The sequence below is a fragment of the Pleurodeles waltl genome, chromosome 5, assembly GCF_031143425.1.
Source record: "Pleurodeles waltl isolate 20211129_DDA chromosome 5, aPleWal1.hap1.20221129, whole genome shotgun sequence".
Taxonomy (NCBI): domain Eukaryota; kingdom Metazoa; phylum Chordata; class Amphibia; order Caudata; family Salamandridae; genus Pleurodeles; species Pleurodeles waltl.
Window position 1 is genome coordinate 880,140,072 of NC_090444.1, and position 144,179 is coordinate 880,284,250.

A 144,179-nucleotide genomic window follows, 5' to 3' on the forward strand; every position below is an offset into this window, starting at 1 on the left:
CTGTGGTCGGTCCAGTGTAGGGCAGAGGTGTGGCTGAAGAAGACGTGTTTGCTGGCGGAGAAGATAGGGTCGAGCGTGTGTCCGGCGATGTGGGTGGCGGTGTTCACCAGTTGTTTGAGGCCGAGGTTGGCGAGGTTGTCGAGCAGGGTGGTGGTGTTGGGGTCGTTGTTTTGTTCCAGATGGAAGTTGAGGTCGCCTAGGAGGATGTAGTCCGGTGAGGCGAGGGCGTGCGGGGAGATGAAGTCGGCGATGGCGTCGCTGAAAGAGGCGCGAGGTCCGGGAGGACGGTAGACGAGGGATCCTCTGAGGGTGGTCCTTGGGTCGGTGCGAATCTGAAAATGCAGGTGTTCAGCGGCGAGGGGGGGGTCTTCGGTGGAGGTGGTGACGCTGATGGAGTCTTTGAAGATGATGGCGACACCTCCTCCTACTTGGTTGGTGCGGTCTTTTCTGGAGATCTTGTAGCCTTCGGGGATGGCGGGTAGCGATGTCTGGAGCAGAGGAGGCGTTCATCCATGTCTCCGTGATGAAGGCGACGTCCGGGGCTGTGGAGTCCAGGAGGTCCCAAAGTTCAACAGCGTGCTTGTGGACGGAACGAGCGTTGACCAGGATGCACTTGAGGTGGTTGATGGCGCGTGGGCTTGTGGTCGTGGTAGTTGCGTGGTGGAAGATGCGTTTGCAGGAGTTGCAGGCGAAGGGTCCATGGGTGCGTTTGGGGTGAGCTAGGAAGCAGGTTTTGGAGCGCCCTGGGTTGAGGGCGTGGAGGGTGGTGGGGTCGTAGCGGATCAGCGGGGCTTGGGGGAGCTGGGGACCAGGGGTCGTGGCGCTGGGCGCGGGCCAGGCGCGGACGGGCGCAGACGGGCTTGCCTCTGGCGCGCCTCCGGCGCGCCAGCGGCGTGCCCGCTGCGCAGTCGCGCAGCGGCCGCCATAAGAGGTAGGAGGGGGGGGGAGGGGTCAGCTGGGGGCGAATGGGAGCTGGGGGCGGGGGCGTGCAGGAGGTCGCGGCGGGAAAGCGCGAGGGAGGGGGGGGGACAGGTAGAGTGAGAGGAGCTGGGGGAGGGGGTTTAGGGTGGAGGAGGGTGAGTGTTAGGAGGTTTGGAGATTAGGGAGAGAGATAGGAGTAGGGTTGTGAAGATAGGGGAGGGGGGGTTGTAGAGGTGGGTGAGGGAGAGAGGTAGAGTGAGAGGATAGGGAGATAGGTAGTAGAGGGGGTGGCGGGAGGGGGGGAGAGATAGAGAAATAGATAGAGAAAATAGATAGAGAAGTCGATAGATAGGGAAATAGATAGATAGACAGATAGGTAGGTAGGAGGAGGTGGAGAGTGGGGGAGTTAGATAGTGAGATAGGGAGCTAGAGAGATAGGAAGATAGGAGGAGTGAGGGAGGTAGATAGCGAACGGGTTAGCTAGGGGTGAGAGAGGGGGAGGCGAGTGAGGGAGGGGGATGAGGAAGGAGCAGGAGGGCAGGCTCGGGGGAAGAAGACGGAGGAGGTAGAAGAGCCGAAGACAGGAGAACAGAAGACAGAAGAACAGAAGACCGGAAGAGCAGAAGACAGAAGAACAGAAGCACAGAAGAACAGAAGCACAGAAGATCGGAAGAGCAGAAGAACAGAGAAGAACAGAGAAGAACACAGAAGAACACAGAAGAACACAGAAGAACACAGAAGAACACAGAAGAAAGGAGTGTAAGGGGGAGGCCACTTACTTAGTGGACCTCCAGATCCCTAGAAACAACCTAAGGGTGCTCCATGTAAACAGACTAAAGCCTCACTTTCAGAGGTCTGAATTCAGCATGCTCCCTGTGAGAGATGAGGGTGTAAAAGAGGAAAGTGAACCTCTCCCTGACTTCCTCTCTGCCCAGGAAAGTGATGGGTCAATGGAGGGTGTCAACCTCTCTGACCCCCTTACTCTAGAGAAGAGGGGTGACTGCTACCAGTTGCTGGGACAGTTTGCCTCCCTGTTCTCCCTCACCCCTGGACTCACACATCTATGTGTCCATGACATTGACACAGGAGGCAGTCCCCCTCTGAAGAGCAAAATTTACAGGTTGTCATATAGCGTGAAAGCCAGTATCAAAGAGGAAGTTGCCAAGATGCTAGCTTTAGGGGGGAAGCATCACTTACATTGCGGTGAATGCAATGAAATGCAGTTACCACAATGCATTTACAACGCATATGCTTTTACCACACATGGCTTTGCCACGCATGTCTTTACCACGAATATACCTTTACCACGCATGCCTTTACAACAAATTTCATTGTAAAGGCATGGATGGTAAAGGTGTATGCTTGGTAAGGGTTTTAAAGGTAAGTAGGTTGAATGATATATATAGATATATATATATGGGCATTTTTAGATTTTAGGGTGGGCATGGGTTTTGGGGTAGTAAGGTAATTTTTAGGGTTTAGGGTGGGTATGGGTTTTGGGGTGGTAAGGGTATGTTCAGGTTTTAGGGTGGGTATGGATTTTGGCATGGCAAGGCACTTTTTGGTTTTGGGGTGGTAAGGGCATTTTTAGGTTTTAGGGTGGGTTTTGGGGTGGTAAGGGCATTTTTCGGGTTTTAGGGTGAGAATGAGTATGGGCAATCAAGGTCAGTAAGAGCGGATTAGGCAGGGTTCAGTGGTGTATTTGGTCACCTGTTAGGTAGTGGTACGGTGCAGCCCCTCCAGGCCAAGATTGAAACAATCATGGCTTGGCAACCACCTAGAACCCAAACTAAAGTAAGAGCCTTCCTAGGCCTCACTGGCTACTACTTCTAAGAAGAAGCCCAGATTGGTAAACTGCCAGAAAGCCTTTGGTTCCCTCAAGGAAGCCATATGCACAGCACCTGTGCTCAGGGCCCCTGAATGCTCCAAGGAATTCATAGTGCAGACAGACGCTTCAAAGCATGGCATAGGGGCAGTCTTAGCAGAGCTGATCGAGGAGGGCTTAGACCAACCGGTAGCATACATTTGCAGGAGGTTGCTTCCCCAGGAACAGAGGAGGAGTGGCATTGAAAGAGAAGCATTTGCTGTGGTCTGGGCACTTAAAAAGCTGAGACCATACCCAATTGGGACCCACTTCCAAGTTCAGACTGACCACAGGCCCCTCAGATGGCCCAAGCAGATAAGGGGTGAAAATCCTAAACTCTTGAGGTGGCCCATCTCTCTAAAGTGAATGGACTTCACGATGGAGCATCACCCGGGGACTGACCAGGCCAATGCTGATGGTCTCTCCAGATTCTTCGGCTTTAGTGATAAGAGCTCCCAAGGGGCTGGGTAGCTCTCTCCACTTTCAGCTGGGGGACACACATGTGAGACCTGGCAGCCTTAGGGTGGTCATCCTCAAACTTTTTGCCTGACCTCCCTCCGTTTTAATGACCCTGTTTTTGCTGGCTTTAGGACCATGCACACTTCACCACTGCTGACCAGTGCTAAAGTGCATGTGGGCTCTCCCTAAAACATAGTCACATTGGTTCCTACCCAATTGGCATATTGAATTTACCTGTTAGTCCCTAGTAAAGTGCACTACATATGCTGAGGGCCTGAAAATTAAATGCTACTAGTGGGCCTCTACCACTGATTATGCCACCCACATAATTAGCCCCTTAACCATGTCTCAGGCCTGCTATTGCATGGCCTGTGTGTGCAGTTTCACTGACACTTCGATTTGGCATTTAAAATTACTTGCCAAGCTTTAAAACTCCACTTTTCTATATGGAAGTCACCCCTAAGATAGGCCCTAGGTAACCCATAAGGCAGGGTCCTATTTAGATCAAAGGCAGTACTGTGTTTTACACCTGCTAGTAGTGACAAACCAAAAAAATCATTTTCCACTATCGTGAGGCCTGCTCCTCTAATAGACTAGCATTAGAACTGACCTCACATACTTTTGAGTGGCAGGTTCTGATCTGAAAGGCGTAGCCCTGTCATGTCTAGTGTGGCCAGAATGGTAATAGAAAACCCTACTTACTGGAAAAATTGGATTTTGTATTACTATTTGAGAAATGCCACTTTTAGAAAGTGGGAATTTCTCTGCAATTACTACCATCTGTGCCTTATAGGCTGTCTCAAACCATGTCTGGGCTGTGCTGGTTGACAGCTCCCCTTGTACATTCCACCCAGACAGCCATAAACACAGGACACTCAGTCACATCTGCATTCATCTGCATACTGAATTGGTCTACCTGAGAAGGAAGGGTGGAGGGGCACTCTCTTATACTTCAAAGGCCAGTGGCATGCCATCACACAAAGGACTGGTGACCCCCCCCCCCCCCACAGGGATACTGGCAGACAGGACTGGGCTGAAAGGAGAACTTGTGCACTTCAAAACCACTTTTTGAAGTTTCCCCCACTTCAAAGGCATTTTTGGCTATATAAAGCGGGTCTCTGACCCCACCACATCAGATACTTCTGGATCTACATCTGTACTGGCAGAGGGACTGCCTGGCTACCCAAAGGACTCATCTGGACTGCTTTGCTCAGAAGGACTGCTGTCCTGCTTGTTGCCCTTCTTCCTGCTGGCCTCTGACTCTGCTGGAAGGACTCTGCCTTCCCCAAGGGCTTGGATTGAGCTTGCCTCCTGTTCTGAAGTCTCAGGGCCACAAAGACTTCACCTCAGAGAAGAAATTCTCTGTGCATCAGAAAAATACCTTCACACCTGCAGAAATCGACGCTGCGCTTGCCTCGTGGTGGGAAAATCGCCACATTACCTACCGGATCGACGCAGCACCTGCTCCTTCTACCAGCACATCAAGGAGTTTCAGAGCATTGTCCCTGGGTGTCAAAATATGCGTGCATCCCAGTGAGGAACCAAGGCTGCGTGTCTGGAAATGACACATCACCTTGCAGCGTGGAAAGAAATGACGCATGGTCTATATCACGCCTGAAAATCTGACCCAGCGCCTTATTGTTCAACACACCTCCTCCTCTGCAGCCTCAGTGACTCATTATTTTTTTCCATATCCTAGGTACTGTGTGTTACAAGGAAACAACCACCAAATCCTAAGGAATGAGACTCTTTTAAACCTTTGGAAAGTGATATATCAAATTGGGAATACTGGATTTTTTTTTTAATCTATTTTTCTAAGCATGTGTCGTGCATTTTGTGGTGTTTGCACTGTGTTATTGTATTAGTTATTGCACAAATACTTTACACATTGCCTTCTAAGTTAAGCCTGCCTGCTCTGCGCCAAGCTACCAGAGGGTAAGCACAGGATAATTTTAACTATATTGTGAATTACCCTAACTTGGATTGTGGTCCCTACTTGAACAAGGGTGTATACCTCTGCCTACTAGAGACCCAATTTCTAACAGTGCCCATATGTCTTGAAAATTCCTGCATACTGTAGGGATAGTATAGATTTTATTAATAAGATCCAGAATATCCCTTGGCAACCCAGCTCTATGCTGATCACAATCGATGTAGTGTCCCTTTATACCTGCATTGATCATGATATGTGGATACAAACCTTCTGACATTTTTTCATAGTGAAGCCCCTGAATCAATGTGAACACTCTATGATGATTCTGGATATGTTGAGGTTTTGCTTGGAACATAAACTGTTTCTTTTTGGGGACCAGTGTTTCAAACAGCTTACTGGGACAGCAATGGGGAGCTGCTTTGATCACAGCTTAGCTGGGATCTTCATGGGCTGGTGGGAGGACCAGTACATTTGGATTGAGGAGAACTTGAGATGGACACAACATTTGACATTTTGGACACAATATATTGACAATCTTTTCTTCATCTGGGATAGTCCTCAAGATTGTTTGAACACCTTTCTTCTATGTATCAATGATAAGATTATCAATTTGAGATTTACATATAAAACACATAAAACAGCAATGGAATTTTTGGATGTTCTGGTTACAAAAATGAGTCAGTAATTTTCACAAGCTTATTCAGAAAGAGAGACCTTGGAAAACAGTATTCTGCATTTTCTTAGTCATCATCTGCCAAATCTGGAGTGGAATATCCCTTATGGGGAAATGCTGAGGGCAAAGCGTTGTTGTTTAGGGAGGAGCAGGGTAAGATGGTTACCAGGTTCAGGTCCTGAGGTACCCCACGGGTGTGCTTGAGGCAGCCTGTCAGAAAGTGGAACAGGTTGATAGAGGCACTTTATTGGTACCCAGGGAAAGGAGTAACAACTTTAATGAAATAAGCTTCATCGCCACTTACAATAGTGAGCCCAATGCGGTGAGCAGGGCTTTAAAGAAACATTGACATCTGGTGAGGTCAGATTAAGTTATTGGTGGTCTAGTCAGACCTTATCCCTGCATAAATTATAGAAAGAGCAGATCCCTGAAAGAAATGTTAGTCTGCAGTTATACTGCTAGGGCTCAGGGGGATTCTGGACTCTGGCTCAGGGAGCAACAGGGGTTCTATAGATGTGGGAGATGCAAAGCGTTTACATATATAGCCCGGACAGGATGACTTACCAACATGCAGAAAAATAGTTATCAAGATATTTATGAAATGTAATAGTGATTTTGTCATTTATGTTTTGAAATATTCTTCAGTGGACTCCTATATGTAGGGGGTACCATCTTCCTGATGAAAAATGGGTCTTGAAGCACCTTAAAGCCATACGCAACAAAGATTTTAGTTATCCTACTGCACTTCATTGGCATCATATGCATTACCAGTCAAATGCTCATCTTTCCCTTTTTGGAATTGACAGGGCCATCTTAAGTGCAAGAGGAGGGGCAAGAGAAGGTAGGAAGAGGGACTTTGGATACTTCATTATGCACAACAGCAAGCACCTGGGGGGCTTTGAACCTGGATGAAGAGTTACTTCTGCATATTGGTTGAGTGTTTCGGTATCAACATTTGACCCAGGGATAAATCTTGTGGGACTTCCAATGCTGTAGGATTTTTTTCTTTGTACTGTTATTCTGGTATATGTATGTTACAGCAGGGGTATTATTTTCAATTCTCTTCATTTCACTATATGATGTTGATTGAGGGAGTGAATTTGGACTTCAATTTGTGGATTTGATAAAGTAGGGTGGGAGGCGAAATTCAATGTATTTTTTACAGTGGTTCTTTATGTTAGTATTTTTTCGTTTTGGGGTTTACGTTTTTGGTCCTTATACCCTTGTTATGAGAATTAATATGGAAGGTTGAACTGTTTGGTTTTCCTCCTAATGTATATATATTAGCACACTTAAAAAGAAATCTAAAATGCAATATAATGCAAAATATATGTTCTTTATATTAGTGTTACTTTATATATGTCTATATAAATGTACACACGTTTGTGTGTTTACATAAGTATATATTTTTATATATCATTTAATATTAGTTACATTTATTTAATTTATTTTATATTAATGTTAATTATTAAAATGTTTAAGATTTACTATTTCAAACCACACATAAAAAAAAAAAAAGTATATGTTTTTTAATGAGATTAGTGTGAAACTATAGTTTAAAAAAAATATTTTTGTACTTACCATTATAAGTATAGGAAAACAATATTTTTGTAATCAATATTTTTAACACAACATTTTTGGTCATAGCATTCTGGGTTCCGATATTCTATCAGAGATCCAACTCAGAGAGAGCAGGTTTGACATATTTGGCACCCATGACAAACAAACCCAAAGCTGCACATCTTGACAGTATTCCTTGTATAGTCCATGGCAGATGAAGAGGAGGAACAGCATACTTATGATTCAAGGTTGCTGTATTTGCAGAATGGAAGGGGGTTGTTGAGAGTGCAGGCCCTTCAAAAAGACAGGAGAGTTAGAGCAGTGAGAGGTCCAGCATGAGAAGTGCATAGAGTGGGCTTGATTGAGGGCTGAGTGCTGGTGCTCTAATTCTTACACATCTGGTCCAGGGGTGGTCGGCAAAGGAACATATGCAGAAATAGTTGGCCTCAATTTTGGGCTTCCTGGAAATGTCAGCAACTATATTCATGTTAGATCCTTATGACTAGGGGTGGGCAGAATCTTTCATGCGCCTGTGGAATTGGAGGATTTGGTGGCACTGTGTTGCTCTTGTTACACAGAGTTCTGACCAAATTCTTTCAATTGCCACGGGCAGAATTATTTCCCATGAGGCTCTAGATATGCGAGCAAGAGCGAGATTTGGTGTCCCCTATCGCGATTTACTAACACGTTCAGTCACGGGCAACTAAAGTGAGAGGACTCCTTCCTGAGTAGGTTTGCTGCCTCTCTAGTCGATTTTCTACACGAGTGGCAGCAAAATCAACTTGAATGGCCATGCGTTCTTGCTCACTGCATGGTGCCATTCATGCTGATTTTTCAGTGCTGCTCTGGCTACTGGCACTCAATTGCAGTGTGAGCAGGGCAACATACATACTGCAGCCCATTGACAGAACTCTGCGGAATCTCACTGAGTTTTCATGTAAGTCTGCAGGAGTGAAACTCCACGAGTTCTGCACACCCCTACTTAATACATGCTTACCATGAGCACTGTAGTGAATGTAAAATCAGCAGGAGATAAAAAGCAAAGTGTTGGGTAGACTGTTCAAATTAATCTCGCCACTGGAATCATCATGCAAAAACAAAGTGATGAGTGCGCTGCTTGAATTAGTTACACCACCTGCTATATCTTGATGAGGAAAATGAATGGCTGAAATGTTTGAATATATCGCAGCCACTTGTGAAGAGATAGGAGGACCCTCACCAGGGTTGTATTGGGGCCACAATTAGGCCTGGGCAGTCAAAAAAGTGGTCCACATTCACAGATCGCATCCTTTCACAAAACACTACTTGGTTAGGATCATAGAGCTAATATTTGTGGTAATAAAAGTATTTTAAAATGTATAGGATGAGTAACTTTTGTCAACACTGGAAACACAATTATTACACTGCAGCACACCCACAGGTTTCCTAGCACTCATCTTCAGGGTTATAACTCTTGTTTTCTCACTGAGGTCCCTCAATTTGCAACTCAACTTTATAGCCTGTAGACTGTACTCAATCTTGGATCACAGAGTTTTTTCTGCTCTGAGGCTCTAGAGTTTCTGCTAATTCTTAAGGATACTTACTTCCCAGTGATCACCAGGTCTCCAGAGGATCATACTCACTGATAGGTCTTGAGAATTCTCTGCACCCTCAAGGACCAGCGGCCACTGATTATAGCAAACCAGCACCTTGAGATCCTCTGTGGCAGTAAGTAAAAATAAATGCTGTGACTCACTAATGCCTCAAGACTCTAGCTCATCATCAGTTAGTTCCCAATGAACCCAGTTACCCTCATAACCCTTATAGGCTCATTTCCACTGGTCGGTGTAATTAGGATCTTACTCATCCTCAGAACTCTGAGGCTCCTGCCCACAGAGAGGTGCCCAGACATTACTGCTTTCTCAGGTGCTCTTGGAACAACTCTCACCCTCACGTCCCCACATAGCCCTCTTTATCTTTAAGCCTTGTAGCTCTTGCTCACTCTGGCCTGGTCCATTATGGGCGATGTGGTTCTATGACTCATCTATTTATCGTCAGCTCCACTGGTGCTCTGGTCACTAATGCCTTAAGGCACCCATTTACCATTGGAAGTTCAAGGCTCCGACTCTACTCCAAGAACCAAGGGCTCCTCCTCATGCACCCCAGCAAAGGTTATGCTCAATTTAAGTCCTCAGGGCTGCTGCTCAAATCAAATTCCTTGAGGATCCTGTTGAATCTCAGTTTTCTGCCTTTCCTACTTATTCTTTAGTCCCCAGGATTAATATTTGTACAAGGCCAAAGCTATGCTGAAAAGTAATGGTAAAGCTGTTTCTACAACTTAATTGCACTTGTTGACTGAGGTGCACTGGTAAAGTTATGTGTGAACACTGTACCTGCAGTGTAAGAGTGCTGTGTACTGATAGTGTGTGATGTACTTGTTAGGAATGAGGTACAGCGACAGAATTGAGTGCACATAGGGTACTAACAGGTCAGGATTGAGGTGTGCTGGTAGAGCTGAGGGTGCATGCAGATCACACACATGGTGCAGAATTAGAGCTTTGTGTGTGCATGGTATTTGGAGATGAAGGTTGAAATCGATTGGTTTAGCTATGTGTGCATGTTGTACATGTATATCAAGGTTAAGTTCCAAAGGTAAATCTGGATGTATTCAGGGAATGTGCGGGTCTATGTTGATGTACACTGCACAGCTCTGGGTACTAAGGGAATGTGCGGGCCAGGGATGAGGTAGAGGTGTATATGCGCATAGGTATTACATGTCAAAGGTGAAGTGCATTGGCAAAGCTGGGGGTGCATGATGTATCTAGCTACAAGCCATGTTCACAGCCTTGTTAGAGTTTGGGGGTCCAGGTCAATATAAATGTAAGAGAAGTAGTCCCCTACAGATGTAGTAAGACGCCATCCTTCGTTCACCGAGTTTATCCTGCCACTTGGCTCCAGCGGACCAATTTATCTTCAGGGCCGCCGCGTACTTAACTAATTGCTCAGGCTCACAGCAATTAACTCTTCATATCCTGCTGAGCAGACTGATTTATATTGATGGCCGCAAATCTAACTATTTTTTCAGGTTTGCCACAGTTAATTCTTAGAACACTGCCATGTTATAAGACCTTTTACCATTTCTCAGACATCCATATACAGACTGTCACTGTATATATACCGCACAACTCGTTTTTTCCATACTGCAGTTAAGAGAATTCTTTCTAATTCGGAAGCCCTTACTTTAAGAGATATAGGGCCCGATGTACAAAGCAATTTTGCGGTCACAAAAGGCAACTTTTGCCGTTTGCGACCGCAAAATGACCTTGTACAATATACCATCCCTATTTTGCGAGTCAGTATCCTGTTACCGACTAGCAAAATAGGGATTGCAACTCATAATTAAGAAAGGGCGTTCCAAGGGCATCCCTTCCTAATAGCAACTTGCAGGTATAATTGTTTTGTGACCGTGAATGCAGTCGCTTAACAATCACACTTAGCACCAATTTCAAATTAGTATTAATCCATTTGCAAACAAGAAGGGGACCCCTGCCCCTTTGTAAATGATAGCAAAAATGTTTTTTCACAGCAGACTGTGGTTCCATGAACCATGGCAACTCTAAAAAACTGAGAAGAGAACTTTTAATTTTTATTCTTGAAATGCAGCCAATTTTCCTTTAAGAAAAACAGACTGCATTTCAAAAAATAAAAAATGCTTGATTGAAAAAAAAGTCACACACATGGTGGTCTGTTGACCCCAGCAGGCCACCATCCCTGTGACTGTGGCCATTTCCAAATGGGTCACAAATTGCGTCCTGCCTTGTGAATATTAATGAGGCAGGTCCTTTGCGACCCATTTGGGAATTGCTAACAGTGTCTCAGACACTGTTGTACATTACAGATTGCAGAAAATGTGAATTGCGAATTGCAATCTGTAATGGCCATACATCGTGCCCGTAGAGCGGTCTGCTCATCTCCCAGGGTCCACTATGATCTATCGTGCAGGCTCTAGGATCTAGCATGCAGCGTTCCTTCCCTTACTTAGGTGTCAAGGTCCCCTTGTAAGCAAGACTTTCCTTGACTTCACTTGTGGTGTCCATCACTTGGCTGATTTTATTTTCTTTCTCACTATCAGGTGTCCTTTATTATTTTTTGGTCCTGATGAGACCCCACATTGATTAGAGGCCACAAATTGTCGACTAGGCATAAAACAAACCGACAATGTGACTTTTTTAAATGAATGAGGCTGGGTATGTGAACATTGGATTGGTTAGGCGTTTTGCTGTTTTGAATGGAAACCTTGCATTTTTTGTGTGTGATGATTATTGTATGTACTTGTTTTTGCTTGTGGGTTGCACTTTTGTCTTGGGACACCTTACAAACTTTACTGGGAACCATACATAATTTTACTGTTTGAAGTATTGTTTGTCTTTTTACCTTCTCTTTCTAGATTGAGTAAGAGCGGTAGCAATCTGTTCTGTCGTTCTTCTTGTTATAATATTGAATGGAATTGCACTTTGAACTTCACTGAAAAATTCTTATATTAGTGGTAGGAACTGCTGTTTTTGATAATTAGGATCTAGATGCAGGCCATGTGCACAGGCCTTTTAGAGTTTATGGGTGCAGGTCAATATAAATGTAGGAGAGTGGTGCCAATACTAAAATTTGTAAAGAGCATATTAATGCCCTGAAATCTGTAATTGCCATACAGCACTGCTATCTCTCCCTTGTTGCCTCATAATCAGGGTTAGAACCTAGGATGACCACAAATAGTCATGCCAGAACCTTCCAAGATTTAAGTGACTGAATAGGGTGATCGGATTGGCCCAGCATTTCACTGTCTCCACATGTCATTTAGAAGGGCTATAGTTTTGCTATGAACAATTACACAATACAATTTTTATTGCAACACCCTATATACTTTTACTAAGGGCTCCAAAAAGACACAGGGCGATGAACATAACCCAAGTAAAGGAATACAATATGTGTTATCTTCAGGTTCTCTCACTGTATTCACACTCTTACCTAACTCCCATAGCAATTGAGATAGAGGAGTAGTGTGAGAGAAAGGGAGAATTGGGGCAGAAAAAAGAAGGCAGACCCCCCCTCACAACCAGGGATCACACTCAGTCTCAAACTGAAGGGTTCCCTCAATCTCTGCCGCACTGGTAAGATACAATCATGCCAATCCTAGTGGCAGCTGGAGGCTAGTCAAAGTGCCTAGTTCATATCCTGTAAACGTTATTCACATTCCTTTTTCTTTGCTTGTGGGGAAGTCTCTGTAGCTTCAATCTGTATGAATACATGGGGTTTACCCTGAAGGGTTGCATTCATCTTGGTAGGACGGCTCCAGGCCTACATTAAGCAGCTCCTTCTTGATAAACTACAATCTCTGTCTCTTGTTTTCTGTCACCTGCTCTGTTAGCTGTAATCAAGAAAAATCAAAATTGGGTCACCATCCAGGGTGGTTATCCTGCGGCTGGATGCTCTTCTGAAAATATGTTTCTTGCAGGGTTCAAAGTTCTGCTACGACAGTTCCACTGGATTCATTAGTACCTTCTGTTGTCTTTATGGAGAGTCAGTATGCGTTTCTTATTGACTCTCTAGAGCCATCCATTGCAAGAAGGTCCTCAGGGTTCAAAATCATCCTGATTCTAGTCATCATTGTTTCCTCACCAGATTTCTCGAACTTCCCAAAGGATGGAAGTTGGCTACACAGATCTTCTTTTCCAGGCATTTACTTTGGAACTCTGTGAGAACTAGAACAGCAAAGAACTTGAATCCCCTGAGCATCTTGTTATCATCCTAGAGCACTGTCACCAACGCCTTCAAGTTGCAAATCTTTACCTTTTTAACCTCGACTGACCCGATTGTTTAGTGCAGCTGCTAGTCAATGATGATATTGCTTTTTCTAAAGCAGTTGCCTTCTTGATATCTGGGTGGTTAACTGCAGGTCTCTCAGGACTGACAGGATTAGAGTTCCTTCTGAACTTCCTAGCATCATTCTCAATGGCTGTGCCCATCATCTCTCTATCACTGTCCTTCTGCCTGAGAGCATTGTGGGAGAATAAATGTCAAGTGTATCTTTCTTGCTTTTATTTTTTGCTTCTTTAGAAGGCATGGTAAGTTCAGTGCTTCAGGCCTCTCTAAGTGCAGGTCCTGCCATTCTTGCCAAGGTCTCCTGAATCAGCTCTCATGCAGTGGCATTCATTCGCTCTCCCATGGGAACTCTTAGGACCTCTCTGACTCCCCCAGTCCCACACCACAGCTCATTTCAACCAGTCGAAGGTGCTGTGGTTTGGTTAAGGTATATCTCCTGTGCCCCTTAATTTTTGGTGTGGCTTACTTTTAAATCAGCGGGGCTACAATAGAGGTAATTTCCTGTACCCACTCTGGCCCAGCATTCTCACTGCTAGGGCCCAGGAGTATTGGTGCTGCAATCTTGACGTTGCCAGGTTCACAGAGGTCGCACTTCTCCTTTTTCCAGGACTTAGGGAGAAGAACAAATCATGGGGTGGAATCTCCTAGTGTACCTGCTCTTGGAACTTCAGTTGCTTCGGGGGCCTTAGAAAAAACAAATCTGGCCAGAGCACTAGACCGCTATGTGTGCTCTGAAGCATGGTCACTGTGCACATTTAGTGAAATGGACTATATGAAAATTTGATATTAATGGGTATATATTGCTGATGCTGATTCGTCCTCTCTCATTACCTAACGACCTTTTCAGGGGTATCTTTCTCTCAGCAAATCTTTTCTCTTCACTTTACACTTTGGATCATCATATATCTGTCCATACCATTTATTTCAAACCCAAAAAAAGAATTAAATGTATACCTTTATTCTACAGGTGGGTGAGCCACTGAAAGCTTGAGCCAGACTTGAGTCTGAAGCCCGACCTTGGCTCAGCTCAAGGTCCTGTTGGAACCTCGAGCCCATAATGAGACCAGTTTTCATGTGGCTTCTGCCTGCCAGCCGCAATAAGAGGTAAACAAATTAATAATATTTGAGGTAAATCGGTGAGACAAATAGATGCTACCTTAATGGCTGAAACCAGAAAACCTGGATCGATTGTGGCACCCCTGCTTAACGAAATTGTGAGATTGTAGGCAAATACTTTATTTTACAGATCCTTCTTTTTCTTCACCATCACATATGAAAGCACCTTACCTTTAAGTTCCAACAAAGGGAAATGATGCAAAGATGTAATGCACAAATGGTGTCACATACATGCAATTTTATATAGCATTAATTCGGGCCAGGGACATTGGAGTGCTTCACATGAGCACAATATAGGTCAGATTCCTGTTTATTAGGCACAGGTGAATTAAGTAATTTGCTCACAATCACATTATGTTGAGTGGCCACTGAAACTCGAACCCGGCTCCCCAGTTCCAAAGTCTGCAGGTCTGCCCATTAGGCCATATAGGTAGGCTTAGGTAGGAGTCACTGAAGAGTTCTGATCAGAATCACTAAAGTCGCCCAGTGTGTCATCCTTCTAAGGCTGAGAACATGGGCGTCACTGATTAAAGGAACAATAATGCTTGCTAGAAGTGGCTAAAGAGAACATGGTGCACTTTAAAACTGTGTTCATTAACTCAGGTATGTTGAAAAAGAATACATTTTCAGGTTGTTGAAGCTCCTCACCAATTCAGTACTATTGAGCACAAAATTAAAAAACTAAGGGGCATACTTACAAGCCCCTAGCGGCACCTTGCACTGACCTAGCATCATTTTTTTATGCTAAGGCATCATTAAAGAGGCCTTTCTCCTGTGCCATATTTATAAAGTGGTGCAATGCTTGCACTGGGTCATTTGTAAACCCTTGTGCCACATTTTGCCTGCGCCAGGTATAATGTATGCAAGAGAGCGTTCCGACACAGGGAGGCACGAAAAAATTGCTCAGTGAAAGTTACAAAATTTCACTGCACCATTTGTCCCGTCATTTTTAATGCCTGCTCAGAGCAGGTGTTAAAATGGCACATCCATTTTAATCAGTGGGCCTCCCTCAGTTTTGCGGCACTCGCATCAAATATTTCGACGCTAGTGCAGCAAAGCGCCATAAAAGCATCAAAGATTTTGATGCTATTGTTCTAACAACTGCCATGGTGCACTGTATTGTAAATATGGCGCAACCATGGTGTCGTTACGTGAGGCAGGGGCGACACAAGAAAAGTGGTGCAATCGGGATGAATTGTTAGTGTTGGTGCAAAGTGCATATCAAATGAGGTACACAGCCAAAATGCAAAAAACACCACCATTTTGTTTTGTGTTATAAGGCAGCTGAGTGTGCTGTCCATATGTGCAAATTGAAGTGCAGGAAGAAGACGACTATATTGCTTTAGAAATCAAAAATGGGGGGTGTAGATTATGTAGAATATGAAATACAGTAGGTTGTGCAACTTAAATCACTGAATTAAGCATGCCATCACATCTGTGGACACAGAGGCCTTTAGAGGGCTCATTGATATTCAGGAAAGTGAAGGAGTGAGTGCCCTAATGTGCCATGATCTCTGCTACCGAGATTCAATGGGCAGTTTGACTTTCAGTGAGAGGGGCAGGGAAGAGAGATGGTGCTGTTGTTTTTTATATATATATATATATATATATATATATATATATATATATATATATATATATATATATATATATATATATATATATATATATTATATATATATTGCAGTTTTATATAGCACAGATTTGGCTGAACGGCATTTGAGACCCTCACAAGAACACCAAATTACACTACACAATGTAAAATTCATATGTTTAGGGAGAGTAAGTGATTTGTCCAGAATCACAGGATGTTGAGCTGAAACCTGGTTCGACAATTTCAAATTCGTCTAAGGGCACATACTCTCCTTGTTGACTGCAGTAATTGATATCTGGCAGGCAAATTAGATAAAAAGAGACTAATTTATCCCTCCTGTTCCATGTAGACAAACTGATGAGCTCCCGCACTGGAGCTCACCAACGCCCCCACCGCCTAAACCAGTCCTCCCCTTTACCCCAGTTCTCTGCAAAATGAGTGGAAATGGCTTCCGATCAATCAGCTTTGTGATACCTCTCTCACACCTGGAGGGAAGCAGTGGGTAGGCACACTTCATGCTGTGACAGACGGGGCAGCCCACTGTCATTCTGCTGTTGACAATTGCCCAGCCTGACTTAATGTGCATTAGGTCAGGCTCAGTATATGTGTGCAAAGGCTGTAACAACAGCCTTTCACATCGTGTGTTTTCAGTAGAGAAGGAGACGGCCCTGGTAGATTGGACTGCTTAGCCCATCAAAAAAACAGCCCACCGACTGGCTCAGTGCTTAATTTGTAGATAAAGAGGTGCCGGTGCTCAAAGCCCTTCTCTTAAACACGAGGCTGCTGTAACGGAATCTGCCAGCACTGAATACTGAGGCAGCGTAATCCTGAAGCCATCTCGGGCCTCTTCAGTCCATTTACGGCCACCCCTGCCCCTTCAGTTTATCCTGCAACTTTCTACTTTCTCCCTTCATGACGCTTTTTAGTTTTTTCCTTTTTCCATCTTTCCCACATGTGTCTTTTGCTCGCAGCAAATGCTTGAGGCATAAGAATAAGCCCCGGCCCTCAAAAAAAAGTGCCGGTGCTCAGCACCGGAAACAACAAGCACAAATTAAGCACTGGACTGGCCTCAGCAACAGGTCCATCAGCGGATGGCAGATTTCCTGCCTTGCCAGTCCCAGCTTGTCCGTCACCCAAGATAGCCACCTTTGAAATCGTCATAACTCGAGAGCTAAAAAATCATCTGTAAAATATGTATTGTTTTAGCTTTTCCTTTGCAGTTTACTCTTTCAGCAAAAAGGCATCAACTAGAAGGATGAACACAGGTGCTTCACAATACCAGCATGCCTTCTTTAATTTTAAATGAACACATACAATTCTTAGCCTTCAAAGCCAGTGAAAGCATTCCTAACTTTGAACGGCTGCACAAATCAGAAAGGATGAAACAAAATGGTTTTACACTAGTAGGGGTTAAATAAAAACAACACAGAAAAAGTTCTGATGAGATACAATTAAGGCTGTTAAATTTTAAGAATGCCTTCTGGTGAGGGAGGAAGGAAAAATGTAGTGTACATTGAGGTAAACCTAATTTGATTCAAGAACGTTAAATCGGGGAGATGGTGCATCCAATGATGACTGACTATTTGATAGTGTGTAAACGGGCGCTTTAGTGAAACAGGTGCACAAAGCTTATAACAAACCTTGTCTCTAATGCCTTACATACTAACATCAATCCGTCCTCATTATACATCTTGGAAATATCCAAAACCTACCTTCCTCCACCCCTAAACCACCCTTCACAAAACAAACAAACCAAAATCCTACCACAACTCTTGTTCCCCCCTCCCCTCCCACCGAAATCTCAACTGGGCCTCAACTTGACCATATTGTTGCAATAACTTTTAAACTTATCTTTTGTACTCTCACCACCAGAAAAACCACCAAATGTTTCTGCCCCCCACCCAGCCATAGGATTTTACATCCCTACTGGCAAATGTAACAGCTCAGCCAGAACAATCCACAATTGCATGATATATAGTTCCACCCCGTAAATAGACAGATAAACGCCATCCTCCTAAAAGAATTCCACCATTTTGTACTGTATATCAAAATGTTCCATGAAAAATAAACCCTCTGCCTTGCAGAACTACTGTAACTCTCTATTCCCCTTCCTTCGTGTTCTGTCAATAACCCCCCGTTTTGTAGCCCCCAAAATCATCTAGGCATGAATTCATTCAAAACAATAGTGGTACCAGACCATGATGTTTTTATCTTCAAAAAGTCATTTTCTCCGAGGTGCAGGATCAAAATGTCCGGGCAAGGGATGCCCTGCACAAGCAAATTCAACTTAGGCAGCACTCCATGCCACCACATGCCACCTTTGCCAAACCACTTTAACTGGACCAAGTATCAGGCAGTCCCAGTTGCCATCCTCCTTTCTTGTTGTTAGCCTGCCCTGCTGGCCACTTCATGAACGAGTGCTCACAAATCCAAACCTCAATATGGCCCCTCTCCGGTCCCGCAATGAAACCTAGGAGAAAAAAGACTTGTGTTAATGATCATCATGAAAACCCCAACTCAAACACAAATAGCGCAGATAACTGTCTGATCGCCATCACCCCTCTCGCTGATTTGCTGCCCCCATCCATCCCCAGGATCCCGCCTCCATTGTCATCCTAATCTGAAAAGAATGGGTCCCAAAATCCTGTGTTCCACATCCCAAAGTGCTAAGCACCTTTTGAAAAAGCCCCAAAACCTGTGACACTGTAGTGCGTGTTCCCATCCTCGTGTCAAAATAACCCCCCAAACCCTTCCCCCTGCCAACACAGTGTTACCCACCATTTGCAATGACAAACCTGCACATTTGGGTACACTCTCATCGTCACACAGCTGTCCCTGTCCGACTAGTCTGTTATAGGCCCCGGGATTCACACTTGAACAGCATACAAAAGCATAGGGACACCAAATTCCCCCCTTAACCTTAAAACCAGCAACCTCTGTCATCCAAAAAGCACTAAAAAATAACCAGACCATGATCACCACAAACCATAATGCCTCCACATCATCCCTGCACACCCACAGCACCATTGAAATGGCTCGCTTTAAAATGTCCCGCTTGAAAAGGGGCCTAACTCTCGCCGCAGTCCCCCTCTCCTGGGACCATCCCTCCAGTATCCTCCTTACCATATCCCCAGCAGACGGCTCGTAACCCCACAGCAGCTTCCCGCAGAATGCCACGCCTGCCAACTTACCTGCTATAGTAACAGTCAACAAACTTTTACCAACCAATGACATAATGAAATGTACCACATTTTTCTGTCGTTCCTGATCACCTTCCTCACCTCTATACCACACCGCCGAAGACTTCATGTTGCGGATAAGCTGCTTCACCAGCTCTCGCCAACAGACCATAAATGAGCTGGCACCACAGTCTTCACCTTGTTGGCCTATGGTGCAAGCCCAAGGAACCTTGCCCACTGAAAAAGAGAAAGAGCACCAGCAATTGCATTATGTACTCCTGCTATATGGCGTGCTTTGTAAGTGACATTCACCCGCAAACATTCCAACACAAAAACATGCAGCAACTGCCAAGCTTTTGGGTCCTGCGCCGACTGTTGATTGATACTGCTCACCACCAATGTTATCCACATTGAAAAGCATAATTTCTTTGGCAAACTGACGCCCTCACAAAGAAACTGCCACCGCCAATGGAAAAAACTTGAGAAAGGTAATACTCAGTCCTCCACTTCTCCACTCCTCTGCACACCAACTACCCTGCCAGAAAAGACCGAAACCATGACCGCCTGCTGCATCAGAAAATAACTGAATTGACCACTCAAACTGCTTCCCCAATCCTGCCAGAGGAATCCAACTCTACCCCCAAAAAGGTAATCACCTGTACTGGCCCCACTGTCTTTTCTTGCACCAGTGGGACACCCACATCCTCCATCAAATCCTGGAACAGGAGCTAACCCTCCTGATATACCTATGACTTCAGTGCGCCCACCAAGAGAAAATCATCTTAGTAGTGTGTTGATATCTTTTTCCTCTACATGCGTAAAAACTTTTGGAAAAAGGAACCTCAAACAAGGTACATAAGCAACAACTTGTCCACAAAAAATTGCCCTCCAACTTGAATGCCCAACAACTTGTAGTCCGCAGGATAAACCTGTTAGCAGCTGAAAAGCCAATTCAACATTACATTTTGCTATCAACGTGCCCTGGCCACAGGTATTCAGTATCTGCCCCCGCCTCTGCCACGTTTGCTGGAAGCTGACTACTGACCACTGACTCCTTGCTGACTAAACCGCCACCCTGGGGTGCACAATGGGGGTGAGCATGTGCTTACCTCCACACTTCAAACATTTATGTCTGTATTTACAGAACTCCCACAAACATTGTCTTCTTTTGTAGGACCAGCATGCCCCCCACTCCCCACTTTCCCCTGCCTGCTGTAGCTACCCCAGCTGGGATGGGATCCTCACAAAAGGGCTTATGCATAACCAGCCAGCCACTCATCATGTAAGTCGATGGGGCTGGCTGTTACGGCGTCATCCTTTGAGGAACAGCTCATTGTCCAGCTGTCCCCATATCGCATCTTCATCCTCTGCAAGACATGCCCGAAACACAATGTATCACACCCAAGCTCAACCCCCGAAAGTAACCTGCACTTTACACACTACATAAAGGGATTTGAATGAAGTCACACCATTCTCTAGATACTTCTCACAATACATGCTCATGTGTATGAGAAATGCTGCTGTTCAATTTTCAATAGTAGCAGGCACCTTGGACCTGCGAGACAGGTCTTACTCCTATTCCTTAGAGCCCTCCTTCAACCTTATCTCCTGATGCAGGATGCAGGAGCTTAAAAAATTCAACATACTCCCCCTTCCAGGTGCGTTCCTTAGTTGCTAACATCAGATGTGTTCTTAAAGGCATCGTAATCCCCATGTAAGGCAGATTGCTACGCCTCACGTCCTTACTTTCTTTCTTGCCCCCTTGTTCACCCCTTCCTCAACCTGTATCACTGCTCCCTGTGATTTGACACTCGCCTCCTCCTTTCCCTCCCCTCCCGACTCCATGCCTGTGCCTTGATCCTGCACATACTTACCTTTTAACAAACGCAAACTCACTTCCTTGCACGTGCGTGTCAAATCCCACCACCTGCACCCCAATTTCTTCAACCCTGGAACAGTCACCCCCATGGAACCTGTCTTACCTGGCCTCAAAGTCGAGACCCACACCAAAGACATCCATCCTGACTCCAGTCTCTGTTTCATTTGGATGGACACTGCTCTTGCTGCTGCCAGAGCTGTAACGGGCTGCAAAACTCCAACACTCCTCCTGAGGTCAACTTCACCCCTCCCCCGTCACTTTTCCTGAGGTGCCGTCCACCATGCACTCTCCTACAGCTCATCTTCCACAACCTCTCCACAATCTCTCCTTCCTCCACATCATCTTCACCTTAATACAATTCCCATTCATCATCACCACTCCCCCCTCCACAGTCTGCACTCTCCATCACCCACTCCACCATTACCAAACTGCGCAACATAAAGGTCCTGAGAAGGGTTGAAATCCTGCATGGCGGACACAGGTCCTAAACATCCTAAACCTTGTCTCTCCGAAGAGTAGTCCACCTACATCCCAGAACCGTCTGTACGTATGCAAGCTCTGACTTTGGGCCGTGGTCGCCTCACCACACTAGACCCTCCCGGCTGACTAGCTGCTGTCTGTGCTGATGTCCTTGCCTGAACCACCTGGCTGACCCTATCGGACCCTGACCTGCCTGCTCAATGGTTTTAAAAGGAGGGTCATGGCACCAAACCCACCACCCAGGCCCCCCATCTTGAAAAACACTCCCCATCCACCCACGCCAAGGAATGTGCCCTGGGCACCAATGACACATCTCTACCACCCCCTTCCAATGTCCACCACCAAAACTTACAAACTTTGGGATCAATCTGGCAAATTGACCCAGTTGAGAAGCCACCCTACCAGATAAGTGACTCCCTACAAAATCCTCCACTTCCAACTGGGGACACCACCTGCTGCCTGCCCACCATCCCTGTCCTGGCCAAGTTAGGCCCTGGCTCAGAAATTCTCCATTCATCCTGACTGCTGGGGTTAGGTACTCCATCCCCCATCTTTCCTCTCCCTCCCTGTATGGCTGTGTGCCCTGCTGGTTGCCCTGAGACCCAGGGCCTGCTGCTGATCTATCCAGCCTACGGCGCAAAGCCCTGGGTTTCATAAGCCCTGCCCACTGCCATCTGTTGTACAACCTCCCTCGCATGGCAGAGAGGTGTCACCGAACTCTCTTACAGCACATCGGCCAGCCCGCCGCAGTCAGTGCTTGGCGTGCGACCCGGGGAAGGAGCACGCTCTTCAGGCTCCCAGACTACTTCTGACCCAGGTAAGGTTGGTGGCTGAGGACGCCCAAACCATCCCAGAGCATGCCCCCTGCTGCCACGCTTCAAACCACCACCAGGCCCAGCACAGGTCACTGCAATGCACTCAGGGGCTGTACTTGCCAGCCTATGACCAGAAACGGCCCCAAAGGTATCGAAACAGCAGAGGCTGACTTTTGCATTGCCCCTCACCCTCCACTCCCGACCCTGAACCACCCCAAGTCAAACAGGATTACTCTAAAAGCCATCCAAGAGTTATTAGGTGATCATCCAACTACATTAGAAGTCATTTTCATGTCATCAGACATCATCAAGCTCTTGAAGTCATCAGCAAAGTTTAGAAACTTGAGCCTGATGATTTGAGGATGACTTGAAAATGATTATCTGATGACTTCATAAGATGTGATTGTTTCCAATGACTTGAGGATGATTTAGAATGACTTGTTGATGACTTGATAAGCATTAATATTTTGCCTTCATTTAAAATGCTTCCTAATTTTAAAAATAATAGTTTTCTGATTACCTAGCAAACATGTGCATCTTTTTTGGTCAGTATTTTTTTGACAAACAAGAGATTGTGCTGGGTAATTTTATAATTACTTGCTGATTACTTTGAAATGAGCACCATTTTAGTATTCACACAATTTTGCATTGTATTAAAAAATGAAATATGCATTAGAGGTCAAAGTGAACATGCATGTCACATGCCCCAATCATATAACATAACACAGTTGTGAGAAGTTGATCATCTTTGTCAGCCGTTTTTGTGTAGCATGCCATTTACAAGTGTGTCCCTGGAGATTGCTTAGTCAGCTGATTGCCTATTGCATACATCACATGCTTTACTCACAGAAAGACTGATGAATGATATACTGCATCTTCTAAATATATCTGTGTAAGCTGAAGGTTATGCTCAAGAAGAAATCTATATGTAACTTGGAAATTCCAATCCCCACACATGGATTAACGCAGGCAGTGTAGAGATTTACTTGTATTTCACAGGTTTATTTCAATATGGTTACAATAGTTCATTTGGTTGAGTGTCTGATGTCACTTTACATAGATTGCTGAATCTGTTGCTGAAATCTGGCTCTGAACTCCATGTCCCTCCGTTCCACAAACTTGAATCCATAGGAAACACTATGCATGAGGCTGTTCACACTCAATTCCATTAATAAAAGTGAGTGACAGGATGGTAAAATGCAGATACCTGTAATGTATTTGTGTACAATGTAAAATGCATATTCACAGTCAGTACTGATATATGCTGCAGGCACGTTAACCCAACAAACTGCCATACCACTATTTATTTGCTGTCTCCAAAAACTATACCTGGAAAGATACACAAATGCTAATTAATCTGTTGCAAACATTTGGAAATGCTATAACAGTAAATGCGTATTTTTTAAAATTAAAATGTACCCTAAAAATATATTAGAGCCATTACAACTGGTGTAAAATCAGTTCATATTTCTAGTTATCATAGTGCAGGTTTAACTATTTGTAATAAAACCCTTCGACACTACGACATAGAGTATTCTCTTGTTTCCAGAATGCACTGCAGGCTTTCAATTTTACTTTTGCTTATTGTAGTAAATGACAGTAAACTATTCCTTGTGTGCAACATTAGCATTACTGTATGTCGGTCTTAGTCTTCAATAAAGGTTGTCAAAAGAAGCGCAAGAGTGCACTTGCAACCGACCTTGTTGACCTTTGCCCCCCCCCTCTTGACCAATCAACAACGGTATTGTTGTGTGCATTCCAGCTATCACGACAGTCAAGGTGGCAGGTCTTTGTTTTACATGCTGTTGAGACCGAGGAGGGAAACCACGAGTTTCGGATCAGCATTTTTATGGATCAAAAAGCCAGGGATTCACATGCAGAGCAGTGCAGGAGCTCTTTGTGATTTTGAAAGGAACCGAGCTAAACAAGGATGGTTTTAAACTGACTCCAGCGCCGTGGGAAGGGAAAGGGTTCAGTGGGTGAGCTAGTGATGGAGAAACGCAGTGAGTGAGGCTTTAAGTTAACCGCCATCCCCAAGGTGAGAGCTGATAACTTTTGTTCTTAAAATTAGAAGGGGAAATGAGTCCCCTTGTTCTAATTCTTATCCCTCTTGTATTCTGTCCTTTCAATAAATGTAGTGCATTTCCCGCCATTACCGTTCTGCTTCTTACAACTGACTTCTTACATCCAGTCTACTTCTACGGTGCCCCACCATTGTTCTGTACACTATTCACTCTCAATATACTGTACTGATGTGCATTCGTGTCAACCCTCAAGGACACCGTATAGATGTACACCCCTTATGCTCGATTCGGCATTTGTTTTGCATTCCACAAGTTCATTGACTTCCTTTGCTCTCCACCATACTCTGCCGCCCTCCACACATGATAACGCGTCCAGCCCTTATAAATTACCTGTACCTGGACACGTTGGAGGTCGGTGAATCTTTTAACCGAGTCGGGCTCTCCTCATCCTAAAATAGTCGAGTCACTCAGATCAATAATCAATAACTATTGTAATCGGTAATAAATACTCAATTAATAGATCAATATAGCACATCAGAAATCAATAACAGTTGGTATTTTGGCGCACCATGACCTTTCAGTCATGAATAACCACACCAGTCTATTAAAAGTTAGTGAATTTATTTCCCTATATTAACAAAGCTAGCACGATGTATATATGTCTCAAAAACAATTGATATATGTATATGAACATTACTAGCTGTCCATAACGGCGGAAGAAACGTAATCTACGCAAAATCTGAATAATGATACACTCTGTTATCGCAATGCAAATCACTAATATGACTAACTGTATTTGACTAATTTCATACATTGGTCAGCATAACAAGATTTCAAATTAGCATGATACATCGAATGAATACCTCGACTAACCTCTAATTAGCATTGGCATGTGGGACTTCATGCAAAACGAATTTAGTCAACACAAATTTGGAAAACTTCTAGCTAGGACCCTATCAAAATAGCAGTTGGTACCTAAAAGGAGAAACACAATGCATAATACATTTATCCTTTCATATTTACCAAATACAATCAGCATTCAAGAAAAGTCTTTGTCCTTCAGGTACCGGTTGATCAGCATGGGGCAAATTTCAAAGGGGCAAAGTTAAGGGCAAGCTTCCTTGCAGCGGCAAGGAGAATGGGGCAAAGTTACTGCATGTGCAAGACGGGGGCAAATCAAAGTTAAAGTCTCTAGGGTGAGAATTCTTAAAGTCTCTTTCTCTCAGATAGAGAAAAGGGCATCAGGGTGTCGTCCAAAATGGAGTCTGGCATCAGGCTTCAAACTGGCATCGAGGAAAATGGCTGACTTCTCTTTGTCCGGTGGGTTTAAGTAAGAAACATTCCAAATTCTGCAGGGTCTTCCATTGGAGGGTTCATAGGTTGGCTTCAAATTGTCCAATGAAAATTGTCTTTTACTAGCGCTCATTTATGCATACACTGTCCTTGGAGCCTTGGAACACAAGTTGTAACATGGTTTGCCAATTATTTTACTATCTGTACCTTCATTGTCTGCACCTGCAGAGACTGACCTTGTATCAAAGGGGATGAAACCGGCCTAGTACGAAACCTTGGAGATAAGTGTATCAGTCAGCTCTACTGGAAAAATACAACTTCAAGCAAGAATATATGTTTCATTAGTTCAAGGAAAAAACACGCAGTTAGAATTTGAAACCAGGCAACTAGGCCAAAGCCTGTACTAAATTTAAGCTAAGCAAAACAGTTTTTAAACAAGAAATCGTGGCATACATTTGCAATTATGACGGATTACTACATTTTCAATACTTCATGATTAATAAAGCTCGTTTACAATGATGGTGAACTACCCGAGGGCACAATTTCCCTCGTACATTATTTTCTTTACTAAAATCACACTTCATTATATTTGATTACTCGATACGTATGAATATATGTCGGACCTTCTTTTTCTGCGTCATCAATCCCTCCTCTGATGACTAATTATGTCATCACATCAAATCTACCCACAAATTTTATTCCATTAAAATTCTGTATAGTAATTTGGCACTTCAGTCAATTCCCTTTTTCTTTTAGTCCCTTTTGATTTTTCTCTATATATTTCCACCATTTTGTTCTCTATTTTCTCTTCTCTTTTTCTTTTGTTCTTTGCTTTTAACATTTTGAAAGCTTTCCATGTTCCCCAAGAACCTAATAGACAAATTAATATTATTAATATTCCCTTTACTATTTTTAGTAACAATCCGTTCCAAACGTTGCTGAGCCAATTTCCCACAGAAGCAAATCCTTTTCCAACTTTCTCCCAAACTCCGGGTTCTTTCAATTCCTTTAAATCTACACTTTCTTTAGTTAAATTTGTAAGCATCGTTCTAATTTTCCCACTGCTGTCTGGTATATATGTACAACAGTGACGTGTACCAAGCATTTTGCAAACACCGCCATCCTTTGCTAAAAGAATGTCTAATGCAAGCCGATTTTGAAGAGTCATAGCGCTTTCTGCAGCAAGTTCAGCATCCATCAGGATTATAGCTCCTGAAAACTTTGTCAGCATGTTATCCACAATAGTAGACAACTTTCGTATTTTGATTGAATTCAATATGACTCCTACTGTAGGAATCAATCCTCCAAATATATCTCATACCACACCAGAAGCTGTCTCCCTTTTCTGAACATGATGTGATTCAGACAGCCTTGGAAATTTCTTTAAGTCGTCTAGTTGGTAAACCTTTGGGAACACAATTCCCAAATAACACCTCCCATACCATCCTTTAGGAAGACGATAATAGGCGTTGAGTCCACAAATATAATATATTCCAGGAATAACTGGGTCTTGTCCATTCAGCATGAACGTCCACTTAGGTTTAAATGCATACGTATGTTTGCATTCACTCGTTCCCACAAAAACTGTGTCATAATATGATTCAGCTCTATATATACAAAATCTCCCTACGTGCAATGTATCTAAAGCTATTTTCCCTTGTGTCTTTATTGCAGCAAAAGCATAATTATCTACAGATGTTCTTTCGTGTAATTCCCTCTCTAATTTCTCCTTCATTTCATTCTTCCTATCATCAGTGCGGTCTAAAAAATCTATTTCTACTGGTGAAAGCAAGCATGTAAGGTTCTCTCTATGTGCGTGAGCTGTGTGAAAAGGTGACATCGGTTCGAAGAATTCCCTCATTAATTTGGCATAATAATCTCTAGCTATTTTACTTAGGTGCCCTATTATGGGGACATATGCAAAAGTAACATCATAATTAGTGTAGAAATAATGAATGTCCTTTTGACCATAAAATCTGGAAGCTATTATACTACATGTAATTCCATACGTAAGAGGCATGCTGTGATACGTTACCCCTTCCACTACTGAGGTAGGTATTTGTGTACACACATAACAATCTTTCGCATCCATGGTCTCAACATACTCACTCAGTAAGCGATAGAAAACGTTAGATGAAAGTTTCTTCTTATCATGCAAGTGTCTCTCGTCTTGCTCGAGTCTCTTCAGAGCTGTTAGTTCAGTAACGATAATAGGTTTAGAAGTAGAAGCATCATTCTTCTCACTCTCATTTTTACCATGCATTCCAAGAACTATTGCTACAATGATTAGTATGCATGCGGTTATTAGACCGATACACATGTATTTACAACACTTCATCTTACGCCCTGTTTAGTGAAGCTAGTCATGATCTGTATAGAATCAGAAATTTGAAGACACTTTATCAAAGCGTATTTGCAGGTATTTACAAAGCTGAACGAGTTCAATGTTCACACAGTTTTCTTTAGCAGTTTAGGGGGTCATTCTGACCTTGGCGGTCCATGACCGCCATGGCGGAGTGCGGCGGAAGCACCGCCAACAGGCTGGCGGTGCTTCCTGGGCGATTCTGACCGCGGCGGTAAAGCCGCGGTCGGAAAAGGGGAGCCAACGGTTTCCCGCCGGTTTCCCGCTGGCCCAGGGAATCCGCCATGGCGGCGCTGCTTGCAGCACCACCATGGGGATTCCGAGCGCCTTCCCGCCAGCCTGTTTCTGGCGGTGTCCACCGCCAGAACCAGGATGGCGGTAACGGGTGCCGTGGGGCCCTTGGGGGCCCCACAAAGATTTTCACTGTCTGCTGTGCAGACAGTGAAAATCGCGACGGGTGCCACTGCACCCGTCGCACCCCTTCAACTCCGCCGGCTCCATTCCGAGCCGGCTTCATTGTTGAAGGGGCTGTCCCGCTGGGCCGATCGGCGGTCTTCTGGCGGTCGCCCGCCGGCCCAGCGGGAAAGCCGGAATGGCCGCTGCGGTCTTTTGACCGAGGAGCGGTCTTTCGGCGGGAACCGCTTGGCGGGCGGCGACCGCCGACCACCGCGGTCAGAATGACCGCCTTAGTCTCTTATCGGTTAGCAGCGTTGTCTCAAAATCGGTTTCAAAGTCAATCAAGTTAGCAATGTCTTAACCGGTTGAAAAGTCAATCAGGTGATCAATGTCTTCAATCAACAGAGTCCATAAAGTTTTTATTTCCAAAATGAAGTTCTGCCTCTTCGTTCTCAAGACTGAGGGATACGAATTCGTCTGACCAATCGTTATTGGCTACGTATGCCCACTCCGGACCGGAATACCTCCTGCTCGGTATCCTTTTTCTTTTCAATTTTGCATCTCTCTTTGATTCTTTCTCACTGGTACTTTCCTCTTTGGCCAAGTCCTTTTCTTCACTTGGTGTTGGTACTACGACAGACACTTCCTTTCTTTTCTCTTTCACTCTTGGCCCTTCACTGTCGTTCAACGTTTCTCTAGTTCTTAATTTTACTGGCGATATGCTTGGTCTTCTTTTTGCACTGTGTCCACTTGATGGACCTGCAATCTCTTCTGAAGGAGTTTGAGCAGTTTCGTTCTGTTCTGTCTTGTCCCCTCCTTCTGGGGAGTCAATCAGGTTTTCCTTTTCTTTTTCTGTATCGTCTGCTTCTGGGAAAGCCCTCCTCTGATCAGGCTCTCCTGCTTCTTCACCTGTTTCGAGCCCTTTGTCACCGTTACTTTCTTCAGGCTCTTTGTCACTTTCAGCTGCTTCAGGCTCTTTGTTACCTTCAGCTGCTTCGTCGCTTTCTGAGGCTCCTCCTTGGTCTTCCCCAAGTGAATCAGTTGCTTCGTCCTGAGAGAATATTTCTCCCTCCTCTATTTCTGCCTGTTCGCTTCTTGTTCTTTTTCGCTCTGTCTCAGCGCTTGGTACTTTGTTATCAGGTACTGGCAACTTCAGCACTTCAACTTCCTCATCTGTGGGACACAATACCCTCTTTGTGTGACTGGCATGAATCCAGTTGGGAACTCCCGCACACTTCACAGCAGTGGTAGTCGTCAAAATCACTTGAAAAGGTCCTTTCCAACGGGGTTCCAAACACGACTTCCTCACGTGCTTTTTTACCACGACCCAGTCACCTGCTTTCAGGGCGTGTCCTGGACCTTGGATCGGTGGCAAGGTGGTTGCCTCCACCTGGTGAGAGAAAGAGCGAACCACATCAGCTAGACCTTTGCAGTAGTCTAACACCATATCATCTGTAATATTCAAAAGCGCATTTGCAGGAACTGCTGGAAGTCTCATAGCTCTGCCCATGAGAATCTCGTGTGGGGACAGTCCAGTCTTTCTGTCAGGGGTGTTTCTCATTGACATTAGTACCAAAGGCAATGCGTCAGGCCATTTCAAGTTTGTTGATGCGCATATTTTCGCCATTCTTGATTTCAATGTGCCATTCATTTGCTCCACTAGACCTGATGCTTCAGGGCGGTAGCTACAATGCAGCTTTTGTTCAATGTTCAGTGCTGCACAAAGCAATTTTATTACTTCATTATTGAAGTGACTTCCCCTATCTGATTCTAAAGAGATCGGGAATCCAAAACGTGGTATTAACTCTCTCAAGAGTAGTTTTTCAACTGTGAGACTGTCATTTCTGCGTGTAGGGTATGCTTCAATCCAGTGACTAAAAATGCACACAACCACCAACACATACTTCAAGCCTCCATGCACAGGCATCTCAATGAAGTCCATTTGCATCCTGCTGAATGGACCCCCTGCTCTTCCAATGTGGCTCAAATTTACTACAGTTCCCTTCCCTGCGTTCATCTGTTGGCAAATGACGCAACGGTGGCAAACTGCTTCAGCAACTTGACGGAATTTGGGGTTAAACCAATCAGTTTTAAACAATCTAATCATGGCATCCCTCCCAAGATGAGCTTGTCCATGGTAAAATCTGGCTATCTGTGTCAAAAGGCTGTTTGGAAGAACGAATTTCCCTTCGCTTGAAACCCATAATTCATCTAGTCTCTTTACACATTGTGATTTGGTCCACGAGAGTTTCTCATCCTCACTGACATCATTCTGTAAGGATTTCAATTCGTCCATCGTATCTACCACCTTTAGAGCAAATATTTTGCTTGGTTCGAGTTCTGGTTCACTTATCAAATTCCATTCATCCCTAAGCAATATACAGTTCAATGCGCAAAACCTTGCGACTTGATCCGCATATCCATTTCCCAGAGAGACATAGGGGGTTATTCCAACTTTGGAGGAGGTGGTAATCCGTCCCAAATGTGACAGATTTACCACCAGCCGTATTACGAGTTCCATAGGATATAATGGACTTGTAATACGGCTGGTGGTATATCCGTCACTTTACCGTCACTTTTGTGACGGATTACCACTTCCTCCAAAGTTGGAATAACCCCCATAATCTTGTCCCTTCGAGTGTGCACTGCATTTTACCACTGCTACTTCTCCTGGTAGTTGGATGGCATGTAACAATTCTCTTATTCTTTCACCATTTTTCACTGGTGATCCTGAAGAGGTCATGAAGCCTCTCTGTGACCACAATTGTCCGAAATCATGCACTATTCCAAACCCGTACTGGCTGTCAGTGTAAATGGTAACTTTCATTAATGCAGAGAGTTGGCAAGCTCTAGTAAGGGCTACCAATTCTGCTACCTGTGCAGAGTAAACTCCTTGAAGCCAAGATGCTTCCAAAACACCTGTTACTGTACATACAGCGTACCCTGCTTTCAATATACCCAGTGCATCTCTTAAACATGAACCATCAACAAAAATAATTTGATCATTTTCTTCCAATCGGGTATCTTTGATATCAGGTCTTGGTTTGGTGCAAAATTCAGTCACCTGAAGACAGTCGTGCTCAATGTCTTCAGCGTTCTCAATTTCAGCATTTTCTCTGGGAAACAAGGTTGCTGGATTCAACGTAGTGCACCTTTTCAGCTGCACATTAGGAGATCCCAGAATTATTGTTTCGTACCTTGTAAGTCTAGCACCAGTCATGTGCTGTGTTCGGGAACGAGTCAAAAGTATCTCGACTGAGTGAGGGACCATGACTGTTAAAGGGTGTCCCATCACTATTCCTTCACTCTGAGTGAGGCTGATACCAACTGCGGCTACGGCACGCAAGCACCCTGGCAGTGCTACTGCAACCGGATCCAAAGTAGCTGAAAAATATGCTACTGGTCTGTTTACGCCGCCATGGGCTTGGGTCAAGACAGACAAGGAACATGCATCACGTTCATGACAAAACAATGTGAAAGGCTTTGTGTAGTCAGGCATACCTAAGGCTGGAGCCCTGCACATGCATTCTTTCAATTCAATAAAAGCATCTATCTCATCTCCTTTCAGCTCAATTTCATCCAATGCATCCTTCTGGGTCAGTTTCAGTAAAGGTTTTGCTAGAGTTGAGAAGTTGGGAATCCATTGGCGACAGTAGCTCACCATTCCCAAAAACTTCCTCACCTCCCTCCTCGTCTTTGGGGGACTCATTTGAAGTACACTTGTTATTCTTTCCTTCATTATTCTCCGTGACCCTTTCTCTATTTGGTGACCCAAATATTTCACTTTCTTCTGGCAGAATTGTAATTTCGAAGGAGACACCTTGTGTCCATTCCTTCCCAAATGATTCAATAAGGCAATGGTGTCGGCTGTGCAGTCACTTTCTGTCTTGGATGCAATCAATAAGTCATCAATGTACTGTACTAGGGTTGACTCGAATGGCAACTCCAACGCTTCCAAATCTTTCTTTAGAATCTGGTTGAAAATTGACGGTGACTCCGAAAACCCTTGAGGAATTCGACACCAACTGTAAACTCTGTCTAAGAATTTTAAACAAAAGAGAAATTGGCTGTCCTCATGAAGAGGCACCGAAAAGAATGCTTGTGACAAGTCGATGACTGAGAACCACTCAGCATCACAAGGGACTTGAAACATTATCACAGCTGGATTTGGAACTACAGGGCAACATTTCATTATTATGCCATTTATTTTCCTCAAGTCCTGCACAATTCGGACCTTTCCACTTGGCTTTATTAGTCCCATGATTGGCGAATTACATGGACGCTTAACACTTCTTTCAGTACTCCCTGTTTTACAAACTCATCAATGAGTTGGGCGACTTTCATGAGGGTGTCTTGTGCCATATGGTACTGTGAGGTCTGGGGAAAGGTTACATTGGGTTTTACGGTCACTTTCACTGGTTCCACTCCTTTCACCAATCCCACCTCTTTCCCTTCATATCCCACATTTCTTTTCCGACTGTTTCCTGTAACTCAGCAGGAATATATGCTTCAGTGATCATCGGATAAAGGGTAATCAGGGGATACTCTTCATCGACAGTCTCCATCTCATCCCCTTCTACACTGTCCTCTTCTTCCCCATCACTGCTCGTCTGAATTCTAATTCCATCGTTCGAACACATAATCGAACATCCCAATTTGCACAATAGGTCTCTCCCTAACAGTGATATCGGGCTTGAGTCACATACCACAAAATTATGTGTCCCTTGATAGTTACCAATTCTGACTTGTACTGGATCTGTGATTGGGTTCGTCAGGTACCTGTTTGCTACTCCCACTACTTGAACTGTTCTCCCTGAAAGTGGCATATTTGGTACTTCAATGCTCCTGACAGTGGAACGTGTAGCTCCTGTGTCAACCAAGAATAAAACGCGATGACCCATAACTCTTCCCTCCACATACGGACCCTTTTGATCAACTTCCAAGGATGCTGCAAGCACACAATTTCCCTCCTCATCTGAACTTCCACTCTCCCATACATTGTTTATTCCATTCTCGCTGTGTAGTGGGAATTGGTGTACTGTGTCATTTTGACTCATTCCCTAACCCGTGACCTGTTGAGGAAGCATTACTTGCTGCTGATTCATTGGTGCTAAGGGTATTTGCATTTGCTGATTACGTACCAAAGGAAACTGCTGTTGCATTGACTGCAATTGTGTCATTTTCACACGGGGCATTTGCACCTGTTGCGGTTGCATGGGTTGTAAACCCTGCAGCTGGTTTATATTGTTTTGGAAATTTGGGTTTGGACCTCTCAGTTTCGGTCCTCTCATAGTCTGGAATGCATTGACATCATTGTTTTGCTGACCTACACCTTCCTGCACCATCATTGGGCACTCCCGTTTCCAATGCCCGACAATTCCGCACGAGTGACATGGCATCACCTTCTTCATTGCCTGTATACCATTTGGAATCATAACGGTATTCAAATCAGGACCATTATTCACAAAACCTCCTCGGCCTCTGCCTCTCATCTGCGGCTGAAACATAGCATTTCCCTGCTGCTGCTGCTGCGGCATCTGTTGTTGAAAACCTTGCAAACCTTGTAAACCTGTCTGAGCTGCTCTGAGCTGCATCACCATCACCTTTTCTTTCAATCTTTTCTGTTTGGTCTCAATCTCATCACTGCAGTATTTCGCATAATTCAACACTTCATCGATCGATTTCGACTGCCAACAAATCAAATGCGTTTTAATCATCTGGCTGATTTCGGGTCTCAACCCTTCCACAAACCTGAACACAAAATGGAGCATGTCCTTTGCCTCAATCGTTTCCGTGCCACTGTAATTTTTAAACGCTTTCAACAACCTCTCATAATACGCGTGTATAGACTCTTTAACCTCTTGGGCGGTCCTGTCAATCCTTTGCCAATCCACATTTTTCGACGCAACCTTGGTTTTCAAGTGCTCGATCACCTTGTGGTACAAACTCATTACCGTAGGTGATGGCGCACCTGTGTCCCTATCTCTCTCTGGTTCACTCGTCGGCCAACCTACAGCCCTTTTACAATCTTCCCACAAATCTGCCGGAACCACAATTTCAAATAAAGTATTCAGGTCTTCCCAGAGACACTTCGCGAGTTTCACAAATCTATCTGTTTGTTGATACCACTCAATCGGCTTCTCTCTCAATTTGGGAACGTCATCCGTAAAGGATTGAATATCGCACCTGTGCCATGGTACATGTACAAGTTTTCCCCCTGCTGTCTCTCTCATTGGTAACATAGTTATCAGATCGTCACTCTGTTGTTTTTTCTCATTCCGCTCTAGAGTATTTTCTTTCTTTTTGTCCTTTTTCTTAACCCATCTACTTTCCCACTTGTCTAAACATCTCCAGACCTGTGCACTCTGCAGTATCTCCTTAAGGTGTGTTTTCATCCCTGCGGATCTCATGTGTTCAAAATCTTTTGTCTCAAAGTCTAACCTGTAACTTCTGCTTAGGTGTTTAGTCTTACCTATATCGATCTCGTTTCTGTCTGCAATTTCTTGTAACTTCTTATGTATGTTGCTCACTTCTCTTGTAATCCTAGGGCACATGTATCTTAGTTCTTCCTCTGTGTATGATTCTAATCTGTTCAAACCCATTGTTCCCTCTACCAGTTCATCTGCCTCCATACCCAACCTTATTTTATTCAGGTATTCTTCTCCCTTCCCGCTAGATGTACTCTGTGGGGAGTTCAGGCTGTTGAACCATTGTGTTAACTGTTGCACGTTCAGTCCCATCAGTGTAGCAGTTACATCAACTGCCACTGACGGTTTCTGTAATGTTTCAGTCTGTGAGGTTAATGATACTAATAGTGGTGGATGTGACCTTACTATGGTTGACGGAGCACAAATTGGAATTGGACTAAATTCCGACAAGGACCCAGATCCATTTGGCAGTGCCGCTATCGGAGTTGTCTCTGGAGTGGTTTCTATGCATCTTCTCCCTGTCCCATTCTGTAACATTAACCCTTGGTCGCTTGTGCTTGAATTTGCCTGTATGTACAGTGGTACTGGTGGACCTACAGTGATAGGTAGAGATATTGCGTCTGGATTCTGTCTGTTCCCCGAATTCTGTGGCATGTTAATCCCCACATTGTGGTTCATCATTGCTGGCATACCTAACTGGCTTTCTATTACTCGCACTTCTTGTGTCTGCTTTTGGGGCATCGAGAACTGTGTTGATTCAGCTTGAATCAATGTCGGTCTCTGATAGTTTTGTCCTCCCTGCGCCATTGAATCAGAAGTCATTCCCATGTTATGCTCATCACAACAGTGCCTTTGAACCTGTGGCTGATAGTTATCAGCAGGTTTCAATGTAGGCACGTCTGGGTATATTCTCTGAATTTGTGGTATTTGTGGTGAGAAAGGCATGTCGGAGCTGCTCGGCCTCTGAGATATTCTCAAATTTGGTGTTACATTACCCTGTATTGGTTCTGGAGGGGCAGTACTAATGCTCGAGCCTTTTTCGCTTTCCACATATGGTGGCGGGCGATCATTCAGCAATTGTATAATGAACTCCTCATCATCTGACTCTTCTCCCCTTTTCGAGTTTCTATTGTTCTCTCTATCTCTGGACTGACTCCTGTTTGTCTTATAGGTGGCTTTCCTTCCTTCCGTCTCCGCTTCAATAGTAATCGCTGGAAACAATTTAATCCCCTGCAATACGTCTGATCTCCAAACCTTTTGTGTGCTGTCCCATCTAGCATCCGCTAGTGTCTTTTCTACTTTTCTTATTCTTGTCTCAAATTTCTTTTGTTGTTGGTTTCTAGCTATTAGCTCCCAAATTGCTAGTGCCTCAAACTGTGCTGGTCTTGGAGGTACTTTCATGTCGTATAGCGCAAATCTCAGATTTTCTAAATCCCTTAGATTAAACGACCCGTGGATAGGGAACGCTACACTTCCATGTTTCTCTGTTAATTTGCACCATTGTTTTAACCATAGACATGGCGCTACACCCTTTTCTTCAATGACAATGTAAGCTGGTGTACCCTCAGGCGGTGTTTCTTCTCCTACATTTGCTTTAATATAAACATCTCCCCTTATGGCACTCTTAAATGCTTTGAAAAATTTCATCTTTCCGTCTATTGTTTTTCTAAAATATGTAATCAATAAGCGACTTTAATTCCCGGAATACTCTTCGCTTGCCTTTCCCCTTCCAATTGCGCTTCACGGACTGCGCCCAATCCGTGCGTGACCCTTCTCACCAACCGACCTATCCCAGCGTGGCTCCTAGTGAAGTCACACTCACACACTGCGGCTGACAAAGTCCCGCGGCTTGTCCTCTTTTCATTCGGCTTCACTCATAAACTAATTTCTGCAATGTAACGCGAGCACTTAACCAAAAGAATAAAACAGATCTGTCGGTTTACTACAGGAAAGGTAATACAATCGCTTCAGAAACCTTAGGGATTTTTCACTAGCCTCAGCAGTTATTCCATCTTTCTCGGTTTCCCACTTTCGCAAGCAAAATTTGACCTGCAAACTTTACTCTCAACTGATCAATGAACTATTCTAGTGCACTTTAGAATTCGTCAAATCTCAAAGTCGAAGTTTTCTTTCACTCCGCAACATTCATACCGACTTGTTGACCACGCCCGATCAACCTATTAAACCTGACCAGATCACAACATCAAACAAGTGTCACATACACTTTTCAACATACTCCGGAGTCTCTTGACCTCGCAGGGCCCGTCTCAACATCAACAACCACGTGGACAATTTTTCTGCTTAAAGTGCTACACACACGTGAAGTTCGACGACTTCCCTACTCTCACACCTTTGGAGTAACACTCCTCTAATATCTTTTAACCCCCCTAAAATCCTCACAAACTTCTCAATTAATCTGCGGCGATAAGCTGTGCAAGCGCAAAACCCAACTTCACTCATACCGTCACTAGAAACGCCGAGACCATTCTCATACCTCCATGTTCCTCATTCGCAAGCTCCGAGATTCCGGGAAAGTCATTGGGGACTTAGGGCATCATCATCTCTCCAACTTGTTTTATCAAAGAAAATTCTAACTTGACTCTGTCTATTGTTCGGATGGGGTCCCAAAGGGCTAAACCATCAATCTCTGCTACCATCTACTGATAACGCGTCCAGCCCTTATAAATTACCTGTACCTGGACACGTTGGAGGTCGGTGAATCTTTTAACCGAGTCGGGCTCTCCTCATCCTAAAATAGTCGAGTCACTCAGATCAATAATCAATAACTATTGTAATCGGTAATCAATACTCAATTAATAGATCAATATAGCACATCAGAAATCAATAACAGTTGGTATTTCGGCGCACCATGACCTTTCAGTCATGAATAACCACACCAGTCTATTAAAAGTTAGTGAATTTATTTCCCTATATTAACAAAGCTAGCACGATGTATATATGTCTAAAAAACAATTGATATATGTATATGAACATTACTAGCTGTCCATAACGGCGGAAGAAACGTAATCTACGCAAAATCTGAATAATTATATACTCTGTTATCGCAATGCATATCACTAATATGACTAACTGTATTTGACTAATTTCATACATTGGTATAAAGCATAAAAAGATTTCAAATTAGCATGATACATCGAATGAATACCTCGACTAACCTCTAATTAGCATTGGCATGTGGGACTTCATGCAAAACGAATTTAGTCAACACAAATTTAGAAAACTTCTAGCTAGGACCCTATCAAAATAGCAGTTGGTACCTAAAAGGAGAAACACAATGCATAATACATTTATCCTTTCATATTTACCAAATACAATCAGCATTCAAGAAAAGTCTTCGTCCTTCAGGTACCGGTTGATCAGCATGGGGCAAATTTCAAAGGGGCAAAGTTAAGGGCAAGCTTCCTTGCAGCGGCAAGGAGAATGGGGCAAAGTTACTGCATGGGCAAGACGGGGGTAAATCAAAGTTAAAGTCTCTAGGGTGAGAATTCTTAAAGTCTCTTTCTCTCAGATAGAGAAAAGGGCATCAGGGTGTCGTCCAAAATGGAGTCTGGCATCAGGCTTCAAACTGGCATCGAGGAAAATGGCTGACTTCTCTTTGTCTGGTGGGTTTAAGTAAGAAACATTCCAAATTCTGCAGGGCCTTCCATTGGAGGGTTCATAGGTTGGCTTCAAATTGTCCAATGAAAATTGTCTTTTACTAGCGCTCATTTATGCATACACTGTCCTTGGAGCCTTGGAACACAAGTTGTAACATGGTTTGCCAATTATTTTACTGTCTGTACCTTCATTGTCCGCACCTGCAGAGACTGACCTTGTATCAAAGGGGATGAAACCGGCCTAGTACGAAACCTTGGAGATAAGTGTATCAGTCAGCTCTACTGGAAAAATACAACTTCAAGCAAGAATATATGTTTCATTAGTTCAAGGAAAAACCACGCAGTTAGAATTTGAAACCAGGCAACTAGGCCAAAGCCTGTACTAAATTTAAGCTAAGCAAAACAGTTTTTAAACAAGAAATCATGGCATACATTTGCAATTATGACGGATTACTACATTTTCAATACTTCATGATTAATAAAGCTTGATTACAATGATGGCGAACTACCCTGAGGGCACAATTTCCCTCGTACATTATTTTCTACGTATGAATATATGTCGGACCTTCTTTTTCTGCGTCATCACACATGACCTCTTCAGTATACATGAACATCCATCACATCTGCTTTTCACAATCACTCTCTGCTCAAGAGACACGCACTTCATCCTGTACATTCACTCTTCAATATTACAGTTCACTCGTAGACAAATACGCACTCATATGTAATCTCCATACTGTAAATACAATGCACGCCCACTACTTTTACTTTCCGCCACTTCTACCTTCCACCATGTACCTACACCTTCTCTCCACTATGTACATCTACTATCCACCTTTGAAATTCACTCCCCCCCACTCCATGGCCCACTTTCCTGGAGTAGGGCGAGCCAACACATTTAACAGAGAAAAACGAGCCTATGCTCACCTCTTACTCTAAGTGCCTGTACGTGAGGCTAGCTTTGAAAATATTTGTACATAAGTTGTGCAATAAATATGTGAGAATGTGAAAAAATGTTTTCTGAACTCCAAAAAGTAACACACAGAAGCGTTGCACCTCAGTACATCGGATTACATTTCTGCATTATGAAGTATTTATTAAAAATAGTTTTTAAACATGCATTTAGAAGCATGCCTGCCTCCTCCCAGATGACAATGCTTCTACTGATCAAAGAGTCAAGTCAATTGTCATGTGAGTCCTATATGTGTCCTTGAATTTGACAGATGGAGCAACATTATATGCTATTAAATTAAAAACAAGATGTTTTTGTACTTCACGTACGCTTAATTTGCATATTTGAAGGTGTTATATGTAAACAAACAAACCGGGGTCTGTGTGAAATATTAAAAAAAGTCTATGATCTCACAGTTTGTTCATGAAGGGCAGGAGGGGGAATAAACATTAATTTTATTTTATTTTTAAAAGAAAACCACTTACCTTCCCTCGCCGCCGCGCCGCTCCTCTCCTCCGTCGCTGCAGGCAGGCAAGGGGCCCAACCTGCCCTGCGGCCAATCCTAACGCTGCACAGAGCAGCGTCAGGATTGGCTTGGAGCACGCAGCCAGGGAGCTCCTAGGCAGACTGAGAGACTGTGCAGGCTCTCTCCAGCCCGGCAACTGTGTAGCTGGGCTGAAGAGACCCTACTGTGCATGTCTGTTTGGCCGGCCTGAAATGGCCGGCCAAACATACATGTGCAGTGAGGGGGCGTGCTGAGCACTCCCCCTTGCTGCTCGACACCCCCATGGCCCCACCCCCTTACCAGAAAACAATAGTAAAGTCAGTTTATTATCGTTTTCTGGTAAAGGTTTAGCAGCTGCCGCTGCTGGCAGGGGGGCCGCTTCTCCGCCCTAACGGAGGGGCCGCCCCTGCTATACATTAAGACACATTGTTTACTCTGCACCACTCTACTTTAGGCCACTGCACTATATGCCACTCTATTCTGCACCACTCCATGTCACTTCACTTTACGCCACTGCACTCTCCAACACTCTACGTCACTGCACTTTACGCCACACCACTCTATGCCACTCTACGATTCACCATTTTACTCTATACCATTCTCTGTAAGCCACTCTAGGCCACTGCACACTACTCAGTACCTCTGCACTTTATGCCGCTGCACTTTATGCCATTGCACTCTACGTCACTGCACACTACACCACTGCATTTTACTCTGCACCACTCTACTTTAGGCCACTGCACTATATGCCACTCTATTCTGCACCACTCCATGTCACTTCACTTTACGCCACTGCACTCTCCAACACTCTACGTCACTGCACTTTACGCCACACCACTCTATGCCACTCTACGATTCACCATTTTACTCTATACCATTCTCTGTAAGCCACTCTAGGCCACTGCACACTACTCAGTACCTCTGCACTTTATGCCGCTGCACTTTATGCCATTGCACTCTACGTCACTGCACATTACACAGCTGTACTTTACTTTGTACCACTCTACGCTGCTGCATTCTGCACCACTCTGCTCTGCACCACTCTACTTTATTCCCCTGTGCTCTATCCCCCTGTGCTCTATCCCCCTGCACCATATGCTACTCTACTTTTCTCTGTACTACTCTACGCCACTGCACCACTCTACTTTATGCTACTGCATCCTACACCACTCTACTCTACCCAATCCATTCCTCAGTGCCACTCTACCCCACTTCACTAAATGCTACTCTACTCTACACCTCTACTCTGTGCCACTATTCTCTCCACCACTCAAAGCCACTCTATTCTCCACTGTCACACCACTCTAATCAACCCCGTGCCACTCTACTCAACTTTACTCTGTTCCAGTCCACTATACACCACTGCACTCTATGCCAATTCACTCCACTCCACTGCACTCTATTCCTTGCCACTCGACAAAACTCCAAACAATTGCACTGCCATGCCACTCTGCTCCACAGTGCTGTATAACATGGACAAAGGACATTAACAATTAATGTAGCTCTTATGTAGATGAAATCTATTGGATTTACCAATGCTAGTTTTTTCTTGCACACACAGATTTGTGGGATTTCACAGGATGCTGAGGTGAGGCCGGCGTTTTGAACCTGGTCCCGCATGTTGCATTGTCTCCAGCTGCAGCCAGTAGGCCACATCGCCTCCTGTGAAACCTCAGCTCCATGTCCATTCTCGAAACCTCTCAAAACACTGGGGGAGAGGAGGTGTGTGTGTGTATAAATATACACATACATATCTCTATTTTCCTTCCTGATCACAATTTCCACTAAAGCTGTATTTCGCTGTCCTTCACAGGTGCTGTCTACCATTCACAGGTAGTCTTTTCACTCTATTCATCTGGGCACTGTCCTGTTTCTCTACTCTCATTCATGGATCCTGCTTTATATCTGCTCTCGATCCTAAACATCCAGTTTTTACATCTGCCCCAGCACATACATCCACCCCCATCCTATACAGCCACTCTCCACATACACACTACAACCTGTACATGCATCTTACAGATTCCATTTGTCGTCTTCATTTAGAATATTCTTTCTTCATATTCCACATATCCATTCTGCATATACATTCTCCACAAGTCCTTAGAACACTTTAAATTTGCTGTCTACCCTGGACATCTGCTCTCAAACCCCCTTTACATCTGCCATGCTTCTTCACACGATCCACCATCCCTATCAGTGTTTTGTGTCTGCAACACACACTATACATGTGTTGTCTGCGCTCATTCTAGACTTTCCAACCATTCTCCACGATGTACTTGTGCCCTCATGACATCTCAACATGCTTGCAACTCTATGTGCACACCCTCCACATCTGTCACCACTCTAAACATGCAATTTTCACCCTTTATATATGCCCTTCTCTTGCTTGCAGCATCTGTTCACCATCTATGTATCTGCCATCCACATTCACCTTCCCTATCTTCCATATGCACTCTGCACTTTCGACATGAGCTCCGCCACTCCCACATGCAATCTCCATTTTATAGATCCACACCACATCTTCTCTAACCTGTACACGTGCACTCTATCTTCCACTTTTGCTCCCATCCCATTATATCTTCTTGCTATCCTGTAGATGTGGTCTTCTCCAGATGTGTTCCTTCCACACATTTATGCTCTCATTTCACTCGATGTACACTCCACCATCCACGTGCTCTCCACACTGTACATGAACGCTCTAGGTTCCATATCTACTCTTTATATCTGTGTTCCACCTCGCTATATCAGCAGTCTGTGCTCTACATTCACCCCTTCAACCTGCACATCTGCCATCCATGGTCCATATCCTCTCTCCGATTTCCCTCAACACATTGTATATCTGTTTTCTGCTATACCTCCACTGTCCATTCTCCAAACCTGCCCCCCCACATGCAGTCTACACCCTCCAGAATCCCCCTCTTGCTCCTGGTAAACTTCTATTCACCCCATACATCAGTTTTCATGCTGTACCTCTGGTCTCCTCCTTGAACATCCACTCATCATCCTCCCTATTTACTCTCTATCTGCCCCCTACCCTCCAATCTCCATATCTGCTCCCCACCCTATACATGCACTATCCAAATTCCACTAGTGCTCTCCATCCTGTACATGTTCTCTGCAGCACACATCCGCTCTCAATATGCATTGTGCAAACCACCTCACACGCTCTACATTTGCTTTCCACCATGCACATCTGCATTCCTCATTTCACTGTGCCCATTGCATGAACTTTCCACCATTTATATATGTGCTTCTCATCTTTTGTCTACCATATGCATGTGCTTTGCACATTTAGGGGGTCATTCTGACCCTGGCGGTCATGGACCGCCAGGGCCAACGACCGCGGGAGCACCGCCAACAGGCTGGCGGTGCTCCCATGGGCATTCTGACTGCGGCGGTACAGCCGCGGTCAGAAACGGGAAACCGGCGGTGCCCCGACGGTTTCCCGCTGCCGTTGGGAATCCTCCATGGCGGCGCTGCAGGCAGCGCCGCCATGGGGATTCCGACCCCCTTACCGCCAGCCTGTTTCTGCTGGTTTTGACTGCCAGAACCTGGCTGGCGGTAACGGGTGTCGTGGGGCCCCTGGGGGCCCCTGCAGTGCCCATGCCAATGGCATGGGCACTGCAGGGGCCCCCTAACAGGGCCCCACCAAGATTTTCAGTGTCTGCCAAGCAGACACTGAAAATCGCGACGGGTGCAACTGCACCCGTCGCACCCCTTCCACTCCGCCAGCTCCATTCGGAGCCGGCATCCTCATGGAAGGGGGTTTCCCGCTGGGCTGGCGGGCGGCCTTCTGGCGGTCAACTCAGAATTACCGCAGCGGTCTTTTGACCGCGCAGCGGTATTCTGACGGCGGGACTTTGGCGGGCGGAAGTCAGAATGACCGCCTTAGTCTCTACATTTTACGTGTCTTCTCTATGTTCTGACTATACTCTCTGTGCGCCCCACCTTCTACCCGTACTTTCCACACTAAATGTCCACTTACCATCCTTCAAATCTGTCCTTTATTTTCCCTTTCCACTCTGTACATCTGTTCTTCACATCTGTTCCCCAACGTGTAGCTCTATCTATCATCCACTTTGTTCATCAACCCTGCACAAGCATCTCCCACCTGCACGTGCTCTCCATTTTACTGTCACTCTCCACATCCTCCTTCTAAGCTGTACATGTGCAGCTCAGCCACTACTCTTGCCCCCTCCTTTATATCTGTGCAATCCTGTACACGTCTAGCTCTAGATGTGTTCTACAGACCACAGATGTGGTCTCTCCCCACCAGCTATGCTGTATTTCCTGCAGTCTCTACTGTCAACATGGTGTCCGTGTACATCGACTCACCACATGCACTCTCCATATGTTCTCCCCACCAGCTCATCACATCTGCAGTGCATGCACTACATCTGTGCTTTATCCTAAACATCCACTCTCTGGGTTCCACATCAACTCTACATTCTGTACATCAATACTCCACAACACTTTCCACACACAACATTCTCTACACACTCTCAGCTCCATATGCTACATCCTTTCTCTACCTGTTAAATCAGACATCTACAACTGCTATCTACCCTACTCATTCACTCTCAGCCACTACATTGGTTCTTTAGTCTCCATATTGTGTCTCCTACCTTTGCATTCACTTTTCATCTCCATAACATACACTGCTGAGCCTCTCTATCTGCTCTGTAGAATCTATATCCAATCTGTTTATACACGCCATCTTTTGTGTCTGCTGTGTGCTTCCGGTGTCTGCAATATATATATATATATATATATATATATATGTATATATATATATATATATATATATACTATATGCTCATCTTCGACATCTATTCTTTTTCTTCAACACAAGGTCTTCATATTCTTATCTATGTCCTCAATAAGCACTCTTTTTTTACAGCTATTCAATTTCTACAGCTGTACATATGGGTTCTCCTTATACACTCTCAACATTCAAATCTGCTCCGAACAGCACACTTCATATGCCAAATTCAAATCTTCAATCCATTACTGTAATGTTCCATTATCAACAACCGCTACTTGATGCTGCCCTCCACATTCAGTCTTCACATGCTACTTACCACACTGTTCTATGCTCTTTTGTTCCTCAGTTCACATCCCCTGCTGATATCCTCCCCACTCAACATCTGCTCTACTCATACGCTGATCCACATAAATATATGCTCACCATACACTTTCTCAAAATCTACGCTCTATTTCATCTTGAATTTAAAACCTGATCTTACTACCAGCTTCACAGCACTTACCTTCTGCCACTTAGATCACTGATCACTACATAGCTCACAAAAGGCCATTTACATAAGACTTTCACTATTTAACGTGGCTCATTCAGTCTCCCACAGCAGTTGTGCATTCGTAGTGCCCATTCCCTAGAGTCACTTATATCATATCCTTACCACTCACATTGCAAATGCCACATAACATACCAGTCAGACCACAATTTGCCATCAAGTATGTGCAGTACCACTTATTGACACCTTCTTCTCACTGACAGCCATTAGGGTTACTCTTCACACCTTTTACTGACCAGAACCATGCAATACCATTTATTACAAAAATCTCCCTGCAGTGATACCATCACATTTTTTAGCCATTCTCACTACTTGCCCTTAACCATGCATCACAACTCAGTTTCTGCTTTGTACGGTTTTGCTGAACATCACTCATAACCACTCAACACCTATTGTTCGCACTCACAAACTGCACAACTGACTGGTATTGTCATCTCCTGACAACACTGTAGTGATTCACATCCTGTATATCCAGCCATTCACCCGCAGGTACTCAGATCCCTCGCTCACAGAACCGTTGTATTCACTCCACTGACATCTGTTGCTTACCAGTGCTTTATTACTCATTCAATGCATTACTCTCCCACACAACACAAATGACTTGCAGACTTACCCACTCATAGTTGACCAGCAGCTTACCGAAGGACATTCACAATAAAGCTTATATAGCTCTCTATTTCATACTTAGTGTACCATACATGCACATAACTCAGAACCCATGAAGTTCACTCATAATAATCATCACCATCTTCTCATAATGCTCATCTCCCACTGTTTTTACCACTTAACTATCACCACTCACAGCTTGTAAGAGCTAAAAGAAGGAAGGGGTATCATGGGTGAGAATAGGGGGTTAAAGCCATAGTGACAGTTGTCTCTGACCTTCATTTACAGGTAGGCAAGCTTGCAAAATATTATGATGAATATGCAATGTGTCAATTTGCACACAATGAATAGGATTGTATCTGTTTGGAGACAAATAGTATTAGTGCATTAAAAAATGTGGTCATACCACTTCAAGGTGCTGGAGCGTAGTCTGCACATTTAAAAGTAGAATAACATATTAAAACACAGTTCCCACACATTCCTCACCATTTGATTCTAATTGTAATTACTGGATACTTTGGCACAGTTACTGGAATTGTGGTGTGTAGTGTGTCTGGTGGATCTATGACATACTCTAATTGGGGGGGGAGGTTTGTATATTTTCTTAATATCATACTCCGAAGTCAAATGGATAGCAAGGAAACATTAATCTGTGAAAGTTACCTTGAGTAATCACTGTGATATTGTGCTAGAGTAAACAGATAAATAAAAAAAACTATCCAGAAGTCCTCAATCACTGTGAACAAACACACCTTATAGAATTAATCATAGCGTAATATAAGCATACATTGAAGTAGTGATGTTGTCATCATAAAGTAATGCAAACACATCCTGAAGTACTCATGAAGTAATACAAACACATCCTGAAGTACTCATGAAGACATCATGAAGTAATACAAACATATCCTGAAGTACTCATGCAGTCATCATGAAGTAATACAAACACATCCTGAAGTAATCATGCAGTCATCCTCAGGTGGTCAAGAAGTCATCTCCTGTTATCCCCAAATTCTGATGAAGTCATTCTGTTCTAGTTAAAGATATTCACACATTTTTCAGGGAGGTCTTCATAACACCATCCTAGAGTAATTTTTGTGATTATTGGAATCCTCTCCTTTAAATATTTCGCCCTATACACATACTTCAGGATGGCTTGGGATGACTTCCTCAGATAATTACAGGAATAACTCAGCTGAAGTCATCGGATGACTTCAGAATGAACTCCATGAAGATCTTCCTTTTTTTTGACTTGGGACAGCGCAGAATGTTCGTCTGAGACAGCCGGCCTGCATCGTTGCCCGGCGTACCCCTCCTCAAAACCGGAACTCTTCTCCTTACTTTCTTTAAGGGGATGAGCAGACCATAAATGCTGCTGCTGCGCCTCCCACAGATCTCCTGCATGGCTGCTCCCAGAGCTCTATGCCAACCAATTCGCCAGCCACTAAAAGGTCTGCCATGCCTCCTTCATGAAGGGTCAGCAGTGCCTGGTAGACATCATCATTAATTACTGTCGCCATGTTAATGTCATCCAAGGAATTACAATGAGCCACCAGCTTTTTAAACAACTCTGAGAAAACCTCAAAACTGTCACTGTCAGCCGGGGTGCACCATACAACTAAAATAGCACCCGGAAACGGTCTACATGCCACTAAAAATACTTGATAACCCTGCCCATGTGGCCCCCAACCAGTCAGGGCTGCCTCTTGCTCTTGGACCATATCACCTGCCCAAAGATCCTGGGTGGGGTCAAAAACCCCACTCTGAAGTTCTACAACTGAAAATCGAAACAAGACTTTATCATATCATTACAAAGAACTACTCGCATGTTGAAAAGTGTGCAAGGTCAGAGTTACAGACAGTGTCTGTTCAATATGGTGAACGCGGGGCTAGAGTGAGAAAAAGTGTACATAAGCTGTGTACGCCCCACATGTTTGTGTTTCTTCACTTTTTCTTAAATAAACAAAAGGAGGCATTTTTTATTTAGCAGGCGATAGAGGCATGCAGAGACAACTGGCCAGACAGGCAGAAATACATTGCTCTTTTTTCCAGATGGATAACATTTTAAGATGTCTGTTGGAAAAGAATGCACTATAATAGTAGCCAGAAATATGATGATAACTCAAGTTACTGGACAAGTAGAAAACCAGCTGACTACAATTGGCAGAAACGTTTTAGCTTGTGAAAGCAAGATTTATCCACTTTCTGGGATATAAAGGGGACTGGACGGCTATACAAAGTTGTAAACTCCTTCATTTAATTCATGACTTAAAACTTTGAAAAAGCAGCAAATTGCAGCCCTCCACTTTAAACTAGAATAAGTTGTTATGCAGCTTCCCCTGCACTTTATTTTCTAAACACATGCCTAGGAGGAAGCATTGCAAGATATCATCCATAGCAGTACAGTTAGTATCAGGGTTTTTACTGGAGCTCCCAAAGCTAGCAACTGTACAGAAAGCCACTGCACCAAAAATAAATAGCCGTCCCGCTGTTCCCCGAAATGTGCCTTTACTGATAGTCCTTGCAGTGTTGTTGCGGAAGAATATCTAGCACCACCAGCCACGTTGTTGTCTTTTTTGCCTGTGTGCCCTAAATGTAACTTTTATTTTGTTATTCCGTGGTTAAAAAATGTATTTACCACCAACTATGAATTCATGTTTTATATACCCGGTGTCAGTATTCTTCAATGCGTGTTCCAGACCTTATGAAAGAAAACGCGACAATGAGTATGGTTTCAAGCATTTTCCTTTTCTGTTCAACGACTTTCATTCACATTTTGGCAAGTGTGCATGGTACTGTTGCGGTCAAAAAGCCCATTTTCAGACTGCCACGCAGTGAGTAACGTCACGTATTCCAGTCAAAACTTTTCTTTTAGTAAACTCTGTCCCTTTAACATGTTTCCAGTCTCACAGACTCACTCTATGCAGCTCATAAAACACAAACAACAATGTTGAACACCCGAGCCTGGAAATTATAAGTCCTGAATTTACTGCAGTCATCATTGTCCCTATAACAGCTGCTAGAGGAAAAAAAATATATAGGGAAAATAAAGCAAGCATATTAAAAAAAGGTAGTTTTTCAGATCTGCCGAGATAATGGCCGCTGCCTTGATTGATATACATGGTTGGGAAAGCAAAGACGTGCTTACCACCACTTGGTATATCATTCTGTCGTTTATGACCTTATGTTACACTAGGGGTTATGTGATCTTTGTAACTGATGGCTCTATGTTCTTTGTTGCCTAGTAAAATTAAATTCCGCAATGCAAACAAGGATAGTGTGATAAATCTAAGCGAAACACAATCTAACAAAGATAATCAAACTGTCTGGCAAATGGTTTGTCCAATCTCAATATTAAGGGATAACAAGGACTGAAACAAATTAAGTGAGCATTGGAAGTGCTAATTTGAGTCAAGGGGCTGGATCACAAAACAGTTTTGAGTGTCTCTGTTTCATATACTTGCTGACATGTTTCAGTAGTGCTTGGTGTGAACACCTTGTCAAACCGCAGGGGGCCCAGGTGCAAGCTGGATTGACTGGGTCCAACTGTGAAAAGTCAGGGCTTTTACTCCTGATATCCTGCAGCTCGACCTACTGTGGGTCCTGAGCAACTTGACTCTCAGTGGTAGCGCATGTCGAGTAGCCCAAGTCTTCCTGAGGGGGAGCAAAGTGTATGCCATGGGATGAACACCGACTCATAACTCAAAATGCGTTCAGTAGCAGTACACAACAGCAGAACTTTACTCGAGTGAGCCTGTAGGCCTCACTCCAGTGACCAGTAGAAAGGCTTGTTTTCACCTCTTCTGATCACTACACAGTATACTGTCACTACTGTACTGCTTAACTCCTGACGAAGGCAGTAGCCTTTCACCACTATGAGTAATGCGCTTAGGGTGCCCCTTCTGGACCAACAAAACCGCAATCTGTGAGATAGGTCTTTGTCATGGTGCACATGCATGATCCATGTTTGCCAGTGACACCAAAATCAGCACCAGGGATCCTGACATTGTTGCTCCTGGGGCACTCAATGCAAGGGTGCAAGTCTGTCACAATAAGAGGGACTTTTCCATCCCAACAGTGATGCCCTTCCTAGATCAGACTACCCCAAACCAACGCCTAACCTAGGGAGGTTGGGTAGTCAGATTGGTAAAACCAGCAGGGAAGTTCATATGCATTCCTGTGGGTCAATCCAGCTCTGTACCCCACTACAAAATCTAAACCTTACAGAGATATAGACTATCTCAACAACTTGGGATTCTCTCCCTTCCTAGCCATCAACTATTTCAATGGTTTTTCCATTTCATTTGCACCACAAACTCAGTTCAAAACAAATAGTGGAAGAACTTATGCAACACCCACACAACAGCAAAACTCTTTCTCAATAGCCACCCAGTTTTGTTCTCTGGGTAGTAACCACCTATTAATAAACTCTACTGGACACTCTCTACCCTTGTCGTCCAGTTGATCTAACACAGCTCCAAACTCCTTCTCAGAGGTATCTGTCTGTACAATGAAAGTCTAACTGTAGTCAGGCGCTTTCAGTACAGGGGCCACACATAATGCCTTCTTCAGTTCTTCTAATGCTTTTTGATACTCCACAGTTCATATTACTTCCCTGGACTGACTCTTAGAGAAAAAGCAATCATTGGGTCAAATATACTCCTGTAGTTTGCCACAAAGTTCCTGCACTAACCGATGAATGCTAAAAGGCCCTCACTTCAGTCTGAGTAGCAGGCATCTCCCACTCCATCACAGACTGAATCTGGACGTCCAACAGGTGAATCTTCCTGTTCCGCTCCTCAAACCAAAGGTTGACTACAGAAGATTGCCTCACCTGAAACTTGGTAATCTTGGACAGTTTTGCCTTTTGTAGCCTAGCCAACACTATCTCTACGTGTCTCAGGGTTCCTACCATGAATTGCTGAACACTGAAATGTTATCCAGGTAAGCTACACAGAACTCCTCCAGCCCACAGAGAACATGCTTCACAAGGCGCTGAAGTGGCAGGAACATTCTTCAACCCAGAGGACATTTCCTTGTGCTAATATCACCCATCTGGCATAGCAAATGCAGTTGACTACTTGGCACCTGGTACTGAGGCAATTTGCCAGTATCCATTAGTCATATCCAAGGTTGTTACCTCTTTAAGGAAGCAGTAGTTCACACAGACACAAGTCAATAGACCTTTGTTTTGGTACTAGCACTACAGGACTCAACAACCGTCTACAAATGTTCTCAATAACCCTCAGGTCCAACATTTTAGCAACTTCCACCTTAGTCCATCCCTGAACCTGGTCAGATATTCTGTACATCCTGTCCTTCACTGTCAGACTGTTTCCTGTATCAATGTCATGAACACAGATATGTGTCAAACCTGGAGCCAGCGTGAAGAAGATGGCAAACCATTCCAACACCTCTCTACACCCTCTGTACTGATCAGGCATTAACTCACAGGCTAGCTGAAACCCTTCCACAGTACCATCCTTCATTTTAAAGTGTGGGACGTCAGGAAGAGGCTCACTGTCCCCCCCCCCCCCTTTGCTTTAGCCACTATATTCACTCTATAATCTCTCTGGAGGTAAGGTCTCAGCCTGGTCACATGGAACACCCTTTTGAGTTCCTTTGTGGCACCTGTGTCTACCAACTAGTTAACCTCAGAAACCTTCTGAACTACAGTGCATGGCCTACACAATTTGTCCTCCAAAGCCGGAGAACAGATAGGATCCCAGAAACCTTCTGAACTATCTTGTATGTCCCACACCATTTGCCTTCCAAAGTCCTGGGACAGGAAGGATTTCACACCAATACCTTCTGGCATTCCTGATACCCAGTCAGCGTAGCTTTCTGGTCATGCCACTCCTTCATCAGCACTTGGCTAGTGTGAGGAAATGCTTCTTTTTGCATGTTCGCCCACACACTTTGTGACTGATGCTACTGGTTTCTCAAATTTGAGGGATTTGGTTTCAGTACCAGTGTTTTGACCCCATGCAAATTGCACGCCAAATTGAATACACCCAACTGGCTTACCTATGAGATCTTAGTATATGGTACCCAGGAAAAGTAAGAAGGAGTGTCCACTCAAGGCTGCAGCACTGTTTGTGCCACCATTCATGTGACAATGTACGAAATGGCTCCCAGCCTGCCCCTGCAAACTGGAAGGGCAGTGGTTGCACTGCCAGTTCGACTTTGCCATTTAAACCTACGGCAAAGCCACCCTATCCCTTAACATTATATGTAAGTCTCCTCTAAGGAAGGCCTATCAGGTCCTATGGCAGGTACCAAGTAAGTAAGACATATGTTTTACAATATATCTTAGCAGCAACACTTCCAAATTGTTGTGTTGCTGTGGGTAAACTTGGAAGCCCCATTCACTAATACAGGGTTAGCGCAAGGCATTCCCACTACACTAACTTTTGACTGAGACTGCCAAACTGAGTCATGTGAGGTATCAAATTAATCATGGCCTTAAATCTGACCTGATGCCCAGGGTGAAATTAATGTAACTGTTAAAGGTAGGCAGTTTTTAGCAAGTTGCCACTCTGTGCGCTGCTTATCCAGGAGCCTCACAAATGCACACACACTCAGGCAGGTTTCTGACCACCTGGGGAGACATGTGAATCCCTCTCAGGCTTAGGAACAAAGGGCAGTGACAGAGCAGTGATGTGTCACCTCCTCTGCCCAGATTGCCACTCAGGCAGTTAGCCCAGAAGCAAGCTTAAAAGGGGAAACGACCTTTGATGGGCCACCTGGCCCAATACCCCTGAGAAGGATGCCTTTTGTTACTGACGACAGCATGGAGACAGGCCAGAGAGGGGAGACTTGCCCCAAAACCGGTTTCACCATGGTTGTGTTGTCCTCAGGTAACCACATCTTTAGGGTGGGTTATCTTGCTCCTCACAATCGAGTAAGGCTTGTGCCATCTTGGACGGAGCAGGAATGTGGCATTGTGGGATAGCTAGAGGCCAAACATCACAGGAACTTCATCTTTAGGTAGGAGGGGTCCCAGTAGCCTATAGGCTAGTAACTACGTGGTCCCCTTAGGTCACGTTTCTGGAATAAATATGGCATCGCTGGCACATTGACCTTCAGTACTCGCTGGACTTGGAATAAGGACAAGAAGAAGACTACTCTGCACCCATTGGAAGCACACAAAGAGAAGCTGCGGTTCATGAGCAACTGCACCTGCTGCACTTTAAGCTAGCAGAGTTTGGACCCTGTTCTGCCTGCCTGGCTTGGGGAAAAGTTGAGTGTCAGCCCCAGTATGAAGCACAGACTGTAGGAAAGTACCATCTTCCTTGCCATGTTACCCCCATTTTTACCTGTATGTCAGTATGTTTTTGCTTGTCTCACTGGGATCTGCTGGTCAGGACCCCAGTGCTCATAGTTTATGGCCTAATGTGTGTGTCTGTATAGTGCTTAACTGTGTCACTGAGGCTCTGCTAACCAGAACCTCAGTGCTTATGCTCTCTCTGCTTTTAAATTTGTCACTGTAGGCCAGTGACTTCATTTACCAATTTCAACTGGCACACTGGCCCCTATTATAAGTCCCTAGTATATGGTACCTGGGTACCCAGGGCATTGGGGTTCCAGGAGATCCATATGGGCTGCAACATTTCTTTTGCCACCAATAGGGAGCTCAGACAAACCATTCCACAGGCCTGCCATTGCAGCCTGCGTGAGATAGGGCACACACTATTTCACAGCCATTTTCACTGCACTTAAGTAACTTATAAGTCACCTATATGTCTAACCTTCACTTGCTGAATGTTAGGTGCAAAGTTACTAAGTGTGAGGGCACCCTTGCACTAGCAAAGGTGACCCCACATAGTTCAGGGCCATTTCCCTGGACCTTGTGAGTGCAGGGACACCATTACACGCGCGCACTACATATAGGTCAATACCTATATGTAGCTTCACAATGGTAAGTCCGAATATGGCCATGTAACATGTCTAAGATCATGGAAGTGTCCCTCATACCAAATTTGGTATTGGGGAGTCAATTCCATGCATCCTGGGGGCTCCACCATGGACTCCGAGTACTGCCAAACCAGCTCTCTGAGGCTTGCACTGCAGCCACAGCTGCTGCCACCTCACAGACAGGGTTCTGCCATCCTGGGGTCTGGGAAGCCCAGTCCCAGGAAGGCAGAACAAAGCATTTCCTCTGAGAGCAGGGTGTTACACCCTCTCCCTTTGGAAATATGTGTTACAGGCTGGGAAGGGGTAGCCTCCCCCAGCCTCTGGAAATGCTTTGAAGGGCACAGATGCCAGTCTACACCGGTTCAGGGACCCCTTCTTCCCTGCTCTGGCATGAAACTGGACAAAGGAAAGGGGAGTGACCACTACCCTGTCCATCACCGCCCTAGGTGGTGTGCCCAGAGCTCCTCCAGTGTGTCACAGACTTCAGCCATCTTGCTTTGCAAGGTTTTGGGGAACTCTGGAGGGCTCTGAGTGGCCAGTGCCAACAGATGACTTAAGAGACCCCTCCTGATAGGTCCATGCATAAGGTAGCCAATCCCCCTCTCAAGGCTATTTAGGGTCTCTCCTGTGGGTTCTCTTCAGATTCTGCTTGCAAGTTTCCTTCAGGAATTCTCTGCAACTACTTCAGCATACTCTGACCTCGGATCAACCACAGCTTTCTCCAAGAAATGCTGTAACAGCAACAAAGTATCCACAAGAGATACTTTTCTTCTGCAACCTCAGCTCCAAGTCAGCAACTGCAACAGTTTCCATGGTGTGCACGCTCTGGGGACTCCCTGTCTTTATCCTGTTCCAGAAGGGCCGAAGAAATCTCCAGTGGAGTGACGGAGTCACTCCCCTGCTCCAAACAGGCACCTTCCATGACGACGACCGGTACTCTTGGACTCCTCTTACAGCAACGAGGGTGCTCCTAAGGATACAGAGGGTGGACATTATCGACATAGACTGTCCTGATGTCTGCTGACGCAATTTGGAGGAGGTAAGACCTTGCCTTCCCTGAGAACGACGGTACCCCTGTGTACTGTGTCTTCTTCACCTCCTGAGGCCTCTGTGCACTATTTGTAAAATTCCTTTGTGTGCAGCCTGGCCCGGGTCCCCAGCCCTCCACCCTGCGATGCTCAACTCGCTGAATTGTTCTCCGGCAGCGTGGGACCTCCTTTCTCCCCATGTCCTGGGACCTCCGGGGGTGCTGGCTGGCATCCTGTGGGCTCTCTAAAGTGCTGAGAGACCCCTCTTCCTCCTAACACAGAGTTGAGGCCCCCAGGTCTTTTCTGGGTCCATTCAGCACCATTTTGATGCAAAACGCACTTTTGTCGCAGCCAAGGCTTGTTGGCGACTTCCAACACGAAATCACGTCTGCAACGATCTTCACGTCTTGGGACATCCTTTGCATCATGCAGGAACCCGCTGGCATCTTCCTAGGGTGCATTTCTGCAGTCTTCTACTAACGGGGGACTCTTCTTTTGCACCCTCTTCTGGGTTGCAGGGGCTCCTGTCCTTCCTGGAACTTCTTTCGACTTCTGGACTTGGTCCCCTTCCTTTGCAGGTCTTCAGGTCCAGGAATCCAGCAGTTGTTCTTTGCAGACTTAGTTGGTTGCTGCAAAATCCCAATCACGAGGTGTAGTGTGTCCTAAGGAAACTTGCAGTATTTTACTCCTGCTTTTCTGGGCTCTGGGGTGGGGTAATTTATTTACCTTTACTGTATTCTTACTCTCCCAGAGATTCTGCACACACTACACTTGTCTAGGGGGGAATTTGTGATTCGCATTCCACTTTCTTAGTTTATGGTTTGTGTTGCCCCTAGACCCATTTTCTCCCATTGCATTCTATAGCATTTCGTATTGTTTGCATTGTTCTATGACTCTTTACTTGTCTAATTTTGGTGTCTAGTGTATATGTTGTGTATAATACTTACCTCCAGAAGTAGTATTGTCTCTAAGGTATTTTTGGTACTGTCACCCAAATAAATACCTTTATTTTTGGTAACACTGAGTATTGTCTTTACTTGTGTATAAGTACTGTGTAACTATAAGTGGTATTGCATGTGCTTTGCATGTCTCCTAGTTCAGCCTAAGCTGCTCTGCTATAGCTACCTCTATCAGCCTAAACTGCTAGAACACTACTACTTCTCTAATAAGGGATAACTGGACCTGGTGTAAGGTATAAGTACCCACTACAAACCAGGCCAGCCTCCTACACAGACTTCAAGGGACAGTTGGCTGGTCGCCCAGAATGGCAGTGGGGACATTAAAACTGGGGAAGAGCCCAATTTGCGTCTCTCATAGCCATCACAAAGGTTTTCCTGGGCACCCCAAAGGACAATTTGGAGATAGCCAAAAGGTGTACTCATGTCTGCTGGACTCGTGACTGTTGGATGTGACCCTGCAAAGACGACTTTGTATGACCCTGAGATCCATGGACAGAGTCACCCCCACTCACCCATGGACCGAGGACTCAACTGGCCTTCAGTCCCATGGACTGCAAAGCATCAGGTGCATCCTTTAGCATCTTTAAGCCTGCATCCCTCAGCATCAGGACCACTCCATTGGCATCTATGGTGGTGATCCTGTACAGTTTGGATCTTGCTTTAAAAATGCTCTAGTGGCCAGGTAACTGTCCTAAGTACCCTTTTTGGCTCCTTAGACCTCTGTCCTGTCAGACTCAGGCCGGAACTGTAGATCTAACTGTTTCAAACTTTTCAAAGTTTCCAAACTTTCTGTTGGCCAATGCTTCTTTCCGGTTGATTTAAAAGTTATTTATCGCTTCTTAAATCTGTATCTCCAGAACCCTCTAGTGGATTTTGACGATTAAGGTCTCTATAAATTCCTAAAAATAAGCACTACTTCTATAAATTGGTGACCTGTTTCTTTCATGTTGTGTGACTTTCTTATTTTGTTGTTTGGTGCTGTTAAATGTTTTACACATTAATCCTTTTCTAAGCCTTACTGCTCGCAGTCATGGGTACCCAGGGTTAAGCTGAAGGTTAAGTAAACATACCTGACTGGGCCCAAGACAGTATGTGCTGCATTTTGTAATATCTATTATACCTGACTGGACTCAAAAAGGTATTTGCGAGTACACTGCACGATAAGGCTACCAAGCCATATCATATTGTACACCCAAATCCTCACCTTGGTGCCTAGCGGTGGGATCCAGAACTTGTGTTTAGTTGCAGCAGACAACTAATGAGTTAGTAAATGACCGAAAACGTTTTTGCCAAGTCGAGAAGTAAGAGTTTGGCCAAGTTCTGACATTCTAAAGGCACCTGCTTCCAAGGAGAAAAAGTCCAAGGAGTTGCAAAAAGTTTTTTTGTTTCTACAAAAAGTCTTCAAGGATAGAAGGCAAAGGAATGAATGTGGTCACCTTGACTACTTTGACAATAAATAAGTGAAGGGCTTTGTGCAAAGAAAGAGCAATTCTTCCAGGAGTCTCAACTAAGAAGGATGACCTGGAAAAAGCCCTCAATGCCTGGAAATAGGCAAGGAAAGCAGAGGCCCGACTGGGAGATGAAATTAACCCCTAGAGTGAGGATGAGAATGACCATGTAAATCCATTCACAGAGGTGGACCAGGAGAGTGTGGTTCCCTCAAGTTGTTCAAGTCATGACTCCCTGTCTGGGAACAAAAGGAGCTTTGCATCTATAAGGAGACCTAAGGATATTGAGGCTTAATCTAGCCTCTTAGAACTACAGGAGAGGAATCTGGCCATAGAAAAAAAGAGACAGACCCTGGAGGAAAGAAGGGCCAAACTGGGGATGAGACCCCAGGAGAATGGTGGCAGCAACAAAATCAATGAGGTAATTTCTGAGGGTGCCTATAATTCAAGGTTACCAAAAGGGAATGTACCCAAGTACACAGAGGGGATGACATAGACAAATGGCTGGCATCCTATAAGAGAGCTCTTAGGATGAGAAAGGTGGGTGCACAACTTTGGGGGTTATTACTGTGTGAACTCGTTCATACTGTAGGGTGAGATAGATTGCTGACAGTAGAAGACAAAGTAGCAGACACTTTCTCTCACAAGAAAGGTTCACTCATTCAGCTATTTGGTCTTACCCTTGAGGAGTATTATTGGAGAGGAAATGAAATGTGAAGAAATTGTGCTACATCAGGCACTGATAGAAAACAATAGAAAATCCTGTGGTGAAAGAGCAGTGTAGGCCTAAACTTTGTGTTGATCCAGAGACACTTGAAAACAGAAGGCATGACCAGCAAGGTTGTGGTTAAAGAAAAAACTGTTTTTGTTAACCTGAAGGAATTTATGATCTTAAGCACACTGGCATGTATTCTGTTTTCTCAGTAAATTCCAAACATGATTGAAGAATGGGAGCAGGAGATTGAAATAGCCTAGGGTATGCTAGAACTGTTAAGAGATCTTGGGAGCAGAGCGATAAGGCACAAACATGCAAATACACTTCCATTAAAGAGTAGTGAATGTTTAGTTTTTCAAGCATTGTTAGAACTGCAATAAAGATTGTGTAAGAAATAGGTTAAAGGTTAAGGGAAATTGGTAATGTGATTTTGGAACAAGAGTGCAATTGCTTAACTTATTGATTAACCTTTTTGTAGTGTTCAATTTACTATATAAGTGGCTACCAGTGAAGCAGCAAATTGAGATCAGTTGTATACCTGAGTGGGGATAGCTACTCACCCTTCCATGTAGCAGCAGTAAACCTGTTTTTACCTTGCCAAGAGCAGTCCTGTCTTTTTTTATCTTAAGCATCATTTGGCAAGCCAGCCAGGAGTCCCTTTTTGCCCTCAAACCAACTGCTCTCATCGGAATACTGCCTAACCCAGTTGCATAGATCTTTGGACATCTGTGATGAGGTAAGCAGACATCATATTCTCTCTAAAGATCTGCCTTTTCACATGGGTGAGTAAGGATCTAGTGATTGCCATCTTTTAAGGTTAGGACAGAGGCGGGCTCCGTTCCTTGTTTTGTATATATTGTACAACTTGTCTCTCTGGCAATGGTAAACACAGACGTAATATAGATATAAGGACAAAAGGGTAGTGCATGCAAGATTGTGCACATGTGTTGCACAATTTTAAGTTAAGGAGCTGCGTAGTTGATAGAGTGTTTATCCCAATCTCATAAATTGGAAGCTTCTCCACCAGTAGGGTAGAGGTGAAGAGCAGGGTCCAGAAGACAGTGACAGTAAGTTTGTAGGTTTCATCAGTAACATTTCACTTATTACAGAAGGAGGATGTAACAGGAAGTGTAGTTAGGAAACAGAGATATGCAGATGATTCTAGAAGGAATGGCTAGGCAGACAAGGGTGTTAGTATGGTGCGATGGCCAGTATATCAAGAAAGAGATGAGGATTTTAGGAGGACTAAAGATAATCTACTACCTTGGCAAAAGGAAAAGGAGAATGTAATAGTTTTGCCAGAAAGTGCCCAGGAATGGTTATTACAAAGTGAAGATAGAAGGGATGTAAGAGAAATAAGGAGAGAAGGATAAAATTATGATCTTTTAACCTAGACTCAGGGAAAGATTGGGTGGATGGCAAATAGAGTAGAGACAATACATAGGGGTGTAGAAAATATGGGTGAAATACTTTGATCTCCAGAGGCTAGGTGCTCTACTTATGTTAGTACTGGAGATAGGCCGGTTATTGATTTTGAGCATACATAGGGAGGGAACAATGGGATTCCCTAATCGCACTAATATTAGAGAAAGAGCAGAGCATGTTCTCTAGAGCTAGGGAACCCTGAGCGACTGAGCTTGAGTGGTTGCGGTTTCAGGCAATGCATGGCCAGCAAGACGCCAGGGTGGGATCTTGTGAATCTTTGGGAGGATTGACACTATATGGTAAATCAATACAGCAGATGAGTGTTCAGTCAGTTTTACGCAGCACTGATCTCACCCCTGGTGAAGGAAGAAAGTAGTGGGTGTTGTATCTTATGTGGATAATTTGGCAGGATGGACTCAAGGTTTAGCCCCACAGATATCCCCATGGCCATGAGAAGGGTTCATTGATCCAGGTGACATGGCAAATGCTGAGTATTATATTCTGTATGGCAAGTGAGATCCAGGCTGGGATTACCACTACATGTGGAAATGTTTATACTTGTGGTGAAAATATGCCAGACAGCACAACCCCCAATATTCTGTCACTTCAATATATCAGATGCCTCTGATATGTAAGGGACCTGGGGCATCTCATTATTTTCCTTGGCCACCGATGAACATCTTAAAAAGTTGTTACCGCCACTTACAGAGGGAGCAGGGAAATAGATGAGGCTTTTTGAAAAGCAAACTTCAGGCATTACCCTGACAGTGTGTGATATAAAGGGGCATATTTACAAGGCCCTTGAGGCTCCTTGCGCCACACTAGCGTAATATCTGTTACGCTAATGTGGCAGTAAGGAGGCCACTTCATCCTGATATATTTACAAAGTGGCGCAATGCATCCATTGTGCCACTTTGTAACCATTGGTGCAATATTACACAGAAATAGGTGACAAATTATTGTCACCTATTTCTGTATGCAAGGGGGTTGTTCCGACTCAGAGGGGCCCAAAAAAATGGCACAATGAAAGTTACAACATTTCACTACACAATTTTTTCCGTAATTTTTAATGCCTGTTCAGAGCAGGCGTTAAAATGACGCACCCATATTAACCTATTGGCCTCTCTGTGCTTTGCTGCACCAGCGCCAACAGTTTTGATTCTAGTGCAGCAAAGCTCAACAATAGCATACAAAATGTTGACGCTATTGCGCTAACAACTGCAATAGTGCGTCGTATTTGAAATACGGCGCAACCATAGTGTTGTTAGGAGACGGTAGGGGGGTGACGCAAGAAAAGTGGTACATCTGGACCGATGCACCACTTTCTTGAAAATCTGCCCCAAACAGTTTACTTAGCTCTCTAGAAGGTTGATAGAGATACTGTTTTTCAAAAGGCTAAAGTGAGAAATGTTGCCCTCACTGAGACTAGGTATGATGGTTCCCCATTCAGTATAGTTCGGACAGTAGTTTGGGATCTGTTGAGAAAAATGTATCCTGACAGGCCAGACATTGGGTCCCTAATGGCTCAATCACCGTAGCCAAATGAGGATCCGACTGAGTTCCTAAGTAGAATGAAAGAAAGTGGACCCAAGAAGTAGGTCAGGGCTGGGAAGCAACGGGGGGAAATGTTGTGTTGTTCTACAATGTAGTGAAAAAGGATTTACCCTCTGATGTACAAGACAATTTTGATAACACAGTGGCATTGGAAGCAAAGCCTTGGGCAGAAATACAAGCACATATAATCCAGTTCTGTATAAAGAAGCAAGAGTAAGAGAGAACCAAGTAGGAGGTGACAGAGAAAGTAGCAGCTAAGTTAATGCAGCAAAAATTGGCAAAGAAAGGAGCAGTGGAAGGAGCTAAAGTAGCAGCCACCACTCAGATGACTGTGATATCTGTGGGATCAGTCCCTGGGACCACCCAGCAACTGTCCCCACAACAACAGAATAATGTAAGGCACAAGGAAGAAGTAGCGGAGGTTAAGGAGGAATAGGAAGAGGCAGGATAGGTCTCCAAAGGATGGATCCAACATGCCACTTCTGTCATAGATGTGGACATTTCATTAGAGAATGCAGGACTAAGAGATGGGATGAACAACATGGAAGGACATGTGTTCACAGTCAGCCAAGAAATACAGTAGTGCAGCCACAGTCAAACCTACAAATAATATTTGCACCAATGTGGAGCAACCAGAAATGCCTCAGGTGCAACAAATATCACCACAGCAAAGTTACCAAGCACCCCTAATGGGAACATCCTCCTCAACATGAGTAGGGAGGTATAACTGTGAGAGGAGAAAATCCTTTCCAGGCAAAATATGTGGGAGGATACACAACAATGGTACCCACAGAGTAGTTTCATATGTCCAGTATGCACAGACTAGATGAAGAACCCACTGTGAAGATAGCCATCAATACCAAGAGGGATGCATTCCTGATAGATACAGGAGCAAACTGATCTAGTATTAGAGAGGGAGACCTTCCAATTTCTAATAGATCAGTGGACACACAAGGATTCTCTGTGGCAGTAATGAGGGTTATTATAGATGGTAGAGTATGGGTCAAACACTAAAATAATGTAGGCAAAATGCATATCACCCTAGTGAGTCGTATTGTCAAGCAAAATGTTACCCTAATAGAACACCACAGTGTAAAACACTCCCTAGCAGGGTTGTAAAGACAGAGAACATTATACAGAAGTATCTAAACATTTAGCTCCAGGAGCTAGAACCAATAATGTAGTAGAAAATATTGATGCAATAACCAGAGTAATTTCTCTATTTCACATTTAATGGTTCCTGATTCAACTTAAACAGTGACCATCATATTAGTTAAATTAGAAACAGAAATAGCAAGGCACCAAACTGATTGTATCAAAATAAAACACTTCTGATGGCACAACACAAAATACTTTTTAGATGTGTTTTACAACGATCAGATTGTCAGCACAGACTCCAGCAGAGCACTGACACCAGCACTATCTAATAACACATTATTGGGAGAAATCCTTGAACACCTAGGTATTGACTGTACATTACCTTTAGGTCTCCGGACAACATACATCAACGTAACTGCACCCTGTCGGGATTGAGGGCTAGAGGAATGAGTACCCCAAAACACACAGATGAAGAATTATTGGACAGTATTGGCAGGGATATAGATAACTATCTTGAGGGTGATTTTGATCTGGACTTTGTTACAACTGGGATAGAGAAGTTCTTAAAACGGATAACTAAATGTAACTTAGATACCATTAGGATAGAGAGAGACGAGTTTGTTGCAAACTGTGCAAATTCTGTTATGGTTATCCAGTCAATCGTGAGGTATCTTCAATAGGAGCCAACAGATCAGTAATGGTGAGGGGGGATGAATATGTGTTAATTGATACACCCAATCATGTGCCACCCCAACCTGGAGCAGTGGCCATCCTTGCCACTAAGAAATGGTTAGAAAGGAAATTGAAGGGAAAGCTATTGATTATAACAATACTGATATGGCTACTCTTCAATAACTGTGAATGGTGACCTCTTGTTGAAAGGGCGGATTGGATTTAGAGCACATGAAAACAATTTATCGGGGACCCAAATTACTTTTATTGACAAAAGAATTGTTGCCTCCTACCCACAAGGATATTTCTTCAAGCTCTGTGTGAATCTCGCACTTGGGGTCTATCTAACTATACTAACTTTTTTCACCTTTTTGTTTGTGCATCTGAAAAGTGTGGTCTTTACTGAGCAGGAGGGCGGGCACCAACAATGCAGATGAAGTACTACAGACAGATATAGTATAGCACATTTGTCTGAGCTAACAATGGCTGCTAAGTTCTTCCCTAAACAGGTGTTCCGGAGGAAGGTACCCGATAATGACAAAGAGTAACTTTGTCTTGGAATGATCCCAAGTTCGACAAACTTTTTTTGTAGCTATGACTACTCTCACAGGCAGTCAACATCCTCTTATCAGACATCTAGATGAATCCTGCATCTCACCAAAAATTCCAGCGATATGAATGGAAAGGGGGGGTGGGGTGAAGATTGTGATTGTAAAGATACCCCCTCCATCTCTGCCCTTGGACAATTCTTTGCTTTTGGACAATTTTTTGAACCAGTAAAACAAGTTATGTATTTTTGTTTTCTTTCTTCTTTTTTGTCTCTTATTACTATCACTTCTACTATTGCTCTTTTATAGTTATATATATTCTAGCTCCACTAGTTATATCATCACACCACAAACAGAACTTTCTACATATGATAATGTGTCCCTTACTATTCATACCAGATTATTAGTTAAACGTGGACCAGCACATGTCAGATATAGGTTCAAAAATACAATTTAATCATATTTTGTTTGCTCCTTAATTCCTTATGCCACAGGATCAGATGGTTACACTCAACTAAGACTATATCCCCAAATAGAGCTCTGTGTTTTACATCTCTACCTGTGTAAGATTAAGGCCTGAATGCAGCCAACATATGTTAGAGTAGTACAGTTTTCAGCTCATGCCACAAAATATGACTCTTCAGCAGAGGTTTTATACATCCTTACAGATAGACAGGACATTAGGGATGAAATAGCAAAAATGAAGAAAACATGTTGTCCTAACATTGCAGAATGGATATAAATGGTCTTAGGTTGTGTAGGAGTGACACACCTGCCCACTAATTGTAGTAGTTATTAAGTAAATATTTTACCCTCAGATTGTGTTTGTAGGCCAGGATTTAGATTTACTGGATCAGTTTATGTCCATGATCGATGGCATCTTGATGTTGAATTTTTTTGCAGGGCTATTTTTTATGGAATGGAATTGATATTACTCAGAATGCAGTAAGACAATGTGCGAATATCTGGGACCATAATGTTGTGTTTTGTATTTGGCTAGATAGTACAGTAAGTTCTTAGACAGTCATGAAATTAATGCCTGTTTCTTTATGTTTCAGAGGAAACAGCACCATTAATGTAGGCAGAAATACCAACTGCGGTGCCACAATAGATAATGCTGGCAAGTAGGAGGGCATCTCCCGCCTCATGGACTAATATTAGCATTGGGAAGAACTACTGTGCTCTCAGTTACCACCGAACTGGAATGGTCAATGCACCATGAGCACCCTGTTTTGGCAATTCTTGGAGTTAATTTATCAATGCTTCATGGGCACCCCATGAGCCGTCCAATTACTTTGTTACATCACTACCCAAGGAGAACTGCAGAGTACTATGGCACTACAACTTCGAATGATGTTCCCCAAGAGTACCGGTTGTTTAATGATGCACAGTTATTCTTAGCAAGTATTCTGCCATTTGTACAGGCAAAGGAATCAGCTTGATGGCTACAGAATTAATCTTTTAAGGTCTGAAATGCCTGAGCCAGCATATTAACAACGTACTACAGTAGTTTTGGATGTTTGCATCATTGTTTACATCAACAATAGTTTAATTTATTCCAAAAATTAGACAGAACACAGTCAGAACATCTGTGCAGTCCTCTAACATTTAAAGGAACACTCCTTGTTTGCCAAACTGGAACAGTGCACCTTTCATGCCCAGTCTGTGGAGTTCCTTGTATTTCTGTTGTCACCTTCTAGTATAACCATGGATCCAAAGAACGTAGCAGCTATCCTTGATTGGCCAGAACCCACCAACGTAAAAGAGGTCCAATGAGTGCTTGGGTTTGCCAATTTCTATAGGCAATTTATTACTACATTTTCTGACTCAGTGGCTCCTATTACTCCGCTTTTACATGAGGGACAATCCTTTACTTGGACCAAAGTGGCTGCTCAGGCATTTCAGACCTTAAAAGACTAACTCACATCAGCACCCTTTTATGTCAAGGATGATACCTTGCAAGTAGCCATAGGCAGGGTTCTGTCACAAAAAGACCCCAAGACAGGACATCTGCATCCAATAGCATTTCATTTCAAGAAACTGGCTCCGGCAGAGCAGAATTATACAGTGGCATAGAGAGAACAATTGGACATTAAGATTGTTTTTGGAGAATAACGACACTATTTGAAGGGAGCCAAGCACACTGTCACCATTTTTACTGATCCCAGGAATCTATAGTTTTTTGGTTCCATCAAGACACTCACCCCGTGTCAAATGCATTGGTTGCATCTTTTCAGTGGCTTCGATTTTCTTACCACCTACCGCCAGGTTCAAAACAGATAAAGTCCTAAATTCCTTCCAGATAAGGACACACTTCTACTATCTTGCAAGAGTCAGCTCCCCCATTATTCCATCAAATAAAATTGTTGCAGCAAGAGCAATTGATGATTTCATGACCACATTATGAAAACTGGCCCAAGAACAGGGAAACCAGGAATGGCTTGTTAGGCCCAAGAACTGTCTGAAAGATGGGTTGTCATATCATGATGACCTATTACATGTACCCATCAAAGCCCTGAGAAAAAAAAAGCCCTCCAGCAGTTTCATGATTTCTCCCTTGCTGGTCACCTGGAGTACAAAAAACACTGGCTACCTGCAAAAAGACTTTCTTGTGGGACATCATCTATCAAGACGTGCTTGATTACGTCACAGCCTGTTCAGTATGTGCTGCAAACAAGGCTCAACACCAGGCACCTTCTTTCCTCTTACAACTACTCCCATTACATCCCAATCTCTGGTATACAGATCTCACCACAGACTTACCACTGGCAAACAAATATACCACCGTCCTTGTAGTTGTAGACTTATTATCAAAAATTACTCACTTCATTCTCCTGACTGATCTCCCAACAGCAAGTTAATTCACTAATATTTTCATTCAACACATAGGTAGACTACCTGGTCTAACATCTAAAATCATCTCTGACTGTGAAGTGCAATTTACCTCCATGTTCTGGAAGACCTTGTGTACTACTCTAGGAATTGAAGCAGCCCTCTCTTCTGCTTATCATCCTCAAACTGATGGTCAGACAGAGAGGGCGAACCAATCTTTTGAACAGATCCTTCGCTGTCTTCTGTACTTCACTAACCTGTGGGATCTGGAGCTTCCATTGGTTGAGTTTGTGTACAAAAATAGTTTATATTCAGCCACCAAGTGTGTACAATTATACTTCATGATGGGTTATCACCCTAGGGCCGTGCCAGTTACTGCTAGTACGTCACTAATCCCTGCTATCACAGAAAATCTCCAATCCTTAAATGACATTGAAAATCGTGCTAAGCACTGCTTGTCTCAAACATAGGAGAGTGCGAATCTACAAGCAGATAAACACAGAACACCGGCTTCCATGTACAAACAGGTGGATCAGATGTGGTTATCCACATGGAACCTAAAACTGGAAGGGCCCCAAAAACTACAACCACAGTTCCATGTCCCTTTTCTATCACATAAATGTTAAACCCCGTCTCTGTCAGTTTAAAATTGCTCCCTGAATATACCATCCACCCAGTATTCCATCTGCCCCTCACTAAACCCTACCACCCAGAGGGTCGCAGATACACACCACCACTTCCGACTGTAGTGCAAGATCATATAGAATATGAAATGCAGAGTATTTTAGACTCAAAATGCATCTGAGTTTGGCTGTACTACTTGATTTCCTAGAACAGGTCTGACCCCTCAGAAAATTCCTGGGAACCCATCTCCTTTAACAACAGTTGTTGGTGGCAGGGAGTGTAGGCGCACACACTGTAGTCCAAAATCACTTCCAAATTGGCTAATACTCAGTGTAGCTCCCATGTAGCTGGTGCTCAAGGAGGAGGAAGAGCCACCCGATCTTGCTTTGTTGGAGTAAGTCCAGGTAAAACAATTGTGGTCTCTGAGCACTCTAAAACAGGTATGCATTAGATGGGTATTGTCAGCGGTCTTTATTTTCACCAAAGTTCAATCAAAGATTTGCCCAAGCCAACATGTGGTTCATCTAAAGCTGCCAATTCTGCAACATACTTCTTCGGGGCTACAACTAAAAGAATATATGATTTTAAGGGAGGAGTCCTTATATCCAGTTTTAAATATAGAAGGAGCATTACCCGGGTTCTCGTGACTCAAGACATCATGTGCACCAAAAAAAAGTGACAGCACTAAGCACTGTGTGAAACAATATTAGTCTTAATAGTGTTACCATCTGTCTGTCTAAACCATACTATTACAGCGTATTGCGATCGCCCAGGCATCCCTATTCCTGAGTCATATTAGACTTAAGTTACGGAAACCATCAATGTGAGTGTCATATTTACAATTGGTCTCACCTAATAGTTATCCCTCTGTTTGTATCTGCGAGGTACCTTCGCAGTCTCAAAATAATTACCTATAAACAAGTTTGATGGCCAATTATGTAATACCATCATAAGGCAAGCCAAATGGTTATATCTTAAGGCACTATTCCCATACTTTGTGACCCTTGAGTGTTATTCATGCCACAAGTCGTGCTTGAAAAGTCAGTGTTTCAGTAGCTATGGTAGAAATGGGCAGTTGGCAGTCGGTTTGCACCCTGTCGAAGTAGGGACCCTCAGTCTAGTCAGGATAAGGGAGATACCCAGCTCAGATAACCCCTGCTCACCATCTTGGTAGCTTGGCATGAGCAGCCAGACTTATCTCAGAAGCAATGTGTAAAGCATTGGCACATAACAGACAGTAATAAGTGAAAACACTGCGAAAAGATACCACACCAGTTTTAGAAAAATAGCCAATATTTATCTGTGTAAAACACGACCAAACAATACAAAATCTGACATACACTAATAAAGATATGAATTTTGCAAGATTTAACTTAAAAATAAAGTTATTTGAAGTCATTAGCTCCACCTGGGGCTAGCACATCATCGTGATCAACAAAACCAACAGTTTATGCTGGCTGTGGCGTCGCAGGCCAGCTATGGTGTCAGGAAGAACTGTAAACAGTACCTTGGATTTGTAGGGCGTCGTTATCCTCGCAGTGTGCACCAGAGAGCGGCGTCACTGGAGTCGCGTGGTCAGTTCCACAGTTGGTGCAGGGATCGCCGGACCCTTTAAGTCACACGTGTTGCGGATCGAACTCCGGGCTGATGAAGCATGCAAAGCGCGACAATGCGATGTGCGGTGCCAACAGGTCACGGTGCAGGCAGCGTTGGTGAGACCAGGGCTGCGGTGTGAAGTGGGGTGGTGTGGTGTACGGTGTCACTAAGTCACGGTGCTGGCAGCGTCGTCGTCATTGCTGAAGCGCTGTCATTTGTAGGCCCAAGCTGGTGGGATGGGACGGTGCTTTGTGACCCTCAGGAGCAGTGTCCACAGGCCACAGTGCTTGCAGGAATTCCTGGTAACGACACTGTAGTCGAAGGCGCTGGCGTCGTTGGACGGGGGCTGTGGTGCGGGACAGTGCTTTGTGTACCTCACACTCCCACAGGCCATGGCGCAGGCTGCAGCGCCGGTCTCAGCAGGAGTGGCATCCTCCCTTGTCCAGGCCAGGCTGCAGATACACACCAGGGGGTTGGAGACTGCATTGTATGAGGGCAGGCACAGTCCTTTCAGGTGTAAGGGACCACTCCTCCCTCCACTCTAGCTCAGATGTCTCATTAGGATATGCAGGCTACACCCCAGTTCCCTTTGTGTCACTGTCTAGTCAAGAGGTGCAAACAGTCCAACTGTCAAACTGGCCCAGACAGGTAATCCACAAACGGGCAGAGTCACAGAATGGTTTAAGCAAGAAAATTCCTACTTTCTAAAAGTGGAATTTTCAAACTAACAATCTAAAACCAACTTCACTAAAATATGTATTTTTAAATTGTGAGTTCAGAGACCCTAAACTCCAAATTTCTATCTGCTCTCAAAGGGAATCTGCACTTTAAAGTTAGTTGAAGGCAGCCCCCATGTTAACCTATGAGAGAGATGGGCCTTGCAACAGTGAAACCCGCAATTGGCAGTATTTCACTGTTAGGGCATGTAAAACACACCAGTACATGTCCTACCTTTTAAATACACTGCACCCTGCCCATAGGGCTACCTAGGGCCTACCTAGGGGTGCCTTACGTGTCTAACAAGGTAGGGTTTAGGCCTGGCAACTGGGTTCACTTGCCAAGTCGTATTGGCAATTTAAAACTGCACACACATACACTGCAGTGGCAGGTCTGAGCCATATTTAAAGGGCTACTAATGTGGGTGGCTTAACCAGTGCTGCAGGCCCACTGCTAGCATTTGATTTACAGGCCCTGGGCACCTCTAGTGCACTGTACAAGGGACTTACCAGTAAATCAGATATGCCAATCAGCATAGGTGAGGTTGTACCCTTTACCCAAAGCTAGCAATGTGTTCCTCCCCTCCTCTGTGAAGTGGTTACAAAATCCTGCCCCGCAATTCTTCTCGGGGACCCCATTCATGGGGATGGATGCCTCGTATCCCTAAACCACCTCTATATGTTGTCTCCCTTCTTTTACTCTCTCCTTACGTTCTTAGGAATGTGCACAATTCTGCCTAACTGCACTGAGGTATTATTGCTATTATTGCTGGTCCTGCTCCTCACATCCAACTCCTTTACTTGAAGCTCATGCTCCAATAGCATTTTCTTCTCCTCCATTTTCAATCCCTCCAACTCATTCTGGTGCCTCCTGGCTTCTCTCCTGTCCTCCAGCTCTTCTGGAGTCAGGCTCTTAGAACCACCACTGCTGCCTGTCCCAGGGGGTTCCGCCCCCCAGCAGCTCCTGCACCCTCAGCACATCTTTTCCTAGATTTGGGTCCAAAGACCCCCCCCTCCCCTGTTGGATGCATGGTCTGCCCCCTGGCAGATCTAGCTGCTACCCAGGCCCTTAGTGCCTTTTGTAGCTCCTCCTTTTTGGTGGGGCCTCTGACCTGGACATTGAGGTTTTTACAGACAGCCTTCATTCAGTTACTTCACAGTATGACTTGATGACTGTTCCAGGTCCTTGCTGTGCTTGGGCATGAAGCTTACAAGATAGGATTAGATGAATTCCTTACGGTTGGTGATTGCCTTCCAACCGGGTTCCTATCATAAAGTAGGTGACCATTTGGAAAAGGGAGAAATACACCAAGGTTTAGTGTAAGATCGAGCGAGCCTTTTCAGAGTGAAAAGTAGATGGTGGAGGGAAACCAGTACTTATTCGCTTGTGTAATTATCTCAACCCTAAATCCTCCAGTCATGAAGGTCAAACCCTTATTGTCCTTCCATTGGTTCCAGGATTGTAACGTGGTATTTGCCAGATCTGATTGTGTATTTCCAGAGTTTGTCCTTTTGCAACCTCCTGTAGCAGGTCCATGTTAAAGTCACCTGTCAAGAGACTAAGTGGTGCAGGGCTTTTTGACATATGAGTAACGATGAATGCCTTTACAGAGCCTATAGTTACCAATTTCTTTTTTGTGCCAAGGGTGGATGTAGATGTTTATTATTAACAGTGGATTTTCGTTATCATCAAAGCATTTCGATAGCTGCACAGTTTGCAGGTTAGGATGGTCCACTTGTATCTCTTCTGTTTTGCCTTTAATGTCAGCCGCCACATAAATAGCTAGGCCCCCAGTAGGGCGTCCTAGTGTGTGTGTTTTTACAGCCAATTTATTAAATCCATGTTAAGCCGGATTAGCCAGAGGAGCTAATGCCCAAGTTTCATGTAATGCTACCAGGTTGAAGATGTTTATGTAGAATAAGAAATGTTGATCCTCAATTTCATTGTGTTGTGCCTCCCCGCTCCATGAGCAGATTTCACATTTTTCCTGCAGTTGTTGACTCAAGTTTGTGCAGGGCTGTTTGTGTTTTCGTGTCAAAGTTTATAGAAACTGTTTGTAGTTTGCTGCCCGGGAACCCATGACCAGTCTATTGAAACTTGACTTAGTATATGCTTCATCTCTCTTGCTGCCCCTAGTTTTAGCCTCAATGTTTGAAGTTGACACTGAGTGACTTCTTTCCCCTTTAGGCACTGAAGGTGTCTGGGCCCATTCCTACTTTAGGGTTCAGGCCAATTTCTCTTGTTTTCCCTCTCCTCTCGGTGCATATGTGAGCAGACACCTGTGTTCAGTATGGCAGGGAACTAAAAATTGTGGGTATGACGCGCCCTCATGTTGTGAGATTTCAATGCCCCATTTTTCAAATGTCGATTTCTCCTTCCAGACCTGCTGAGGAAGCAGTTGATTTGTCCAGGAAATAACCATGGACTCCCCTGTATTACATTTCATGCTTGGCATAATGCAACTGAGAGAATAATTGTTGTACATCTAAGACTCATATTTTCTAACAGGGCCTAAACTGGAGGTTGTCTCAAGCAAACAGGGCATAAGCCCAGTTCATATCTAGAAGAGCAGGGCACACCCTCCTCCCGACAATGCTAGAATACAGACCTTGTTATTTAGTGTATATCGTAATTTGCTTTGCGTGTGTGTATATGAACTACTTTTATAAAAGTGAGTATTTGGCTAGACATTCATTCATTGAGGTTTCCAAATGTAAATTGAGTTGAGAGCCTGTGTTCGTCCTACACCTACTTCCTCCTGAGAAATCATGGGCTGCTTGATTGACGCTACAACTGAGAGTTCAGAAGGGGTGCTTGATCGAGTTGCTTAGAACCCGTAGTAGACATCAGGAGTAAAAAACTTCAACAAACCTGGTTGGGCCCATTAGCTCCTTCTTGTCCCTTGGCCCTTGGAAAAGGTTTCGGACACTGATTCTTTCCAAATTAGTGCCATTATAAAATCACCTACAATGTTTCGGAGACAATTAATATATCTTGTTGAGAAGCAGACACATCTAATTCAGTCGTCAAAAGGTATTGTGGGGATCATGTACTAACATGAAATAGTTTACAGAACTTCATGCATTCTAACCTATCTGATGCATCTTCGCAATTATTACTGAACAGTACAGCAGCATTGATGTCACTTTGTCCGAAAAAACGTTTAACAATGTTTGACTTGCTGAAGCACAGAGCTAATTTTTAAAACATCATAAACCTGAGCTTACTCACCTCTGTAAGCCTTGTGCTTAAGGTGTGGCTTCCAGCCAAAGAGTCCATCAAGTGTCACACACAGATATTTATATTTTGTAAATAATTCAAATCTATAACCATCAGCTACACAATTTGAGTTAGTCATCCTACTCCCAAAAGACATGCTTTTTGTAATTTGTTTCATTACTTGTACTCACATAACAAGGCCACCAGCCTTTGAAGTCCTATGGGAGTCTGGTCCAATAGAATAATCGCATCTCCATAGGCCAACTTCCTTATTCATTATTAGCCAAAACAAGCATGTGTCTATGCCTAATTGCTAGACCTGGCATCCTTGGCGTGGCCTCCCCTATCTTTTTGCCTCTGCTTCCCATGTTTTGACTGTGTGCTGGACTCTGTTTTTGATACTCTGGGCACTTTACCACTGCTGACAAGTGCTAAAGTGCAAGTGCTCCTGTGTACTTTACATCTGTAATTGGCTTTCCATGATTGGCATATTTGATTTACTAGTAAGTCTCTGGTAAAGTGCCCTAGAGGTGCCCAGGGCCTGTATATCAAATGCTACTAGTGGGCCTGCAGCACTGGTTGTGCCACCCACAAGTAGCCCTGTAAACATGGCTCAGACCTGCCACTGCAGTGTCTGTGTGTGCAGTTGTAGCCTGCCAATTCGACCTGATAAGTGTACCCACTTTCCAGGCCCAAACCTTCCCTTTTATACATGTAAGACACCCCTAGGGTAGCCCCATGGGCAGGGTGCTGTGCATGTTAAAGGTCGGACATGCACTGAGGTGTTTTACATGTCCTATCAGTGAAATACTGCCAAATTCATTTTTCACTATTGCAAGGCCTATCTCTCTCATGGTTAACATGGGGGCTGCCTTTAAATGTTCTTCAAGTGCAGCTTCCCTTTGAGAGCAGATAGAAATATGGAATTTGGGGTCTTTGAACTCACAATTTAAAAATACATCATTTAGTGAAGTTGGTTTTTATATTGTTAGTTTGAAAATGCCACTTTTAGAAAGTAGGTATTTTCTTGCTTAAACCGTTCTGTGACTCTGCCTGTTTGTGGATTCCCTGTCTGGGTCATTCTAACAGTTGGGCTGTTTGTAAATCTCCTCTAGACAGTGACACAAAGGGAGCTGGGGTGTAGCCTGCATATCCTGATGAGCCATCTGGGCTGGAGTGGAAGGCGGAGTGGTCGCTTGCACCTGAATGGGCTGTGTCTGCCCTCACACAATGCAGTCCCCAATCCCCTGGCCTGGGCAAGGTAGGATCCTGTAAACAATAGAGACTTTTCTTTCTAGTTTGCCTACTTCAAAGGCAGAAAGAGTATATGGAGTGGACCCAAAACCCCAGACTTCAAATGTCTGTAAGATAAAATCACTTCTGAATTCAATAGGAACCTCTACCAAGGAGAAGAGCTGAGGAGAAGTGCTTCCCCTGCCTGTGACTGTGCTTTGTTGAGCTATCCTCCAGTTGCTGTTTCTGCCTGTTAAAAGGGACAAAGACTAGACTTTGTTGTGCATTCCTGCTTGAGAGAAATCTCCAAGGCTTTGGACTGAGCTTGCTTCCTGTTATGAAGTCTCGGGCCATCAAAGACTTCCTCTGTCAGCACCTGGACTCTCTGCTGAGACTCCTGCCCTGCCAAGTAGTGCCCCATCCAGTCCCTGTGCCCTTGAAAGGTGAAGTTGGCAGAACAAGGACTGAACTCCATGTACATTTTTGATGCACTGCCTGCAACGCAGCTGAAAAACAACGCACCACCTGTTTTGCTGCTAGAATCAACGCTCCATCTGCATCGCTGTTTGGAGATTGATGCATCGTGGTTGGAGAAACAACGCAACACCCCACATGCGAATGCTGATGATGCAAACCCCATGCTGTGCGGTTTTCTAACACTGTGCCACTGGATTTTTCACGCATCATCACTTCAAAGTCATCGTGAACCTGCGATGATCCGAGGTGCCTTGTCTAGGATTCGATGCATCGCTGTCTTGCGAGAGAGGAAAACGTCTCATCACCTACCTGAACGGAGAAGAAACAACACACTGCCTCACTTGCGAGTAAGGAATCAATGTATTGCTGGCTTTTCCGATGCATGCTCGCCCGTGCTGCTTTATTTTTTATGCAAACAGATACTTTGTGTGAAATCAACGTTTGTATTGTTTCTATGGAGTAAGACTTATTCTTTTCGAAAATTTATATCTTGACTTGTATATGTTGGATTTTTGTCGTTTTGGTCTTGTTTGATTTAGGTAAATTTTACCTATTTTTCTAAACTGGTGTGGTACAAATATTTTACACATTGCCTTTTGAGATAATTCTGACTGCTTGTGCCAAGCTACCAAGAGGGTGAGCAGGGATTGTTTTAGGAGTGTAACTCCCTTACCCTGACTAGAGTGAGGGTTCCTGCTTGGACAGAGTGTAAACTGCCTACCAACCAAAGACCCCATTTCTAACACTAATGTTTCCATCTTCACCGTTACAAACGAGCGATCAAGATTATCAAAATCTACAAAGTAGTCAGATTAAGTAAAGTGAGGATTTCATTTAATCTGGATTACCTTTGAGCTAAACAGGAACAATACTGACAGATTCTTCATAGTTGACGCTCCCTTATGAAAGCCAGTCTGGAAGATGGGGATTATGTTTTCCCTGTCAATCCAGTCTTACAGATCGAAAAGAAGGTCTCTCACAAACAATTTGTTTTCAACATTAATAAGAGCTGTCAATCTCTAACTACTAGTTAGTGATCTGTGTTCCTTCTTGTGCAAAGGAGCCATTATGCTTCCAAACCAGGAATATAGGCCCTTAAGGGAATCAGAGATCTTTTTCAAAAGGGCATACAATTTTGTATCCAGAACTCTGGAGTTTAAGTGTTATGGGAATCCCATTTGGGCCAGGCTCTCTGCAGTGTCTCGATCTATTTAAGAGGTTTGTAATGCATTCAAACAAATGCCCACTATTGAATTTCATATCTGCTAAGCTGTTTCCAAGATTAGTGATATGTTGTATCCAACTGCCTATATCGATATGCTTTTCATGGTAAACTCCACTGATGTTCTTGATTATCCTCTTTCACCTCCTTTACTTCTGCAGCTCTATAATGCTGTTTTGCTGCCTGAACAACTAGTTTTTTATCTGCATCTGATGAGTTCTTAGAGACTGCACACGATGGAAGTGAGTATGGTTTCCTAAACAGTGTAGGTGTATTGCTGGCATCCATGAATCTGGAGGGAGGAGATACATACACCAATGTGAAGGAAGAGAAGACAAGGCATCTTTAGAAATTGAATTATGCCTTTTGCTGAAAAAGGAGCTGCTGATTAGTCATCCTGGAGCACTATCAGTTAATAGTTGCTCGGCGTTAAGGGTGAGTGCAGATTCAGCTGAGCAAGGTGCAGGGGACCCTTTGAGTATAGCCCATCATTTTGTCTTTCCAGGTTTGCACTGCTCAGTTTGACTGATGATAACCAGGTGTAGCAACATCATACCATCTTAATCCGGTTCTGAAAGTGCAGACAATGGATCCACATTTCCTGTTTACTTTTACTATATAAAATTTTGACTTTCTGCCCCACTTGGTGTTCTAGTTCTACGTTCTTTATGACCACGGAAGGAAGACCATAGATTCCACAGAGGATTGCAGCGGTGGGGCGAGCTTCTCAGCGGTGAGGGGTTATCAACTGAGTCTGTTACTTTTGGTAACAGCTAATCACCTGTCCTGAAAAGCTTAGAAGGCTGCTTGCCTGTTTAGAGAGGGAAGGAATCAGCCTACCCTGTAGGATGGTGTCTGTCCAGGGAATGAGGTGCAGCATGATCCCAGTGTGGTGGGGTCTACTAGAGGAGGAAGACTGCAGAGAGTGATCTAAATGCACCAGTGTCAGAGGTAAGCAGTCATTCAATGTATTGTTCCTGCCGGGATCCATGCAGCACAACTGAAGATCAATTAAGTCCTGTCAGAGCTTGGGTCTGAGCCTCTACACCGGGAGAGATGTTGCAGTATATACTGAGACACTGTGCCAGCAAAGAAGTTGCGGTGTGAGCCTTTACACACAATGACAAAGCCGTGGAATGATCTTAGCCGTATTTGTCAGAGATTGAGGCCTATGGTAAGCCTTGCCTTCTGACCAAGACTGGCTTGCACATGGCCATACTATCTTGTGTATGAGCACTCTAGTCCATAACTGATCGTTGCACCAATCTGTGAATTCTGGCTTATTTAGCCCTTGTTGATTCAGAACGAACCATAACAACGGTTGCTACCTGCGAGGAGCCCCCCAGTCAGTGGAGAATGTGGAGCAGTTGCCTCACCAGCGACATAACCATCCAAAGAGGCCCTAAAAGTAACTGTCATCTTGTGATTTCTCACAAGCCGGAGAGCCAAGGAGGAGCCAGTCAGCTGCTGGAATGAGCCTATCTATACATGGAGTGAGAAACCTCTCTTGATGAGATAAAGTGAACTGTGAGAGAGACTGTGGGTAAGTGATAATCTGCACCAAACCTAATCACACTTGTCATTGACCTTGTAGTGATCTGCCTTGACTTTAGGGGTGAACATGGACAACAGTGGAAAATTGCAGAGACAACTTTAGGTACCTTAAATGCATCTTGCTCATGATGTATGTGTAATATTCAGTTCTAGTGTGCATTAAAGTACTTTACCTCTTAAAGGTAAAGCAATGTGGTGGGCAATCATTTATTATGGTAATGTGTGTTTGTTGAGTACTGAACTGTAGCACCCGACTCTACCTCCCTGAGAAGCTTGTGACTGCTCACTATTGATACCATTGAGAGTCAAGTGCTGAAGGGTGTATACTTGGTCCAGTTTGCACAGCCATAGTGAAATGATCAATGGGAACATCCACAGTTTAGGACAAATATCCCTTACTTACCAGATGGCCCCCTGAGTAGGTTCTGGCACTCATCAATATTCTAAGAGAGCAATGTAATAAGAAAATCAATATTAATGCATCCCTTTCATTCAAATGAAATACAAAGTTCAACTCCACTTGGAATATTTTGGTGTGTATCAGAAGAATTATTATAATTAGAATTTGATATACGTCTAATCCATATGCATGAGTCAATGAGCATTTCAGTACCCAACTAATGAATGTCAGAATTTCTTAACATAAGGACCTAGAAAATTTCTCAACTGGCCCTATTTGAATCTGTAAATTCTAGAAGTATATTTTTCAAACTTTAATAAACTGTCCTAATATTACTAATATAAATATAATACAATCAATCATAAACAAGAATACATAGAAAGAGAGAGTGAGACACCAACACCTCATGATGAAAGTTGGAGGTGTATCCTGTGAGAGCTTTGTAATCCATTCTCCCCCGCTAACTGCTCCTGTACTCCCGCATCCTGAGGCTCTACAGCTCTACTACTCTTTAGTCCCTTAGTCATGTGGTAGGGAGAGGCCTCTGTCTGGGGCTCAAAGAAGATCTATGCAGAGCAGAGAGCCATATCAATCAACTAAGCAAGGCTCAACGAGAAAGTAACACAGTGCTCAGACAAAGGCGGCTTGGGGGTGAGGCTGCAAAAAGGTGAGCACACTCCCCTTTGTAGTGGAAAGGTCACTGGTGGAGGCAACAGGGTGACCGCACAGCACATGCACATGGAAGCGGCCAGGCTAGGGCCTGGTGCAGGTTGCAGCTAGCTGTCATTCCCAGCCCCTCTTGTTCCCGCTAAGCTTTTCTATTCAGTCTCCCTGCTCCCTACCTCTCCTGCCACCCACCTCCACTCACTAGCAGAAGCAAACAAGCACCAAGCAGCACAAGCCTCCCCTAACCTAACAGGCCAGTGGGTAGCCCTGGACTGTTGACAAGTTTATAAACAGTGGCTAAACCTAACTAAGTCCCAGCATCACTTTTATCACTCAGTTCTCAAGCCTCTTGTGCCATCTAAACAGATTGCTGGTGAATTGACAAGAATAAACCAAAGAGGGAGATAGGCAACAATTCTGGACCTGATGGTCTTCTACTGCTTGCCTGTACATACTCTAAAACCTAAGTGCCGCCTTTTCAGCGCTTGCAAATGAGATCATGTGCCAAACAAAGTTCTTTGTTCTTTGAGATGCCCCTAGAGGAAGGTTTAACAAAGTTTTAAACTCTACTAAGGTGCTGGGCATGAAGACCTTCCCTTTTAGGGTAGCACCTACAAGGAACCTTACGAATAAACAAGTCCATTCAAGCATCGGACTGTTGCAATTCTATAACTGTAATGATGCTCTGCCTACAGAGCCTCAAATACCTAAAGAGCAAGGGCTAGAAAAATTAGTGAACTGCTTCAGACAAAAAACACAGGAACAGGTGCAGCATCTGATCAGGATTAACCAGCCAAGGCCCAGCACTAAAAATTGATCTTGTTTCGCATGCCGGATCTTCTACAACTGCTTGTTCCCAGTCCAAGGAGGACCTGGCTTGGCAGTTTGGGCTGAACTGTTCCCATGGGAAGCAGAGTCAAGACTGATTTGCATATGGTTGGGTAAAAACTGGTAACACAAAAACAATGGCTTTAAGCCCAGATCTCTGTATTGGGGGTGAATGTTTGACATTGCTCAGCATTCTGTCCATCGCTTGTTCTTTTTGCATTTGTCAGGAAGGGTGTGCCCAGATGTGGGTCCCTTGCTCCCTCTTCCCCCTCCCCCCATGCCACTGGGGTCACTCTAGCCAGGCAGATGAAGATTGATACCCTGAAACCGTTCCCAGGATGCTTGTTTCCAGTCCTAGGAGGACCTGGCTTGGCAGTTTTGGCTGAACTGTTCCCATGGGGAGCAAGTTCAAGACTGATTTGCATATGACTGGGTCCAAACTGGAGTGGAATGGGTAGCAAAAAAATAATGGGTTTAGGCCCAGATCTCTGTACTGGGGGTGAACATTTAACATTGTTCAGCATTACATCCATCACTTGTTCTTTTTGCATTTGTCACCCTAAGAGGGAATTGTATTCCCGGACATGGGTTCCTTGCTCCCCCATGCCACTGGGGTCAAGCTACTCTGGCTGATGAAGGGTGATACCCTAAAACCGGTCCCAGGATGCTTGTTTCCAGTCCTAGGAGGACAAGGCTTGGCATTTCGGGCTGAACTGTTCCCATGGGGAGCAGGTTCAAGACCGATTTGCATAAGACTGGGTCCAAACTGGACTGGCATGGGTAACAAAAAAACAATGGGTTTAGGCCCATATCTCTGTACTGTGGGTGAAAATGAGGAACAGGGTCAAGACTGATTTGCATATGGCTGGGTCTGAACTGGGGTGGAATAGTGAGCAAAAAAATTATGAATTAAACCCAGATCTTTGAGACTGGGTGAATGTTTGCATTTTTCAGCATTCCGTCCATCATCTGTTCTTTTTGCATTTGTTACCTCAAGCAGGAAGGGTATGCCCAGACGTGGGTCCCGTGCTCACTGCGCCACTGGAATCAATCTAGCATAGCTGATGAAGGGTGATACACTGAAACCGGTGCTAGGATGCTTGTTTCCGGTCCATGGAGGACTTGGTTGGCAGTTTGGGCTGTACTGTTCCCATGAGGAACAGGGTCAAGACAGATTTGCATATGACTGGGTCCGATCTTGGGGGGGGGGGTGGTGAGCAAAAAAATAATGGATTAAACCCAGGTCTTTCAGACTGGGGGTGGATGTTTGCATTGTTCAGCATTCCGTCCATCATCTGTTTTTTTGCACGTTTTGCATTTGTCTCCCTAAGTGGGAAGGGTGTGCCCAGACATGGGTCCCTTGCTCCCCATGCCACTGGAGTCAAGCTAGTCTGGCTGATGAAGGGTGATGCTGTGAAACCGGTCCCAGGATGCTTGTTTCCAGTCCTGAAGATGGTTGGGTCCAAACTGGAATGGCACGGGTAGCAATAAAAACAATGGATTTAGGCCTGATCTCTGTACTGGGGGTGAATGTTTGATATTGTTCAGCATTCCGTCCGTTGCTCGTTCTTTTTGCAGTCGGTGCAGCAGAGCTCTTGTTGGAGCGTAAATTTTAGTAATGCTTTTAGTGACCCAGACGTCAGCAGTGGGTTTGATAATTAACAGCTTAATGTAGAGGAAAGCTGCACTGACACATATTTTAAAAGTGCTCATGTTTTAATTCGTGGTGGTCACCATTGTGTCTACCAGATGTAACAATGTGCTAACAAGATTTAAATGATGCTGAAGTATTCTTTAAATATTACAGTAACTGCTAATAGCTAAACAAATTTGATTTTATGATGTTTAATGTATGATTTATGAGTTGAAATGTACGTGCTCATAAAGTTAAATGCACTTCTCTTTCATATTTAACATGATGCCTTAACAAGTTTGCAATTCATAATGAAATGTTTATTCTTTCTGATGGTATATTATTAATGCTGCATTTATACTTTTGCATATTATGTCTGTTTTATTAACAAATATATTAATGCATGATATTTCTAGAGGTTAGCATAACTAGGCCTGCAGACCTCATATTTACAGTCAGGTAAAAGTAATGAATCATTCTTCTTTCCCTGACATGAATTTTTCCATTAGGTTGTTCTTATGAACAGTAAAGGGTTCCTCTGTTTAATTTTACAAGACTTGATTTTAAATGACCCTGGTTTTGGGAACATTTAGGCCTGCAAAACGAGAAATAAATTGTCTCTATCAACATGTGCTTTAACATGGAAAAAGGAAAAGTCAATTGTATACCTTGGGAAGAATTCATATTGTTGCAACTGATGGAAAATTTTAATTGGTTTTTGGATTCACACGGAAGGAGGAAATGACTTCAGACCAAACCTGTAAAAACCTTGCAATGTTGCATCTTCGATTTGTGTTCCTTTTGCGTGATGTGGAACCACTGAACTGTAAAATCGGAGACGTTTGTGTACTTTACTATAGGGATGGACTTTGTAAATTTAGTTGTACTCTTGTTGTCCCCACAAACTATTCTCTGTATAGTTCATGTTGTGTATTTCCCTGATAGTGCTTCTAATGGATTTTGCTGATGATCTACATGCTTTGAGATGAAGAATCCTTGAATTCTGACCTTATTAGAGATATATGTCCTTGTTAATGCTGTTTCCCTTGACATGCCCTTCACTAATAGAAGCTAGCATGTTGACACCTACCTGTTTTATCTAGTTCATCTTAGCCTGAGATAGGTTGTTTCACAAATAGTTTTTGTCTCTTTCTGTCTTTTGTCAGCATGTGTTTGTTCGTTCCCAGACATGTATGTCCTAATTTGGCTAGTTGTATGGATAACCCATATCCAACCCTGATTCTTGAACTCTGTTTAATCTGATTTGACAAATATCAACACAATCTGATTTGAGGCACATTTCTATTTCTCAGATTATCTCTTAAATTATATGTATTATTCTTCTTGAATGCTTAATAGTGTTGATGCTAAGTAGATTAAACTTGTTTTACCGTCTTGGGCAACCAATGGTGTTGATTTATCCATACAATTTGATTTTGCGCACAGTTTACATGACTTTAGCTTAGTGGATGTAATATAAAGCCCTGAAACCTTTATTGATTGGAGTTTTCACCTACATTGGTCATGGTATTTAAATTTGTTAGGGTAAGTTTGAAATGATTGTGTATGGTTAACCACACTCTTTACTGGGTCAAAAGAACCCTCAACCTCAGTGAAGCATTTTGAATCCTGTGATGGATGATAAAACGCATTAACACACTTGCTGCACTGCCCTGTGCCACAGGGCTCGTAAATGGGGCCCCTATTTTGAAATTGATCACATCAAGCTTTGCACCTGGAATACTGCTGGCTGGGACCAAATAACAGAGCAAAAGGATGCCATTGTATATTTATTGCATTTTGACCTCATCGATCTAATAGAAACATGGGCCAGCTACCCAATCTCCCTAGAAGGATATGAATTGCTTGTTGTCCTGGCATCCAAAAGGGCTGTAAAAGGAAGTTCAAATGGCAGGCCTTTCAATTTTATTCTGGGCTACCATGAACTACAAAACAATTGATTTTGAATAAATTGTGGATTCTCTGGATCTCATTAAAAATTCCAAATACACTCTGTCAGAATATTCTTTTGACCTGCATAAATCTGAATCCAGACAGAAAACTTCTTACTCATATGAAATCTCTTTGGCCAAATCAGAAGCAGGACTACTTGTTACAGAAGACTTTAATTTAAATCTTTTCAACTTTTGTGACAACTTATTATCCAGGAGACAGCCAGATTTAATTTGGCACCCCCTTCCCAGCACTATTCCACCCACTGTGGTGGGATGCAGCAGGAAGCACTTTAATCGAAGCCCTCCATTTCCTTATATTACGTGCTTCGAACGGCAACCATGTTCTCGATCAACCCACGACTTTCACATACGTGGCTTCAAAGCGCGAAGATGTACAGAATTATACACTTCTCTCGTTGCCCCTTTTCAATCAGCTGAAATAATTTCAGATAGAATATTGGCCTCAAAAGTGACTCCTTTTTGCAGAAGCATGTGTTTTTGAGTCAAAGCTAGAAGTTCAATTGCTCCATCCAGATTAGAGACAGTTTCATTTGCCCAAGAGCAGAATGAGTCAACTGGTCTTCCAAGGTTGAAAAACATCTGGTTGCTTGGACAAACCTATTTGGGTAAGAATTTACTAATTACTTAAACTCATTCGCCATCTACAATTACACTTTTAGGGCCAGATGTATAAAAAAAACAAATTGCATTTCTTAAATAGCAAATTTTAAGAAATCGCTATTTAAGAAATGCAAAATGGTATGCATGATTTTTGCGATTCGGTAATAGCGATTTCTTAAAATTCGCAAATGCTATTACCGAATCGCAAATAGAGAATCCAACTCCATTTGCACCTATGGGCCTGATGCAAATGGTTTTACATTCACTAAATTGCGAATTCCAGTTAGGAATTCACAATTTAGGAAATGCAAATCCCAGGGTGCTGGGGGCCTAAGGCCCCCTCTGCTGCACCCCAAAAATATTTTTACGGACATGTGAAGCACACACATGCCTTAGGGGCATGTGTGCGCTACATGTCAATTTTAAAAATGCATTTAAAATGCATTTTTAAAATTTGCACATGGTTACCACCAAACTTCTGTTGGTGGTAATTGCATTTCCTAAATGCCTAATTCGCATTTAGGAAATGCTTGATACATGTGCTTAAGAAATCGCAAATAAGGATTCCTTATTTGCGAATTTCCTATTTAGAGAATCGCAATTTGCGATTCTCTAAATGGGGTCGCAATTTTAAGGAATCGCTATTTTAGCGATTCCTTAAAATTGCACTGCGACTGCCTTTCATACATTCTGAAAGGCATTTTTGCATTCGCAAACGGCCGAATTTTGCGATTCGCACCGTTTGCAAATGCAAAATCGCTTGATACATCTGGCCCTTAGTTATTTAAACTGGGATAAAGCTATGTCAGATTTTCACTCCATCCTCAGTAAAGGGATGTACAAACAGCACAGCTTTTCAGCCGCTCCTCCAAACGGTGTAACATCATGGTATAGAATCAGTTTGCGAAATGAAAAGCAAAAGGTGGATAAACGAGCTAGATCAAGTGCCACATCAAGTCAAGAAAACTGATATATGCAAGACCGAGCTCTCCAAGCTTCTAATGTGACACAAGAAGTTAGCCTGGAAAGCTAAGCAACAGGCGAATGAGTAAATTTGTGTCTTCCTATTCAAAAGTTCTGCACACTTGAATAGGTCCCAATTTTGGAAATGCGTAAACCATTTTACCTCCCCAACAAGACTCCCCAGGCAAAGCCACTTGGTTAGATTGACATAGAATACCTATCATGCCCGCTTATATAGAATTAATGCTAACGCTTTGGAAACACCATCACCTTCATTTGAAAGAGGCTCAACAACATGGGCCAACGCAATGAGCAGTGTGTGCGATAATATCTTCATGACCAGCCTGATCCCTCATCTTGGCAGGGGTCATACATAGTTCTGATCCACAAAAAAGGGAGCAAGGACGGTCCAGAAAACTACAGACTGACAGTCCTGCTTGATGTTGATGCCAAATTCTTCACCGTCTTGATCCTGTAGGACCTACAAGATTGGGCAAACCAGGCACATTTGATAACTTGTTTCCAACCAACTTTCAGAAAGACACCAATTTCGTTGACAACATTATGACCCTCCCCTATCTAGCTCACAGAAAACGTTTCCTAACAAACGAGCCTTGCACGCATTTTACTGATTACAAAAAAGCATTTGGTAGTATTGAGTGGGATTGCCCCTGGCACAAACTGAGCAACTATTTATACTTTTTTCGTGCCACATTTGCGTCATTTTCTGATGCAAAAATGGCGCAAACTTACAAAATACAATTATATTTTAGACTTTTGTGCTGTTTTTGCATCAAAAAATGACGCAAATGCATCGCAAAAAAAGTATAAATATGGGCCTTAGTATCAACAGAACCCTATCCAACAGAGTCAATACAAAGGGCTAAAACAGGGTTGTGTGCTGGCCCCCATTCTCATCAATTTATTAATTGTAGACATGGATCTCACTGTGAAAAATCCAAAGCATGACCCCTAAACTCAATAGTCAGTCTCTCCATATCATGCTGACAACACATTTTATTGGACTTTTTGGCGACGCTCTCCAACACTCACTCAACAACTTGGCCTCTTACTGCAAGACCAATGTCTTAAAAATAAACTATGTACCTGTTGCCTTGAGGAAAGTAGCGAACACCTCACAGGCCCTTCACTTTTACCTCTGCTGCAGGTTCTAAAATCAAAGTTTCTGTCTTCACTAGTTTATGGCCTTGAAATATTTCCAGAAAAGCTTGGAGATGGTTAAATTTGAACTATTTAAGGCTTTTCAAGCAAATGTTCAGGCCCCCACAGAAACCAGGAGCTTTACATCTCACCTTAGTCAAGATTTCACTAATCTCCCTACACTTCCCAGCAAGGGACCATACAGAAGACCCCGGCAGACCTCCAAATGGTTCAGATATGGGACCTAAATATGTCATACGGCACATTCAAATTTCTTTAGGGAAGGCCCGCAAAGGCCAAGTCAGCAGAAAATGACCACCTTATTTTACTGCCAAAGTCCCATAATAAGTTTGCAGTACCAACTTATGTTGCGCTAAACCCTCAAATCTATCTGGTATGGCCCCTGTCAAGATCACACAAACTATAATTTTAAAGATTACAGATGTGCCTATTCGACGTTGGGCGAGTGGCTCAAAGATGGAAACATGTACGCGTATACACCTCTTGTCACTTCTGCGCCTAGCCGTGTACTTTTCCTTGTTTTGGGTTGCAAAGAAGATTCCTGTTGAAACCACTATTTAGAAAAATTAATATCCATTCATGCCAGGAGGCAATCAGTCACTGTGTTGGAAATAGCCTTATTTGCGGGGTCATCCCGAAACGTTTTGCCTCCTTCCTCCTATTTTTTCTGACCTGTTTTTGTTGGCTGTAAGACTCTGGGCACTTTACTACTTCTGACTCGTGCCAAAGTGCAAGTGCTCTCTGTCTAAATTGTACGGGTGATTGGTTCCTCCATGATTGCTTATTTGATTTACTAGTAAATCCATAGTAAAGTGCACCAGAGGTGCCCAGGGTCTGTACATCAAATGCTACTAGTGATCCTGCAGCACTTATTGTATCACCCACATGAGTAGCCCTGCCCTGCAGTGTCAGTGCGGGCAATTTGGAACTGCCAGTTTAACCTGGCAAGTGTACCCTCTTGCCAGCCTCAATCCTCCCCTTTTACTACATGTAAGTCACCCATAAGTTAGGCCCAGGACAGTACCATAGGCAGGGTGCAGTGTATTTAAAAGGTAGGACATGCACTGGTGTTTTATACATGTCCTGATAGAGAAATCCTCCTAAGTTTGTTTTTCACTATAGCAAGGCCTGTATCTCCCATGGGTTAACATAAGGATTGCCTTGAAATATCTTAAGTGTAAATTGCCGTTGGGAGCAGATAGAGATGTGAAGTTTGGCGTCTCTGAACTCACAATTTAAAAATAGATCTTTTAGTGAAGTTGTTTTTAGATTGTAAGTTTGAAAATGCCACTTTTAGAAAGTAGGCATTTTCTTGCTTAACCATGCTGTGCCTCTCTCTGGCTGTGGGATGCACGTCTGGATCAGGATGACAGTTGGGGTGCTTGTGAATTCACTCTAGACAGTCACACAAAGGGAGCTGAGGTGTGCCCTGATGGGTCTTCCTGGGCTAGAGTGGTACAAGGAGCTGACACTTGCACCTGAATAAGACTGTGCCTCCCCTTACACAAGTCGTCTCCAAATCCCTGGAGAGAGTCTGGGGCCAGGGCAGGAAAGGCAGAGTCTTGTGCACTACAAAGACTTTCCTTTGAAGTTTGCCTACTTCAACTGTAGAAATGAGTATAAGTATTGGGCCTCTGAGACCATAACTCCATAACACTTCTGGATCAAGAGGAAACTCTGCCAAGGAGAAGAGCTGAAGAGCTGTGAGGAAGGGTACTGCCCCTTTGCTGTGTGTGCTTTGCTGGGTTAGCCTGCAGTTGCTGCTTCTGCTTTGGAGAGAACAAAGACTGGACTTTACTGTGTATCCTGCTTGCAAAGTTTCTCCAAGGGCTTGAACTGAGCTTGCCTCCTATTAAGAAGTCTCAGGGACAACAAAGACTTCACCTGCCAGCCCCTGGGTTCTCTTGCTGAGGACCCGGACTTCCCAAGGGGAGCCCACTCCAGTTCCTGGGCCCATGGGATTGCAATTTGGCAAAAACAAGAAGAGACACGCAGATCAACTCCGGAAGACTCCAGAACTGGGCTATTGTCTGACTCTGCGCCGCTGTCTGCACCCAAAGCTGTGGTCCCAGCTGAAGTGCAATGACAGTGACTGATGCCACAGGCCCGACGCCACAGGCCCAACGCCACAGCAGCACCTCTGAAGTCCATGTCCCCAACGTCCATGACAGCCGACTCTGCTGTGGTGCCTCTGGCCCCGTGGTGTGACCGCAGCACCGCAAAATCACCTCATCGTATCTTGATCCACTGGACTCATCGACCCCGCCAGATTGTAAGGAACAGACGTGTTGCCACCTGCCCTGCAACTGTAAGGAACTGATGCCTCACCTCCCCTGCCTGGCAGTAGGGAACCGACGCCTCACCTCCCCAGTAGCAGTAAGGAACCAACACCTCACCAGCTCCAGCGACACCTCACCTCCCCAACACCGTGCAATGTCTTTGCTTCCTCATCGTTTTCAAAGGTACTGTACCTGGGGTCCATGCAACTCTGTGACCGGTGCTGCACTCCCTTGTGTGTAGAGTTGGTAACTACTCTGTCACGATGCCATGATAGCACCAGTTGGAAATATCGTGTTTCTAAGCACTAAATTGGGATTTAGGGCCAGATGTAGGTAGGTTTCCTTTTTCGAGGTGCAAATTGCGAGTCCCAGCGACTCGCAAATTGCACCTCGCAAAAGGAAATCTAGAAAGGTGTCTCAGACACCTTCTGCGACTCGCTATGGGGTTGCAAAGACCCACCTCATAAATATTTATGAGATGGGTCGCAGTTTGTGACCCCATAGCGAGTCTAGGCACTCACGGGGATGGTGGCCTGCTGAAGACAGCAGACCACCATGTCCGTGACTGCTTTGCAATAAAGCAGTTTTTTTTCTTTCTCTTTGTAGCCCGTTTTCCTTAAAGGAAAATGAGCTGCAAATAGAAAAAAATACCGAAACCTTTTGTTTCGGTTTTTTTCAGAGTAGGCAGTGGTCCATAGGACCACTGGCTGCTCTGAAAAAATAATCTTGTGAGCATTCACAAAGGGGAAGGGGTCCCATGGGGACCCCTTCCCATTTGCGAATGAGTTACCATCCACTTCAAGTGGATGGTAACTGCGAGTTGATTTGCGACCGCTTTCGCGATCACAAATCAACTTACATCGCGGTGTGAGTCGCAAATAGGAAGGGAACACCCCTTCCTATTTGCGAGTCGGAAAGACATATGTTTCTGCATCGTGTGAGGGCTTTTGCACCTCAAAAGCGGCGTTTTTCGACGTTTGCGAGGCGCAAAAGCCTACCTACATCTGGCCCTTAATCTTTAAAAATTCCTATCTTTGCTTGTGTATTTTGGATTTTTGTCGTTTTGGTCTTGTTTTACTCAAATATTGGCTTTTTTTTAACTGGTGTGGAGTACCTTTGTGGTGATTGCGCTGTGTTACTGTGCTTTTGTACAAATACTTTACACATTGCCTCTAAGATAAGCTGGACTGCTTGTGCCAAGCTACGAAGGGGGTGAGCAGGGGTTATCATAGGTGTGGACAAGGTGTAAATTGACTGCCAACTAGAGACCCCATTTCTAACACACTGCTCCTAGAGCAAGGACTGTAGACTCACAGTTTTTGAAGTTTATGGACAAGGGTACCACAAGGGTTACCCAACAGGCAAAGCCCAGAAGCCGTCCACAAGAAATGTAGCCATTGATCTTTGCACCATGCACCCAGCACTTTATGCAGCCGCTATTGGCATTGAGAACTTTCTTTTCAAATTTTCTTTCTTCCAACTTAATTCAATGGTATGTTTCTATTATCATACTAAATTCATTTTTAGTATTCTTCAGGTTTTGTACTCATTTTTCGCTCTATCACACTCTGTTTTGTTGAAGATTAAATGCAATTGTTTTAGAAATATTACAATATTTTTAATTAACTATCAAATAAACAATTTACTAATAAAGAATACATAGATCAAAGAGCACATCAATAAATGTAACATTAAAACAGGACATATTAATAAGGGCATTTGTTTTTGAACCATGTGCATTGATAGTTGTATACAGCAATAAAGATATAAACAATATGAGTAGGAAGAATGCAGATAAACATGAGAAACAAAATAAGAAACAGAATGGAGAACTGAGTCAGAAGAGAAAGTGTATAAAGCCATAGAAATGATGGAAATAATATAAACAGGTTAACAATCATACAATGCATATATTTAAAAGAATATAAGAAATATATTGAGGTTTGAAACATACACTTCATCTACATTTAAACGGTGTCTATTTTTTTACGTAGGGTCTAAACAAGGAAGAGTTCAATGGATGCCCCATCAGTTCTCTTTTATCTAAATAATTCTGCTTATCTATTTTGTTACTATCAATGCTATGGTTGAAACAATGCCATTCCACAAAGCAGTGTATACATTTTTAATATCATGTTTCCAATTCATAGGTGAATCACAGTAGCAATGAGTGTATCAGTAATATTTCCATGCGACTGGAACAGACTTCCATTCTTTTAGCATGCTACCTAAGATTATATTACTATAGTTAATTGAATTACACCTTCTACAATTTAATTACCTCTCAGACATTGAGTCATAATATTTGATCTATTTAGCATTGAAAAAATGAATACAAGTATACCAAAATATATTTTGCAGGATCAGCACAAGTCCTTAGGATCTAATGTTTGTTTATAAAGTAAAAATGGTGCAATAAATGGTATCTGAGAGAAAACGTAATGTAGTGCTGGCAGATCATGAAACTGAATGTTTTTTCCAGATAGAGTGCCAAATATTGATTGAACAATTAACATTTAAATTATTTAAATTATTGTCAGATCCCAATTCAGATTCTGACTTTTGTCTCACATCGTCACTTGGGGAAGAAGCACTATAAACTTTTGAAGCTTTATAAATTGTGGGTTGATTTAATAAATGAATATAAGCACCCCAGGACAGTCAGAAACAAGGAATAACAAATCATCAAAGGGCATTACTAATTTATCCTGTTATTTTTTGCTGGTTTGTTGGAGGTCATATATATTTTGCAAATCCAAAAATAAAACAAAGGTCTTAGTCTGAAATATTGAGAAATCCAAAATATTTCTCTAGATTTCAATACTATCCAATATATGGCTCTGCTTTTAAATTAAATATATTTATTATACAATAGTGGAGAGCAGAAAATATATTCCTTTCTGCAATACTTTGAAACATATTATGTTTTAATATTCTGCAGGTATTACTAAGAATGGAGAAGAGAATATAAGTGACTTTTCAGCAATATCTTTGAAAAAGAAGGGTAAAATTAGGGATGTTACAACATTAGTTTCTTCTGTATGGGATGCCTTCAACCAAAACTGAAGCATAAGAAAAAGTGATGGGTGGGATAATTGAATAAAAATCCGCCACTGGTAATTACTCAGGGTCACCCCCATAAAACTGTACCTGGTTTCAAGGGGGTGACAATGACGTCCAGAGATTTTCCTAGGGCTCAGATGTCAACTGATTTCCTGCCAAGTTGCAATCCTGCCTCGCCCACACTCTCCGAAAACGATTGACTATTACACTCGACTTTTCCTAATTCCCGAGGTTCAAGCAACTGGAACAAAAACTATCCTATAGCTGGGAAAAATGAAACTTATAAAACAGGGCAAATCAACTGTGGGGCCGAATATACTTCCATTAGCAACACTAGTGAGTCTACTCTAACTCCCGCTCTCGCCCAGTCAGACTATCTTAAATGTCCTGAAATCCATTTCGGGGAATTAGATAAGGAGCGCAGGGTGATTGAGATTAATTTAGCTACAGACCCACTAGATCACAGCAAACCCGCAGACCCACCTCTACCCCAGGTATTTGATTGGCTTAGGCCACCCCCTGTCCTAGATGGGGCTGGAAGCACCCCAGACACGACTGAGAAGGGCATAATTCTTCCCCACGGTACCCTAGTCCCGAGAGAGAATCCCGTGGCTGAAGCTCCCCATAACAAACCAGATGGCTTAGATACCATCCTCAGTTGGAACATTGCCGGGTTGGAGAGTAAAATGAACAACCCTGAATGGGGAAAATTTATAGACAAACATAAAATATGTCTCTTCCAAGAAACATGGGCGCTGGAGCCTAAATATAGAATCGGTTACAAAAGCTACTGGGTTCCAGCAAATAAGGTGAATTCAGGGAGACCCTCAGGTGGCCTGCTAATATGGCTCAGCTGTTCTCTCAAATGCCAAATTGAACCAATTGATTTGGGCTGCCCTGATCTAATGGGTCTATCAATACCATCTCTTAGAGAGAAACCACTTTTAATAATTAACATCTATAATAGGAGCCTGGGCAATAAATATGAGTCCAACGCACTGACTATCTTAGACAATTTTCTCACCGATAAATCACCCTCTCATTTTATTCTCATTGCCGGAGATTTTAACACCACTTTTGAACCCTACTCGCTGGCCCAGGAACTATATAAAGATGAAGATGCTCATTGGGGCATCCCCCAGCTGGTGTCAAGCAAAAGACCTAAAATCAACAGACTATCATACCAGCTCATGGACATTACATTGACACACGGCCTCCGGGCTTGCAATGGCCGTTCCCGCTCGGATCTTAACCTTCACCCCACATTTAAACGTGGGTTGCAGAAGAGCCAGATTGATTACATCTTGCTCGACATCCGCCTTTGGGGTCACATGGTCGATATGAACATCACAGAACATGAGGAAAGCGACCATGAACCACTGATTCTATCACTCAGGAACCTACTACCCCTACTTGAAGTCTCCTGCCCCAAGTCCTATAGACAGCAGCTCGCACTGACCAACAACAGGCGAAATGTTAGATGGAAATCCCTGAACACTGACATAACCACTTTGGCAAAAGTGTACAGGCAGCTGGCGGATCATATGGAATATATACTTCAACCCACGAAAGACAGTGGTGGGCTTATAGCAGCCCACACACTGTTTTTTAACTCTTTAAAAACTCTACTTACTAAAGAGTCGGCAACAGAGCCCAAACAGAACTCTAACGCAAGATGGTTCAACACTGCATGCAGAGAAGCACAGCATAAGTTGCTGAGAGCCCTAAGAGGTGGCCAGATGGATTATATAAGGGAAGCTAGAAAAGACTACAAAAAGGAACAAGGTAGAGCCCGTAGGAAATGGGATGAATCAAGATGGGACCTCCTCCTGGAATCTGCTAAAACTAACGACACCACGAAATTTTGGAAATTGGTAGCTGATGCCAGCAATGAACCACACCGTTCGCCTGGTGCCTCAATACTCCCTGCAGAATGGTCCGACCATTTCTCCCAATTATACCTAGGGTCCGCTGATGCTGCTTCCCGGGATCTGATCCATATCATGACCTCCGAGACCCCCAAAATTGAATTCACTTTGGCAGATACCAAGGCTGCGATTGCCTCAATGAAATGGGGAAAGGCCCCCGGCCTTGACAAAATACCAGGAGACCTTTACAAGACGAATCCAGATGTATGGGCCCCATACTTAAACCTCATTTCCAATGAGATAGCTGCTGGAGCACCTGTTCCGAGCTCCTGGTTGGGAGCAGAGATAGTCCCCATTTTTAAGAAAGGCGACCCCTCTAACCCCGCTAACTACCGCCCAATCTCCTTACTCGACAACTTCCAAAAAATCTTTGCAAAGCAAATTTTGTCCTGTCTAGAAGACTGGATTTTAGAAACAAACGCCATCTCTGATCTACAAGCAGGGTTCAGACCAGCAGTCAGTACTATAGATCAGGTGCTAAGATTTTTAACAATAAAATGGAAAACTGTAGAAATAGGAAGGGGTAACCTTTACGTAGTTTTTATTGATCTCAGAGCCGCGTTCGACCTGGTCCCCAGAAACCAGTTATGGCTGACGCTAGCCAATATGGGTGTCCCGCATGGCCTTCTGAAACTTATTACCCGCCTACATGAAAATACCTATGCCCAAATCAGGAACGGCAAGAAGGGTGATCTCACAGAACCAGTGGCTATAGAGAGGGGAGTTAGACAGGGGTGCGTCCTGGCCCCAACTCTTTTCCTATTATACATAAACAACTGTATCAAGTACTTAGCAAACTGCACAAATGATTCTCCCAAGCAGGCTGGAACTAAAGTCCCCTGCCTACTCTACGCAGATGACACTATTCTTTTGTCTAAATCACCCATGGGAATTCAAAACTTGGTAAATCAGTTTGGTGTATACTGCAGAAACTATGGATTAGACATAAACCATAAGAAAACTAAACTCATGATATACAGCGCCCCGAACAAGAAGCTCAGCGCAAACATAAAGATGGATTTAACTCCCCTGGAGAGAGTAATGGAATATGACTACTTGGGCATTAGACTATCTGACAAGGGCAGCTGGGAGCCAGCCATAAGGAAAGGGGCACTAACAATTAGCCAAAGATGTGGAGTAATAGGACGCAAAGCCAGCACTGCCACAAGCCCCCCTCTGATTCTTATCTCTGAAATATATAAAGCACAAATCCGTGCTGCGGCCCTATATGGAGCAGAACTTTGGGGTTCACACAGACAGATGGATACTCTCCAAACCAAAGAAAATAACTTCCTCAGACACATATCTAGACTGGGGAGGGGCACGCCAATGCTCCCCCTCAGACTGGACCTGGGCTTAAATAGTATCAAAGACATAGCATATCTAAGACCACTCCTGTATTGGGTCAGACTATGGAAAACAGACGAACTTGAACCCTACAGGTCAGCAGTTAAAGAACTATTACCACCTCATCGCGGATGGGAAAAGGTACGGTGGCTCAGGGAGATGAAAGCGGCATGGACCAAACTGAGTCTATCCCAGTACTGGGAGAACCCCGAGATGATTCCTGGCAGTGCTAAACGCCTGATCAAAGAACATTATTGGGCAAAAATCAACGAGGAATCTCTCGGTTCAAATGGGTCAGGTCGGCTGACAGCAGAATTCCTGCTGGTCAAACACGTTCCCTTCCCTGAAAGCTCCCTGGATCTACCCATACCAGCCCGTGCTCGCTCTCTACTACTCCAGCTCAGGTACGGGACACTGGCGGTCAATAGCTACACGGCTGGTTGGTCGACTAACAGTTCCCCATCGGACAAATGCATAAATTGTCATTTATGCAAGGAAACAGCTGAACACATCCTATTTTTTTGCCCTTTGTACAAAGGTCCCCGAGGGAAGTGGATCATTCCCCTGTGCAGAACACTCCATCCACTATCCCGCAACAGCCTATTCAGAATATGTAAATACGACACTTCCATACTGATAATCAGCGCTGTTTCTAAATATCTGGCAGCAGCATGGAAAATTCGTAATAGGACTATTCTAGATTTTAACTCACTGTTTGAAGAGCTGTCTAGAAAACAGTAAATCAGCATCCTGTTATATCAGCCTTGGGCTTTAATTGCAAACCGCGACTTATTGAGCACAAAAGACCGTATTTCTAAACAAGTGCTACATCGGGTTATTTTAATTAAAGTGTTTTATAAATTTTAAATTATATTTAATTTTATAATTGCCAAGATGCAATTTATTGAATTAATTAACACCAAAAGAACAAATTAACCTAGAGCATCATCTACCTCTGTCTGACTTCTTAAATTTTTAATCAGTTTTACTGTTTGGAGTTTTAATGTCTGATTTTATATAGAGATGTGCCACACAACAGCTTTTACGTTATTATTATTTTATTGTTCAGGGTTATGTACAGGGTAAGATCCAGAGACTTTTCCGAGCACCTCCTTCACCCCACCTATTTATGTAATCTTCCTCAGGCAGCTACTGGACCCCTACTTTTTTTACTATTGTTCCTTTTATTGTGTACTGGTTTATGGTTTTTATCTTTCTGTACGTATGTATATATTTTTTAACCTTTTAAATGGCCCAAATTTGGACCGAATAAACTATTGATTGATACTCAGGGCCAACATTTGGATTGTTACAAAGAGAAGGATAGGTAATGTAAAGCAAAATCAGGAATCCTACCATATTCTTTTAATAGTTTTACTTCAGTTAATGCAAATCTAGGTTTTTCCTCTTCCCACACAAAACTGAGATTTACAAATCAATATTAAAAAAAAAAAAGTGGAATTTTAATCACTAACATTGAAATGGTATTCAGAACAAAAGGAAGATACATTAGTTTAATACCATCCAAATCAAATACAATGGGCCAATTTTCAAGGAGTGCCACAACTTTTCTTCTTCTGAAATCCATCCAGATTTATGTGAACCATATTCCTGATGTTGTTGGTGAACCATAAATCCAAGTACTTGAATGTGTCCTTATTCCATAGTATACCAAACTCATTATGTTTTGATAGTTTTGGAAAGATAGCAACTTCTTGGCTAAAAGGAAGGGAATATTTTGGGTCACCAAATCATAAATGGAAATTGTCTGCATAGGCATAATACTTATTTTTTTTTAGATTTATAAAAAAGTCCTTTGATAGAATGTTTTTGTCTTGCTTTGGCTACAAAACGTTCTATGGCCAAATCAAAAAGCAAAAGAGAAAGTGGGGAATCCTGACTAATTCCTCTTTGTGGATACAAAAAGACTTAACATTTATCAATAACCTAGTCTTTATATTAGAAAAAATAATGGAAATCATACCTGTTTGTATATCGCTGTAAGTTTGGGATCAGAAGGGTCCAATTTTAAGGTTTGAATCTTAACAATTACCTTACAATCAGTGTTATCTGGTGATGTAAGAAAGTGGTTTCTATTATCTCCCCACTTCTTGATCCCACCCACCCTGTGGGCCAGTCATTCCAGGGACGAAAAGTGCCTCTTTGTGACTCACTTTCTTCAGATGCCCTCCTTGCCCTTGATGTATCTTCTGCATCTGAGGCCTTGCCTTCCTGTCCCAGATGTTGTTGCAAGGGGGGCCAAATATCCTTAGGCAGAGAGTTCCGGCTGAACGCTACAGTAGGTCATATCTTTTATCCAGTCCTCAGCTGGGGTAGGAGCTTCTTCCCCAGCACATGGCCCACTCTGCCTTGCCAATAGTAGAGCTAATGCTAGGAACCTACAGCTGGTTGCACAAAGACCTTCTCACATCCAAGAAATGTAATTTCTACAGTCTGGGGGACAGTGGAGGAGGTCATATGGTTTATAAATTATAAAACAGTAGCCCAGGATTGATGGATTGGAGGCAGTGCCATGCCAGATGAGTGGAATCAGCACCAGATCTAGTGCAACTGTCATTTACTCTTCAGCCTATTTTAGCCAATGAGGTGGGTGTGTAATAAACCTTGTGAAGATACCTGAAATGTATCAAGTGTCGCCTATAATTGAGTGTTTGCCTGTACGTTGGCATCCACAAATATTTTGAATTCCAAAAACACAGTTCTAATATTTAATAATGCTGCACATCTGCTCACTCTGGGAGAAAGTATATTACAGTCTAATCGTATGAATGTATGATCAGTGCTCAAAACAGAATCAATTTGGGAATGTAAGAGATTATTTGATAAAGTTGTATTTGACGAACAGGGAGCCTTGTTGCTGTTGGGACTCTGTGGGACTTCATGTCCCAGAATGTTCGTTGCTAGGAGGAAGGACTCCATCTGTTTTCCCAGCGCCGTGCTATATAGCACCCAACCACCTCCCCCAGTGCGGGATGTGCGTGTGCTGTACCCAGGCAAAGCCCAGACCAGGGGAGGGCCCTTCATGTGTCCATCGGAACCAGGAGAGGGCGGGGCCAGGCCTCCTCCTTATTTTAACTGCCTGAGGCCACACACCCGTATTTGGTAAGAAATTGTTGCATTACGCTGTGCTCTGATGGGGCTGTGACACTTTCCCTCTGTGTGGGGCTCCCCTGGAGGGTGCGATTTGTGATTTTCTAACCTAGTCTGCCTTCATGTCAACTTGGCACCCTACTTTGATTCCCCTGCACCTGTGACAGCCCTATTTTGACTTTGACTTTAGGAACTGGCAGGGCCCTCGAGAGTAAGCCCTGACTTGGTGGTGTCCCTCTCCAGCTCTGGAGACTCGTCTGTGGATAACCTATCCTGCTGTATGAGGAATATCACTAATTGGATGATCAAATCCAAACTTAAATTTAACGATGGGAAGTCGGAGGTTTTGGTCCTAGGTAAGGGGTTCCCTGCCTTCCCTCTTTCATCATTCTCACATACTCGGAACATAGGTTAAGAGTCTGGGCGTGTGGCTCGATCCTCGGCTTACTATGGACTCTCAAGCCAAAAAAGGTTCCTCCACTTGTTTCGGTCTCCTACGTGCGTTTAGGAAGATTGTCACCCTTCTCCCTCCCACCGCCAGAAGAATTCTTATTCAAGCTTTAATTCTTTCCCGGCTTCACTACGGAAACTCCTTGTTCCTTAGCTCTCCGCTTTACATAATAAAGAAGCTGCAGAGAGTGCAAAATGCAGCAGCCAGGCTTCTTATTCAATTACCAAAATATTCTTCTGCCAAACCGGCTATTTCTACTCTCCACTGGCTCCCCATCAAGGAGCGGATTTACTTTAAATCACTTTGTATTGTTCACAGGGCCCTACATGGTAGGGGTCTAACTTTCTTAAGAAAACGGATTTTCCTATATACTCCATCTAGGAGCCTACGGTCTTCCTCTCTTAAGTATGTCCATATTTTTCGGTCCAAGAGAGCCTGGGGTTGCAACTCCTTCTCTAGTAAGGCTGCCTGTCTCTGGAATGCCCTTCCTTTGGAGCTCCGCCATGAATCCTCAGAGCGACTCTTCAGGAAAAAACTTTAAACTATTTTTTTTTGTAACTAACTTTTGTCTTCCATCCTGTACGTGATTTCTGCTGCTGTTAGCGCTGGGATTCCCTTGGGTAACTATGCGCTCTATAAATCCAAAAAACTAAACTAAACTAAACTAAACAATTGTGTGGCTAACTGAGCGGTTGCGGTCTCTAAGGAAAGAGTCCTTTGTTTGGCTTGCTCGACATTGCTACTGCCTGACCCTCTGCTACAATATCTGTGTCTCTCTGGATGCTCTCCAGTATGGATCGCGGGCTTAGGTTCTGAGGAGAGAGTCCATTGCCTTTGGCTTCCGTATTGATTGAAAATGACATTGTCTGATTTTGCTAGCACAATACTTGTGTTTTCCTGGGTGTGCTTACATTTTGCATCGCTACGTGTGATTGCATCTTAATTTTCCCACATTTATTCCCTGGTTTAGCCCACTGCCTGTTTACCACATTATTATAGCTTATGTGGCAGGCTCTGACATGACCAAGCCTAAGGCCACAAAAACCTTAATAGGGAGGAGGAATAAAAGTTCCAAGTGCACTTCGTCAGCCATGTTGGATAACCCCAAAAGCTCATCAACTCTTGATGTTGAAGACACCTTGATAGATGAGGTAGAAAACACTTTTGGAAGGCGAAAGGGTAGTAGGACATGACCACACAACAGCCACAGGCAAGATTACCCCTATATTTGCTTGGCCGAAGAAAACTAACCAACAGAATCCTAGCAAAAGCTATGCCAGAGGAAGCTGTGGCAGTCTTTGACACCTTGGTGCCCCTAACTTACACCAAGATGTTTCTACTCCCTAGGCATATGACTCTAGGCCACAAACTCCTCTGCCTACTAGCGCCAATATATATGCTATACTTGCCACATTGCCCTCTCCCTTAGATGGTGACACTCATGGTGCCAGAACCATCATGTGCAATATTTTATCTGCCATATCCACACACTTTGCCATTATGTCTATCCAGTGTTATAACAACATGGAGATGGATGATAACATTACTCTTGTAAAGCATCTACAAGATGAAGTAGTAGCCCTGAAAGGTCAAGTGGAATTACTTTCTGAAAAGTTAGGTGAAAAGAAACCTGTTACTTTGAACCCTATAAATAGACCCACTCATCAAAACATACTACCTACATTCACAGCTCTGAAAGATGAGCAAAAGAAGAGGAAGAATAATAGTGGAAGAAATGCATATGAGGATGGAGACTCCTATTTCCAGCAGATCACACACAATAACGCCCCCCTCGCAAGGCATCGAGCCCAGGCCCCTTCTCTGCCTCTTGCTCCCCATAGATCTGGCATGAATAATGGAAATTCAACAGCTATGAATTCTTCTACCCAAGATTCATCAAAGGGCCAAAGATCAGGAATTAAGGGACATCTACCACAGGAAATGCCTGGTCAAGGGTAAATGGTTGGAGTTCCTAAGTTGCCTCAGGGTGTGAATGTAGGCAAGGACTCCCTGATTAATAAAAGCATGAACTACATAAGGTCAGTCCTCAATTGCTATTCGATTATATGCCCTGATATTATACATGCCAATTGGTACAGTGACCTTACAGAGCTTTCAAGATCGCTAGACTATGTTAAGATAACGTTAAAATCTGGTGTCCTGGTTTGATGGATTAATCAGAATAGAGCTGCATAAGGATCCCCCTCTGGGCACTGTTATTCTAGTTAAAGTAAGCCCATCCCTCCCCTGCACCCAACAATCGACGTATCGCCTAGCATCTGTCAATGATACTTGAATGATGGATTAACTGGGGAATAACCCATTTGTGGAAACGTTAGGAGCACAGGACTGACCACTTATTAGCAAGCTACGGCACTTGTACCCTTAATGGGAAGCAAGGAATGCAATGTTCTGGATGTGATTTACCACACCCACCCACACACCATACCCACGTCTGCATGCTTTCCTGGAAATAGTGTCAAGTTCAACGCATTCTGGAATCAGTGTTAGTTACACTTTCTGTGCAAGCCCTTAGCATTTCCCACTGATACCGCTAGAATTGCCTTCATCATTTCTTATCTTGGATGCACTACTGCGAATTGCTTCATCCCACTCATTGAAAATAATGACCCTGTTTTGCATTATTTTGGAAGGCTTAAGGAGACGCTGCATTGTCACTTTGCTCGACACACCTTCATTCAGGGAAGTGATAACGAGCTTCCGAACCTTTGACAAGGAAGTAAGGATTTACTTTCATACATTACATCATTCAGTAGATTAGTCACAGAAACTCAGTGACCAGAGGAGAAGAGAACCTTGATCTTTTATAAAGGCTTAAGGGATGAGCTCAAGGACTTGTTGGCCCACATTGTGGATCACCTGTCTGATTGTTCCAAATGTATTGATTTAGTCATGCACCTAGATCATAGGGTATCCGAGCGAAGAGGTGAAAGACTTTGTGGAGAGCCCAAGGTATTAATGGTTTGATGGGACACTTCTGAGCCTATGCAAAAAGAGAGATGAAGAGAATTGAATTTATGCCTCTATTGTGACAAAGCAGGACATTTCCCTAAAGAATGCACTGCGAAACCAAAAGTATTCCTTAAACTTGTAGCAACCACCACTGATTCATTACAGGAAATACTAAGAGATCTGGCTAGCATACAGGTCAACTGGTGGGGTGCATATCTAGATGAGATCTCACACTATTTGGCAAATACCTTGAATAATGTCCCACAGCACCTAACCATACCTGCAACCATGATTATCTCTCCACAACAGTGGAAAATCTATGCTCCTCAACTCCGTAGCAACTGGATATTTTTTAGACATCTGCCTTGCTAGCTCCTTGAAGATTCTTAGGATTCAAAAGGCAGAACCTGAACCTGTTAGAGTGGTAAACGGCTCTGCACTCTCTTCGGACATGATTGAATACCAGACAGCACCTATGTGTTTGGAGAATGACATACTGAGACTCTGACCTTTGACCTGATCAACATACCGATGTTCAGGGTTATATTAAGAATATCCTGGATCCAACTCCTCAACCCTGATGTTGTTCGGGCCTTATGCTTGGCAACACTGGGGTCCCACTATTGTTGAACCCATTGCTATGCCACAGCGCAGGTAATAGTATCACCCTTAATTTGTGCTGCAATTGAACAGTTACTGTAGCTTCCCTACCTATTGAATACCAGGATTTTCAGGATGTATTCAATTAAGAAAAGGCCATGCAATTTCCCTCTCATTGAGAATTCAACAGTTGTATAGATGCGCGGCCCTCCCCTGCATTCGCATCAATGCCTTGTCAGATCCTGAGACCAAGCATCCAAAGAGTTACCTGGACAAGCTCCTTACATTAGGGTCCACCTTTCACCTCTTGCCACTCTTCTTTGTCCCTGAAAAGAAATATGAGTTGCGGGTCTGCATTGGCTACAGAGCACTGAAAAGGGTAACAATAAAAAAACTATACCTGTTGCTCTTAATCTCCGTCTTGCTGGACCAGGTTTACGACTCTATAGTATACACTAAACTTGTTTAGGGGGAAGAAGGGGGACAAATGGAAGACGGCTTTTCGAACCAAGTCTGGGTTATTCAAATATACTGTCATGCCATTTGACCTATGTAAGGCCCTTGCTGCATTTCAAATCTTTATAAATGAGGCCCTACAAGATCTGCTGGACGTATGCTTCAATGTGTATATTGATGACATCCTCATTTATTCCCAAAACATGATAAATCATATCACTCATATACAAACAGTCTTACTGCGCCTCCATGACCGTGCCCTGTTCACCAAGGTAGAGAAGTGCACATTTAACACTCAAAAAGTTGAGTATCTAGGCTACATCCTGTCACTTAAAGGCCTAACCATGGGCACATAAAAGGTCTAGGCAATTCTGGATTGGCCAACTCCAACGTCCATTAAAGAGTTGAAAAGTTTATTGGACTTTGCCAATTTTTATATTACGTTCATCACTCACTTCGCTGATATTGTAAGCTCTATTACGAAATTATTGAGAAAGAAAGGGCCCTTCATTTGGTTGCAGGAGGCGGAACAAGCCTTCTGTTCTTTGAAACAGGAATTCATGTCAGCCCCAATACGGAAACACTCTGGAGGCAGATGCCTTGCAGGCGGCAGTAGGGGGAGTCTTATCACAACACAACATTTCTGCAGGACACATGCACCCCATTGCCTACTTTTCCTAGAAGTTGCTGCCTGCTGAGCAGAATTACACAGTGGCTGAAAACAAGTTGCCCGCCACTAAACTCTGTGTTCAGGAATGGTGGCAGTACTTATTCGAAGCACAACACACCATCACCATACACACAAAAAAACTTCAGTTTTTAGATCCTCGAAGGCCTTAATCCCACGACAAATCAGGTGGCTCCTATACTTTTGTAAGTTTAATTTTGTGATAATAAAACATTGAAAACCCACTTTTATGTCCAAGTATGAGATTTTGATCTTGCAACTTTTCATGTAATATGAAATTAGTACTCCGAGTCAAGATGATGAATCCAAGTGTATTTATTGGTGCCCATTTGGCTAGAGGATCAAGGACATTTGTTTATGTCCTTTTTGGACAAAGATTTTTAGACTTTTTAACGGACAGCCAACCTGTGTTTTGCCCACTATGGTAGATTCACATGGGACTTTTTCAAGGCTGGAAAATATATGTAATGGTGAGATCAGTAATGAGAGTAATCTCAGAGCAAGTAAATATAGTTGTGCATGCACAGCAATGTGGCGTAGATAGAAAAGATACCTGAATGTGTCCTGTGTGTTGAATATAGTTGTGAAATAGGAAGAAAATAAGTCGCTAGTGGAGGAAATTACCAAACAGATTCAAGACAGATATTTGTGACCCGATTTTCAATTGATGTTGTCAGTGAGTCATCCATGTTTCCGTAAGAAGATGATTAGTAATATTCTTTACTAAGATGTTAGTGGTTCATGCGCCTATATGTCTGCAGCCTCATTAGCAGAACTGATGCTGGCAAGAGATAGTTAATAGTGTTGCTTATGTGTGTGCATTAGCGTAGGTTAGTATATATTTATAGTGATACCAGAGGGTGGATGCAAAAAAGGTTACTCATACCTAGTAGCACTTATCGAAAGGAGTCCGTTACTTGGGTCAGTGAAAGTAATCTGGATAGAGATGACACTTTATAAGCAAACATTCTCTTTAGCTTGTCAATTTGCACATACAAATTACATTTAAGAATAGGTGTTATAGTCAACGGTGAATTAATATAGTCTGATGCATATTTTCTTAGCAAAACGATTATTACAAGCTATTATGTCCGATGTAGTTAGAAGGCACAGCTATTATACAAATAATTAATGTAAGCATAATGTATATTAATATAAAGGAGTGCCAAGTTCTGCGAAAAGATTCAAACAAGGAACAAGATGTCTGAAAATAGTACACATGAAACGTAAAGCATACATCGTGAATCAATAGCTCATGTTTAGCACGGAGCAAGTTGAGACCTAATTCCTGTAGGAATTGATCAAGGTGTGCGACAAAAGTGGCAAAAGACCAAATAGGCATTCTTTTATCTCTATATAGAGAAGGAGAGAAATTGTTATATCGCTTGCCCGATATCGGGTCATTTACCGGTCTTGTAGATGCAGAATATAACGGTCTGAATCCCTTGTTGCTGTATGGCGTTTCTAGTCCAACGCCATGTTGGTTACGTTACGGTTTTAAGGTCCTTCTACTATTTTTATTGCCTATCGGGTCAAGGAGTCCTGCTTCTATTTTCAAGGTCCTGACTGTCTAATGTAAGTGTGGAGATATAGCGGCGGCCATATTAAAGAGGCCGTAAAGAGAAAAAATCACACTAAGTTATACGAGGCTAGCAGAGTGTCACTCATAATAAAATTTAAATTAAAAGTTTAATTTTGTGACCATATACAGACCTGGGGCCCAACAGACTAAAGCTGATTTACTATCTGAATGGGGACATGAAGGCCAGGACGTGAGTCAGCCACCTCCACAAAACATCCCAGCTCCAGAACACATCACTGGGCAATGCGACCAAGACCTATTTCTACACAAATTCCACCATTGCAATAAACAAGCAGACATAAACAAGTGGGTGGACAAAGAGAAAAATTATATGCATGATGGGTTTCTTTAACACTACACTACATTGTATTTCCCTGTTCACTATTTTAGACAGGAAACTTTGATCTGGTGCCATGACACTGTATTAGCAGGACACCCTGGGATACAAAAAACACAACCACACTGCAAACAATGATTTTGGTTGCCAACTTTGTCCAAAATGTGCGCAATCTTGCCCAAACATGCCCCATATGTACCCAGAATAAAGCTTCCCACTCCACTCCTGCTGGTTTATTTAGTCTGTTGCTCCCACAACAATGGCATACTATCAGCAAGAACGTTGTCACTGATTTACCTGCTTCCAGTGGTTATACTACCATATGGGTAATCCTAGAACTATTTTTGAAAAATGGCACATTTTGTTGACTGAAAACAGATAACCAACTGACAAGACCTTGCCCCTTTTGTTTGTTCAACACATAATTTGCATGGACTCCCCTCAGTCATTGTACGGAGAGAGAGGCCCTCAATCTGTTTCCTGATTTTGGTACAACCTGTGCACTTCTGTGGACATTGATGCTCAAATCTCACCTGCCTGCCACCCACAAACTAATAGGCATACCGAACGAGTAAATCGGGCACCAGCAACAGCAACAGGAAGTACTCAAACATCTCCAACAAGCAAAAGCAGACATGATGAAGCAGGCCGATAAATATTATATATAAGCCCCTAATTATAAGAAAGAAAAACAGTTTTGGTTTGCTACAAGACAGCCAAGGCTCCAGGGACCGACCATGTAAGTTACAGCCTTGATATGTGGATCCCTTCCCTGTGGACAATATAATCAATCCTACAGTCTATTACCCAATGACTTACCTGTCCATCCAGTATTACATTTGTCTCTCCTAAAACCCTACTGTGCCCAGACTCACCCAGCACCTCCACCTCTTCCTATAGCTATTGATGGGCAGCTGGAATTTGGGGTTCAACAAATTCTTTATGCCAAAAGAGTGAGAGGGCATTTATATTACTTCATAGACTGGGAAGGATGTCGTCCAGATGATCACTCTTGGGTACCCGCTGCCAACGTGTACACACCCAGTGACAGGGAATTTCAAGAACATTCAATGACTCCTATCTTCCTGAAGAAGGACACCACGGTATAAAAAATAGGACCTTCAGACCCACTCTTCAGTTAACTACTGGACTCTCAGAGGACTGCCTGCTGCTGTGACCTGCTGTGCAATCTTCCAGACTCCTGCTGTACCTGGAAGGACGTCCTTGCTGCCTGGAGCCTGTCTTAAACCCTCAGGACCAGCCCTGTTGTTGAGCTCCCCAGGCTACCAGAAGAGTCTTGAACCCACACCTGGACCCAGCTTGAGTGAGCCCTTAACCCTGCAAAGGTGTCCCAGTAGCCCTGGCCTCTTAGTTGTGGTGCTAAAGGTACCCAGATGGCTAGTTTCCAAAACTAAGGTATGACAATTGGGTTGTTGGTTGACTGGGGTGTGAATCCTGGTCAAGCAGCAACCACAAACCTTGTCAGGATAAGACACAAGCAAACCCTAACTAAGCTGGGCTCAACCCCTAGTAGCTTGCGACAGAGCAGTCAGACTTAACTCAGAGGAAATGTGTAAAGTACTTGTGCAACACATCCAACAGTAGCACTGTGAAAACATGCAACAAAAGGGTTAGAGAAATAGAGTAGTTTTAATGAACAAAACAAGACAAAATTATAAAATTAAAATTAGTAAACACAGAGATATTGGATTTGAAATTTTCAAATAAAAAGAGACAAAAAAATAATAGTGCTATTGTAGTTGCGCCAGACTCGGACAAAGTCACAAATTCAGGTCATCCACTATGCAGCGCAGACTGGCTACAGGAACCCAGTTAGGCCCTGCTGAACAAAGTACCTTAAATCCTGGTTACAGGGTGTTGCATAAATCCGCATTGAAGATGCATCACGCAGCCAAGGTGATGTGTCAATTCCAAGATGCAGCGAGGTTGCAGTACGAGGTCCTGTTACATCGATGTCGACGATTCCATTAACAGGGCTTGCAATACGAAGGCCGGTGTCGGTGGTGCGATGCGCAGTGAAGGGGATGCATTAATTAAGGAAAGAGGTGAAGCTGTGATGCAGAGGTTTTGCGTTGTTATCCAGGCTGCCGTTGAAGAGAGATGTGAGCATCTGCTCCAGACAAGAGTTGCACAGCAGCAGTACTGAAGGCGATGCGTCGGACTCAAGATGCGGCATGCGGCTGCAATGCGTGTCTTTTACGATGGGGCTAATCCATTGCAGTAGAGGCACCACTTGGCAGACTGGACTCACAGATGGCAGAGATCAGGTGCAGAAGCAGAGTGGTTGAAAGTCTGCTATGTCCCTGAAACTACAGATTAAGAGGCCAGCCGACTAGCCCTTGTAGTCACTCTGGGTTCGGGTTCTGGATTCAAGAAATACAGGTCCAGTCCTCACCCAAGCAAGAGGACAGCTGGCAGCAGCTCAGCACAGCAAAACAGGAGTCCAGCAGAGTATAGTCCAGCAGAGTGGCAGTCCTTAATCAGCACAGCAGTCCTCTTCCTGGTAGAGTATTCACTAAACCAGCAGTGTACTGAAGTAGTGGTGTCTGAGGTCCATCTTTTACACCCTGGTGCCTTGGTTCTGGAAGGTGGGAGAAACGTCTATACAGTGGCTGTGAAATGCAAGGACTTCCCTGCCTCCCCTGCCCTTGCTACAAACTGGCCCTTTGTGTTTAGACAGGATACAGCCTATTCCGTGCCAGTGAGGCTGTGTCCAGCTCCTCCCTCCCATACTCAAGATGGTCCATCAAACCACACCAAAGCTCCCATTGTGTGTGGCTGTCTAGAGGGAATACACAAAGCCCGATTGCCAACTACACCCAGTCATGCGACCAGAGGCAGGCTGCATGTATCAAATGGCTAAGGCAAGAAAATGCCAACTTTCTAAAAGTAGCATTATCAGAACTTCCTTTTGAAGTCAGACTTCATCATAAGGTAAAATTTAAAATTATGACTCCAAAGACACCAAACTTGAAAGAAAGTATCTCTTTCTGTTTGAAAATAACACTGCCCACTGGGTTATCCAGGGCCTATACGAAGGGGTGATAAATATATATTAAACAGGAAGATTTGGGACTGGGAAAAGGTTTATTTTGCTAGGTCAAAGTGACAGTTTAAACCTGCACAGACAGGCTCGGCAATGGCAGGCCCGAGGCATGGCTACCAGACTACTTACAGTAGATGCCACAACCAGTGCTGCAGGCCAACTAGTAGCATAGCCATTTAATGTACATGCCCTGGGTTCATATAGTACTACTTTGCTAGGGGTTGTCAAGGGTTGTGGGGAAGCTTAAGATAAAAAAAAGACAAGACTCCTTTCAGAAATGTAAACTCAGCTTTTTACTGTTGGGGCAGTGACAACATCTGGCTTCAGTTTGCTGCTTCAAAGGCAGCCACTTATATTGCAACATGAGCAATACATATTACAAAAAGGTCAAATAATAAGTTACTTAGCAGTCACATGTTTGCTACAACAACATCACATCACCTGTGTCCTTAAACCTTTAACCTATTTCTTACACATTCTTTATTGCAGCTCTAACAATGCTTAACAAACTAGATGTTCACTACTCTTGAATGCATTCATATCTGCATGTGTTTTTAACACTCTGCTCCCAATACCTCTTATCAGATTCTGTGTACCCTTGGCTAATTCATTCTCCTTTTCAAATTCTTCAATCATGTTTTGAGTTTACTGGTACAACAGTATATTTGCCTGTATGCTAACACCATAAATTCCTGCAAGCTTGCAAACATGGGCTTTCCTTTAACTAAGACCTTGCTGGTCATGCAATCTATTTTTAAGAGGACTCTTCACCTCTCTGGCATCAGCAGACATTTTAGGCCTACATTGCTCTTTCACCACATATGATTTTATATTGTATTCTAGGATATGGTGATGTAGCAAAACGTCTTCACATTTCATTTCATCTCCAACATTCCCCCCTCTAGTTGATATTTCAGCTACTGGTTCTAAACCTGGGTCTGCACTTGGCACTAGATGATATATATATTGCCCTGTTGGTGTCCTAACTGGAAGCATCCCTCCTGCCTTTGTACTTATCCTTCTACAACATGCTAAAATTAATTGAATACCAAAACATATCAATAACAGGACCAGAAGAGCTGGCAACAAGTCTTCCAACAGTCCCGACATTCAGAATGGTACCAAAGAAAATCACCCTTTAAGTCAATTATCTGGGGCACCTTCTTCATCTACCACTTTCTTCTGTAGATTATGCAAAGTTTGTATGGCCTCTGACAAAGTTCCATTGACCACATCATTTGCTGGTATATAAGAAGAACAAATAGCCCCAATCTTTGCACATACCCCTCCCTCATTTAGGCATTATAAGGTCAAGCACACAACAGTGCTGCATTATCATCAATCTCATAGCACACAGCTCTTCCCGAATGGCATTAAAAAAGCCTTTCATATATTTATAGATCTCCTACGTTTCCATCAAGTTATCTGTAACCATCATGCAGTTGCCTTTGCCTGAACAAATGGCAGAATGTTTCCAAAGAACAACTGTGCATCATGAAACAACCAGTACTCTTGAGGAACATCATTCCAAGTGGAAGTGCCATAATACTCTGCAAGTCTTCTCCTTGAGTGATGATGTAACAAAGTTGTTGGTTGGCACAGGAAATATTGCTAAATTAACTCCTTGAATAACCAAAATAGGGGTGTGCTAAGTGACCATGGTACATAGGTCAATCGAGTTTGGAGGTAGCTAAGCATACATTAGTTCTTCACACTGCCAGTAATAGTCCTTAAGGCTAGAGGTCCCCCCCCTGCATGTTGGCGTCATCTATTGTGGCACTGCAGTTGATATTCCTGCCTACATTAACTGTGCCATTTCCTCGAAACATAAAGAAACAGATGTTCATCTCATGACTATCTGAGGACTTACTGAACTATGTATCCAAGTGAAACACGCAATATTGTTGTCTCAAATATTCACACACTTTCTTACTGTATACTGACTAATATCAGTTCCATTCCATAACGACATGAACCTACAGGAAAATTCAGTATGAAGGTGCGATTGATCATGGGCACAAACTGATCCAGTAACTCTAAATCCCTACCTACGAACACAATCTGGAGGTAAAGAATTAACTAAATAACTTCTACACTTAGTGGGCAGGCATGTTACTACTAAAAACCCTAAACCTAAGACCATCTGTATCCATTCTTCGGTGTTAGTGTGACCTATTTACTTCATTAGCGCTATTTCATCCCTAATGTCCTGTCTGTCTGTAAGGATGTACAGAACGTCTGCTGATGAGTCATATTTTGTGGCATTAACTAGAAACTGTACTACCCTAACATATGTTGGCTGCATTTGGGCCCTAACCCTACATAGATAGAAATGTAAAAGACATAGAACTGTGCTTGTGAGTATTGCCTTAGTTGAATAACACCTATCTGATCCTGTGGCATGAGGAATTAAAGAGCAAACAAAACATGATTCATTAGTACTTTCTGAACCTATATCTTACTTGTGCTGATACCACATGTTATCTAATAATCTGATATGAATACTATGGCACACGCCATCATACGAAGAGAGTTCTCTTTGCCTGTGTTTGATGTAACTAGTACAGCAAAATATACATTACTATGAAGGAGCAATAGTAGAAGTGATAGTAATAAGAGAAAAAAGAGGAAAAAGAAAACAAAAAACATACCTTTCGTTTTGCTCGTACAAAGAATTTCCCAAAAGTAGAAAAATTGTCCAAAGACACTGGTTGAGGGGGGGTATTTTTATGGTCATAATCTTCTTCCCCCTTCTTGTTCCATTTATATCACTGGTGTTTTTTGCCGTGATGATGGGTTCAACCGAAGTCCGATAAATTAATCCAAAGCTTCCTGCCATCGACTTTGAGGGCAGTGGGAGTAGTCAATTTCACAGTGAAAGGTCCATCGAACATTGTTTCTCTCCATTTCCAGACAATATTTCACACAAAAGTTTTATCGACTATGAATTTGCATATTCATAGGTCTCCCTGTCACTACCTGAGGGGGTGTCAGGTGATGATCAGAACTAGGTATGTTCCTAAGGGAGAAGAGTGCGAATGGTAAGCAATACAACCACTTCTTCTGCAACACGGTGCATAGCTTGCTGATTTAATTCCTCAGCAGGCCATTAAGACTCTCAATTATGCCATTGCTCTGGGGATGATAAACAGAAGATAGTTTATGTTTTACCCCTAGCATTGTTGTGAGATATGTGAAGATTGCATTAACAAAGTGTACGCCATTGTCAGATTTTATCCCTTCTGGAACTCCCCAGTGGGGAATCACTTTACGAATAAGAAAAGTAGCAACTGAAATAGCATCACAATGGACGCATAGTCCTGCTTCAGAAAACGGAAAAACTACAGCTGTGAGAAACAGATAGTTGTTGCATCTTTCTAACATGCCCACAAAATCAAAATGGAGACCTTTAATAGGACCTTGTGGTCGTGGAATGGTAGTATTTAACACCTTCACTGTGGGATTTGGAGAGAATTGTTGACAAACAGTACAGTTATGAAAGTACATGGTAAGCATATCATGTAAGGTGATAACAAACCAATCTTGTTGAATTAGCCTAGACAAATGATCTCTCAAGATGTGAGCAGGGAAATGCATCTGATAAAGAGCTATTACAAGTAAAGTCTGAGGCAACACTGATTTGCCCATAAATAGTTGCCTATAAACTAAGTCATCCCCTGACTGGGAGCATCCTTTAGTCTCCCATATCTGTTTCTCATGTGGTGGAGCAGCTGCCTGAAACAATTGACAATATAACCTTGCTGTTTCAGCATAATAAGGTGTGACATTATCAGTGGTTGTGTCGGATTAAGACTCAGACGTCAAGGCTGTCTGGGTCACCAAATCAGAGACATGTGAACCTGGTGATATAGACTGGGTTATGCCCCTAGCTGCATCTTTAGCTGCCCAATATGTTAGTACATTTCCTCATGACACAAAATCCTGTCCATTTGTATCTGTTGCACACTTCACAATTGCCACTGTCTGTGGTAACACAAGTGCCTCTATTAAAGCCTCTAAAATATTCCTATGCATAATAGGACTTCCATATGACAAACTCTCCTTCTCCATCTCATAATGCTAGAATTTACATTGTTAGTTACATAAGCCAAATCTGAATATATTGTTATGACGTTTCCTGCTCCTTGCTTAAAAGCCTCTATCAAGGCTATCTAATCTCCTAACGTGCAGAACAATGTGCTGGTATTGTTAACTTCTCTACTATGTGGAGTGTGTCTGAAGAATCATGCAATTGTGCTCTGACTATTGCTGTACCTGTGTGTGTCACTCCTGTATCCTGATCAATAGTAGAGGAACGATCAACATAACAGACAATACTACTTGGAATAGGATCCTCTGTTGCTTGACTAGATCCATTAGGGATATCCGTTGAGTCTCCCTCATTTTTGGTGTCCCCTTTATCTTATTTCTGTCTTTTTCTCTGTTGAATAGAAACCAGCAAAGGTGATATTAAAGTGCTGTAAACAAAAACCCTTTGTCTCGCATAGTTACAGAGGCCGAGATACTTCTGCATTCCTTCAACAGTTTCTGGTTCAGTCATTTGACGTTTAAAAGCTGCTCTTTCAGGAATTACGTGTTGACCAGAAGCTGACAGTAACTGTCCTAAACAATGGACCTCTTCCTGACAATACTGAACTTTGTCTTCTTTTTCTACCTTGCGAGAATAACTAAAAGAGATATGGTATCTTTTCTACACTGTTGTTCTGTAGGCCTGCAAACGAATATGTCATTGACATATTGCAACAAGGTACTGTCACACTGGATGTTTGATAGATCATTTTTCACCACTCTGATGAAAATGCTAGGAGACTCACAAAATCCTTGAGGTAAATGAGAATATACATACTCACAGCCACAATAGGAAAACACTGTCAAATAATGGCTGTCTGTATGAAGAGGGATGTTCAAAAATCATTCTTGAGATCTATAACAGAGAAATAGTTAGCATCCTGAGGATTATTCATCAAAATGATGGAAGAGCCCAGAATAATTGTAAATTCTGATACCACTACATCATTCAAGGGGTGCAGGCGTTGAACCATACACCAAGAAGTAACCTTAGATTTCTGAACTGGAAAATAGGAGTATTACAAGGAGGCACTCTAGGGTAAATTACTCTACGCTCTAGCAATGCCTGTTTAGTAGGGGAGATGCTCTCATCTGCTTATTTAGAAAGTGGATAATGGCTTACCCTATGTAGGTGCTATACTATCTAGGGTGAGAAATAATCCTCTTTCTAAACAAGCAGTAGTATCGCACCTACCTTCAGTGTAATTCTAAATGGAGCAGCAGTTCAAATAAGGCCTATATCATGGGGAGTCTTAGTCCACAAGATTTCTGGTACTTTCGAAAGAACTACGCCCCTGAAAGAATCAAAAGCTCTACCTGATGAGCATCCTTACTTCCAATACTGTTCCCTATGGTATGTCATCCTGAAAGACTACAATTGTTTTCTTAGAATCATCGTCAAACAGTTGATGATCAAATATTTCCCTAACCATTTTACCTAGCTCAATTAATATAACATATGCCCATAAGACATGGTTATGATCAATGGCTATCAGAGCGCCATAGGTTGGTGTTATCTCTAAGTCCTCTATTCAAAATATCAGCTCATTGTCAGGTGTCCAAGAATCTTGCCTTTGTTACTGGAAACAAAACTGGTAACTGCACCTCTCTGCCTAGTAACTCTGGTGTTTCTGCTAATAATGCTTTCACTGCTGCAATGAATGCTTCTATATTAGTGGGTTGAGCTCTCATTTGATCTCCAGTAGAAGAATCTACTGTTACACCCTTGATCCTTGAGGATAGAACTCCAGTGTTAGAACATAGGGCCATATGTACAAACACATTTTCCCATAGACACAGAATAGGTAAAACCCTTTGCTACATCTGGCCCATAGTTCCTTAAGACTTAAAGTCAATAGTAATATTTAATTTGGTCATAGGATCTCTCCCCAATAAATTAGCTGGGGCAGCTGGAGAGAACAGTAAACAGCTATCAATGCATCTCCCTTCTATTTCCATCTCCACTGGTTTGGTAAATGGAGCCTTCATTACTGCCCCAGAGAATCCATGTGTGCCCATCTGTCTATTACAACTTGGAAAGACTTCCTCTCTAATACAAGATTGGGTTGCTCTTGTATCTATGAGGAATGTCATTGATAGGTACAGTCACAGTGGGACACATAAAACTACTCTATTTGCACCTTCATTGTGTGTATCCTCCCACATAATTTGTCTGGAAAGGATTTCCTCTTCTCACAATCACACCTCCCTATCCACTTTAAGATGGAGTTGCCATTGGGTTGCTCGCTAACTTTGCTGTGGTGGAATTGGTGGCCCCTGAGGCATTGCAGGTTGTTGCGCATTTTGTGGTGGCTTCTGAAATACATATATCATTTACGCGTTTGACTGTGGCTGCAATACTGTATTTCCTGGATGATTGTAAAAACCTGTCCTTCCGTTTTGTTCATCTGATGTCTTAGTTATTGCAATCTCTAATAAAATGTCCATATCTGTGACAGTAATGGCATGTTAAGTCCATCCTTTGGGGACCTACCCTGCCTATTCCTATTCCTCCTCATCCTTGCCTGCTACTTGCTTGGGCCTTTACATTATCCTGCTATGTGGGTACTGTTGTTGGGTGGTCTCTGGGACTTATTCCATATATTTTGTAGTCATCTGAGTGGTGGCTCCTACTACAGCTCCTTTCATTGCTCCTTTCTTTGCCTACTTTTGCTGCACTAACTTGGCTGCTGCTTTCTCCGTCACTTCCAGCTTAGTGCTCTCTTTTTCCTGCTTCTTTTTACATAAATGGATAATATGTGCCTTTATCTCTGTCCAGGGTTTGACTTTCAATGCCACTATATTATCAAGGTTGTCTTTTACAACAGAGGGTAAACACTTTTCACTACATTGTAAAACCTTGTAAATTATCTTCAGTTCTCCTAAAATCCTCATCTCTTTCTTGGGATACTAGTCATCATGCCATACTAACAGCCCTGTCTATATAGTCATTCCATCTAGCATTGTCTGCATATCTTCTTTGTGGGGTAGACATCCTTTCCCTAACTACCCTTCCAGTTACATACATCTTATGTAATAAGTGTGATGTGGCTGATGAAACATGCAACTGATTGTCACTGTCTCCTGGATCCTGCTCTTCATCTTTATCCTCCTGGGAAGAAGCTTGATCTAAATGCAATGTAAACTGTGCTTCTAATTGTCCTGAAAACTGAGAGTCACCCACCCCTACTCATTGTCTGGAAGTACTCATGTGTCTTGGCTTTAGCAACTATGGGCAACATTAGGGAATCCCTTATGGGATAGTGAAGGGGTCTCAACTTCAAATCCCACTGTGGCTTCCTGTAGCTGTGTCAGTGGATAAATACTAGGGGGGTCATTCTGACCCTGGCGGTCATGGACCGCCAGGGCCAACGACCGCGGAAGCACCGCCAACAGGCTGCCGGTGCTTCTGGGGCCATTCTGACCGCGGCGGTACAGCCGCGGTCAGAAAAGGGAAACCGGCGGTTTCCCGCGGCCCCAGGGAATCCTCCACGGGGATTCCGACCCCCTTCCCGCCATCCTGTTTCTGGCGGTTTTCACCGCCAGAAACAGGATGGCGGGAATGGGTGTCGTGGGGCCCCTGGCATGGGCACTGCAGGGGCCCCCTAACAGGGCCCCATTGAGATTTTCAGTGTCTGCAGGGCCCCATTGAGATTTTTAGTGTCTGCTTGGCAGACACTGAAAATCGCGACGGGTGCAACTGCACCCGTCGCACACCAGCAACTCCGCCGCTCCATTCGGAGCCGGCATCCTCGTTGCTGGGGCTTTCCCGCTGGGCGGGCGGGCGGCCTTTTGGCGGTCGCCTGCCAGCCCAGCGGGGAAGTCAGAATGACTGCCGCGGTCTTTTGACCGCGGTACGGTCTTCTGGCGGTTCCCGCCAGGCGGGCGGCTTCTGCCGCCCGCAGGGGTCAGAATGACCCCCTAGGTACCTTAGGGGAAGCATTCATTGAGTCATAGGGGGGTGGGGGAGTGGACAGGGTACTAGTGGTTGAGTAGTCCTTAGACTTCTCACAAAAAATTTGTCATAAGGCTAGGGTGGCTTCTCGCATCTGAAATTTAGCTCCTACATATTTACTCTTAAGCAGTGTAACAATGTGCTTTTGTCCTGTCCTTTGGCCCGGGATATGTATGCTTCTGACTAGCCTTAAACCACTCCTGACAATATTGATGTAATCTCTTCTGATCACCTGGAAAGGTTTTCTGCATGTGCAAGGGAGTCTCCATAATCCCCCCATATTTTTAAAAACTAAGAAATGTGTTAATTTGTCTTTTCAGCCATATTTTAAATACTTTACATCATAATAACACAATGCAGTATTAAATACATAATCAATGCTCTAAGCAGGCATTAAAAATGGCAGAAAAAATGTTGCAGTGATTTTTTTATAAATTTCACTGTGCCATTTTGTCGGGCCTCCTAATGAGGGAACGCCCTCCCTTGCATACATTATGCCTGATGCAGGCATAATGTGGCGCAAGGGGTTACAAAGAGGTGCAATGCATGCATTGTGCCACTTTGTAAATATGGCACGGGGAAATGGCCACTTTAGCGCTGCCTTACCATAAACCAAATGACACTAAGGTGGCGGTAAAGTGGCATAAGGGGTTCTTAAGTCTGCCTTTGAGGGCCTCATTTACAAGGCCAGTGGCAGAGGGTGGAGCAGCAAGTGCCCTGCTTCAGCGCCCTGCACCACCGGCAAGGGTCTGAAATGCATTGTATCTACAAGATACAGCACATTCTGGTGCAAAAGTGTCTGCGTTGTGGGGATAATTGTTTTGTGCAGGAATGGACACCTTCCTGCACAAAAACAATCACAAGAGGTGTTTTCTTCTTGCTTTGTGTGCTGCAGAATGCAGCACACATAGAAAGAGGAAAGAACAGGAAGAAATAAAGATATTTGTCCCCATTGTGTCACTCTTACGCCACCCCACCATAGTAATATGACGCATTTCAAGACTTGTAAGTCTGGGAATGCATCAGATTCCTTTGGGTTCCATGGGTGTTGCTTGGAAACATCCCCAGTAACACCCCTGGAATGCCCCTTTCATGCAGTGTTATGTGTAAAAGGGGTCCATATTTACAAGGCCATGAAAAGCCATGCAAGGTAGCTTTGCCTGGCCTTGTAAACATGGGCCGGCAAACTGTGCCACCGGAGCGACAAGAAAAATGAAGCCCGATGGCGCTGTGCACCGCTAAGGACTCATAAATGAGGCCCTAAACATGTCAGTTGTTAAAGGAAACACTGGGCTAGATTTAAAAAATATTAGCAAAGAGAAAGTACCCAAAAAGCAGTTATCCGGGGACAGCAATTTCCTTATCCTGAATCATAGAATCAGCTGGAGAAAGCACTTCTGCCAGTAATTTTGATTTTTCTTGCGGATACGTTGCCAGTTTTGCAGATTGTCTGTTGGAGTATATTCCTCTACAGAGGCACGTAAGGGGACATTCATGGTATGCTTTCCAATCAAAAATAGATTTTGGGGTATTCACAGTATTATGTAAGTCTGTTCCACTTTGGAAAGGAGAAGCAACTACCTTACCTGCAGTGGGCAGGCATGGGCAGAGGTGGTCTTTGCCATGAAAGCCCTCTGGGTAGAAACAACATTAGCACCCTCACTGCTGCTGGAGAGTAAAATGAGACAGCAGGGGGTCCCTTTCGAGTTCACAGTTGAGCTCCTTACAACATCACAGCAGTAACTGGTCTCTGAGCATAAACATCTCTCCACCTCCCCCAACTCACCTGAATAACTAACAGCTAGATCTTCCACACTGATGCCAAGCTGTTGGCTGAGGGTGGAATTGCTGAGTGACAGCAGCGGGTGGGAAGAAACAACAGGGTGGAGGCTGATGGGATGTTGAAAAAGTACCAGATCAATTTAACAAATGATTACAAGCAAATTTTAAAGGGAATCACCAGAGCCAAATGATATGGATGCTGCTGTCTGCATGACCTTTATGCAGACAGCGCTGGGTGCTTCTTTGATGATTGGTGTCATGGGCCTGAGCCCAGCTTGCTCATACCAAAACTGGCTTTGGCATTGGTATAGCCCCTATTTCATTGGGCCATCCAGAATGAATATTCTTTGAAGGGGAAACATGTTTTCCTCGTAAAGAAAAATAAATAATGTGCTTTTGCACTTCAGTCTTGTGTTACCCAGCACATTGTGTAATATTTGGACAGTGCGCATAGGGCAATGAGTACGCTGGAGAATATATATTTCAAATTGATTTTCAGGTGCACGCTGACATGATTCCGTAAGTGCTCAAATACATACAAGATATACACTAGTCATAGACTTAAGAATGCTATGCATATAGTTGTACATCATTTGTGAAATGCATCTGTTGAGATTGCTAAAGATTTCGCAAAAAATAAAATCTATTTAATTAATAATCGATAGGAGTGAAATGTAGGCCTAATCAAATGCAGCATTTTAAACATGCTTTTGAATTTCTATAGTCTGCATGACCCGTATTTGCTTGACCTGTTTGATTGCTAATGTCAACAAATTCCAAACTGATTTAGCTCAGCAGAAATATTTTTATCATAACTTTTGCATGGCCTTATGCTTGATGCAAACTTCCTATGCTAGCAAAGAAAGCTATATTTTTCTTTTCTTTTTAACTGCTTGATCTCCATTGGAATCTCAAAATTTGCTAAACTAAACTTAAACTTGCTTCTTTATGAATAGTCTTCAAGTTCGAAGATGTGTGAGAAGCGGATGTGATTTTATGCGGCTATGCTTAAAATGTTCATGGGTGTTGTTTCTTTCAAAGACCAAGAAGAATGGGAAAACTCTGTAATGTTTTACTTCGTCCAAAACTTTTACAAATTGCATCCTATGTTAGAACTCTCTCTGTCTAAACTTTACTTCTCAGTGGAAAATGTTCCTGTCTCATGATATTGTAGATCTTTCATTGGTCGATTGTACAACTTATCTGAAACATTAGTTCTAACTTTATTTTCATTGTATTCTGTTAAAAAAATGTCCCAGGGAAAGAACAGTTAGATATTCTAGACCTTTTTGACACATTTGGAATGGCTGTGCATTTGAGCAAGACTCAGAAACTCTTTCTCTCGATTTTCAGACAGACTTTGCTCTCTGCCTAGACTATTCTCCATCAGAGTCTGATACAGTATTTTTTATGAGTATTGATTGTTTTACTGGCTAGACTGATCCTCAGAAGCTTGTTTCTTTTTGCTATTTTCAGACTAAAATGATTTATTTTTGCTAAACCTCAACATGTTCTTTACAAGGAAGTTTTTATAGAAGTTACTCAATTTTAAGTGTACTGATTTAGAATAATGGAATAGTCATTAGATTATGGGACATGGATGCTTTATGCAATGTTTTGTAGGTTATGCTTGACTAATAAAAAAGATTTCAAACTTATGGTACATAACGCTTTTAAAGCTTAACTACAACTCTAATTAACAACTCTTGAGAATTTACTAAGTGTATTAAAAATATGTATTGATGTTAGAATTGCAGTTTCATTTCTCTTGCTTTTTTCCACTACCCCCTACTGGGTATCTAAGACTTATGGACTGTTTATATTTTAGAATTATCTGCACTCTGAGGATGAGAGTGTCCTATGAATGGCAAACTGGCTGATACCCTACCCTGAGTTCCCAACTGCATGGAAAACTGGTATTTAGACTTTGTTTGGCCCTGGCTTCATGGTTTGTTAGCATGTGCACAAAGGACTAGGCCTATTCTTGTTAATGGGAGGTCCATAACATGCTCAATGACCAGGATGGGATTACAAAGCAATTCTATTTTATTTATATAAATAGAGAATATTTTATGAACAAAATGACACAAAAATTCGACAAATTCAATAAGAGAAAACAAAGACATTATTGTTTTTGTTTTTTTAAATATAGATAGCTAAAAACAGCACCAAAAAGATCAAAGCATGACAGCATGCAACTAACCACACTAGACCGGGTCAAGGGTAAGGTTTTACAGACAACCACGATGGAGCATTGGTCGATTACCCAGGCCAGATTGGTCTAGCTAGAAAACTACCTTTACACTTACATTTTTTTAAGAAGGTAGAGTTCTCAGCAGTGCAAGGGTGAAGGCTGGATCTGAAGAAGGGTTTGTCAGCAACGGGTTTAGGAACAATGAGGTCTCAGTGAAGCCACTGATAAATGCAGTAAAAGTTCCAACTGAGAAAAGACAAGGGTTTGCACAGAGGAAAAACAACAATGTTCAGCATTCCGTCCATCACTTGTTGTTTTTGCTTTGTCGCCCTAAGTGGGAAGGGTATGCCCAGACGTGGGTCCCGTGCTTCCCATGCCACTGGATTCAAGCTAGCCTGGCTGATGAGGGGTGAAACCCCGAAAACGGTCCCAGGATGCTTGTTTCCAGTCCAGGGAAGACCTGGCCTAGCAATTCGGGCTGGACTGTTCCCATGGGGAACAGGGTCAAGACTGATTTGCATATGGCTGGGTCCAAACTGCAATGGCATGGGCAGCAAAAAACGATGGATTTAGGCCCAGATCACTGTACTGGGGGTGAATGTTTGACAATGTTCAGCATTCCGTCCATCACTTGTTGTTTTTGCACAGAGGAAGTCATCAATATCGATTGGATGCTGCTCAGTGATGGGCAGGATGAAGATTTCTACCTTCAACTTAGATTTTTTTCTGAATGTCAGATTTCTTCAGCCAGTCAAGGCTGAGAGCTGTACCTGATGGGGTTCGTCATCAATGGATGCTGTTTGGTGTTGGACCTACTGAATAGGATTTGGTGCTGCAGAGAAGAACATAGCAGGAGCTATAGGGAAGTCAAGCCCACCGTCTGTGCACCCTTGGTGGATTGGCTGGCTGGTTGCTCCTGTTCCTGCGATAATTCTCCAGGCAGAAGTTCAGAAAAAATGTTTTAAGTTCCAGCATTTTAGGGTTAGGCAGGAGGAGTACACTCTGACACCACCCTAAGATTCCAGGACCACAGGAACAGCACAAGGGGGTAAGGACTCACTCCTGCAGAAGCCACCAGCAGGGTCCAGGAGTAAGCCAATGCCTTTGAATCCTCTTCTTTATCCTGGTTAAAAGTGGGAGCAGCTCCAGCTCTAAGGGATTTCCTCACGGGCCTCAACAGCAAGTATAGTTCTTCTTCAGTCTTCCCTAGGTCCAGTAGGGTTCTGATGTGTAGGAACCACATTTATGCTTGACAATAACACGTGGGTGAGAGTGACTCTTAGCCCACCCCTAACTAATACGGTAAAAGATCCCAGGTGCCACCCTACCAGAGTAGCAGCAGTTCCTATGTGCCCTACTGAAAACAATCCCAGAGGGTCCCTCTCTTTCTTAATCAAAAAACGAAGAACCTTTTTTCCCTTGTGCAGAGCTCCTGTGACTACTCTGGATGTGTGACGAAGGAAATGGGTAACCCCTTCTGTGTGGTCATGCAAAACCATTTTTGGAAGCAGCTACTCTCCCTCTTGAAATGGAGCTTGGCTGTATAAGAGGACAAATGAGAGGCAGGCACTGGTGTGAGTTTTCATCTGCCTGTGACAGGGTAAGCATATTGTAAACGTATGTAAACAGGACCCAGGCCATCATGTCAAGGGAAAGTCAGACTCTCCCCACACCCAAGGCCTTTGTCTCATATCTGGAAGCCAGGTCACATCTCATCAAAAAGCTATTAAGCTTCTCAATAACAATTGAAAGCTTAGGGAAAAGGCATCTAGAGGCTTTAGGCAGGCAAAAAGGAGTTGTCAAATGTCTGTTATAAATACAACTTTACACATGAAATAGATTTGTAATTAATAATTTAAATAGTTCAATTACATTTTTATCTTGTTCCTAGGAGAAGATCCCATCATTTATTTGTATGTTAACCGCCAGTGCTTTCCTATAGAATAACTAATACTGTGAAAATAGCTTTTGGGGCCTTTTACATGTCCTACTTTTAAAAACCATGCACCCTCCCTTGTTGAGCATTTAGGCTTTAATGTAAAGACCCTAAGGCCAAACCCCAATTTAAGCGGGTCAAGGCTCAATTTTCTGCCTGATCATCAGCATGTCTACCTTTGATGTAGATGCTTTCTGTCCTTATCTTTTGAAGAACCTGTGAATGTGTCAAATCATCCAAATAATAGCATCAATAAGACAGCTAATGCAATATCAGTTTGGGACAAGTGCCTTGTTATCTATATTTCGAGGTCATATAATGAAAATAACATAAACAATGAAGTCTGGATTGACATATTTTTACCATACTGGTTTATACTAATGAGTCTAAAGACTGCCATATTGATGCATACAGGTTAAATCAGGAATTCTATAGAAATTCCCAGTTCAAGATAAGATCCGTTGTCAACAGTATAAATGCTCATCAAGTGGCCACTTAGGGAGGTAAGTCTTTTGCTCCAAATTATTTCACAAGATACTGCCAGAGATCATCAGAGAGACATCAGATTGCCTTTTGACCACATCATCTAGCCTTACATTGAGAGCTGATGCCCAACCACAACTGAGAAGAGAGGAACTGATCCAGCTGATGTTTGTTTTCCTTCTGAGACAACATTCTTTCCTGCCTACTGTTAATTACAGCTCCTTGGTGTACACAAGTATGCACTGTGCTAAATCCTAAGAAACTCTAGATACAAGTTGAGCTTATCCATGCTCTCATATTATAGCACATAAAAGAGGTCTTCAGGGTGTTAGGCTGCCAAATTACATTTTGACTATTTTAGAAATGTTCTTGCAATTAGTGACATGCATCAATGTTGTTTTAATAATATAATGTGTGGTTACTTTACATGTGCGAAGCAAAAGAATGAGACTGTTGAAATAAAATACTTTTAAATAAGTGTCTTTTCTGTTTGGGGCGTGGTCAAGGTGGCGGTCATTGCAGACGTTTTGTAATCACTCTGGCCCAACAGTATTCTGCAAAATCTGGCCCATCCATCCATAGTAGCCATGTACTTTGCTACTCAGATGACACTGGGGCAAATTTTATGCTAATGCTCAGTTTTTTCCCAGCCGGGTCAAACCCCACAGAGGAAATCGACAGTCAATGAGCAGAGAGGCTAGAGCAGCATACTTACCCGCGTATCCCATAAAGGTGGCATGTCAACACAACACCTTATCTATTTATCAAATCACACAATATGATGCAAAAAGGGTGAAAACCAAACCCTCCAGTGTCACTACACATGAACACTCGGATCAGTCCCAAATGATACCTGCCACTTCGGATGCCACCATGGCACTGCACCAACTGGAAGCTATGCTTCAGGCACACTCCAATCAATTTGAAAAACTCCTGCAGGCTATACAGGACACTAAAACCTCTCTATAAAACAAGATTGACTCGGTCTCCCAGGATGTCAACCTCCTACACACGGACCATCGCAAGCTGACCGACAGGGTCAAAATGACTAAATCCACACTGAGTGCCATAAGGCCCACTGTTTGAGAGCTGTAAATACAAGTGAAGCAGCTCAGCACAGAAGTGGCAAACTTACATCGCAGAGGGGAGGACGCTGAGGGTCTGTCTTGACAAAATAACGTTAATTTTATAGGCTTCCCCAAAAAAGCAGAAAGCCAGAACGCAGAGCTCTTCATTGAAAACTGGTTACTGGATTGACTAGGGAAACCCTCCAAATTCTTCTCAATCGAAAGAGCGCACAGACTGAGGGAGGCAACCACTGCCCAGAGCTCCACCTCACCTGCTTAGTTCTCGACTTTTTAACTAACGGTATTGAGACAGAATTCAGCAGCAATTCAGGACCCATGGACCATGGAAATATGCAGACACATTTATTACAGCATACCTGGATTTCACAGTGAAGGTGCAATGTCAGAGCAGCTCCTACATGAAAATAAAGCAATGCCTAAGGGAGCAGAATTTCAAGTATGCTCTGATGTTTCCTGCCAGGTTCCAAGTGGTAGATGACAAGTAGACTTTTTTTCACGCCGGAGGATGCTTGGATGTGGATGCATGCCAAAATGAATGCACAGCCCTCTTCATCAGAAACAGAACCTGGCAAATTATTGACCCCCCCGAACCTATCGCCGCTGTCGTAACTGCCCGCAGGCCAAACCCACTAAATCTCAGGCAGCGCCAGAAAGAGCCAAAATACTGTGGGAAACCACTCAATACTCCACAAACACTTTTGCAGCATTAAAAGACCCACAAAGATCTGACTCAGATGCGGAAGGTTCCCGCACCACCTCCACCAACATGACTAAAGGCCCAGTAATTACTCTGCATGCAGCAGATGATCTCTAACTGTTTACTATCACACTGCTTGCAACTCCCATATAATCCAAATGCTGTGTTCACCTAGGAGTGTATACTCTCAAGAGGTCTGGGGGGCAGAGAGTCACTATATGCAACCCTCAGGGCTTTCCTGGGTCACTGCAGGGCTTTCATGCCTTACAACAAAGCCTATCATCACAATAGCACAACTTGATACGAATACAGGCTCCTCCCTGCTTACTCCCTGGCACTCTTGCCCAAACCACATGTCATTGTCCCTGCACAAGGTCTGGATGGGGCTATAATTTTTGGGGCTGACCGTGCATGGAATGTAAGCACCCCTTAAATGAACGCCCTGCACTCAATGGATACCGTGTGGAAAGGTTCTACCCTCAATTTTTGTTTTGAGTATGTTGTACATTATTGGTACTTGGCGGCGTGCTTATTGATTACCCGCTTAGGGAATTCCTGTTTGATGTTATAATGTTAGACCAGTTTAAGTTGCTCTTACATTTAAGTTGCGGTTGGCCAGAAATTGGAGATGTGTTCACGGGGTGCGGATAAGACATATCTCTTGTCAGCAAGTATGGGTTGAGGGACACTGTCCCTTTTATGTTCAAGTCGCAACTCGGACCTCTTACTACATATCCTTCCACAATGCATGTTCCCACTGATGCTGCTATACGCATGGAACATGCAGTGCATGGCGACGCTGATTAGAAGATATTGCATACATGCATTTCTCATACTACAAAGAGACTCATCTGATGAACAGTGAACTTGGGAAACTCAAAAATAAGTGGCATGGTCAAGTGTATGGAACAACATCATCAGCATTCGCCGGGGGGTACCAATATGGATAGCACCAGGAGTGATGTACATCATATACCACCACAGGGTTGATGCCAGAAGCGTTTCATTGTTTTGTAGGGAACATTAGATGGCTCTCCTCTGGCGATAGTTGGACTATATTCTCCTAATCATGCCCAAGGTGAATTTCTAAATACACTTTCCCCTGCGCTCTTTCAGGATCCACTGGCTCCTTGCTTATGAGGCAAGGATTTTAACTGTGTATTTGAAGTGGATCTAGATCACTTATTCCACCCCATACACACAGCACCTGGTAGCTAACTGTCTAAATGCTTACTCTCCTGGGCCAAAGACAGAGGGCTTCACAATGAATGTTGCATTAGTCACCCATAAACAAGTGAGTACTCCTTCTATTCCTCCGTCCATGATCTCCACACAAAGATAGATCTGATATTGGCAACACACTTCCCAGACAAACAACCACACCTTCGGAGTATCTAGCTCGCACCCTCTCTGATCACTGCCCCTTGCTACTTACTTTGCGGTGGGGCAAGCGGTGCTCATGTATCCCCATGTGGTGTCATCAAACAGATGCCCTGGTAGATTCCCCTTTCAGAGAAGAGCTTTCCGAGTGCATTACAAGGACTGGGAGCACAATAATGAATTGACCACCCTAAGTGCCACAGAATGGGATGCTCACAAGACAGCCATAGCCTCTCCGCCACTTGGGGAGTGAAACGCACACTGCACGTTGAACTGAAATCTCTAGAGCAAGAACTATGTAAGTTAGAGAACGAGGTCCCAAATCACCTAGCAAAACCTGACTGCCTCAGTGTTCTTCGCAAATCACACAATGAGGCCGAAGCACGCCTCCACAAACATGACCATAGGTTCCACATTGTAAAACTAAATGCAAAAGGCAACCGATTGGGGAGATTACCGGCCCGTCTTATTAGTGATGAAAAGCAGCACACTCCCATAGAAGCCATCAAACTACTTGATGGCACCTTTGCCACCACACAAGAAGTCATTAACACTTCTTTTTGTGATTATTACAGCACATTATACCAAGCCCAGTCAGCACCTAACCCAGCGCAATTAGAAGCAGTCATAGACATAGCTTCTCTAACTCATTTATCCCCTTTACAAACTGCGGACCCTGACAAGCTCATTCGGCTTGAGGGAATACATGCCGCCATCTCCCAGCTAGCCAGGAATAAATCACCTGGAGCAGATGGACTACCAGTAGAATATTATGCCACTCACTTGGCTTACTCAGCTACTACTAAACATGTACAATGAGATATGGATGTGTAGTGAACTAACAAGAGGCATTGATTATAGTTCTACGTACACCAGGGCGCGAACCCACTGATGTGTGCGCATTCAGGCCACTATCTCTCCTGAATCTTGATTGCAAGAGAATGGGCAAGATTCTTGCAAACAGGCTCCTTGCCTTGTTTGAGTCACTAGTCCACCAAGACCCGTCAGGATTTATACCAGGGCGCAGCACATTCCTAAATATTAGACAATTATTACGTATCTTACATAGCACCCCACCATTGGCATCTGATCAGGTCGCTGTATCATTAGATATTGGAAAAGCATTTGACACACTAAACTGGGAGTTCCTATTGGTGACTCTACACCGTATAGGCTTCAGCAAAGGTTTCTTAAAATGAATCCGTATACTATACACGAAGCCAACAGCCAGAGTGAAAACTTGTCAGTTTATATCAGAGGATTTCCCAATCCACAGGGGCACCAGACAGGGTTGCCCTCTCTCGCCAATGCTCTTTGCACTGACAGTTGAGACTTTGGCCAGCCACCTGAGGTTACATGTCCAGTGAGGGGGTTGCCAGGAAGTGAATACCTTTCATTTAATATCATTATATGCAGATGACACACTAATATACGTTACAGATGCCACAGCATCCAATCTGTTAACTCTCCTGGGCACTTTCTGGAGACTACAAGTGAACTGGTCTAAATCGAGCCTCTTCCCTCTGACACAAACCCCTACACCTCTCAGGAACGCACTACCAATTTACCACTTACCATGGTGTAATGACCATCAAATATTTGGGCATACAAATGTATCACTCAACAGACGCCCTGCATGAAGGAAATTTCGGCTGAGCACTTCGCTCTATCTGTGGCTCCCTCACCTTTTGGGGCTCCCTGCCACTATCGCCACTGGGTAGAGTGGTGATATCTTAGATGCTCATACTTCCCAGGATACTGTTGTGGCCTTGTCAGTAATTATACCTAAGACTTTTTTTGTGAATTAAAAGGCATAATGCTTACACTGATCTGGGGGAAAACAGATGACGGGTTGCATCTAGAAGGGGGCCTGGGCACCCCAGACTTTGAGCTTCACTACGCCACAGCACAACTACATTGGCCCTCACTATGGCTTGCTGCATCACCCCATGGCGGAAAGGGAGGTGGTACACACAAGACTGGGCACAACACCCATTTACTCCTGGTTGTCAGATCCTACGTGTACACCGACCAAGGGAACCTTTTTAATGAAGACCACCCAAACATCCTGGAGCTGTTATGTCTGGGATAAAAGTAGAGCTCTTCCGTACTCCCCATTGATCCCCATGACTCAATTTTCTGGAGGACAATTCCTGCCTAGGAGTCACGATTTAACCCCTTGGGTGGAGGCAGGGATACGTTCTGCCACATGCAGATATCATGAATCTTTATTTCCTAGGTCGGGCATTTTCTGACCTATCACGCTGTGCACAAGCTGATCCGCGAAAACTGGAGCACTGCTGACACGGCTCCCCCCCAATCACCTATATTAGACACAATGCTATTGGGCATCAGTCGTAGACAACCATATCATTACTATGCACAGCCTTGACAACTGGCAATAGCGAACATAGGGGGGCAGCACGCACTAGATGAAACGCAGATCTCGCACACTCATTACCACCACCAAAACGGTCAAAGGCTCTGGAACAAGTGAAGTTGGTGTCCCGCAATCCTAGATTCCGCTTCACTCAGTTCAATTACATTCATCAAGCATATTTGTTCCCGCAGCGGATTAGGCACATGTTCCCCTCCTCTGCGTATGGTATGGGAGTGCTCTACCCCTACTGCATACGTGACATGTTATCATCACACTAACATCTGAAATAACAGAACACACACTGAGCCCCACTCCGGAATCCTGCTTGATAGGGATCCATCACAGAGCTGAGAAAGACAAGACCCTACACAGATTTGTAGATCTTGCATTTATATTTTTCAGATGACAAATAGCCATGCAATGGAAGGCGCCTCTACTGTCGGACACTTCTAAATTGCTTCAAACAGTACTGCAATGGGCAAAGGCAGAGGCAGGAGTATTGCAATCATTGAGAGACAGAGACCAGCTGCGCAGAGGGAGCTAAATCTGGGATGTTTTTGTGGAGAGACCAAGGTAAAAAATTATCACCGACCACCATTAGGTAATAATCACAACCAACATATTAACTGTCCATCGCAACACTCATGTGCGCTGACAACACGCAATAAGATACTTACCACCACTGAAAACTGATCCCAATGGAGAATGATGCACAACAACTGTCAACTGGTTGTGCTGTGGCTTATTACCTGCTCAATGTAACACCATACTTCACTACTGGCTTCTTCTACTTTTCGTGTTAGCTCAGTCACCCACATCCTTCAATACTACTAACCTTTACAACTGCTCACACTCTGCAGATACTTATGTCTCTCTCCAACAAAAGCATTGCTGTTTTATTTTTATTTGTACCTAGTATTCTTGAAACGTGTATTAATGCTGTATACCATGTATCATCTTCATATGTATATTTGTTCCTAAACCCCAAAAATGTGACTGCTTGATGTTAATATGTTATAAATTAACAAAATAGATTTAAAAAAGTGTATTTTCTCTTAGTTCAGAACTTGTGTGTGATATTCTAAACAATGACATTGGGTTTCAATTACCACTGCATTACTGACTAGTTTTTAAGGGACTGCTGGGAACCCAGAAAGCATGTACACCACATCAACTACATATTGAGTTGTGCTGTACGGGGCTACAACAACCTGTGCTTTCACACTCAGTCAGTCAGAAATCTTTATTCGGCATATTGCCGTAAAAGTGTGCATGCATATATATGTATCACCATAAAAATACAATACTTATTCCATAATTCTAAAAACTAATATCTTCGATCTGCTAATTTACAAAGGCTAAAAAATCTCAACATGTCCCTTAGCCCTTCTAAATCAAAATATAATAGTTAATACTTGTAAAATCATATGCAACAATAAAACAGTATTTAAAATTACATTAACAAATAGTCACATCAACTAATTCATATTGATTTCTAATAGCGATAGCTGATTTGATAAAGCTTAAAATAGAACTACACATTTGTTTAAATGAGAGGCTTTGAATACCAATCAGTCCTTCCTTATAAGAAAAAGTATGTAAGTTGCGCAAAATTGGTAATATAAAAGTTTTCCTAGGAACTGAGTAAAGTGAACAAAATAGAATAAAGTGACAAGTGCTTTGTTTCTAGATGTTATCGCAAGGACATGGTGGTAATATTTTTTCCCACACGCATTTTGTTGGAAACGCCACTCTAAAATGAATCATATTAAATCTAAACAGTACAAGTAAAGAATATAGGGAGGGAAACGGAACCAGACAAAATAGGGTTCTATCGAGTTTGAAGATGAAATTTGTACATATAACTCAAACGATCTCAATTTCTCTGCCACTTGATATCTGAGATTCATGACATACTCCTTATAACGGTATTTGACAATTTCCTTTGCGTTGGCAGGCATAAGCTCCGGATTAAGATACATGAACTCCAAGTCCAAATTTCAAAAACAAGTTTGAATAAAATGTAACCATGGAATTTTGTTGTGGTTTGCTAACGAAGAACAGTCTTTTACACAGTCCTGTGTTAGAGTAGCCGCCGGGTTTGACTTTACTTTTATCCATAACAAAGGGGGGGCAATATCTATCAGATCAGTAATGTAGCCAATTCCCAGCTCCTCATGACATATAATATTCGCTACATTCTTGGGTACCATAAGTAGTCGATGGAGGAATTTATTCTCCGCCTGTTGTAGTGTAATTGAGCTGGTATATCCCCAAAGGCCCCCCATAAATCGCCGCCGAGACACATTTGGATTTATAGAGCATAATGATCTGATGAACTGGTCTATGACCTAGTATAAGGGCAAAACAGAAAATTGCTTCAACATTTCTTTCCATTTGTAAGAGCTTAAAATTCAAATGGGGTTTCCATGACAAAGAGGAACTTCGGTACAAACCTAAATAACAAAAAACTTTCACCTTTGTTAAGGTGTTCCCCCCCATTTTAAAACATTTAGTACGTGTATTTCTAGGGCCACAGATCATAACATGTGACTTTTTAAAATTGACTTTCAGATCAAGCTCTTGTTTATACATTGAAAAAAGGTCCAGAAGGGTCTGTAGGCCATTAGCCGTACAGGCTATTAAAACAGCATCGTCAGCGTACAGTAAAATTGGCAATTGTCTAAAACTCATCCTTGGGAAATCCTTACCATTTTGGGCTAGATAACTATACAAGCCGTTGATATATAACAAAAATAAAAAAGGTGCCAGAGTACAGCCCTCTCTTACACCCCGATTGGATGCAAGGGGATGGGACCTTTCGCCATGTTGACCAAACTGAATTGAAATAGTAAGATCAGAGTATAAGCGTTTGATCAGATCCAACAAATCTTGCTCAACCCCGTGTATCCATTAGAGCCCACAATTTCACTCTGTTCACTGTGTCAAATGCACTGGATAGGTATAAAGGCTAAGTAGATAGATTCCCTTTTAGCAATGACATATTTGCTAAGAATGAGATGCAAGTTTAGGGCCTGATCCACTGTACCTAATCCAGGCCTAAACCCGTATTGAATTGGCGATAAGATATTTGTACTTGCCACCCACTCCTCGAGCCGATTCAAGATTACTCTCCCCAGGATCTTTGCCGTAGAGTCAATGAGAGAAATGGGTCTATAACAAAAGGGGTCAAGCCTATTACCTTTTTTAAATATCGGGACAATTATTGCCGTTGGCCATGATGAAGGAATAGAGCTTTGAATGGCACTATTCAAAACATTTGTGATTATCGGGACCCACAAGTCAGGTAGAGATTTAAATAAGTCCACTGGTACCCCATCAGGGCCGGGGGCTTTCCCTAGTTTCATTTTGTTTATTGCTATAGCAATCTCATGTGTCTCAAGTAAAATTCCACTCTTATTTGGAATGGAAGTAGCCAGTCCCGGAGAACCACATAACTCCGTGCCATGATTAGGGTCATTTGTGGACTGAAATACGGATGAAAAATGTTCTATCCAGACCCCCTCTGGTATCAGACAGTCATACTCCCTATTATCCTGTCCTGAAAAATATGGATGGTTAACCACCTTCCAAAATTGAGAGGAGTCCCTCAATTCCGTGGCTGCCATGAGATCTTCCCATGCTCTACTACGTACTTCGTTCTTCCTATCCTCGAGGACTGACTTATATCGACCCCTAGCCTGTATAACTAAGTCACGGCTAAATGGAATAGTTTTGATAGCTGTTTTTAAATCTCTGTGGGCAGCCGTACAGGCCGAATTAAACCAGCGTTGAGGTTTTACATCTTTAGAGTGTTTAGCATACATCAGTGCCTCAGAAATAGCGCAACTTAAAGACTCGTAAGCAGCTACAAGATGGGCACAAACAGGTTGCAGAGACAGCCAAATATTAATGTGGACCTTATTTTGTGTTATAAACTCCTTGTGAAAGGTGTTTGAATTTACTCTCTCCTACTTCATACGGAGGCCAAAATTTCTTTTAAAAACCACTTTCCCCTTACATTCTATCCTAGGTAAAATTACCCTAGTTTTAAGGGCTAGTTTTATACTCAAGGGATTATGGTCACTGGCACAGTGGGATATAATCTTAAAATCCACAATTACACGGTGGAGTGAAGGGCAGATAAGAATAAAATCAATAATGCTACCATTCATACTCCCAGTATAGGTGGGTATTTTCATTAACTGAGTATTTGTCGTATCCCTTGCAAAAACAAGGTCGAATTTATAAATAAGGGAATTCAGAGCATAACCTAAATTAGAGTGAATAAAGTGTGTAGGTGACTCTCTACCTTCTATAAGGGAGCCACATATATGGGGTAATTCATTATTACACAACTGAACATTAAAATCTCCGACCCAAATCATATCAAATTCCCTATCCTGGAGTTTTCCTGCAGAATCTAAAAAATCTGTTAGCTCTTCGAGGCTTCCTGTCAAGGCATTTAACGGAATGTTGTTATAAAAATTCAGAAGTAAAATATCCTTACACCCAGCCATTGATAATAAGACCACCATAAAAAAGGCAGAAGACCAAATCAGAGAGACCTCGATTTTTGGAAGTAATAAAGACACACGTACCAAAAGCCCACCACTTGCTCTGCCCGCTATGGATGGAAGAGCAGGCTGAAACACAGAATAATAACCATCCAAATAAAAAGGGGCCATAGACCAAGTTTCTTGGAAACAAATAATATCATAAGTAGAGACAAACTCCAACCATTCTAGGTTTTTTAGATCGAAGCCCTGCAATGTTCCAACTAGTTAAGGATAGAGATTCAATACTTTCCTGGGACATTTTCCCTGGCTCCTTATTTATAGCAATGTCTGTTACATTCTATGATAAAATAACTGGTGCATCAGACTCAAACGTTGGTGCACTGAACTAGGTTCAGCCCTCTGTGGTGGAAAAGTCAAACCTTGTAGAGCTATGCCAAAGCCTGAGTTTATGGATCATGGCCCGAATGCCGGCATTCTGATTTATTTTCTAATTTTGAGCAGTCTTGAAATATGCACATACAAGAAAAAACATCATTACAGATACATGGAGACATTCATAGGAATCATGATGACCTCTTACAGGGAATAAGGGAGCACCCCTTGCTGTGGGTTTATCAAACTTGACTTTTAAAAGGCTATTCCCTATCTGTAGGTTTTCTGTGTCTTTTGTATCCAATGCCTTTTTAATCTTTTTGTTTAAAGTGGCAGCTCTTCTTACATTAAGAGTAAATTCCAGAGAGGCAGTCATACAATATCTCAAAAATAGAAGTGTTTTTTATGTAGGAGGGGGCCAGTTACATGAGTAATAGCAGCACATGCAGTATATGCCTTTCAGACATTTTAGTCATGGATGGAGTTCTAAGCCATAGACGTTGCCTCAAGTTTAATGCTTACAAACCGGCAGCATCCCTGCACTGTATATAGGGCATAACAAGAACTGTTCAACCCTTTGACTTACAAGGAGCACCTAGATTGGGACGCCACAAAATTAAAAAGCACTAAAGGTATCAGTATTCTGATTAGGTGTGGTTAAAAAATGCTGCTCTTCCAGCGGAGGTTGCAGAATTTGGGAACTCTGCGCTATGCGTATAATACGGAGTTCCTGCTCGTGGCCTCATTTGTTTTCATTTGCGCATGCAGATGTTGTTTAGGCATGAGATGGTGAGTGCAACACAATTTCTAGGCAGCTAGCAAATGCCCGTAAGATTTGATGGCCCCTTTCGGGGCTTCTGGTCACCACTGAGCCTTTTGGTGCCATTTTAGGAATGCTGGTGAGCACAAGTGGCGGTGGCTTCTTCTCAAGCAGATGTTCTACACAGAAGCAGCTAAATTTGCTTGGAAATACATTTTTGCAGTGATTATTCTACTCCAGCAGACATTGCCGGTTGTTTTTTAGTGCAAAAAATATGTTTTTCATTTTACTTCTTTTTTTCAACATGAAGTGCACTAGAGACTACAACTTCCTTTTCCTGTCTACTAGGCTCCTCCCGGTGCTTTGTCCATCTCCTGGTCACTTTTCCCTTGGATATCAAGGGGAAACAATCACTCTCTCTGTCTGCAACTCCTGCTGCATGTATACCACTGGATTTTAAGGTCTTTGTTTTTGTGATATCACAAGCAAGTTGAAAAACTGTTGTTTGTCTGATAGAGGGAATGCACCAGTATTTATTTGTACTTTTATTTGATTTTCAAATTTGATTGTGGTTCTGATGGGTGGACTGGAGTTTCAGTAGGGGGCTAGTTTTTATTTTACATTTAATTTGTTATCTTTCGTAAGGGAAAAAGATTGCACAGTGCAGTACATTTTCTCCATGTTTGTTAGATTTGCACTATTCATTTATTATACTTTGTGGACTAGTCTGCCCAAAGGCCATCCAGCTACTACTAGTACCACCTGTTTCTTAGGTATATGTTGTTTTAAAACATCATTTAGGCCAAGGATGTCATTGGATTGAATTAAAAATGTGAGCTTTTATTTTGTATTTCACGTTTCTTTCTGCAAAAGTGGATGTTAGTGGGGTAATATTTGATGCCCTTGGAGGATGGGTGTTTGTGTAAAATTTTGATGGCTCATTTAATTTTCATTTTTGGCATTTCTGAATGAATGGTAGTTTTTTTGTCCTTGTTCTTACCATGCCTCCTTTGTCTGGCCAGTCTGTATGTTTGACATAGGCCACCATTTGTCTATGTTTGTTCTCCATGCCATGGGGCCAGGGGTCATTTTTGTGTAGTCAGTGACATATACCTGCATGTGTTCTTTGTTATCCATGCCTCCTTGCTTGTTGTTTGCCCTTGTGTCGGTGAACTTTTTGTGCAGCCAGCTAGTGTTCTTTTTCCATAGGCCTGCATGTGTTCTTTGTTGTCCATGCCGCCTTGCTTGTTGTTGTTCAACCATGCGGCCGGCGGCTATTTTGTGTAGGCAATCAGTGTGCTTTTTCCATAGGCCTGTATGTGTTCTGTTGTCCATGCCTCCTAGCTTGTTGTTTGACCATTTGGTTGGTGGCCATTTTGTGCAGCCAGCCAGTGTGCTTTTGCCATAGGCCTGCATGTGTTCTGTTGTCCAGGCCTCCTTGCCTGTTGTATGACCATGCGGTCAGTGGCCACTTTGTGCAGGCAGCTAGTGTGCTTTTGACATAGGCCTGCATGTGTTCTTTGTTGTCCTTATCTCCTTTCTTGATGATGTTTGACCATGCCGCTAGTGGCCCTTTTGTGTAGGCAATCAGCGTCCTTTTTCCATAGGCCTCCATGTGTTCTGTTGTCCATGCCTCCTTTCTTGTTGTTTGACAATGTGGTAGGAGGCCATATTGTGCAGCCAGCTAGTGTGCTTTTGCCATAGGCCTACATGTGTTCTTTTTTACCCATGTCTTCTTGCTTGCCTTTGTTTGGCCATACGGTTGGCGGCCTTTTTGTGTAGTCAATCAGTGTGCTTTTTCCATAGGCCTGCATGTGTTCTGTTGTCAATGCCCCCTTGCTTGTTATTTTTCCATGTGGTCAGAGGCCATTTTGTGCAGCTACCCAGTGTGCTTTTGCCATAGGCCTGCAAGTGTTCTTTGTTGTCTACACCTCCTTGATTGCTGTTTGACCATGCAGCCTGCAGCCATTTTCTGTGGGCACTCAGTGTCCTTTCACCATAGACCTTCATGTCTTCTTTGTTCTCCAATGCCTCCTTGCTGGCTGTTGTTGAGGTTTGACCATGTGGCCAGCAGCAATTTTGTGCAGCTAGACAGTCTGCTTTGGTCTTGCCATAGGCGTGTATGTGTTTTTCTTTGTTGTCCATGCCTCCTTGTTGTTGTTTGACCATAAGGCGGTGGCCATTTTTGTGTAGGCAGTCAATGTCATTTTACCATAGGCATGTGTTCTTTATACCGGGTTAATAATTATGCTTGAGGATCATTGTGGTATATGTATGAATGGTGTTTAATAATGCATTTTTTTTCAATTTTTCACCTGCACCTCCTTGCCTCTGAAATCCCAATGGGTTTCTCATAGTCCCCTAGTAAACACGCAATTAATTTTATTTATTTATTTGACTTTTTTTATTTATTTATTATTTATGTTTTAATTATGTACTTTTTTATTAATTATTTTTAGTTGTTTTTTTATTTTTGAAAAATTACCTTTAAAAAACAAAAACAAAAAAAAAACACTCTCAATTCAACCTCTGCCTGCCATATGCACCTGTTGCACATTAGCATTCCTTATTTAACGTGTGTCATTATTCATCTTCTCCTGGACTCCCTGTATGCCTTAGGTGCACAGTCACACACACACCAGCATTACTTTTTAAAGGATTATTCAATTTTCCCCTTGACCCCCATCCCCTGTCTGCCACAGACGCACACCTGCATTTATTTTTAAAGGATTATTCCATTTTCCCCTGGACCTCTGCCGTGCCAAAAGTGCACACCAGAATTCATTTTTTAAAGAATAATTTTCCTGAGGACATCCCTGGCTGCCACAGGTGTCTCCCCTTAGGTGTATCTGAAGAAAATACTTAAATCTGTATGCTGTTATCCTGATTAAAAATGAAATATTATGTTATGGTAGTGTAGTTTGACTTGAAAGGATACACTAACCACATTAAATTATATTGTCTGTACTAAGAATAAGTAAAAGAATACTACAAAAATGACACATTTCACTAAAAGCTTTTCTTGCTTTTTACTTTTTAGGTGCACCAGACCCACAGATTATTGCCAGACAGAAGGCTGGCACAAAGTGACGTGACCACAACACGTGTGTCCTCCAGTCTCTTCCGCTTATCCACCTAAGTGCCAGTGCCAACTGACAGAGCTTGTAGATGACCCCTGAAGAAGGTGCTGCCAAGAAAGTGGCCAGTGAGGAGGGGAAGAAGAACAGATTTCCACCCCTGATATGCCGCCCCAAACCTTTTTCAGGAAACCTGTGCCAGCCACACCGTCCTCAGGCCAGCAAGCTAGGAGTAGCACTCCTGCATCAAAGTCACCACCCCAACCCAAGCTCAAAGCCATGTCTGTCAGCAAGGCAGCCACTGCAATCATGGCAAAGAGCAGCGAGTCTGAAATGGAGTTGTCTCAGCCACAAACTAGTACCTAATTGTCCCAGGAAACTGAGCAAAGTGGACAGCAGGAGGAGCTGCAGCCAGCACAAGGAGATCATCTTGAAGTATGAACAGAACAGGAGGTTGAGTTTCCTGCTGTGCAAGATATACCTGTTCTTGAACCATTGGCTTCCCGATTTCGAGCGAGAAAAATGAAAGACACCCCTCTATCTTCTAAAAGCCCCCGATCTGATGATCGGGATATGTTTTGGACTCAAACTGAGTCCGAGACTCACCACAAGAGCCAAGGGAAAAAGAAAGTTCCTGACAGCCCTAGAATTATGGAAGGGTAGGAGGAGGAGGATGAGCCAATCATTGTCAAGGAAGCTGGCTCAGAGGGCACTGGCATTCTCATTACCTCTCCTATTCAACCTGCTCCGAGGGATGTGCATTGGTACCCCCACCACCACCACCTTCCATATTTGTAAGGCCCCTGCTGAGACCTCCATCCACCACTACCTCAGTTGAAGAACGCAATGCAGAGACAATAATCAACACACCCACCTACCTCCAGTTCTTCAGGCATCCGCAGTAGCACTAGTAGCCCACTAAAAAGATTTCCTACCAAGTTTAGGACTTCTTTATGATTAGCAAGCAGGAAGATAACATTGCAATGTGCTCCATTTCCCACACAAGTGTTCATCGAGGTAAGCCTGGTTCACACTACGGTACTGGAGGCCAAATAATGCATATGAAAAACATCACACAATGCGGTGGGAGGAGTACCTCAAAAGAATTGCTGCACGTGCTGGTGGTAATGAGAGACCGGAATCAGCTCCAATCACTGTGGGAGTTAAAGGTGATGAGCAAGAAGAGGGTGACAGCTTTACACAAAGCAGCCTTGTCTCCAGCAGTGCACCAATATCACCTGCCTCAGTCACCTTGAAGTGGCACAATAGTCAGATGGAGACACAGCAGCATAAAGTGATAGCCCCAAGACGCACATTGAGTCTATCACCTTCTAGGTCTCTGAAGTCCCCTGCATCAATGGCACCAGAAAAGAAGAACATCCAGGCTATCTTTACAGGCATAATTAGGCAGGAGGGGGCATACGAACACAACCACCCAATGGCAAAATGTTAGTGCTGGGCTGCCTTCCTTTTCCTTTTGTGAAAGGAGTGTGATTTTTAGAATTTGTGGCGTCCATTTGCTTGAAAATGAAGGCTCCCAGTCGGACTTATTTTGCCAGAGTTGCAGTTTAGGCATTCCATTACAGTCTGCTGCAGTTGGTTGGACATGTTTTGCAGCAGAGTGCTGGTCACACCATCCACCTGATGGCTGAGGTGAACCAGTTGTCAAGCAACTGCTTACATGTGTATCACTGCACACTGGATCACTTTTGTGGGGTTAAGCAACAGCTATCTACAGGACTCAGCACAGAATAAAGGTTTAAGGGTGTTCAGCAACATGCAACAGTAACCACGTTCACCATGGAGAAATCCCATACAGCTGCAAACATCTTGGAAGATGTTTACAGCAAGCCCCTCCCCCACCTTCCAGGCCCACTTGGTCTGCCACCTCCCCGGGGCAATGACTGAGTTCTATGCAGGCCCCCCCCCCCCCACACAGCCCCAGAGACTTCTATCTCCCGAGGGCTACACTAAAAGAATGAAGGGGGTCCATTGCAGACCACGGCCCCAGGGACCACCACCTCCCTGGGGGAAATGCAACATTGGAAGGGGTCCAAACAGCCCCCCTCAAGGAGCCATACATGGCCCTGGGGACCACCACCCCCGAGGGCTGGCTTCTGCAATGTCCCACGGTGCCCAGCCCCGGGACATAGCTATTTGCATTTGCTTGGTGGGAGCTAATAGCTCCCACCAAGCAAAAGCAAACATAACTCCGCTTTCTGCAAGCAGGAGCTGCCAAACAGTTTTTGCTTGCTGAAAGCAGAGATTTCATCTGTTCCCCTGCACGTAAAACAGATGAAAACATTGCTCCTGTAAGCAAGCAGGGAGATGCTATTTAAAGCACTAAAGGTATCAGGTACCATGCAGGACATGGAGATCTGGCTAGGACCTGTCACTCGCTCTTTCATCCTGTAATGGGATGGAAGAGAGTCAGAGATTGTTATTGTAATGGTATTTCCATACAGTGAACTTAAAGAGTCAGACTAGCAAGATGTTTGGTAAGAATGTTACAGTTACATTTTGATGGACAGCAGGCCGTGGTCACTTCTAGCCTAATGATGAAGCTCTTGGACTGTCACTCAGAAGCCTGAAGGTTCAAATCATTGTATCTCATAGCAGTGTGGCTGTTTATTTTCCAGTGTTTTGACTGTTAAACATTCCTAGTGATGTAACATTGAAGTATTTTTCCTCTCAAAACCTTTGAGTTCAATGTCATAGCTAAGTCTGGACACCACATGCTAAAGAGTCACTTTTGGCCTAGTTGTTAAGGTCTCAGACCTGTATGCTGAAGGTTGAGTGTTCAAGTGTATGTGTGTCTGTGATCATTTCCCTGCTTGTAGGAGGCTGGCCTGGCTTGTAGTGGGTACCAAGGGGTACTTACACTCTGTACCAGGTCCAGTTATCCCTTATTAGTGTAGAAGAGGTGTTTCTAGCAGCTTAGGCTGATAGAAGGTAGCTATTGCAGAGCAGCTTAGGCTGAACTAGGAGACATGCAAAGCTCCTACTATACCGCTGGTGTCATATGCACAATATTATAAGGAAACACAATACACAGATATACTAAAAATAAAGGTACTTTATTTTTATGACAATATGCCAAAAGTATCTCAGTGAGTACCCTCAGTATGAGGATGCCAAATATACACAAGATATATGTACACAATACCAAAAATATGCAGTAATAGCATAAGGAAGTAATGCAAGCAATGTAAAGTTACAGTAGATTGCAATAGGAGCACATAGGTATAGGGGCAACACAAACCATATACTCCAAAAGTGGAATGCGAACCACGAATGGACCCCAAATCTTTGTGAGCTTATAGAGGGTCTCTGGGACTGTACGAAAACAGTGAGGGTTAGAAAAATAGCCCACCTCAAGACCCTGAAAAGTAGGTGTAAAGTGCACCTATAACCCCCAGAGAGCACAGAAGTCATGATAGGGGGATTCTGCAAGGAAGACCAACACCAGCAAAGCAACAACAGTGGATTTCCAGACCTGAGTACCTGTAAGGTAAGGGGACCAAGTCCAAGAGTCGCAACAATGTCGAGAGAGGGCAGATGCCCAGGAAATGACAGCTGAGGGTGCAAAGAAGCTGCCTTCGGATGGTAGAAGCTGTGGATTCTGCAAGAACAAAGAGGGCTAGAAACTTCCCCTTTGGAGGATGGATGTCCCACGTCGTGAAGAAGCTTGCAGAGGTGTTCCCACTCAGAAAGACCGCAAACAAGCCTTGCTAGCTGCAAGGGTCGCGGTTAGTTTTTTTTTATGCTGCTGTGGCCCAGGAGGGACCAGGATGTCGCCACTTGGATGAGGAGACAGAGGGGGCGCCCAGCAAGTCAGGGAGACCTCACAGAAGCAGGCAGCACCCGCAGAAGTACCGGAACAGGCATTTGGAAGAGGAGTGAACTGGAGTCTACCCGAAGTCAGAAAAGGGAGTCCCACGACGCCGGAGGACAACTCAGACGGTTGTGCACTGCAGGTTAGAGTGTCAGGGACCCAGGCTTGGCTGTGCACAAAGGAAATCCTGGAAGAGTGCACAGGAGCCGGAGCAGCTGCAAATCACGCAGTACCCAGCAATGCAGTCTAGCATGGGGAGGAAAGGTCACTCCCCTTTCCTTTGTCCAGTTTCGCGCCAGACCAGGGCTGGGGGATCCCTGAACCGGTGTAGACTGGCTTATGCAGAGATGGGCACCATCTGTGCCCATCAAAACATTTCCAGAGGCTGGGGGAGGCTACTCCTCCCCAGCCCTGACACCTTTTTCCAAAGGGAGAGGGTGTAACACCCTCTCTCTGAGGAAGTCCTTTATTCTGCCTTCCTGGGCCAGGCCTGGCTGGACCCCAGGAGGGCAGAAACCTGTCTGAGGGGTTGGCAGCAGCTGCAGTGAAACCCCGTGACAGGTAGTTTGGCAGTACCCACGTCTGTGCTAGAGGCTCGGGGGATCATGGAATTGTCTCCCCAATACCAGAATGGCAGTGGGGTGACAATTCCATGATCTTAGATATGTTACATGGCCATGTTCGGAGTTACCATTGTGACGCTATACATAGGTAGTGACCTATGTATAGTGCACACGTGTAATGGTGTCCCCGCACTCACAAAGTCCAGGGAATTTGCCCTGAACGATGTGGGGCCACCGTGGCTAGTGCCAGGGTGCCCACACACTAAGTAACTTAGCACCCAACCTTCACCAGGTGAACGTTAGACATATAGGTGACTTATAAGTTACTTAAGTGCAGTGGTAAATGGCTGTGAAATAACGTGGATGTTATTTCACTCAGGCTGCCCTGGCAGGCCTGTGTAAGAATTGTCAGGTCTCCCTATGGGTGGCAAAAGAAATGCTGCAGCCCATAGGGATCTCCTGGAACCCCAATACCCTGGGTACCTCAGTACCATATACTAGGGAATTATAAGGGTGTTCAAGTATGCCAATGTGAATTGGTGAAATTGGTCACTAGCCTGTTAGTGACAATTTGGAAAGCAGAGAGAGCATAAGCACTGAGGTTCTGGTTAGCAGAGCCTCAGTGAGACAGTTAGTCATCACACAGGGAACACATACAGGGCACACTTAGGAGCACTGGGGCCCTGGCTGGCAGCGTCCCAGTGACACATACACTAAAACAGCATATATACAGTGCAATATGGGGGTAACATGCCAGGCAAGATGGTACTTTCCTACACTGCTCTAGTTTCTTTTCAACTTCACATATTTAAGGTACATACTAAAAGATGATTGCACTCATTTTAATTCGCAAAAACATTTTTATTTTTAATTTGTCCAAAAATATCTCATTCTAAGTGTATCATTCATCAAAGCCTAAACAAATCTCTATCCCTCTCCCTTTCTTTCAGTTTTTCTCTGTCAATCTCTTTCTCTAGATTTGTCCCTCTCTCAATCTCTTACTTTCTCTTTCTTCCATCCCAAAATGGCATAGAAGAGAAAGAGGGAGATTCCCATGCAGTGGTCACTCCATACAATGACTTCAAGGCATCAAACTAGCAAGATGTTTGCCACAAACATACACAAATATAACAGTTACTTTTATATGGACAGCAGACCAGGGTCACTTCTGGCCTAATGGTAAAGGTCTTGTACCGTCAGTAGGTTGAAGGTTCAAATACTTGTATCTCATGGCAGTGTGTCTTTTTATTTTCTAACGTTTTGACTGTTAAACATTCCTAGTGATGGCTTCTTGAAGTCTTATTCCCATGTGAATCTTTTTCACCAAGAAAGTCTTTGGTTTGAATGTCAAAGTTATGTCTGGATGCTATACACTAAGGGGTAATCAATGGAGTAGTGGGTAAGGCCTCTGACCCTGACACTGAATATTGACGGCTCCAGTCTTAGTGTGTCTCTGATTGTTTGCCTAATTTAATTTCTTTTCAACTTAAAACATTTAGGGGGTGATTCTGATTGAGGCGGGCGGCGGTAGCCGCCCGCCTCGCGGGAACCGCCATATGGCCGCTCCGCGGTCGAAAGACCGCGGAGGCCATTCAGGCTTTCCCGCTGGGCTGGCGGGCGACCGCCAGGAGGCCGCCCGCCAGCCCAGCGGGAAACCCCAACCCACGAGGAAGCCGGCTCCGAATGGAGCCGGCGGAGTGGGTATGTGCGACGGGTGCAGTTTGCACCCGTCGCGTATTTCAGTGTCTGCATTGCAAATACACCGTGGGGCGCTCTTACGGGGGCCCCGCGGCACCCCCTACCGCCATCCTGTTCCTGGCGGGAGACCCGCCAGGAACAGGATGGCGGTAGGGGGTGTCAGAATCCCCATGGCGGCGGAGCGCGCTCCGCCGCCATGAAGGATTCCCCCGAGCAGCGGAAAGTCGGCGGGAGACCGCCGACTTTCCGCTTCTGACCGCGGCTGAACCGCCGCAGTCAGAATGCTCGTGGGAGCACCACCAGCCTGTTGGCGGTGCTCCCGTGGTTGGTGGCCCTGGCGGCCACCGGCCGCCAGGGTCAGAATGACCCCCTTAATGTATATACTGAAAGGTGATCTCACTCTTTTTACTCGACAAGCACATTTTTTGTTTCAATTTGTCCTCAAAAATATCATTCTAACTATATCATTTATTGAAGTTTAGAAAAACTCTCAGGTAGTTACAGGGAGTTAGTTGCATGGCCTGGCCAAAGGCCAGGCCTTGCAGCCAACCCCTGCCATGCATGGGTGAAGGCCATGGGCAGCGTGGGATTGGGAGGTTATAGGGGTTGGCTGCAGGACTTGATCAATTTTCACAATTATACCCCCATAATTAACCTAGTCTAAATAGGTCATCAATTTTGTACCATATCTTCCTCTAAGATGCCAAGTAGGACCATCAGGAATTCTTGTGCATCCTCTTGAGTGTTTTAAGTGAAGTGTACAAATCCAGTGCAAAGGTCTGAAGGATCTCTAATAGATGATGCAGAATATGTTTTTGTTGATTACTGTTGAATCGTTCTAACAAGGTAAGAAGCGCAGAAGAGAACCTTTTATCCTTTTTTTTGTTTAATTTCATGAACCAGTTTTGCTAAAGAGAATAGTGCATTGAGAGCTACAGTGGCATAGCAGTTGCCTCCGCAGATGTTTGAGAACTGGTAACCTACAATTTCACCATCATTTTCATTATTGTTTTTCTCCAATACTGATTTCTTGCGTTTTTTCTTCTTTCTTCTTCTTTTTCTCAGGAACGTCACTATGATCCTTTGAAGTCTTTCATTTTGGTAAGATTGTAGGCTTTTGTAAACTGGGTACTGCCCTAGATGAGGAGCATACAGTCTTCCGAAACTGTTATATTCAATTACACAACCGGAAACAGCATTTACTCTGGTGTCATCAAACTCCATCAGATATAAACCAGACAAAGCTCTAACCATGACAAAACTACATAAGACATACCTTCTTTGACTACAGTGCTATCAATATTAATACATGTTGCATCTACACTTAGAATTGAGACTTATGTATTGTTACAGCAGATGCTAGAGCTATTGGAAACTGCTTTCTGAAACATACAAGTATTTTACAAGTAAGTAACGTGCAACAGACCTTGCTATTTGTTTTACACCTTCAAGATCATCAAATTTAATTTTTAGGTACTAAGGGCCAGATGTACGTAGAAGTGGTTTTGCGACTCGCAAATTGCGAGTCGGAGCAACTCGCAATTTGCGAGTCGCAAAACCATATGCAGAATGGTGTTCCTGACACCATCTGCGAATCGCAAGGGGGTTGCAAAGACCCACCTCATTAATATTAATGAGGTGGGTCGCAATTTGCGACCCCCTTGCGATTCCCTGCACTCACAGGGATGGTGGCCTGCTGGAGACAGCAGACCACCATGTCTGTGACTGCTTTTTCAATTAAGCATTTTTTTTGGGGTATTGCAGCCTGTTTTCCTTAAAGGAAAACGAGTTGCAATACCCTCGGGAAAATGAAACCATTTGGTTTCATTTTTGCAGAGTAGGCAGTGGTCCATTGAAAAAATTTTTTGGTCGACATTCACAAAGGGGAAGTGGTCCCATGGGGACCCCTTCCCTTTTGCGAATGAGTTAGCACCCACTTCACATGGGTGCTAACTGTAAATTGCTTTGCGACAAAGCAATTCTGCATCGCGGTGCGAATCGCAAATAGGAAGGGAACACCCCTTCCTATTTGCGAGTCGCATTCCCATTTTGCGAGTCGGTACCGACTCGCAAAATAGGAATGTACATCGCGAGGCACGTTTTGCATGGCGCAAACTGCGAATTTCGCAGTTTGCGCCATGCAAAACGCATTGTACATCTGGCCCTAAACCTCATTTCTGTTTGGATGCAAAATGAAATCTATTATTTTGCCCATGGCTCCATTAACTAATCCTTCTTCAACATTTAAATTACGTTGCAAAATCACCCTACTGTTCTTACAAACACATAAACACTTTTCTAATCCTGCAGTTTTGGAACCAGGCTTTTCCAAAGAATTGAGTTTTGATTGTAGTTTTTCCCTCTACCGTATTGTCACTCCTTGGTGTTCAATTTTATCAATTGAAATTAATTCCAATATTTGTTCTAGTTCCAGTCGCAGTAATTCTTAATTGAAAGAGTGGGCACTTAAAGAGTAGGCATTTGATACACAATAGATTTTTTCTGTTGAACAATGAAACATTAGGTGTTCTGCAGATGTTTTGGAAATAAATATGTTCTTTATAAGTAGGGTTCCCTCGCA

The 144,179-nt window shown here is 43.5% G+C and overlaps 1 long non-coding RNA gene across 3 annotated transcripts; it reads right to left on the minus strand.

The window, feature by feature from the left end:
* Positions 1-17,245: 17,245 nt before the first annotated feature.
* On the minus strand, positions 17,246-103,296 carry LOC138296113 (uncharacterized). 3 transcript variants are annotated; one of them, XR_011203765.1, is made up of 5 exons: positions 103,212-103,289; positions 102,690-102,739; positions 100,928-100,985; positions 19,258-19,392; positions 17,246-18,446 (listed from the first exon to the last, which is right to left on the minus strand). It is a non-coding gene; the product is annotated as an uncharacterized lncRNA (long non-coding RNA). The 3 variants fall into 3 exon arrangements; XR_011203763.1 differs by lacking the exon at positions 100,928-100,985 and having other exon boundaries at positions 103,212-103,296; XR_011203764.1 differs by lacking the exons at positions 100,928-100,985; positions 102,690-102,739 and having other exon boundaries at positions 103,212-103,292.
* Between the last annotated feature and the right edge of the window lie 40,883 nt (positions 103,297-144,179).